This window comes from Argiope bruennichi, chromosome 11, assembly GCF_947563725.1.
Source record: "Argiope bruennichi chromosome 11, qqArgBrue1.1, whole genome shotgun sequence".
NCBI classification, from domain to species: domain Eukaryota; kingdom Metazoa; phylum Arthropoda; class Arachnida; order Araneae; family Araneidae; genus Argiope; species Argiope bruennichi.
The window spans coordinates 54,515,299-54,625,626 of record NC_079161.1 but is presented as its reverse complement, the minus strand read 5'-3'; the positions used below and the strand labels follow the sequence as shown (position 1 = coordinate 54,625,626).

The 110,328-nt window shown below is 29.0% G+C and overlaps 4 protein-coding genes across 9 annotated transcripts; all 4 read right to left on the bottom strand.

The window, feature by feature from the left end:
• Positions 1–466: 466 nt before the first annotated feature.
• LOC129956487 (ornithine aminotransferase, mitochondrial-like) lies at positions 467–67,405 on the bottom strand. Its single transcript, XM_056068406.1, has 9 exons — positions 67,248–67,405; positions 26,725–26,944; positions 16,239–16,463; positions 12,609–12,832; positions 10,780–10,952; positions 7,903–7,981; positions 5,706–5,819; positions 3,573–3,711; positions 467–732 (listed from the first exon to the last, which is right to left on the bottom strand). Exons 2-9 carry the CDS (start codon positions 26,924–26,926, stop codon positions 572–574), a joined length of 1,317 nt encoding a protein of 438 aa, XP_055924381.1. The 5' UTR covers positions 26,927–26,944; positions 67,248–67,405; the 3' UTR covers positions 467–571.
• Positions 37,016–50,704, bottom strand: LOC129956486 (uncharacterized protein F54H12.2-like). Of its 6 annotated transcripts, none has more exons than XM_056068402.1 (3): positions 41,796–50,704; positions 41,633–41,701; positions 37,016–41,490 (listed from the first exon to the last, which is right to left on the bottom strand). In XM_056068402.1, exon 1 carries the CDS (start codon positions 46,554–46,556, stop codon positions 45,153–45,155), a length of 1,404 nt encoding a protein of 467 aa, XP_055924377.1. In that variant the 5' UTR covers positions 46,557–50,704; the 3' UTR covers positions 37,016–41,490; positions 41,633–41,701; positions 41,796–45,152. The 6 variants fall into 6 exon arrangements, with proteins under 6 accessions (XP_055924377.1, XP_055924380.1, XP_055924375.1 ...); XM_056068405.1 differs by having other exon boundaries at positions 37,021–41,490; XM_056068400.1 differs by having other exon boundaries at positions 37,038–41,490; positions 41,633–41,720; positions 41,796–49,428.
• An 8,951-nt stretch (positions 67,406–76,356) lies between the features above and the next one.
• On the bottom strand, positions 76,357–98,088 carry LOC129957307 (succinate--hydroxymethylglutarate CoA-transferase-like). The gene is made up of 12 exons (XM_056069575.1): positions 96,949–98,088; positions 95,806–95,869; positions 95,368–95,441; positions 93,390–93,475; positions 90,558–90,608; positions 89,589–89,709; positions 86,963–87,198; positions 83,867–84,034; positions 82,261–82,358; positions 81,315–81,417; positions 79,229–79,292; positions 76,357–76,651 (listed from the first exon to the last, which is right to left on the bottom strand). Exons 1-12 carry the CDS (start codon positions 97,019–97,021, stop codon positions 76,503–76,505), a joined length of 1,287 nt encoding a protein of 428 aa, XP_055925550.1. The 5' UTR covers positions 97,022–98,088; the 3' UTR covers positions 76,357–76,502.
• Positions 98,089–107,011: 8,923 nt separating this feature from the next.
• LOC129957165 (protein lethal(2)essential for life-like) lies at positions 107,012–107,949 on the bottom strand. Its single transcript, XM_056069346.1, has one exon. The coding sequence runs from the start codon at positions 107,734–107,736 to the stop codon at positions 107,179–107,181; it is 558 nt and encodes a 185-aa protein (XP_055925321.1). The 5' UTR covers positions 107,737–107,949; the 3' UTR covers positions 107,012–107,178.
• Positions 107,950–110,328: the final 2,379 nt, after the last annotated feature.

The following is a 110,328-nucleotide window of genomic DNA, read 5'->3' as shown; positions in this document are numbered from 1 at the left end:
TATATGAAAATTTTTAATTGTGGTTAAATAGCTAATTTAATTACCGAAAAGCTTGAAAATAATTTCTTCCCGAATACATCCGCTCATAAAGAATAAAAGTATGGAAATTTATTTTAGTCTTTACTTCTATCTAGAATGAGTTGGATTACAACAAAGATAAAACATTCAAATTTTGTATTAAATAGGCCAAAAAAAATTTATTAAATTTTATATATATATTCGCGTTTTTCTTTCCATGAACTTTAGAAAAGGCAACTTATTTAAATAAAATATGGGAAAAGAGATAATTATTATTAACTTATAAATTATAATATGAATTTTTGAAATAAACATACGATGATTATTAAGTTTCGTATTTTTTTTAAAATTTCGATCTGAAATAAACAATATCAATTTTTACTGACCGAAATAACCAAAATAAATGGATATGGAATCAGGAGATGTATGCAAATTCAATGAAAAGAAGTGAAGCAAAGTCAAATTTTTATTCTGTACAAAATAAATTTCTCAAACAATAAAAATCAATTTTCCAATACTAACACAGATACTGTGCGTACATATATAAATCGTTTTAAAGGGCCTTGATCGTTTTGTGAATAATTTCAATGCACTGCGTCATTTCTTTGTCGCTGATCGTCAAAGGAGGTGCAAATCGAATTTTATCTCCATGGGTTGGCTTTGCCAATAGTCCATTGTCTTTTAATTTGAGGCAAATATCCCAGGCATCCAATTCTGGAAAAAAAATTAAAAAATAGTTATTTCTATTTTTCAGGCATGAATAAAAAGTATATTATAAATATTCGAAATTTACAATCTCTTTAACTCTCCTTTTAGATATGAGATAAATATTTCCTCTAGTTGCTTTTTATTAACGATATTGTGTTCCCAAAGATTGAAATGCGGTTTAATTCTTTAACTATTATAGATAAGAGAAAATGTAAATTGCAAAGTAGTTCAAACAAGGTAGGAAATAAAACCATGTTAATAAAAAAAATTCTCCGTTAATTTTTCAAAATTTACACTTTTTAAATTTTTATGTGACCTCTCTAGACAAATTTTGCCAATTACAAAGCATTTCTTTTTTATGTAACATCATTACAAAAAAAAATGCATATTCTTATCTTTAAAATAGAATGAGTTATACTTAATCGAAAATTGAACGCACTACATAGGGACCATATACCAAAATAGAAATAAAATTTGTTATTTATAAACATATAAAATGTATAATAATATTTACATTAAAACCCTTTTTGCTTGTTTAGGACAAGCACCTTCATGTATTCTTAAGGAAACTTTTTTTATGTTAAGATTGGAATTTTTATTCGTAAAAATTAAAATACCAAACAAATATATACAAGTAATTTATTGTCCAATTTATCATAATTTTTCCAAACAACAATCTAATAACTTAATTCGCAGACGATTTATTATTTTTTTCAATTAACAATAATTTAGCCGTTTCAAATATTTATATTAAAATATTTTTTTTAAAAATTACGTAGTGAAATGCAGACGATTTTCTTCTTGCACGAGTTTTTTCTAAAATACATTTTACAAAATGTCAATCGATCTGCATGCATGATTATCATTCTTTATCTTTAATGGGTAAAGAATTTAACCCCGTTTCCATGTTTTTGGGACAACTTATATAAATGAATTAAATAGATCTTACACTTGGTGTTCACTTTAATCACGAACAAGTGATTAATTTATGAAAAGTTAGTGGTTGGCATATATCCCTAATTGGTAAAATGCTTTCAATGATTAAAAGAATCATGTCTTATGTTTAATCAACAATATATTAGTGAAAAAAATTGCGAAATCTATATTTTATACAAATCATTCCTTAAGAAATCATATTTAGTAAAATATTATTGATAAACTAATATTTTAAATAAAAAAATTGTTCCTCTCTTCTGTAAACAAAACGGATCGATTTATAAAATGTTGGCTATCATCATTTTTATGCTAATTAATGGTCACTTTGCATAAGGACTGTTCTTTGATTGATAGATTTAGAGGTAGCCATTGATATGATTTAAAATCGACTATGATGATGATATTCAAATATTGGTGACTAGATTAGATTTAGTCATAGATTGTTCGTAATTAATGATTTATTAACTGTTAAAGATAGGCATATAGTTCAAATTAGAAAATATTTTAAATAATTTAAAGGAAAATATTTTACATTGTTTGAGTCAATAAATACTTTTTTTAAAAAAATTACGAATTATACATTTTTATATTCCACCGTGCAATCCTATTTAGTAAAATAAATATTCTTTCAGAATAGTATTTTAAGCATAAATAGTAATAGTATAACCCACTCTTCTCCAAGCAAATTGATCAAATTATAAAATTGTAAACTGAATAATTTTACATCATTCTAAAGTCAATACAAGAAAAAAAAATGTGCTTTGATTGGTGAAATAGTAAAACTACCATTGAAATGGTCTAAAACCGTGATGCTTAAAATTTAAAATTAGTTTTAGTAGAAAAAGACTGGAACTTCTTTTGTTTAAAAAGCTGATGTGTCAAGAATATTTTATTAAATATGATATTTAAAAATTCATATTGCCTTATAAAATGGAAGTTTATAAACATTTATATTTCGTTATTTTTCAGCAGCGCCTTTACTGGCGCAAACGATTTAAAATTTGATAAACACAATTATTAAAAACAATAACAACTATTGCTGTACAATGTACTTAAATATATTGATAAAAATTTAGCTCCATGATCAATGATCTATTCCGTATAGAATTTCATATAAATTTTAATCAAACATGTCGCAATTTATAGGCAACATATGAATCAATAAAAATTTTCATATTAAAACGCAATTATTCTTCAAAATATGGAATTCGAAATTTTCAAGGATTATAGTACTCTTGTATGTCCAATATACAAGAACTAGACGAGTGTTCTCACTGAACATTTTCTCAAATACTGTTTTACAAGAGAATGCCTTGCACAGCATTGACTTACGTTAGCTGCGAAATATTAACCTTTGGCGTGAATTTAGCATTTTTACTGAATCTATCTTGCTATTTTTGGCAAGTTATTTGGCGATTAAGCCCTGGCATGCGATTAATAACATCCAAAAATCGAATATGTATTTTAGATGCGTTTTTTTTTTTTTTCAATGGATTGAAACAAAAATTCGTTAAAAAGCTACAGTTGTAGTCACAAAATTCTATACCAAATTTAATATATTTAATTCACTGCGTCATTTTCATTTTATAGTTAAAATGTTAACTTATACTCGAACAACCAGACAGACTTCCTCTAAAAGGATTTTACTCAAAATTTGATAGACACCTACAAATTTGGTGTATAGACCGTACACCAAATTTCAACTGTCTAACTCAAAGCGTTTTTGAGTTATGGACATTTCCAACAATATGTTTTTTGAAATGAGAGAAGTCCAAAACATGGAGATTCGTCAAATCTCAAGTTCGAATTTTTTTTAACGATTACTATACTTTTTCTATACTTCGTATAAGAGAAAGAAAAATGTCAGCCAAAATAACTTTCAAAGAGTGAATAACAGTTTCTAAACTAACCTTCATTCACTACGATGGCATTCAACAATCCCTTTCCTCTGACAAGTAAAACTTTGTCCGAAGGCAATCTTTCGAGTTCTTGGCGAAGGAATTTTCCCTGCTGTTCTGCGTTGTCTGCTAATCTCTCTTCTTCCAGGACCTGGTGAAAAGTAAAAAAAATTCAAATGCACACTGGAAATAATATATCTTATTAAGTTTTATTGATCATGTACTTTTAGAACATAATTTACAGAACCTGTAGTTGAAACGTCCATTAATTCTTGCTAAATCTTTATTTTTTATAATAATTTTCATTTGACTACTTGGTTAAATATTCAGAGATATATTAAGTTTTAATGCAGTTTGATGAAGATTCTTAATTCCATCGACAGAGTTTGTAAAATATGTTTTCATGTAATTTTAGATAATGTTTGAATCCGTTAATTGTTTACCGGGTAAATGCATGCCATGCCGAAGAAGCATGTATTAGAAGGATATGGTTTATATTTTATCCTTTGACTATGCTTTTTTAGCATCGTTACTCAAAAACCTGTATACCGATAATCGGCTTAGCTAGAAATTGACTCTTGTGGTCAATTCTCGCTCCCAACTCTCAATCGGTTTAAATGTTAGTGTTTCCTTGACTTTCCTTCATCAAGGTACAGATGCGAGCTAATTTTCCACCAGAAGGACAACCTTACCCCATTGTTGAAAAATGGAATGTACAAAATTATATTGATGTTCAAGTATTTAAAAAATTACGTGTATATAAATTAATGGAATGAAGCATAAAAAAAACTTTTATTAATCACAATTAGGCTCTTTTGATCATATGCAACATTTTAAATGTACTAATTGTGACTAATTGCTCTTATCTACTATTCCAGCAAAAACTGTAGTGACTATCATTATCCATTATGCCAACTGGCCGGTCTTAGCATTTCTTCCTTAGCCCGCATATAAATTGGTTTCACTTTCTTTTCCTAGTTTTAGCTGCAGATGACACCAAACTGTAAGAGTTCCTACATGTCTATTCTGTATTTATAATAATTTCAATCTCTACTAATAATAAAGATGAATGTGCGTCTATGTTTCTTTATGGGTCTTGGTGCTCTATAGGCCAGACCGTTTCATATACAGCGACTAAATTTGGCACATATATACTTTGGAAGGTAGAAATATACAACCCGGAGCGAATTTTAAAAAATTGCAATTGATTAAATTTAAGTAGAATTTTAACTTATTTCCGAGATAACTTCCAAAAATATTATTGCACTAAAACAATTTTTGCATCGTATCAAATTTTCTTTAAAAAATATATTTTTAATGACGCCAATTTAAAAAGCAAGCCAATTTGTTTCTGATTTTTGGCAATTTTTAAAATTTGTTTTCTGTTTTCCAACAATATATATCATTGTTGACTTGAAATTAAAATTGTTTTCATAGTTTTATCAAATATTTTGTCATGAGATTTTCTGCCATCCTTTGAAATCTAAGGAAGAAAGAGCTTGTTTAATATCTGTGTGATTTACAAAATGAATAAAAGGTGAATTTGCAATACTCGAAAGTTTGAAAATAAATGAACCAGATAATTACGCTTTTAAAAGCGCATTGATGGCATGGGATTGGTCTCCATTAGGAAAATTCATGCACATTATGTACAAAATGTAGATATGTAAAGATATTAAATAGCATGGTTTTAATGTCTGATAACTTGATGAAATCATAAACGAGAATTCACGTCTAACCGATTTAACTGAAATATAATCAATATTCTCAGCGAATCAACTGGTCCATAAAAGTGACTAGCTTACAACTATTTTTTTAAATTTAATAAAAAAATATAAAATAAATTCTCAAGGGCTTGTGTTTTGAATTTAAAGTGATGTAAAAATGGTTTTTGCGCAATAACAAGCTCTAAAATTATTGAGGGAAAACGCTAACATTTTGATTATTTTTTAATGAAAAGCCAAATTTAAAATTTGAAAAATCTTTTCTTAATAATCATCTAAAAAGAAATGACGTGTCCAATATGATAGTTTTATAATCAATTGCTGACTTTGCAGAATGTTTTGAACGATTTTTTTTTCCATCAAGCACATTTGCAGTTTACAGAGAATCTACGAACTTATAAACATTAACATGTTAATTTACCTCTAACGCTGCTATTGCAACTTTACAGGCCAAGGGATTTCCACCGTAGGTCGAACCATGTTCCCCAGGTTTAATCACCAGCATCACGGGATCATTGGCCAAAACAGCTGAAACCTGAAATATAAAAAGGAATGAAAAGTATGAAATTAAAAAAAAGGAATTAAGTATACCATATTTGAATTGAATCTTATAAGAATAGTGAAGTTATAAGGAAAATTATTGCTTATACAAATTTTCGTTGTGATGAAAGGATTCTGCTGGAGAGTTTCTGTCTAAAAGAGATGCAAATTTAGGCTAGTTTCCCCAGAAAGTCCATCAGGAAGGTAACCTCCCTTCTCATACATTGGAATTATATCAGACATTTGTCACAGATTCACTTGATGTCTATAATTGCTTTAATGAACAGAAGATGCCTTCCATTTCTAAGTCGGATTGCCAAATATGCAAAGTTTGCCACGATCGCCCCTCCCCCAATCTAAAGCGTTTTTCTCACTTTAAAGTTCTATCCTTGAAATCGTTTTACCTTAAGTTTTGTCCTTGTTGTAATTTCAGAATAATCTTTTAACCTCCGAACGCCTTTCATTAAACACTAGAGAAACTAAGTTCCGTTTTGAATTTTTACTGCGGAAACGTTACGTTTGTAATTTCACGCATGCATGACCACATTGCTGATTCATTCATAAATAATTTGTCATATTTTAGATCGTTGAGTATTGCGTCGCCTGCAAGTTGAGAGTTTTTTTTTTTTTTTTTTAAATTGAATATCCTGCCACATGCGAGTTACGTTTAGCCATCCACTTTCATAATCCTAAGAACACTAAACTAGTTGAAATTCACACACGGATTTAAGAAGTTTACGCTATGAGTGATTCGATGGTAAGGAGGTGGATGCGAAATTTCAATTCAATCAAGAACGTGAAATTGTGCATATTAAGGAACAAAATGGATGGCGATCTCTGACTGTTTATGATTTGAGTGCAAAAGTTGAATAGAAGGTTAATAAAGGGAACCGAAGATTTCCCGTTACGACACTGTTACGGGATTTTCGCTAACTTAATCATTCACTTTTCCATCTTCGCATCCGGCATCTTTCTACAACAAGGACATAGTCATGTCACTGACTCTCCGACCCGCCCCAAGGCACACGGATAAATAATACTGAATGACCGGACTGCCGCAACAGCAACACTAGCGGGAACTGTGGTTGAGTCCTAAGGGCCATCACCGGCCACGGTACAACCCTTCCCGAAGTAAGTACGTCGCGTCATCGATGGGAGGAGCCAGATCCCGCACCTTTTTGTATACCCTCCAGGGTGGCGTGATCCAACCACCATACCGGAAGCATATCATCCTCTTTTCGAGGTACCCCCCTTGGGGGTTACAACAAGGGCATACAAAAGCTCGTGCCCCACTATGATAAATGCTTCAAGAATAGTGGCAACTATGTAAAAAATTACCTAAGCATTGTATTTCTGTATGCAATTAAAATTTTTTTTAATTACTTAAAGGAACAGATTCTGGATATTCCCCGTAATATTTTTCGCTTGACGAAATGATTTTCCTTTGACATTATAATATTTTAGCAAAATATGACTTAATTCGTACTTAATAGTGCAGTAAAGGGCAATAAATTAAGATTAAAAGGTCTGCCTTTCCACTGATTCCATTCAAAGGTTTATACAAATCTGTAGTTTTGATGATAAGAGCACAAACTAATTTTTTTTAATCTTAAGACATTACGTTTTTCAGTCATTGCCTTCACATGTTATAATTCTAAAAAAAATTTATATTGTTACATTTCTTCTACTTAACTATTTGTGTGTTTGAATTATCACACATGTTCATGTGGGTATTGAAGGATGGACAAATGCACATACGATAAAGAATTTTGTTCAAAATTTGAAAGAAATCTGCAAATTTGATGAAAAGTTTACAGGCCTGTAATTAATTGAGTTTTTGAATTATATTATTCACAAACAAATACAGGCATAATATCAAAAACGTAATTTACTCAAGGAAATATCAAATGTAGAGTTTTATATAGATCTCGACGACGAATTTTTTTTACAATTAAAATACTTTCACATTGCATTCTATTTAAATAAAAAAAATGGAAATATGTCACTTTGGGAGAAATTTAGTTTAAAAACAGACTGCAAAAAGCTAATTATTTAAGCTAATTGAAATCTTCACTTACTGGATATACTCCACCAGATAAAGCTTTGCCTAATAACAACATATCTGGTTTGACATTTTCATGGTCAACACACAGCCACCTAGAGGGGAAGTAGAAATATAAGATAAGACATAATATTTTGCAGTTGTTTTGAAACAAATTTAGAAATGCGCTCAAAAATTTTATATTTTTAGCACATTCTTATACAAAAATCAAGAAAAAAAATGAAAATAATAATTTTTTGATAACCTAATCTAAATCAGAATATATATATATATGTAAATACAATTTTATATAAAGCATGTCCACTCTAATCATATGCCAGAGCTCCTAACGATTAAAAATAGCTTATATATTTACCTTGGAAAACTGCTTTAAGTGAAGGAAACAATTATTTTTAAAACGCTTGAATCAATACATACACTGCTTTAAAAAAAATAATAATCTGTTCATCTTAGAAGGCCGAAGATCAATCAATGGCCGATTCTAGGAAACAGGGCTTGTGAATTGGAATGAGACATTCGTTGAAATTGTCTCGATTCCTTTTAAAATAAGGATTCACAGCTCGTTCAATTTTAGTCGAAGGGCCATCGTATCTTACAGCTAGCGACGCTGTTGTTGATATTCTTCGATGCAGTTCATATCACATAAAGAAGCCATCTCTCTTCCAATGCTGTGACCCTTTGGACTGAGACGATATATCTAACTGCAGTATATCATTCCAAGGCTAAATTTTTTAATGTCAGTCCTGCGAACAACCAATCACTTTACTTTTCTGTCAACAATCCATTCACAAGTGACAAATATCTCCTAACTCAGAAAAGAATAGTTACCTATCTGATCCATACGTTTCAAAGCATTTCTCTCTTCACCTGTTGATTGTGGTTTACTGTACTCTGATTGCCATTTCTTCCTAATCAAAGGTCCAACTTCTCTTTCAAAGAGCTTTACTTAGAATTCTTCTATTCAACCCAGTAGATCCTTTGTTTTTTATTTATTTATTGCACTCATTTTTTCCCCATTTAACTCTGTTAAATACTGAAGATTGTAACTAGTAGCAACTACATCTGTTATTTATTAAATGTGTATAAGTATTGTAATTACATTTCAAATGACCATTCAGTTAAAATTATTACTTCCACATATCGAGGCCGGGATAGCCTGGTTGGCAGGGCGTTGCACTCGCATCCATTAGGTTGTGAGTTCGAACCCCGTCGGCCGAAGACTCTCCGTGTGTGTGGTGGCTGACGCACGTATAAATCTGTCGTGGTCACTAAGTACTCCATGTCGAGAGTACTACCACTGGGGGTACAGGTTCAGAGGTGATCGTTCTCTGATTCAGATTTAAGTTGCGATCTATGGATTAGTGATTGAAATGCATGAATGAAGTCCGCTCCGTAAAAAGGGTTGTAACGCGTGAGTAGCTAAGTCGTTCTCTGGCTCTAGTTGGCGTTACTTAAAAAAACAAGAGACTCCGCATATCTGACTATTTTTTCCAAGGCTATTGATTTATATCGATTCATGTTATCGGATGCATAGGATGTTAGTTATCGAATGTGCACAAGTATTGAATTCAGATTTGAATTTATCATTCGACAATGAATCACGTTCACGCAGTTGCCTAGAGGAGCTGAGATGGGAGAGGAGGCTCTGACAGGCTGATTAATATAATGTTATAAGAGTAGATATCAAATACTTAAATTTATAAAGAACATAAATTAATTGGATAATCTTAACACTTTGCCAAGGATAAATGGTCAGATTTCTATCTGTTTCATTACGACCACAGAGTTTTTACAGACACTCTATCTCAACTAATAATAAAGAAGAATATGTGTGTGTATTGGCGCCCAACAGGCCAAACCGCTTGATCTTGAACAACCAAATTGGCGCAAGTATGTTTTGAATCTGTAACAAAGTACTTCCGCTTCCAATTGCTTTTGAAAGCGAAATTAAAAATTAAGCCATATTTTGGCGTTTTTTTGCGCTACTTCTCAAAAATATTTTTTATACAGATCTGATTTTTACACTATTTCCATATTTAAAAGTCATCTTTTTAAATAATGCCATTTTAATACTGCAAAATTTCCTAAATTTTGGTAATTTCTTAAAATTACTTTTTGTATCATTTTCTACAGTAATTTTCATTATTGCAATGAATTTCAAACCGATTTCATTATTTCATAAAGTATTTATATGTATGATTTTCTTCCAATGTATAAATCTAAGGAAGAAAAATTCTAACTACGAAGCTGATGCGAGGAATCAGGAATGAAATTACATAACTGGAAAAAAGATTTGAAATTTGTAATGTAATACGCAGAAACTAAAGATCTTAACGGTACTATGCTGTCTTGGTATTCGATTTCATTAAAAAAACTCGTGTGCACAATAAACAACAAAGGTGTTAGGCTATTCAAATAACACGGCTTTAATATTTGTCACAATTTGAAGTTGAAAAGAACATAAACATCAAGAAATGTATAAGATTTAATTAAATTTAAATATAACTACTATTCATAACGAAAAGCTGGTTGTCAAAGGTGGCTGGTAAATAAGTTTATAAAAGCATATACTTTCTCATAAGGTAACTAAAATAAATTAACATAAAATAAATCTTAACTTAAGAATATATTGAAATATGATACTAAATTATTTAGTTGATTAAAAGTGAAGCTTCAATGTGAATTGCCTAGAAACTCAAAAAATGCCTAAATCAAATACTACTCAGGATCTTAATAAAGACTTATTTTGATAATTCATCCTATATTGCGAGTCTTCTTCTAACAGCTGATTTTTTATTAGGTTTTGTCTTCGCAGAATTCAAATACACAATTAACCAGTTCGAAAAAGTTATGAAACCACTAATTTATGAATAAATTATCATATTATACATACTTTCCTGTACGGCACAATCCAGTTTGAATTTCATCAGCGATCCAAAGTACGTTGTATTTCGTACACAACTCCCGCACTCGAGACAAATATCCATGGTCAGGTACAACAACACCGGCTTCTCCTTGAATTGGTTCAACCATGAAGGCACAAACATTGTTGTCTGCTAGTCTCTCCTATATAATAAACCAATGATTGTGTCACAATGATTGATAGGCTATTTATCCCCTTCACCACTAAACCGGCCCAACTCGGCCGTACAAGCTGTATACTAATGGGTCGTTTTTGGATCGGTTTCTTTTCCAAACGAGGAATTCAGAATGTAAAGCGAAGACATCCTCAGCGATAACTTGTTTTATATCTTGCACCCCTTGTTTGAAACAGAAATTAGTATAAAACATTCACAGCCAAGATAAATATGAATTAGTATTTATCCCTCCGAATACTAAACCAGCCCAACCTGGCAGTGCAAATTGTGTGCTAACAGACCGGTTTTGGATCGGTTTCTTTTCCAAACGAGGAATTCAGGATGTAAAGCGAGGACATATTTAGCGATAATTTGCTTTACATCTTGCACCCCTCGTTTGAAATAGAACTTTTTGTATATCAATGGGCCGTTTTTGAACGGTTTGTTTTCCAAACGAGAAATTCATGATGCATCCTCAACGATAACTTGCACCCCTCGTTTGAAAAAGAAATCGGTCCAAAAACAACTCATTAGTACAAAGCATTCATAGCCTGGTTAATAAAGAATTAATAGTTACATAAATATATAATATGAAAAAGCCTCAGCAGGCAGTTGATAAAATATACAGTATGATTCAAAAGTCAAGTAAAAAATATTAATTATTCGAAAATTATGAATAAAATAGGATACGATTTTCAAAATGTGATTTTCATTGAAATCCATAGAGACATTGTATTTTTTTTTTTTTCTTTCAGGGTGCCAAAACTAACAGTGGAAAATAGTTAATTTCTAAATAGTTAATGATATATATATATATATATATATATATATATATATATATATATATATATATATATATATATATATATATATATATATATATATATATATATATATATATATATATATATATATATATATATATATATATATATATATATATATATATATATATATATATATATATATATATATATATATATATTTCCGTTTGAGTAAATAAAGGTACTGTTGAAGAAACTACGAAATCCTTTCACTCTGATTTGAACACTCTCCATACAGCTGGCGTGTTTCGCTTTCACACTTATTATACAAATATGCTATGAATATGATAGCATATATTAAGATAAAATACGCTTCTGCTTCTGTCACTGTCTGAATACCTAAAATACTGTATAGATCTGCAGGCGAATCATCCAATAGGCAAAATAGGTATCTGCCTAGGATCTTCAAGACTGGGATTTTTAAGTTATTTTCAAGGTAATTTAAATTTATGCCTTCAATAGCTTTATAAAATTCATGTATTCAAAATTATTCAAATTAAAACCAAAGCTCGTTTAAATTTTTAAAAATTATTCCGATGATTTTTTTTTCTTGTTTAAGAATCAGTATCAAATTAGTTGAATTTCACACAGATTTCACATTACCCACATTTTTAGCAACACATTATAGCGCATAAAGACCTTAGCAATTTTTTAATTAAAATTTGAAATACACTAAAAAAAGATAATACACGGTAATTTTATATCAGTTTAATTAAAATTATTTTTAAAATTTTATTTTTTCATATGTTTTTCTAAAATTCGAACATTTTAAAAATTTTATAGTTAAGTTTCAAAGCAGTGTAATAAATACAGAATCCTACCTCCAAAGCATTTAAATCATTGTAAGGCACCAACTCAAAATTAGGCATACGGGGTCCAAATCCTTCATAACTGCTGGGGTCAGTTGAACTCGAAACGGCTGCTAAGGTACGCCCCCAGAAATTTCCTTCGGCGAATATTATCTTTGCTTGGTCCTTTGGAATGCCTTTTACATCGTAACCCCACCTTCTGGCTAGTTTACACGCTGTTTCACCAGCTTCAACACCTACAAAGAAAAAAAAATGAGATTGTATAAAAATTACTTCAACATTTGTGTTTATCTCTCTCTATATATAATAAACTAACATACGTGGCATAGAAATCGGTCTTATTACTTATTTTCGAATGATGATAGTCAAATATAAAAACAATTCATTGTATGAATTTTTCATCTTCTTCGTCGAACGCTTTTACAGCTGCATTTAATTCTTTGCTTAGCTAATTGACAGAGCTATAAAATATCATTAGAAATGTTCGGAAAAAAGTTCGCCATGTCACCGAAACCTTCATATAGTCAGAGAAAACGAATGTAAACGAAATCTAGATTCCAGCATGAAGCAGAAAGTTTTATTCAGCGCGAATTGGGACTTAACCGTCTCTAGACAAAAAAATTCTTATGGCATGCATCGTTAAAACATGAAATCCGTTATTTCATACTGTATGATAAATTGTTTCATAAAATAACTAAACCTTATATGAAATAATTAAACACTTTAACAATAGCATATGCACATTTTAATTTGACCGGGAATTAATTTGTTGTTGAATAATACGTCGAGTGCAAAATTTGAAAATATTTACAAATTTCATGTCAATCGTATCAACATATCATCCCTATCAATTCAGATTGTTCAACAACATTGTTACGATATATATATACCATATTATACGGCAATCAAAATATCATGTAAAACATCTTGTGCAAATAGAGCAATACAAATATTATTGAAAACAGTCCTAGATTTCTGATATTCGAATGTTCACTAAAAGCAAGCAGAATATAGATTTTTTTTGTAAAGAGAAAAGTTATTCTTAAAGAATGCATTCACAAAAATTAGTCAATATATTATGTCTCAGTATTTCTTAATTATTTTTTGAAAAAATGATTACTTCAATGGAAATTCACAACTAGATATTCCAAACATATCAGAGTTATCAAATTCTCAAATTCAATAATCGCGAATAAAACATAAGAGCGCCATCTATTAAATTCATTAGAAACTAACTTTCAAGATTTAAATAATTTTTCCACAAATTCAGGCGCGAAAAATAATAAACCAATAGCTTTATCGCAAATTTTAGTAATTTAAATCAATTTTAAAAAATAAATTTTATAAAAGAAGTATGCCAGTACAGACTATCAAATTATCATTTACATAATCAAAAGTAAATCAATTAAAAATTATTAAATAAGTTAATAAAAAATCAGTATCTGTATGCAACTAAAACATCAAATTTTTTGGTTCTACTTCCCATTAATTGAAAATAACTAGGCTTTTATTAATTAAAATTTATTTTTTGCATTTATTCTTTTTTTTAAATATTTTTTCTTCGTTCTTTCTTTTGGTTTATTTCTTTTTTTAGAAAATTTGTGATCATGAAAAATGTAAACGTTAAGGAATCTAATAAAAAAAAATATTCTCAATTCTTTTCACATTTATAATAGTTTTTTTTTTTTAATTTGGGATGGTGTAACTTCTTGATAGAAATTAGCTAAGAAAATATTTTTCAGAATTTTAATTAGCTTTTTAATTAAAAATGAATTAAAAATTTTAATGTTTTTTCTTCCATAACTTCGGATTATATAATAACACAAAAATTATTTTTACATCACTTTCAAATTTTAAAAATAAAATTTTTTAGGGGGAAAAAATCTGTTTCCATAGGATTTTTCACTGAATATTTAACAAATTAAAAAAAAATTATGATTTGCAACAACATTTTGTAAACGAAATCGATATAATATCATATCTTTGTAGTGACTATTTGCTAGATTTTGTTATTCATATAACTCATGTCGCATTTGAAGAAAAAAAATTGTTTAATAACTATCACACCAAACGATTTATTTATGTTTCAGCATTTTAACATATTATTTGTCGCATTAATTTCCTTTTTCCTAAGATGTTTTATTTTGTTAATATGTTTTGGCAATTTAATTATTCCTGTGGTTTTAAAGATTACAAAAATATTAATTAATTAAATTTTTAAAAAATGTTTGCTTAGTAAGTAAATATTTCGTTCACTCACAGCTTGATGTCATGCATTTAGATTTGCAATCGCATCACTAAATGAAGTTTTTTTTTTAATTTCATTTTCTATTTTATTCATTTATTTTTTAAATTTTATTTTTGCAGTGGAATGATTTCTCGTACCAGCTACAAATTAATTTTTTTATAATGTGATAACGCTTTGCTTTGCTTTTTAATTACAAATTCTTATCTTCATTATTATTTCGCATTTATTATAATCAGAGGCAATTTCAAACCCACCGTTCTAAACAAATGTGGCAGTGCTTCTAAACTTAATTAACCTCTGAATGCCTCTGTCTGAATAAAGATGCCTGCCAAATAAATATCAGAGAAAAGAAAGACATCTATTTGCTGATCAGCGTTTTGCCGGATTAACAAGTTGGTTGTCAAAGTATTTCGAATTCCAATATATTCTATATGAGGTGAATCTGCACATATTACTTGTGACTTGATAAATGTCATAGAACCAAAACCGTAACTGCACAAAATAAAACAACGAAAATGAAGTAAAAACTATTATTGATTTTGTACGTTTATTTTTTCTTGTTGATGATAAACTATAATTGACAAGTATATTTCACTAATTGAAAACAAAAACCATGTTTAAATAAAGATACAATGAATTTAGAATATTTGCTGCAATCAATGCTATTAAAATTACAATTTTATATAGATAATTTTCATGAATCCAATTCCAATTTTAGAATTTCCAAATTTGGCACCAAGTCAAATCAGCGAAAAAGAAACATTTTTCAGGTGGATTGGGCCTTTTCTGTTGAGAATCAACGAAGAAAATGTTTGATTAAAATCAGTAAAACAGTTTCTGAAAATCAATGAAAAACGTATTTTGAACGTTCTTGTTTTAAAATAGAGAGAAGTGTTCCCAAAAACTTTAAAAAAAATAATACAATTAAAATGTCAGATGCAGCAATTTAATATTAAAAATTTTCGAAAAAAAGAGGTAATTTTTAAAAATTTCTATCTCACTTGTTTCCATCTCTTTCACTTTTAAAATTAAAAAGGTGCACAACAAATTTCTTTAGAACAACAATTGTTTGATCTCTTCGATATTGCCCTATACTTTTCCTCTATAATCTTTATTATGGGCAAATGCCAAAAATTATAAACAAATTATTAAGTAAAAATAAAATGCAAATTAAGTAACACATAATATTAAATTAAAAAAATTCCCAACATTAAATTTTAAAATTTAATTTTCGTATTGCATTGAATTGCTTACAATTTCTTATGTGCCAAATTTCATGATGCAGTATATTTCAATGCATATCATAAAAATACAAAACACAATTTTTTTAAGTATAAAATTAATTAAAGCCCTCTTAATACTATATTATATATATACTTTTAGTTCCTACTTACCGGTGTTCATAGGAAGGACTTTATCATATCCGAATTTTTTGGTTACATATTCTTCGTACTCCCCTAGAATCGAGGCGTGGAATGCCCTGGAGGTCAGAGTAATAAGATCAGCTTGCTCGCGTAAAGCTTGGATAATTTTCGGGTGACAGTGACCTTGATTCACAGCACTGTAAGCACTCAAAAAATCAAAATACTTTTTTCCGTCAACGTCCCACACATGCACACCTAAAAAGAGATTTAAGAAATAAATTATACTTGAATGGCGAGGTGTTTTTTTTTATTTCAACAGCAATGAACAAAATGAAGATTAATGACAGTTATTTCATGCGAATGGGATTTTATAGAAACTAGAATATGTGCTTGTCTAGACGGGCTGTTATGCAGTTAACAATATCCTGAATATAAGTGCCAAAGATTAACTTTGAAAATTGAAGTAGAAAATCTCATGCACACTGACGGAGAATACTTTTAGCAAATTTCAGATGTAAAAATTATAAGTCTTATTTCCTGGCAGAGGAATCTTTCTTTCGATAACGTTCAAGGACACCCGAATCAAAATTAATTATTAAAATAATGTTTCACTAATAAAAAAAATTGCAATACAAAATAAAAAATTAAAAAATACTAAAAAAATCTTTTTAACAATAACCTTCAATTCGGTCTTTAAAGGTAAAATTACAGACCCTAGCTCATTGACCTTTCCTACTTATTCATGTTTAGATTTATTCGCACATCAATAAATAAGTCGATTAACCCTATGTGTACATTTGATGTATCAGAACGTTCCGTATTCGTTTAAATTTATGTTTCCTTTCCTTTTCTTCCCTTTTTTTTTTTTTTTTTTTTTTTTTGTAATTATAATTAGCTTAAGTTATCTCAATATCATGCAGCAGTAAATATTCTGAATAATAATAAATAAAGGAATTCTTATATAAAAGCTACTGCTTTCACATGTTCAAAAAATTTAATGCACTTAAAATACGAAGTCGTTTCAAATAAATGTGTAGTCAAAAGGTTAAAACATTTTTTAAAAAATTCTTCAGTTGCTAGACGCCAATAATCAGAAGTTGGGATTTCATATCCGATAATTAAGCAGACCAAATTAGCAGGGATATTTTAAACTCTCTTCCACGGTTACAGATGACGGAGGACGATTATATTATAGATCGTGAAATTAACTCATGAAAGCACAATTTATTTTTAAATAACATTGAATCCATTGCCTTCAGTAGAATAAGGGGGGGGGGAGTCAAATGGTATAAAAAAGGATTTGAATTTATCTAATTCTGTTAAATATGTAAAAAACTATTATAACGCTTTTATTTAACTTGACTTCTTTCATGATTGCAAAGACTGCATTTTTTTTTTAAATAATTGTTCGCCCATTTTCTCATGACTTAAAGAATTCTAAATTTGGTATAGTTTTATGTTCCATATAAAACTGCAAAATTTTAATATTTTCAGAATATAATTATTGTTGTTATTTTTAAATAAAATTTTGTGTATAGGTTTTTCAGACAGCACATTTGTTACAAAGAAGATGAATAAGAAAGAAAATCAGACAGCTTTGTAGAATCTTGTTGTCTACAAAGGGAGAAATGTGCTTAAAAAAAAGAGTGGAAACGCATAATCACGCATATATTTATCCAAGTGAAAAATAGTTTGCATTGCAATAAGCCATTTTTTAAGCCAAAGATTAAAAGATTTCGCCTTTTCCTGAATGCATCGTATTTTCTAAGGCAAAAAATGCATAAAAAAAGGTAATATAAGTATAAGATATAATAAAAATAGAATATTTATATTTGCTTGGCGTAAAATTGCCAATCTAAAAATATTGATCTGTTAATAAAAGCAAAAGGAAAAATTATATTTAAAAATTACTATTCAGCGGGATGATTTTTTTTTTTATCATAACCTAAATATTTCAAAAAGTAAAGTGTGAGATTTAAAGAAACAATAAAACTGAATTTGAATTTGTCAAAACAGTAAAAAAAGCAACAACACATTGCCACGAATTGCATTAAATGCTTTGAAAAAGCTATTCAAATAAAATTAAAAGCTGCATAAACATGAAATTAATGTCATTGAAAAGGTAAGCTTTGTATTTAAAGGAGTGAAAAAATTAGTTTTGTGTGATTACATATTCAAAAGTTATTGTGAAAAAAATTAAAATTTCTGTTAATTTCAATTAATTAATAGAATCAACAAATTTAATGAAAATCTTAAAATCCCTTTCCTAAATAAATTCAATTAACGATCCGAGTATCAACTACAAGTGCTAAATTCAATAGTAAAAATTTTTAAAAAATGGTAAAACCATGTGAATATAGCAAATTATTATAATAAAACAAACAGATTTATTTTCACTAAAATACTTAAAACACACGGATGTAACAATTTAAAACAAAATAATGAATTTTGTACATAATACATTATGTACATTTAATTTACATAATTATCAATATTTGTAATTATGTAAACAAATTGACCCTTTTAAAGAATTAATTCTATTTTAGATATTTCTATTTAAATTGTTTTGCCTGAAAAATATTCCAATTTTTTTTAAAGATTTAACTCTATGCTTTCCTATCAATAACTAATACGTATTTATTTTCACAAAAGCATTTATTAATTTTAAAAGTAAAGAAGGCAGCGTGTTCGTTCGTCTGCGTAAAATAATACCCGAAATTTTCACTAAATTTTGACTAACTAGATTTTTTATTAGATTAGAATGACTCAGAATGAAAGGTCAAGATCCAAAACCTTGAAATAAAATAATTTATAAGCTGTGCACTCGAGTGTGCTACAAAAGGAAACCGAAATGCGTGGGATCATAAAATTAAACTCATTACTTATTACATTGACAAAATAAAATATTATCAAATCCAAGAGATGAGAGTTTGAAAAATTAGCCGACTAGATATTCTGTGGGTTTCGTGCGACTGCGCAGGATTAAATTTTAGACTTCCCAATTTATTATCGTTTGGTTTTATCTTATTTTTAAAATGACAGCGTTCAGCGTTATTTTAAAAGAATTAAGTTATTTATTCTTTGTACGTTTTGTGTTTCAATTATCTTCATCATTTTTAATTTGCATCGCTTTTTTTTTTTTACTATTCATTTAAACCAGCATGAGTGGTCTCTCCGATATTTTCTCGCATGCTTGCTTGATGTAATTTCTCCTACTCCCACATAAAATTTGGGAACTTGGCCAAGGATTTGAATGACATGGATGCTCAGATTTTTATTTTCACATATGAAAGTTGAATTCTTCGTAATATATTCAAGAAAACCAGTACTTGCGTATGAATTGCACACCATTTGGCTAACAACAGTAGCAAAATATCAATCTATGGCGTGAATCTATCGTGCGATCTTCGGCAGTTAATCACTGGCATGTGGTTAATACACAAGTATCAGAAAATCGAATATGTATTTTGGGAACCATTTTTCCAACAGATTGGAACAAAATTTTGACATAGAGCTACTATTTTAGCCACAAGACCATATACCAAATTCATTTACTTAAGTCATTACATTTTCAAGTTATCGCATTTTTAATCATACGAAAATACAATTTGGTTCCAAATTTGAAACATATCTACATTTGAGATGCAAAAACTGTGAAAAAAATTTCATTTACCTGCGTTGCTAATTTTCTGAATTATCGTGTTTATTTGTATGGTGGATTGATATGAGCGAGGATAGAACCTCGGACCTTGTGGTTCACAGCCCCGTAACATGATCACAATACAAAAGCAATTGCTCGTGTTGCGTAGGTGTTAACTGGCTTATAAGCCTTCAACACACTTGCATGCAAAAATACAAACCAACAAACAATCATCCACCTCTTGACGGATTTAATTCCAAATTTGACTGACATCTATATACAAGATTATAAACCATTATTCCAAATTTTATATATCTAACTCTTTAGGTTTTTATAATTACCATGTTCGCTTGCACTGGGTTAGACGGAGAGATAGATTTCTTTTGGAAGGATCTCATTCAAATTTTGATAGAAATGTACAAATTCGGCTTAATGAGCCCATACCAAATTTCATCTGCTTAGATCCAAATGATTTTGAGATATCATGTTTCCAGACTGAAATTAATTCAATTTTTTTCCGCATTTAGAGAAATATGAAATGTGGAAATTCGTCAAAGTCTTGGATTTCGAATTTTTTAACACTTATAGTATTTTCTCATTGTATTCTTCGCATGCGTATAAAAAGCTAAAAATAGAATATCAACGACATAAATTCATTGTTATGGAAATACCTATTTTATCTTTAAATTCTAGTGTGTCTCAAACCTTGTTCATGTCGTTTATCGGATTTTCTTTAGACGAGAGCAAGAAATTAGACGATAAGATATTTCATCTGTAGAAATCAGCAAGCAAATTTTAAGAACAATGCGAAAATTATTGAGAAATCAAGCAATCATTTGATAAGACATTTCATCATGAACTTTGATAGTTGCTATACCTTTCGGTAATGATTAGGAAATCAATTTCTAAATGTACTCGAATTTTGTTGGCATTTCAATGCTATTGAATTTTCACATTCACGTTTCCGAAGTATACAAAGAGAAAATATTGTAATTGGCAAAAAAAAAAAAATTCAGCCTCCAAATTATGATGTATTTCCACATCTTATAACTCCCCAAATCAGAATGTCCTCACAATCAAAATTTCGTAAAACAAAAACATCATTCTAAAGACTCAAAATGAGATATTCATCTAATTAGGCTAAACTAATCCAGATGTACGGAATGGAGTATTAATCTAGATATATTAAAGAAAAATTTTAAAAATATCTTTAACTTCCTATATAAATATATGTGTGTGTTTGTGTGTGTGTAATGATATTTTAAAACTTAATTTAATCCTAATTAATTATTAATTTACTAAATTTTTAGCGTAATTCAGTCTATGTCAAAGTCATTCTAAAATATTTTCTTATTTCCTGATACCATTCCACTTTTTCTATTTAATTAATTCAACTGAAGCTTTCTAAAAATAATTGCGTAGCGTGCCACGTGCCGAGTGAAGGGATAGAGATTAGCTGATGTAAACAGATTCTTCTAAAGGATCCCTCTGTTTCTCTTGTCGACACGTGTAAGAGATTCCAATTAGAAACGACACGTGTCAGAAATCTCATGTTATATTGTCCGCGTCTCCTCTTGTAAATAACTTATGCCTTCCCAAGATGGAATAAAGAGAATTGAAAAATCCAAAGTGTCTTCTCTATCGTCGAACTTCCATCTGCTTTCAAAAAATTATACTTACATTATATATATATGTGTGTGTGTGTGTGTGTGTGTGTGTGTGTGTGTGTGTGTGTGTGTGTGTGTAACATTATTTTTGGTTGAAGAGAGTGCAGGTTGAAGACATAGACGAGACGTTGTATTTTTAATTTCGTTTTATTCTCTCTCTCTCTTCTCTCCCGAGAGACAAACATTATTATTTACAAGAAAGCAAAAAAGGGCCGAACAAATGATCACTAGTCTTATATAACGTAGGATTTCTGGCCAGGTGAACTTTGTGGTGACCTTTGACACCTTTTAAGGGCAAAAGTATCACTTTCATTTGATTCGTAATTCTTATGGCACATTAATTTTACACAGGAATTAATTAAACCGAAAGGGGAATTAGATCACGAAATAAGAGAATATTTTTAGAATGAAGTTACGATGGGCTAAATTAAGATAAAGTTTTGGAAATTAATTTAGATTGAATTAAGAGTTTAAAATATTATATATATATATATATATATATATATATATATATATATATATATATATATATATATATATATATATATATATATATATATATATATATATATATATATATATATATATATATATATATATGTGTGTGTGTGTGTGTGTGTGTGTGTGATATTTTTAAGAACAACTTTACAGGCTTTAAAAATATATTTTAAGAACAACTTTAGAACTTTACAGGCTTGTAACAATATATATATATATATATATATATATATATATATATATATATATATATATATATATATATATATATATATATATATATATATATATATATATATATATATATATATATATATATATATATATATATATATATTGTTACAAGCCTGTAAAGCTGCTTCCCAGCACGATTAATTGAACCACTGGAAAGACCGTTTTACGATCAGCCCTGTGGGTGCTGATTGGGTGCCGCGTCAGTGATCTCAGAGCTTGGCGACGAAGACGAATTTGGCAACAAAATAGATAATGCTGGAAAGTTCGAGAATTTTAAAGGCCCATCCAATAGGAACTGAGATACGCCTGGTTGGCCCAGAAGGTTCTCGGGCCGCCTCCCGAGAACTATAAAAGGACGGCAATCTCAAGCTGCAGGGAATCGTAGTCGAAGACGTAGACAAGTAACGAGTCGTCGAGAGGATAACGAAGCAACGGTGGAATAGTCCAGCGTTGTGTGGAACTGAAGCGAGTGCTGAACTGCTGTGTGCGTTTACTGTAGAAGCAGGTCGTGTCGTGTATGGAGTAGCCAATCATGTAGTAGTGAGTCGGCAGTTGGATGCAGCTGAAGCGATGAGACAGTCGAGAATTTCAGCCGTTTGGAGAGACCGTAGGGCGAAGACCCTCTCTCGTGCTGAATTCTGTCTGGCCGCTTTATGTGCTGCGGTCGATTACTATTTGCAGGTTACTGTTTGCTGTAGTGTGCTGCTGTATGCTTTCCTGTGTTCGCCGTGGCTGTGTATATTTATTGTCTTTGTATTCGTCGTCTGTGTCTTTGTGTTTAATAAACGTTGACGTGGTTTTCTACTGAGGTCTTCTGATGGTTTTCACACCATACACCCACAACAATCGAACCCAGTGATCCGTAACAATATATATACAGTGGCTCAAAAAATTGAGAGTACACTTAACTTTTATTTCACAAATCCGAATTTCAATATATATAGCACATTATCGGGAAGTGCAGACATGTTTTTATTTTTACGCATTAGAAATGGTTTAATTTTGAGTAAAAATAAAAAAAAATCAACCCAAAACTTCTAAATTGAAAAGTTTCAGAAGCATTTTAAATAAACATACGCAGAATTTTGCCTCAAAAAATTGAGAATACACCAGTGAAGTTCTAATAATATCACGCATAGAAAGAACTTGTTAGTATTTAGTTGCATGTCTTTTGGCTTTTATAATGGCCTCTGAACGTCGTGGTACCGAATCGACCAATTTTTGGTGGTATCCGAAGATATTTTACTCCGCTCTTCTTGCATCGCCTGTTTTAAATGAGTGTTGTTTCTAATTTTGTGTTTTTGGACCACTGCTTCGAGTGTGGCCCACGGATATTCAATGTTATTGTTGTCGAGGTACTGTGGTGGTGTGTGTAACTGCTGATTACAATATAAAAGACACCCTATTTTGACGTTACGTGCATTCTGTTTGGGGTCGTTGTCCTAATGGAAAATGAAATTTCCATCTAAACCCAAATTTTTGGCACTTTCCTTTAGATTCCTGTGAAGTATATCCAAGTAAACCATATCGTTTATAATGCCATCTATACAAATTAAATTTCCTACCCCGGATGAAGCCAGAAACCTCAAATCATGATGGTGTCACCATCATGTTTAACTGGAGGACGTAAATTTTTTTAATACAAAGCTATATTAGTGTTTCTCCATACTGTACGATGTCTGTCACTGCCAAAAATGTTGAGGTTTTTTTTTTTTTTCATTACTAAATATAGCTTTCTTCCAAAGGTTATTGATCTTCAATTGCTCAGTTTTTGCAAATTTTAAATGCTTTCTCTGCTTTTGCAAACTGATGAACGGTTTTTCTCTAACAATGCAATTTTTATATCCAGCTTGTCTAATGGTATTTCGCACAGTTTCAGCACTTATTCTTCTGCCTATGATTTGAAAAGTTTCTGCAGCAAGTTGGATGAACTATATGGTGACAGCAATCTAAAGGAAAGTGTTAAAAATTTGGGATTAGATGGAAATTCCATTTTCCAGCAAGAAACGACCCCAAACCGAATGCACGTAACGTCAAAATATGGTGCCTTTTTCATTATAAACAGCAGTTACACACACCACCACAGTACCCCGACATCAATGCCATTGAATATTCGTGGACCATACTCGAAAAAGTGGTTCAAAAATACAAAATTAGAAACGAAACTCATTTAAAACAAGTGTTGCAAAACGAATGGGGTAAAATATCTTCAAATACCAATAAAAATGGGTCGAATCGGAACCATGACGTTTAGAGGCCATTATAAGAGTCAAAAGACATGCAACTTAATAGTGACACTTTGTTACTATGAGTGATATTGCAAATATTTCATTGATTTACACACAATTTATTGAGGGAAAATTATGCGCATGTTTATTTAAAATGCTTCTGAAACTTTTCAATTTAGAAGTTTTTGGTTGATTTTTCTTTATTTTTATTCTAAATTAAACTATTTGTTATGTGTAAAAATAAAAACATGTTTACGCTTCCAGGTAATGTGTTATTTATATTGAAAGTCAGATTTATCAAGTAAAAGTAAGGTGTACTCTCAATATTTTGAGCCACTGTATATATATTCCTGTAAGCCTATCTACTTCCCAAGTAAGTGTTTGTTTAATTTTTATTTACCTATTAAAATTAATTTCCTTAACATAATTTTTAATAATGCCTTTGATTGTAATGAAAGTCTAACAAATTACAATGTTTATATTTCTCATCGCATTCGTTTAATACATTATAAGTTTTAATTTGGAACTCATTAAATCTTATTTTATTTGTTAATTTTTGTTACTTCTTATTGTAAATTTTTTTGAACTTTTAAAGTAAAAGAAACTTAACAGAAAAAGAAAGAAAGGATCAATACTAGCATGTGAATACTTAAAAAGAATAATAAACATGATAAATAAATATGCTGAATGACAGCTGCGATGGATGCAGACGATTTTGATGGAAAGCAAGTTTTCAACATAACAGAAGTTAGAAGAATAAAATAAAAGATTTCTATAACTTTAGAATCAGCGTAGCTAAAGTAAAATTTTCAATTATCAATTGCAATTTATCAATTACTTAAAAGTGTATCATAATTTTAAGTGAAATTCGGGACAATATTACAAATGAAAATAAAGGATTTTAAGTTGCAAGAATTTTTTAATAATGACTTAAAAATGTTTAAAAGAAAAAGTTAGCCCATTGCCAAATTCAAATGAAAAATTAACAGTTAATAATCAAGATCAAGAAATTCAAACGAAATTAATATTTTTTTAGTAGTAAAATATGGTAGATTGGTCTATGAAGTAATTATGATCCCTGGCATTGCTATAAATACAAGCTAGTGTATGTAGGTTTCACATTCCTTTTAAACAGGTGAGCCGAATCCAAACAAACTTTGCCTTTTACAAATTCAAAAAAAAAAAAAAAAAAGAGAGAGAGAGAGACAGTCGGGTCAAGTTTTCAAAATACAAAAATTAATTAAATATTCAATTAATTGCAAATCAACTGAAATTTTGCAGCTTTTCTGCCGTAATTTCGGGAAAAATTATTCCACAATAAGTACTTTTATACTATCTAAAAATTTAAAATTTTATCCTTTGAATATTATAAATTTCATTTCTCTTCTATCTTTCTCTCAGTTTTTATTAAATTTTTCATAATTATTATCATTTTCATAAAATTATAAGCAAAACTGAATAGATGCAGACGATTTTTAAACGAGGAAATTTATAGAAACTCTGTTGCTAAGCAACTGCGAAATTATTTTTTCATATTTTTGTTTCATTTTTAAAATATTTTAACAACACATTTTGTTGATTTTAAAAGAATTCTAGCATTTATTTTTTGTTAGACTTTTTTAAAATTTGTTTTTATTGCCAAAAAACGTGCATTAATAAAAAAATACAAACTTATCATCATTTATTGCCGTTAAAATCCTTGCCATCTTTACCTGAATAAATAAGTAGTATAATAACGAGACTGATCAGTGAAAAAAATTGAAATAATGGTTTAACAATACGTAAAAGAAAATATAAGCCCATCGTTCAAATTTAGACAAAGTCCAGAAAAATAAAATGTTGGATGGAAAGCCAAGCAGTCATTTGATAACAGTAGCGACTTCATGCCAAGAGATGATCAGAAAAGTAGAATCAGAAATTTTTAATTAATTAACGATTTAATTAATTTTCTGACAACGTTCGTTAAAATCTTTTTTATTCTTCAATATTTATGAACAAAATTTGAAGTATTTACATAATAAATATTAATAACCTATGTAAAAGATCAGTTATTGGCAGTTTTAAAAATCGTTTGGTTCAATTGATATTCTCATTTTAATTTTTTAAAAATCGTTTGAAGCGATGAAATGTTTATTTTAATATATTTTATTTAAAAAAAATAGCTTTCAAAGTAAAAATATGAAACATGAATGTATTTTAATCTCGAGCAATGCGAGGTGTATTAGTAAACAATTGATAATAAGAATTACCTTTTCCTTTGTGAAGAACCACGGGAATTGGATGGTAATTGTGAGCTCCATATTTCGACTCCCGGTCTATACAATCTTCTGTGGTGAGATTGTAAAGAGGACTGGTTGCAGTATCCTTCCTTATGGGAATTTTGGACATGGACCTATTTAAATTTTTCAGAGTTGCTCTAATGGAGCTGGATAATTTCTGTGGCTTAAACATGGTGGAAAGGAAAATTCACTGAAAAAGAGAATGTAAAAAATCCCTTTTTTAATTAAGAAGATTAATGTTCAAAGTATACAAAATGGTCTGCTAAGATTTATAAACTATGTCGAGAAAATTTTTTCTTTCTTTCTGCCAATTTCTTTTTATTACATGAAAATTTATATCTATATGACACATAGTTTTTGAGGAAAATACGGAATAGAAAGTATGACAAAATATGCAAAGTGTAGAAAATAATACAAATATTTTATTCCACTTGGGAATGGCAGCACATAATCAAGACATTGCTTATTATGATAACATTTTTATTGTTTGACAACGGATTATAAAACCCTCTGCGCTTTCGCGCATGCGTTAGGATGGGTTTAAATTCATCAAAATAGGGGTGAGAGGAAAGATGAAAGAAGGAGATGTTTACATCTATCTATATACTTATAATAAAGCTCAATGTGTGTGTGTGTGTGTGTGTGTGTGTGTGTGTGTGTGTGTGTGTGTGTGTGTGTATGTGTTGGCGCTCTACAGGCCAGGTCATTTGACATACAGCTATCAAATTTGGTGCATGTATACCTTAGAGGTCGGGAATGTGCACCTGGGGTCCCTTTTTTGAAATTTTAATTAGAATTATTAATTAAAAACTAACTTTTCCGCCAAAATAATCTTCCATTTTTCCTACCGCCAACTTTTCCGCCAAAAAAATCTTCCATTTTCTCCACCGCCAAATGAGTAAGGCTTCAGTTTTTTTTTTTCTCCCAACAGTAATGAGGCTAGGGTTAACATTTTTCGGCGGATTATTTCAAACGATTCTGTTTATTTTCTTAATGTTTTATGCATTTAAAATTAAACGTTGTTAATTAATCCATGTTTCAGATTCATTCTGAAGTACTTTTGAATTAAAATAACACAGAATAAAGGAAATTAAAAATGTATAATCTGCATAGCGTTACCCCAACTGGCGTAGAAAAATTCACGCATTTGCGTTCTCCTAACTGGCGAAGGAAATTCACGCCTGCACATTGTGTTCTGAATGTTGTCATGACAACCATTATCAACAGATGATTTAAATTATTTTTAGGTTAGTTGCATGCTTTTATAAGTAAATTATATTTATGTTAGTTATATATTTTTTGTATATGCTTATAGTTTTAAGTACATCGTTTTTTAAGTAGTTTTTTTTAACCTGTTTTCAATGATTTAAATTATTTTTAGGTTAGTTGCATGATTTTGTAATTAAATTGTATTTATGTTAGTTATATATTTTTTGTATATGCTTATAGTTTTAAGTACATCGTTTTTTAAGTAGTTTTTTTAAACCTGTTTTCTACCGATTATTTTAAACGATTCAATTTATTTTCTTAGTGTTTGATGCATTTAAAATTATAAATTGTTAATTAATCGATCTGTTCATGATGAATCTGAGAAAATTTTGTTCACAAATTCTTGAGATATTACAGAAATTAAGAAAGATATTCTTTAGTGCCCATAAAGTTTAAACGCTCAGTGACTCTGTTATCAGTAATCATATTATTAAAAAAAATGCTTTGTTTCAGTAAAAAATATTATTATATAATTGTAGATTAATCATTTACACTTTAATTTAAAGCATAAATTCTACAGGAGGTAACAGAAAATGAGAGAGATACATATTACGTTATGACTGAAAGCCTTTATAAAATTATGAGTGAATTATATAACTCTCAAAATTTGAAGTTTTAAAATATTTTGATGAAGAATCTATTAAAGTTGGAATTGCGTAAAATATTTAATGGTACGACCGGAGTCTAACCCCCTGCTTGGCGAAATTTTTAAAAATCGCCAACAAGGGTCTTGCGATATGTTCAAAAGCAAAGGAGCAGATGTTCAATTATAGTGCATAATAAAGATTGCCATCTTTGGCGCGTTATTGCAACTTGGCGAAGAAGGGGGTTAATCTCCGGTTCAAACTATTTAATTATTAAAATTTAAACGAACATAAAGATTGGCGAACCGGCTGGTCGCCAAAGGCGGCTAGTTTAATAATAAAATAAACTTGGATTACTCGCAGATTGAATTAAAATAATACGGTCAGAAGCGACAGGATATTCACATACATGAAAAAGAAAGAAAAAAACGGCGAAAGTCAAGGTCAAGGAATGACGAAGAATTCCGGAAATGCGCTCATCCTTCCGCGTCTCTTCCCTTAGTGAGATAGAAACGTCGAAAAGTGGTCCTCTCAGAATACGGAAACGAACAGTAAAATAATGCGAATGTTGTATTGTTGTTGTTTCTAATAGCACTTGTTAGACAAGCCTCCTGACTTAGAAGTCAGTGATTTTAAACTAGGCGTGAGTCTCTTGTTTTTTAAGTAGCGCCATCTAGGGCCAAGAGTACGACTTAGCTACACACACGTCACAACCTTTTGTACGGAGCGGACTACATTGATGCGTTTCATTCACTCATCCACAGATCGCAATTTAGACCTCAATCAGAGAACGATCATCCCTGATCCAGTCAGTTCCGCCAGTGGTGTTACTCTAGACATATAGGACTTCGTGATCACGACAGATTTATATGTGCGCCAGCCACCACACGCGCACGCACACACGGAGAGTCTTCGACCGGCGGAGTTTGAACTCACAACCCAACGGACGCGAATGCTTTATAGCACTGGAGAATAGTAGCACTGGATCATAGCATTATTTATTATGATAATGTTTATAGACCGGTATAGTCTCTGTAAATTGAGTAATACAACATGCGTGACGAAAAAAAAATTTTTAAATGCTCTACAGAGCAGAGCGTTAGACCCAGAACTATCGAATTCGGGATGTGGTTACTTAAAATAATGCGAAAGTCTTATTGCACTTGGGAAAAGCAGCACTCGATTAAGACATTGTTTATTAAAATAACACCAATATCCTGGTATATTATCTGTAATATGACTCATATGACATGCGTGAGGGAAAAAAATAATTTAAAATTCTCTTCAGAGCAGGGACCCAGAGCTGTCGGAATTACCTCTCAAATACCAGGTACTCCCAATAAAAATTTTCCTATATTTTAAATAAATATTAATCAGAATCTTGATGTTTTTCTTTAAAAACTTCGTAATATATTACTGAGCTCAAATCATTTTTATAATACTTTAAATTTCAAAAGTGAAGCTTTCAATGATGTACCAATTTTACTTCCCAGCAAATTTTTCTTTTATTTTACAAAAATGCTTTTCATCGTTTTAGTAAATGTATTTACTCACACGTATTGCAACGATATTAAATATATATTTTTGTGTGTGAACGTTGCCATTGCTCCATAATTAAAAGTAAATTTTAGGCATAAAAACAGACAAACCAAGACAGAAGCATCACTCTACTTCAATGTTCTGGATCGACGAATCGATAATTAGGATAAATAATTTTAACCTCCTTCACAATTTTTTAATATAAAAAATGATATTCAAACTGAAATTCTAATATATTAAAACATGTATGAGTACATTGTCTAGTGACCAAATGTCCCCCGATCCAATCATATAGAGCCACAAAGATGAGTCACCTTTCTGCAGTTACTGGGGTTTTATATACGTCATTAATGAAGAAAATACAAAAATAGTCAGGCATGTCTGGTGATTGCAACGGCAATAATAAGCGAATGATTCCAATAAAGTTTATTTTTGTAGTATCGGATGAGATGTGATGCTATATATCAGCTTTCGTAATTTCCTGAAATTGCGCCATAAAAGTAGGGTTCTCTGGCGAATTTTATGTTCTCCGAGCAAAGAATCTCGCAATACACAATTTAAGTCGATAGAATTCTCTAAAGAGATATGATACATTGAAAACCAAATTTTAAAAGAAACCTTTGTTATATGTTTTTTCATTATTAATCTAAACCTGATAAAATGGTTTTATAGTTATCGTTTGAAATCTCAGCAAAAAAAAAAAAAAAAAAAGGCTGAATTTAGAGTTTGCAAATTTTTAATTTATAGACACCATAAAAATGTCATCTTCTAAATTAATATAGTTCTAAGGAGATTTAATATTATTTTCTTTAGATGTAGTATTGAGTAATATTTAATTACTTTATATGCTTGATTCGATTAATTAATTTTTATTAATTCATTTATTAATTAAATTAAGAATAAACTCTATTATATGGAAATAAATGAATTAACAGGGTATAAATGCATCAGCATTTAGAATTATAAATTATATCTCCATTAATAATAAAGATTGTGAATGTGTGCTGGTTTTTACAGGTCAAACTGTTTGACCTAGAACTACACTGAAAAGTGATAATGTGCGCTTATGAGATATTTTAATTTTAAAATATTAATTAGAATTTCAATTAAACAAAAATGAACCGACATTATGAGGTTTTCCCGCAATAGTGTCTAAAAATATTATTGCACAAAAATGACTTTTACATAGTTTTAAAACTAAAAAAAAAAAATTCTTAATTATAATAATTTAGCTGTTGTGTAATTTTTTCCCTGATTCCTCCCAATTTTTTAATTTTTTTTTTATAATTTTCAATAATACTTTTCATTGTTATAATGAAATGCTGATGAGAGATATAGAAGAAAAATTTTATTTATTATTTGAACCGTTTATATGAGGAATCATAACAGCAACTACATTTCCTCAAAAGACAATGTGCTATTTGAAATAGATTTACCAAACACAAATATTTAATGACGTCACAAAGTTGAGGGACTCTATTCCATTAGAAAGGCTCATAAATATAATAAACAGAATAATTGTAAAACTATTAAAGCATTTCGGCTTTAAAACGAGTCAGAATTCAATCATTAAAAATACCATGAACATTTTATACATAAGAAATTAGCAATGTTTAAGTGAAATTAAACATTTTCTAGATTTCCAACAAATCTTCTTGAGGCAGATAGTTTAATAATAATAAATTAGGTTTGCGTATTGATTCGATTTATTATGTATTACAATTGTTGTAAATTCTAATTTAAATAAAAGATTAATTAAATTTTTATGAAATTATTTTGAATATTCTTTAACTGTAATTATAACAAAATGCTCATTTAATACCCAATTTGTATGAATAAAGCTGAATGAAAAATACAAAAAAAAAAATGTAAAGCAAATGGTAAAATGTATAATAAAGTATTTGCATGTTTCATTATATCTCTCTGCTTTTTTAAAAAACTTTTTGCAAGCTTTTGTTTAATTAGACTTTTTTTATGATCGTAAAAATCGAATTTTTTTAGCCGATTTTTCATTCGCATCTTAATACGCTAAAGTTTTGAAATTCTATACATCTATGCCAATATGTTATTTTTTTTCAGAGTTATCAGTTATTCTTTTAATTTAATTAAATATTTGATCCTAAATATTTCGCACATTTTTTTAGTACATTACTAAAAATGCATTTTAAAAAATGCTTCAATTAATTATTAGAATTAATAAATAATGATTTATAATTAATACATTATAATTATAATAATTAATTAAAAATAATCCATAAAATTATTAAATAAATAATCCTTAAATTATTAGGAAATAAACTATTTTATTTATTTTTTATTTCCGTAAATTTTATTCATTTATTAGTTACATATTTAATGCTTCTCTTTTTTTCAGCCAGTTCAGAAAATTTAGGCACTCTTGTCGTCAAAAGTATCAAATCATTTTCATTCAAACTGACTCTGTTGAAAACTGGAATAAAAAATATTTTGCTCTCTGAAAAGAGTTCAATATTTTTTCAGCTTGTTTATCAATTCAAAGCTTTCAGGATCGCGTCACCGAGTTGATTTGAATGCCAAACAGACGAAGCAGCTGTTTATATAGTGAGTTCAACACATGATCTGAAATACATTACAGAAAGACATCTGTCTCAATCTTGGCTGTAAAGAGGCCTTGACAGAAAAGGGATGAAGTTCATATCGATACAAATCAAAGAATTGCAATCTTTTTATGTACGAAATGCATAAAATATAATTCGATAATTTTATTAGTTTTTAATAACTTTTTAATGAAATGATATCATACAGCTTTAACTAAAAAAAATTTATTTATATAATTATAAAACAGATTTTCAAATATAAATTGAAATATTTGAAAAACTAAAAAAGTGTAATATAATATCGTTGGATATGAGCAGTAATGACTATTAAATTTTTACGAAAAATATTAAAATAAATAATGCTTTCATATGCTGTGAATATCAATACTTATGATAAAAAAAAGGGCTGTAGTTATTAATAATTTTTTTGATGTTTTAAGGCACAATAAAGAAAACAAAAAAAATGTAATCCAATCGACAAAAATTGACGTAAAATTTATAACAAATGTATAATTCTGGACAGAGGCTTAAATTATAAATTTCATTCATCTAGTTCTTGTATATTTTTATTATTGTATTCACATTCATGACAAAAGGGCTTTCAATATTTTTAACTTAAAGCTTTAATAGGCAAATGATGAAAAATTGTGGTAAAATAATTTTTGGATGCATATTCTTAGTGTGATATATTTAATATATTTACGTGTTCATAAAATCTTTTTAATTAATTAACTCTTATGATTTTTTTTATTTATTATTCAAATACATGCCAACGAAAACATGCTTACAATATCCACGAAAGACATATGGAATTGTAGACCTTCCATTAGAATCTTTTTTAAATTATCGTTTTCTATATACATTCAGGAGGACAGACAAACAGAAGGATTGGGATTAAGAGGTCCCGACAGAGGACAGAAGGATTCTTTTATTAATTATTATTATTATTATTGACGATTGTGATATATTCTCTGTAAAGAAAACTTTAAGGAATTAATAAAGGCTGAAATTATTGAATGGAAAGGAACTAAATTAAAACAGAATTTAATGATAGAAATCCAAATGTAAATGGCGTTAAGGGCTGGGATTCAAAAATTTAAAAACTGCAACAGCAGGAAACAATCATAATTATAAAAACATGTCTCTGAAAATAATTAACACATGGTATAAACGCCAAGCACTGTCAACGGGAAAAGTGGAAGCAACTGATAAAAATTGAGTTTTAAAAAATATCAGTCAATAAGATTTTAAGTCGCAAGGGACAAAGATAATTTCTAGATCATTATGATAAATAAGCAGCTGTTTTAATGACTTTCATTATTATTGAGTCGTGCTAAGCCGCTAATTAATTTGAAGCGAGAATTATTTCAATACAGTGAAGGACATAAATTATGCTATTCTTAAATAATTTGAAGACAAAGTAAGTTAAATGACAAAAAATTGTTTTATTTTATCTTTAATTAAAAATGGTACATATATATATATATATATATATGTAATGATAATAAATTAATTAATTAGCGGTTCCTCCTGACTTTCTAGTGTCATATCAATACAATGTTAGAAATACAACAAAAATATAAAAAATAAAGGTAATTTCACTGTTACTTAGCAACAGAGTGTCTATAAATTTCCTCATTTAAAAATCGTCTACATCTATTCAGTTTTGCTTATAATTTTATAAAAATGCTCATAATTTTGAAAAATTTAACAAAAACTGAGGGTAAGAAAGGAAATTTGCAATATTACACCGAAGAACCGTGGTTAAGTGGGCATGGTGCACCTTAAATCCGTCGGGGCTAAACGTCCTGGTGTGGTGTGGAAGTTTGGAGAGAGGGTGCTAGCTCAGGTGTCGTCCTCGTCATCTGCCCATGGTTCAAAATTACGATGTACTTTCCAAAATAGCCCTAGTGTTGCTTTAAAAAATGGAACGTTAATATAACTAAGCTAAACTTAACTGTGTCCAATTTTGGTTTTAATCTGTCGGTAAAAAAATGCGTTCAAAACACATATTTGGTATTCTGGATAGTGTGTATAAAGCATATTCCAGCGATTAATCGCCCAAAAAAAGTCGCCAAAAATCTCATTTTAATAGGCTCTTTTGTATCTATTGTTCATCAATGCTATGCGGTTATTCACAAATACATTTATTAGAGTACACGAGAAATAAAAGGGAGATGCTGGTTTTACAATATATTGTGAGAGCGTGCTTTGTTTCCTCTTATAAAATTAGTCTAGATTTCAAAGCAAAATTGCCACAGCTCATTATTTTGCTTATTACTCGAACACGTTGACATTTGAATTTAAAGAAAAAGTTAACATAATAAAATATCATTGAGGTCAAAAATATCAAAAACCTGGCATGAAATGACAGATACATTCCAAAATGAAATCTTGTTTGTTTTTTTTTTTTCCTTGTTTCTTTTCTTGTTTCTTTTTTTGTCATTTGATTACGAAATTGATGCTTGAATAACCAGGAAATGATTCGTTGAATTTTTTCCCCCCATTTGGTAAAGCTTTTTCAATTTCTTGTGCATACAGTTTCAACAATAAATACAATTAGTTTCTTTGAACTAATTCTATTAAACTTATAGAAAAAGAGTCAATAATATATGAAAAATCGTTAAGAGGATAATATAATATAAAATTTCTTTTTCAATAAATTTGATTAAATTATTTTTCTTCCCTTTATATTTTTTATTAATACAGGAAATAAGAAAAAAAAATTGAAGTGGTTAATTTTTCCTCAACTTCATTTTATCTATACTTATATAAAGCTCAATGTGTGTGTGTGTCGGCTAATTCTATTAAACTTATAGAAAAAGAGTCAATAATATATGAAAAATCGTTAAGAGGATAATATAATATAAAATTTCTTTTTCAATAAATTTGATTAAATTATTTTTCTTCCCTCTGTATTTTTTATTAATACAGGAAATAAGAAAAAAAAATTGAAGTGGTTAATTTTTCCTCAACTTCATTTTATCTATACTTATATAAAGCTCAATGTGTGTGTGTGTCGGCGCTCTACAGGCCAGACCGTTTGACCTACAGCTACCAAATTTGGTACATGTATACCTTAGAGGTCGGGAATGTTCACCTGGGGTTCCTTTTTTTAAAATTTTTAATTAGAATTTTAATTATTAATTAAAAGCTGACTTTCCCGCCAAAAAATCTTCCATTTTCCCCACCGCCAAATGAGTAAGGCTTAAGGAGTAAATGAGTAAGGTTTTTTTTTCCCAACGGTAATGAGGCTAGGGTTAACATTTTTCGACCGATTATTTCAAACGATTCTATTTATTTTCTTAATGTTTTATGCATTTAAAATTTAACATTGTTAATTAATCGATCTTTCAGATTCATTCTGAAATACTTTTGAATTAAAAAACACAGAATAAAGGAAATTAAAAATATCTAATCTGCATTGCGTTAGCCCAACTGGCGTAAAAAAATTCACGCATTTGCGTTACCGTAACTGGCGTTGAAAATTCACGCATGCGCATTGTGTTCTGATTGTTGACAACTATTTTCAACGGATGATTCTTGATTTAAATTATTTTTAGGTTAGTTGCATGCTTTTGTAATTAAATTGTATTTATGTTAGTTATATATTTTTTGTATATGCTTATAGTTTTAAGTACATCGTTTTTTAAGTAGTTTTTTAAAATCTGTTTTCGACCGATTATTTTAAACGATTCATTTTATTTTCTTAGTGTTTGATGCGTTTAAAATGAAACATTGTTAATTAATCGATCTGGTCATGATGAATCTGAGAAAATTTTGTTGACAAATTCTTGAAATATTATATAAATTAAGAAAGATATTCTATAGTGCCCATAAAGTTTAAACGCTCAGTGACTCTGAGTAGTATAGAGATGATGGCTCTCATATAAAAAGTACCTTTCACTAGATGATGGCTCTCATATAAAAAGTACCTTTCACTAGATGATGGCTCTCATATAAAAAGTACCTTTCACTAGATGATGGCTCTCATATAAAAAGTACCTTTCACTAGATGATGGCTCTCATATAAAAAGTACCTTTCACTAGATGATGGCTCTCATATAAAAAGTACCTTTCACTAGATGATGGCTCTCATATAAAAAGTACCTTTCACTAAATGATGGCTCTCATATAAAAACTTTTTATATGAAAACCATCATCTCTATACTACTAAAAGAGCGAGCAATGTTTTCTGCAAGGTTATAAATTTTATTCCCACTCAAAAAAAAGAGGCATAGACTGATAATTGTTGAACGATTTTTATTGTATTTATAAGAAAGAAATATATGTATAAAGAAAGGATATGAATACAAATTATTTTCATTTCATTCGAAAAAGCAGTGCAAACAATTAATACATTATTAAGTAAGACAAAACAACAACTTGAATCATATATATATATATATACATGCAAAAATAGTATAAAAATTGATTACATTAAAAAATAAAATGTTCTTGGAATTTATTAATAATATCTCATGGAAGATCTTATATAGGTTCGCATTTGCGTTATAGACTGAGAAAACCATGAAAAGACTCAGTCCAACCAGTCGATCTGAGTAAACATTTGATTCACTTACAAAGCATGTGAATATAAGAAAGAAATGTATATAAAGAAAGGATATGAATACAAATTATTTCCATTTCATTCGAAAAACAGTGCAAACAATTAATACAATATTAACTAAGATAAAAACAACAACTTGAATCATATATATATGTACATGCAAAAATAGTATAAAAATTGATTACATTAAAAATAAAATGTTCTTGGTATTTATTAATAATATGTCATGGAAGATCTTCTTATATTGGTTCGCATTTGCGTTATAGACTGAGAAAACCATGAAAAAACTCAGTCCAACCAGTCGATCTGAGTAAACATTTGATTCACTTACAAAGCATGTGAAATAAAATTGAACTAAGAGACAATTTTCCCCTTAACAGAAGGTAGCTATTGAATGCTTAATAGTTTTTCAAAAAAAAATTTTTTTTGAAGAACATAAAAATAAACGAAAATTATATTACCATTATTCTTCAAGCAAGGAATAGTGACCAAAGCATTTTCCGGTCACACCATCCTCATTCAAAAATATTTTATCGTAAAACGGAGATAAAGAAATTTTGTTTGATATGGTTGTAGAAAGAATATGTGATTTTGACTGTATAGAATATTGCTCGTGACGATGAATCGTTTCATTAAGTAAAGAGGTTTTAAAATGTTCATGTGTTATGTTTCTTAAACAACTCTGTTTTACACCTTTTGCCTTTTTCGTTTCAGTATTTTCACATTTGTAGCTGTACATTTTGCATCGTAAACCGATAAATTCTGAAATAGGTTTAGATTTCGTTTCGTCTTTTAAAAACCCTAACTTATTTTGGTTCTCCGAATTAAAAAATTCACTTGAAGATGGATAGTTGCTTAGATCCATGATATCAAAAAATTCGTTTTTAAAATCTTTGTAAACATTATTTGTAAATATTTGCATGAATAGAGAATCAGTATCTGTGTATAAGAGTTTGCAATTTTCTTTATAATATTTTTTGAACTTAGAGTAATATAAAGTATACATGTGTAATTTAGCTAGCTCAAGCACGCAAAATCCTACATAAATTGGTTTGTCGAGAACTAGATTAATTTTTTTCATCTTAAAGACAGCGAAGTCTTCGTTTATGCTCTCAAAGTATTCAAGTAAAGGACTTGCTAAATGCTTTCTACATTCAGCGGGTGTAAGAGCAGTCTTTAAGTTAATTCTTTTTCTGACGTTTTGGCATGTTTTGCCGAAAAAAGCATTATTCATTTTTTTAAAGAAAGATTTTTCAAACTCGCTTTTGGCTTGTTGGCGTTTTTCATTATTAAAATTTATATAGCTTCGCAACCAGTCTGATTGTGAAAAAGCCAAGATCCGATAAATTTTTTTTAAAGACATCCCATGCTTTAAATAGTATTTTAAGTTCCTGTAGTGTAAAATGTAGCGTTTCTTTGGATAAAAATTTGGTGTTAACTTTTTACACTCGGTGAATGGAATATTTTTTTCAGACAATATTTTTTTTTGATAATCTGATAACATTTGTTTATTTATATTTAAGTGTTCTGCTGCTAAGGGAAAATCATGGAAATCATGAGCTGATTTATCATATAGTAAATCTACCTCTAATAAATATCCCGTTTCTGAGTATCGAGATACATTTGCTAAATCAAAAACAGCTATTTCTTCAGGTGAAAGCCAACGAAAATCCCCCACAGGTAGATATTCAGACATGCAATGTCCGTAAAGATTGTTAACATCTAAATTCACAATATAATTTGTAGGTTCATCGGGGTTATAACAAGAAAGATATGGATTATTTGCCTGGGCATATCTTTGACCGAGAAAGCAAATTCCACCTCTCATTTGAGTCTCAAGTAAGACATAGTCTTCTACATTCGATAACAATTTTAATTCCTGACCTGTGAATTTTAAACCAGAATGCCACGTTAAATCAGCAATAGTTAGGAAATGAGCAGGGTCCAAATGATAGTGCATCATGCTTGTTTGTCGAAACGATTGAAATACTTCAGCTAAAAGAATTGTATCTGTATTTTGATACAATTCAAGGTAATCTTGAAAATTTTTACAATGAAATTCTTGGTAAACCCTCAGTGCGTGTTTGTATTCTTTTTTTGTTATGTTCGAATTCGTCAAAATGTTAAAAAAGGCTTCGTGAGGTGGAAATGTCTTTTGTTTTAAAATATCTTTTGATGAAAAATAGCTATAAGGAAAAAATCCTTTTTGTTTGAGTAAGTTTCTATTTGTTTTATTTTGGAAAAAAGAATCAAAAATGTCAAACCGATGTTCAGAAATTTTCAAAATTTCTACAAGAGAAGATAAGGAAGAATCAAGAAATGCGTACGAATCAATAAATTTAATGTAATTATCGAGGGTGAAACTAGTAAATTTTTGACTATTCGTCGGAATTATATCAATCTGATGCGCGAATTCTGGAGACATATGTTTTAACAATAAGTGGGAATCGTACCCCTTAAGGTTGTGAATGACTACAGGAATGAAATTACTTCTTTTTAAATTTAAATTGCATGAATTGTGACAGAAACCTCTAAATATGCCTAAAACATGGCAATGATCTCTGACAATGCGATCACTCGGTTCAAATTTTAACTTGCATATGTAACATGTGCTAGGCTTTCCCGTTGGTATATTTTCCTCGATCATTGGTTTATTGCATGATAGTCTTTTAAATAAAGATTTTGCTAATTTTTTTATTGTTTTTAAAAATATTTGTACTGGATTTTCTCCGCAATAGAATTTGTGATATATTATTTCATTTTTTATATTAATTGCTATTAATGCGAAACTGATTGGTTCGTGATGCTCTAGGTTGGCTGAAAAACTCTGAGATGTATTTGGTAAAACAGTAGATATATTTTTCGTTATGCATTCAAAATCCGCATACAAAATAAAAGGATGGAACAACATTTTGTAAATGCTAGTAAATTTTACAGTGTTTATTTTAGGCGGGGATAGTTTTTGGGGGGCATTTTGGCAACACACTCGCTTATGATCTACAAGACTATTTCGCCTCTGAAATCCAATCAGGCATCGCGAGCAATAATGATGAATCCCTTTTTTGGAGTTTAATAAACGATTTAGATTTTTAATTAAGAAGTAATGCTCTTTATACAGAAGTAAATTTATTTCCGAACCCAACTTTTTATTACTGATATATATGGGGAAAACTTCTTTGTCATAAGTAAAAATATTTATCTTTAAGCTGTTGATACTTTCAAAATGCTTTATGTTAGAGAGTTTCATGGGGAAGGTTACATTTTTCAATTTTAAGTATTTTAGTTTATTTTGGTAACTGCTTGGAGCATTAGAATTTTTTTCAGGAGGAAAGAGATGAGCTAAGCAACTATATATGAAGCATTTGTGATCATCGCAACGTATATTTAGAAGAGTTCTTTTTTTTTTTAAACAGTCAGGTAATTTTATATTACCGCAACCTCCCCGCGGTTCTCTGTACTGTCCGATATTAACATCTAAAAAGTTAATTTTATTAATAACCCAACCACTACCGTTTTGGATATATGTTTCAATGGAATTGAATATTTTCTGAAAACAGCTTTTAACTTTACTTTTTACTTGGTTATATGATATTATGCGTTCAGCAAATGAACAGAAGTAAGCGTTTTGCAGTAAATTGTCAGGATGAGTATCTTTAATAAATTCAATGCTTATGCATATTAAAAGACGGAAAGGTAGGTTTTGCTCTAATAAGAGTAAGAAAATGTTTTCTCGAATTTCGTTATATAAGTTGTAGGGATCAGAGTGTATCGGAGAGTGTCGGTAAGCTGAAATATAACCTCTAAAACTTGATTCTATTCTATTAAACGACATTCTAAGAAGATGAATATAGGGAAAATTGTCAAGTTAGTTCAATTTTTTTACAAAATTTTCATTTAACTCGTGAATGTCAATTTTTCTTTATATGTTCTGCAAACACATTTATAGCTTTTTTTAAAGCTCCCAATTGGTCAAGATTCATGTTGAATCTGTTCTTTGTTTCATCTCCAACATTCTTTTGGAAAGCAAGATAATAGGACTTTCTGTATTCCTTGATGCTGATGTTAATCCCTTTTCCTAGGTAAGCGCTTATTGGGGGTATGAGCTTTTTCTCTTCTGTCGGATCAGAAAAATTATACTCGAAATTCTTTGCTCTTTTGGTGGACTCCTCTTTTTTCTCATCGTTTGATTTTCTTTTAGCTATCAGAAAAGGGATAATATTTTGAAATTAAATCTAAAGATACAAAATGTAAAATGATTTTACATTTTACCGTCATGTTTTTTCTTTGGGAATTTAAAAATCTAAAGTCTAAATTGACTTATAAAATCAAATCTAATTTACCGCTTGTATGCTTTTCCTTGGAAGGAAGGGGAAATAACTGCTCGCCGTCTGAATCGCTATCAGTTAAGCCTATTAGGAAGTGTGAAAACTTAACTTTATTTTTAAAAAATTATGTTACACATGCTTAGCAATCTAAAAAGAATATGAAAATGCAATCACTTACTGACGCTCGCTTTGTGACTGTCCATGATAGCTGAGTAGTACTTAGATACACGCACTCTGAGGAAGACGGAGACAGAGATGAAGATGAAGTCTTCAACAAGATCGGTAGTATATGTACAAAGGCTGATGTAGCTTATATTTATACCCCTGTTTATGTAAGTGGCAATGGAATAATTGTTTATTATCTGTAGAATTTCCCAGGAACGCCTTGTTCTCCCTGAACTGGTGACCTTAAAGTAATTTTAAAATAACTTTATGTGCATTTTCCTACCTTAACCCACTTTCACCACCTTGAGAATAAAACAACGTAATTTTACGGTGATATAGGATATTACAAAAAACATATTGATGTAGCGAAGCAAAATAAGACAGACGCAATTATACAGTTAAATTATATTTTTATTCAGGGATTGTTAAAATATTACATCGAGTGGTACAATCAGTTTCTTCGTGTTGCTTATGCATGTAGAACATCGATTCATTGATGATGTTACATTAAATGACAGTTAGTGCTGCTTAGTATTACAATTTTATATAGAGTTTACAATGCTGAGCTATTCTCAGTATCTTAGCTGTATAGTTTAGTATTTACATTTATTTTCTTTGAAGTTGTCCACAATTCCATTGCAGATCTTTGAATCATGAGTAATTGATTCGCCGAAGTTCGCTTTGTATTACGTTTTACAATCAAATGTCTGTCGATAATTCATAGCAGAACCGTTATGGAGTTCTCTGACAATATCATTATTGTTGAGAACCTTGAAATAGGCAATCTTCAATCTGCAGTCTGAATCAACTGTATCCATTTGATAGGAGTTCGCAGCTTGAACACAGGATATCATATTTTCGTAAAGGGAATCGGTGAAGCAATGAATCATATAAGCTGATCCAGTACGCTTCAAGTACATAAAGCCATATCTCAGTTCGGAAGTCATCGTTTCTGCTGAATCAGTTGAAGCACAATGAGAATTCCCCAGTTAGTGTATCTCTTTTATATGCTCTGTATGAAAAGTGACCTCCAAAAAAATATGTTAAATTTATATAGAGAGCTTATAGAGAGAGCATATATAATTATATTCTGTTGAAACATGTCTAAAGACATCTATTTCTGAAATCACGAGCTTCACAAATTTGATTTGAATATGGAGAAAAGCAGCAATTTTGTAAACGAAATTTGCTAGCTACAAATTTTTTAATAAACTTCTCGTTATTTTCAATTTTATTAGAATCTAGAGGTGACAAAGTTTGCTTTCTCACAAAATTGTACAAGAAATGAAGGCAAAAATGACCACAAGTATACGACACTAAGCTTTGATATCTACATTTGTTCCAAGCAAAATTTGCAGCGTTATTTTCTATGAACTTTAAAATATATTTGTTATTCGGCACAGAAGCGTAACTACAAAAATAGTAACATTTATTATTCCGAAATGCTATTGCAACCCAATGACTTCCCGGTTTTGTTTTAGGATCTAAATTTACAATAAAACATGAATAACTATCTATTGTCTTAGGCAATTCATCTGAAGCGTATACACCTCCAAATTTAGAACGTAGACGGAAGTCGCTGCATGCAAGTCTGCACAAAGTTGTGCTATCCATTTTCAAAAATCTGAAAAAATACTGCGACTTTTGTCGATTTCTATAGTATTTCGATACTCTGAAAAAACTATTAAATTTACAGTTTCAGATAATGCTTTGCTGAATTTTATATCAATAGTTAAATTACCATTGCGTGAAATACTTTCATGCATTCCGTCCGCGTTGAGATCGGGCGTCAAATCTACAGCGAACAGCGTATACCCATCTTTATATTCAGTGTAACTTATATTAATGTCTTGATCTTTATGATATCTACCCAAATCAGTAAATAGACTCATATAACATCTGCTGTAACTGTTAGAATTATCAAATTTTGGTTGAAAGGGCTTTGACGGAATCATACGATTGCCATCTAATATACAAAGATATGATAAATCATAATGCTTGAAATTGAATGGATTTTTTGAAAAATCCCCATTAAATGCAGCATTAGATACCATACCCATTATAAGTCGTGTCGGTAATTGTCCAATGAACGCATTAGGGATAGTTATTGATTGCATTCCTGAAGAAAGTGCGAATGATTTCACTTCTGTTCTGCGAATAGGCATTTTTATAACTCCCTTGCTTAAAGCTAATTCATGGGCAATCACGACTGAGGGAGCGACTTTAATTTTCCTAACAAATAATGATGCATGATATATAACTACTTTAAAATCTTGCGTGGCTGACATCAGAGCAAAAGAATCCTTATTTCTTTCTAATTTGATCCGAAGATTCACCGAATTTATAAGACATTTGCTCTGATTGCCTAGATCGAAATGTAATGGACCTATCATATCTATAAGTTTACTATCTTTGCAGATGTTATATCTAGTTTGGTAACCGGAATTTGCATTATCACCAACATTAGCTAGTTCTACTGATTCATGCTTAGAAGCAGCGTCTTTGTAGAAAAGACCCGATGTTAGCATTGATTCTTGAACAGCTCGAGGTGAAAGCAAAGCATCGAAAATACATCTATATGCGTAGTTAGCTTGCGAAGAAACCTGCTTGTCATTTAATGTAACTGAACATTCAGAAAATATCGTATTAAGGAGATAATTGATAGGAGCCACTTGATCAGGCGTTCCAATTACTGCTCCATTTCTCTTTTTAATTTTCACTTGTAGATGCAAAAGTGTATGGGATAAGTCCAGATAATGTTCACCACTTCCGCTTACGTAAAATTCAATTGGCGTCTTTTCATTCAGAGATGCAACAGGAAAAATCTCAGTGAATGAGCTGTCTTCTGTTGATAATTGTACAGGATTCACGTTAAAAAGGTCTAATTCACTCTGCAAGCAAGCACACGCTCGGGAATCCATTATGAAAATATGTCTGCTTTCTTTAATTTCTTTCGGCTCCGCTTGACACGTTGCGAATGATTTTTCTTCTGGAATTTCTTTCTTTTTATACCCGAACCGCTCTGAATTTTATGAATAATGTCGTCTTTTATTTGTTTTGATGTTTCGCGAAATCGCGATCTTGCCGAGTCTTTAAGAGATGAACCTGAAGCAACATCTGACATTACTTTTGAACCTGCGCTTAGAAGGTGTTTTCCTAAATACTTTCCAGCTTTCAGTGCTATGGGAGAAATAAATCGAAATAAATTTGAAAACATTCCATATCCTCTTTGGTGGCCAACACCCTGAAAATATGGTCCACCGCCAGCCTGCACTTGCGAGCAGTAATAATCTTCACAAGCTTTTTGATCCAAATGCATTCTCTTTCACGATCGGATTTAAAATGATTCATCACAAAATAAGTAATAGTTTTATAGTGTTCTGCGACGGAAGGAGAGAACCAAGAGTGATTTCCCACTGGTAAAAATTATACCATCTCCAGAGCTACTTCTCAATTCGATTTCTATGCAATCGATATAATTTTTGCGCAAAGGAAAATACAGCGGTCTTTGATAATTTATTACTATTTGGTCTTCTTTTTTCGACATAACAGGAATAATACGGAGTAAAGGAGCAATTGTATCCCCTACAAAGTGCGATTCTATGATATCACTATAGACATAAATTTCGGTGATTCCTCCATCTAACTCCAATTGATAGTCAGATATATGAGTTCCGCCATTTAATGTGGATTCTTTGAAACCTAAAAGATCTCTTAATCCTTCTTGTAAAGTCAGAGTTGAATTTTCTGGTATATGAATTTTGATCTTATTGTTCGCTAAATGATTAAAAGCAAGGTGTTTAAAAGATCCAAACAACTGCTCTGAGTTTTTATAAAATCCGACTTGTAGTTCCATATCCTCTGTTTTTTTAATTTTCACAGGAATTGTTGGTTTATCCGTAATGCTCACGCGGAAGTATTCGTTCATAGGAGGCCTTTCAATTTTTTGCAAAACATGTAACGTTCTACCCGTTAAAACAATATCTTTCGTCATGCCCAACATTCGCATAAACAACGGGGCATATAATAACCTAAACTCGAGTTCAACATTCTTTTGAACCGTTATTTCTACTTTATCTTCTTTAAAGTCGAATATAAAATCCGCTGCACCTCCTATACCAGTCTGCATTAGATTATGATTTATATGCTGAAAGAGTTCGTGATGTATGTTGTCCATATCAGTATACTTATGATTAAACCTGGTGACGCGAATTATAAAATGCCTTTTCATATTTCGAGCGATAATTTTGAAAATATTGTCTTTGTTTGTCTTTGATGGTTTTCTGTACATAAAACTTTCCGATGTTTTTATAACTCTATCCTCTCTAGGTAAGTTTAACATAGTTAACAATCTTGGTGAATCAGCAGCTGTCAAGTGTAGTTCATAATTCGGAGCAATAAGTATATTCATATTCTTGTGATCCAATTCGAAAGAGACGAAATGTCCACATATTGCTTCAATACTTTGGTTAATGTTATCGATTATATCCTCATCAGAAGTTCCCTGTTCAATTTTTATTCTGATTGAGTACTCCAGAAAATCCTTTTCCATCAATTTTGTTTCCTCGTAAGTTATCGAATATTTATTATTATGATTTCCGATGTTGAACCAGGTTCGAGGAACGAATATTTCTGATAAACCAACTTCCCATTCACCAGTTAGTATTATTGGACGAGATAATTTCGTTCTGAATGATGCTTGCGTATTTTTTGGAAAGTAATCCATGCTAGAGTTGCTGGGAAGCGTAATGTAAAAATCGTTCACTTCATCCATGCTGCTTTTACCCACGAGTTGAACCGATTATCAAAGCCTTTCCACTTCACGTAATATTCTTTCTTCGTACCTTTGCCCTTTGTTTTAAGCACCTTTTCTATATGCCAATAATCCTCAGGGCGTTTCAATATTTTCTGGAGTTCTTCTGCGTAAAATCGTCCTTTTATAGCTTCTGATTTAAGGTCTTGAAGCTCGAATGTAGTTGGATAAGAGGGATATACTTTTGACACCATAAACACCTCATCGCTCCACCCTGGTAAATATCCTCGTCTGAACGATTTATTCGCTTTCGATATTCTTACTAAATCTCCCTTATTCAAAATCACTCGCGAGTTCTTCAATGTGTAACCATATAATTTTTTGAAGATATGTGGTTCAAAATCACGAGTGACTTTTGAAGGTGCCATGCCAATGCTACGATGTTCACTGTCATTATACGACTTTACTAGTGACTGTAGCACATCATCATATCTATAAGATTTTCTATATGTGAATACCCTGAACATTTTGTTTTTTAAAGTTCTGTTGAACCTCTCAATAACACTAGCTTTATGATCACCTTCAGCTGAATAGTGGTTAATGTTGTACCTCTTAAACAATGACTGAAGTTGCGTATTGTAAAATTCCTTGCCCTTATCGCTTTGAATGTGTTTAGGCTTAACCTGCTGTAACAATTTTTCAAAAGCATTTTTTACAGCCACAGAAGTTTTGCTTTTAAGAGGTATAACATAGGCATACTTCGAAAATACATCAATTACGGTGAGTAAATACTTAAACCCATTATTATGTTCTGCTAAATGCTGTAAATCCACAAGATCGCATTGCCATAAATCATTTATACCATATGAAAGCGTCGACATCCGAGAAAATTTATACCGAACTGGTTTATGTAACGAATAAGTATCTTGGGTCATTAACCAGCGTTTAGCTTTCTCATATGGAACTTTAGAGATTGCTGATAGTTTCTTTATTCCGCCAAATGATGCAGGGTTTGCGAAATCGTAATATGCTGCTTCTAATATTCTTTCCATTTTCTTTTCGAGTTTTGCTTCTTCTTCTTTGCTTTTGAATCTGGAGATTTCAGATTAATTTCGTTTTGGATCTCGCCTGCGTCTGTGTCAAACCCGAAATTTTCTACTAGCTTCTGGTTGCCAATCCAACGTGTTGGTATTTTTATCTCTTTAATACCCCTCCAAAACACTGAAAAACCATGTGGTTCATAACCTTTCTTTACATTTCTCATTAAATATGAAAATAAGTCAATAACGTTTGTGTTTTTAACGATTTCGTTATCTTTCATCAATTCACCATATTCATTCCAAGCATAGCTGCGTGTATTCAATTTTTCAGCAATAGGCGAAATAAATTTTTGGAAGTTCGCAGGAACTGAAAGTATGATATCACGTAATATAGGATCTTCCACTGAGTTACTTTTAGGCGATTCTTGAACTTGTTCCTTAGAGTCTTCAATAGTTACACGTATCGGTGGTTTAGGCACATTTATAGCATGCTGATATTTTAAAAGCAGTTGGCTCAACAGTTTTGCTTTTGCATCATCCGAATAGTTTGACTCATGAAGAAGGTTTAATATTTGGTTTTCAATACCATGTACTCCGGTATCTGATGTTTTCGAAAAGTAAGTTGCTGCTAAATCTTCAGGAACGAGAGCCATTCTCCGAGACATTGCTGCGAATATTAAATTCAGCTTCCTATTGCTTTTCCGGCAAGGCCTACTAACGCAGATAGAACTGCGGGAAGAATGAGGGGTAGGAAGCCTCCCGTTTGGTTAATTAATTCTTTTCTCTTTTTTTCTAAAGATAATTTTTTATTAACAATTTTTCTTATAGCCGTTTTATATTTACGTAATTTCTTTACGCTCACCGATAAATTACCACCTAAGACGTTTACACAAATTTCGCATAAGCAATGTAACTGACTTTTGTTAGCAGTCCGTATTATTGCTCTTTTTTGTGCTGGAGATGCGCTGAGTAGTAGTTTCAGTAAGTGATAATGCTTCTTTATATTCTTCATTTTATCGGTAAATATATCCAATAAAATCCATTGGAATCAGGGAACACGCTCTCTCTGAGCCTAAATTTTTCATCCGTTCTCGGGTGTAGGTCCACCAACAAATAGTTAAAATTGCCTTGCGTGCTCTTTTTGTAAGCATCCATAAAATATGCTGCCTTATTTCCGTATACTTGTCTTGCGAAACACTGGATTTGTCCCACGTCACGATTGTTTTTAAATAATATTACATATTGTGCATTCAGACTTATGTCTCGCATCACTTTATTTCGGGGAAATAGATTCTGCAAAATCAGAATCACACTGATTCTAGAATGGTGTGCTGTAATAGTGAACAATTCCGCATAATCTTGGCAAAGTTGATCCATCTGATCATCAAATACATATAGATTTCCGCTTTCGACTTTTTCTGGAAAACCTTGAACAAATTTCATTTCTTTTTCTTTAGCAAACCATGGCTGAAAAACTTTATAGCACCAGATAATATTTTTAAATTCAAAATCATATGCTTTATGTGCAATCATTTGTCGCACCAATGAGGTTTTACCCGACTGCGATGCTCCTACACATAGTAAACACGAAGGATGTTTCAATTTGAACATTGTTCACATACTTTCTGAAATTCTTTCTCAGTCATTTGAACTCCTAAAAAGCTTGCTGATAAATATGTTGAATTTACGTTAAAAAAATATCGTATGTCATGAATATTTGCACCCTGTTTTAAACATTCATGATAAAATAATTTCCTTCCTATATGTATCGAACGAAAGCACGTTTTATTATTAATTTTAATTTCGTTGTCAGTCGTCTCAAGGTGGTTTGATATTATAAAAATTAATTCTGCTGTAGCTAGAATTATTAAAACAAACAAGCTCAACTTTTTTCCATCCATTTCCCGTGTATACTGGGTGACTAAATGACGATTTCGATCGATAAATTTCTTTATATTCTTTTTTTCTTCAGATGTCCCCCATTATAAACAAATGCTTTTTTTTCACCTTGGAAAAAAAAATGGAACGCGCATTTCCTCTTCTTCGCAAACTTGTACTTAACCTTTCCTCCCGACCTGAATACACCCGCTTTAACGGATCATTTTCTACCGTGATTTCAATGGTACCAAGGTTCGTATCTGCATACTCTCTTCTCAGCAAACTTCATTTGCAGCGTGCATCATTTCAGATCTGTAATTTATCTGAAGGTTCTTTTAGTTGTTGTGCCTCTTTTTTTTGAGTGGGAATAGAACTTATAACCTTGCAAAAACATTGCTCGCTCATTTTAATCGCCGCGGTTCAATCGAATGAGCCAGCAATGCTTCTCTCACTCATTGTTTTTCATGATTTTATTCTTGATCGTAACGTTTTTTCCCTTCTATCAATTTCCTTTCGGTGAAAAATGAACTTGTAAAGTTATAAAAACAATTCTAGATGAATTTAATCGCTTCGGTTTAAATATATGAGTTAACAATGTTCCTCCGTATACAGATAAAATTTTACTTATTTCTTTTTATAATCTAGAGACATTTGTTGTAATTATAATGTTATTCTAAATTTTTAATTCTGAAATGAGATAAAAAAAATTCATTTAGTTGAATATTTCAACTATTTTGAAAGGCACTTTTTATATGAGAGCCATCATCTAGTGAAAGGTACTTTTTATATGAGAGCCATCATCTAGTGAAAGGTACTTTTTATATGAGAGCCATCATCTAGTGAAAGGTACTTTTTATATGAGAGCCATCATCTAGTGAAAGGTACTTTTTATATGAGAGCCATCATCTAGTGAAAGGTACTTTTTATATGAGAGCCATCATCTCTATACTACTACTCTGTTATCAGTAATCATATTATAAAAAAATGCTTTGTTTCAGTAAAAAATATTATTATATTAATTACAGATTAATTCTTTCCACTTTAATTTAAAGCATAAATTCGACGGGAGCTAACAGAAAATTAGAGATACATATTACGTTATGACTGAGGCCTTTATAATATTATGAGTGAATTATATGAGAATCAAAATTTGAAGTTTTAAAATATTTTGATGAAGAATATATTAAAGTTGGAATTGCATAAAATATTTAATTATTAAAATTTAAACGAACATTAAGATTGGCGAACCAGCTGGTCGCTAGTAATTAAATATTCAGGATGCTCCCAGTCAGTGGAAAAAGCGCTTTTTTCTCAAATATTACATCTAGACGTATATACTTCCAGTTAAAAAACTTGTTAAATAAGATAGATAATTGTATAACATTTTGGGTTCTGTGGTGATTGATATTAAAAGGTTTTAAAAAATAAGCTTTTTATACAGTCCCCATATAGCAAAAAAGTCAAATAGTAAAAGTTTCTCTTACATTCATCTGTCCCAAACAGAGTTTCACACGTTTATCTACAAGATTTGCTGCCATATTAAAATGCAAATTTATTGATGATCAACATTTTAAAGAGAGAATTTACTCCTCTTGTGACTACTTCTACTTCGACCAACAGAGTGTACAATTTTCTAGAATGATATTGGATCTTGCCTCCTAATAGAGTAATCACCATAATTTTTGCATTTCCCAGAATCTTTATTTTTGTCGCCAAATGATCGCCAAGGCTGACAGTCCATGCAGAATGGCATCCATTCAGTATCCGTTAAAAAACTGTAAATCTTAATGAATTCGAGAAAGACCATGATACAAAATTAACGCAACAAAACGCAACTCTCTATAAGAGGACCAAACTACATACTAAATTTTGAATGTGGTAAAATTCCTGAACATTAAGCGCTTATTAAAAAAGTTGGTTTTCAAATGTTTATTAAATTTTAAATTAATTAAAAATGAATCGATATTTTAACAACCATTTTCAGCATTAATTTCGAAATATATTATAGCACAAACGCCGTTCTTTTTCACTCTTTCAACCTGTTTACTGGGGAATGAAGTTTTGTTCAACTCGTTTCACAACGGAGACAATGGAACGTTCAAAATATTAAGGCACATTTCCATGACGAAAAATGTCGTCATGCTAATTGCAGTAATAGTTCGTGTATGACGAAATATTTTGTCATATTCAGTTAACAGGTTAAAATCCAAAATATATTTTCGGTGATACCAATTTTATTTTCAAACAATTACTATCTGTAATTTTAATAAATATCTGAAAATTAATGTTAATTAATTTTTCATTTTATGAAATTTTTACTCACATGTTTTTGTTAAAATTATCATGAAAAATTTCTCTTTTTTTCAAACATTAACATCAAAACAAAATTTCATTTATTTATATTATAACGTTTTTATGCTGCTGACATTCTGTTAATTACGTGATGTATTAATTGTTACTTATAAAATGCAACGGATGATGCAATCAAACCAGGCGAAGACAAAACAGATGAATAAAGCCTTAAACATCATTTTAAACAAGAAGCTCAAATTCCCTTTCATTTTATTTTAATTTTTACAATTACTTTTTATTTTAATTTTTCGTATACGAAAAGAAAGACTTTGCTCATTAAAATTTTCACATTTTAGACTTCTCTGAGCCCGAAAAAAAAAACAATTTTGAAGCTGATAATTCGATAACTTTGAGTTAAACGGATGAAATTTGATACGTGGTTTTACCACTATATTTGTAGATATTTGCCATGTCTTTAACGAAATTTTACTGTGGCAGTCTAACCATCCGAATGTGAAAACTATAAAACATTAAAACTTAGACAGATAAAATTTGGATCACAGAATTTAGCTTCTAAAATTTAAATTCATATCGAGTCCATTAAGAGGTTGATCGTCTGTCGGTCAGTACTATCTTACGCTTTTAAATATGATAACTCCAAAACACAACGACTTATTTAAATAAAATCAAATATAAACATAAAGTTTTAGCATCCAAAGTGTAGATGCTTATCAAATAATGAGCTAAATTTCTTGAAACTCTGACCATCTGTTGGTCTGTACTTCGAATGCATGTAAAAGAGATATCTCAAAAAAGAGCAACGTGGATAAATGAAATTTTATTTAACATTTTATTACCAAAATTCGGTAGCTATTGATAAAAATTGGTTGCCACTGGCAAAAAAGGCAAATGTATACCCGTTCTTTTTTTATATAAAGCACAAAGCTCTCATGTATGGAATTCTATAAGTTAAAAACTGACCACTTGTATCCTTCACGGTAATGTCCAAAACTTTTATTCAGGGTATAATGTCTTTATTGGAAAGTATGCAAGAAAATGTTGAAGTGGCCACTCCCGCTGATTTTTTTTTTTTTTTTTTTCTTCTTGGCACACGAAGTACAGTTATATAGTTGCTGTATAACAGTTTACAAAAAAAATTCGAATTAAAAAATAGTGTTTTTATTATGAAGCAGAATTGTTATATTTAATTAGCTGAACTTATTATTTCAGGTGAGAAAACAATGCCGAACAATTTTGAAGCAGTCATGCAATTTATTTTATCTCAGAGTAACTTTTTATAATAGAACTTTCTTTTGGTGTAAATATAACCATAAAACATCCTGAAGTCAGCAATCTTTCGAAAATAACTTCAGTAAACTCTGGAATATACTGCTATTGTTAATTCCAAAACGTTGTTAAGAAAAACTTTAACTCCATATAAAAAAAAAAATTTATAACACCAAAAAAAAGCAAATTACCAGCTTTTTCATTAAAAAAAGTAAAACAATAACTTGTAAGTATAAAAATCTATTGTTTATTGCCCTAAATGTTTGTGCAATATTTCATTAACTGAGGTAAATAAAATTTTTCAAGACCATTTTACCGAGAGTTTGTGTTTTTAGCAGTTATTCTGCGAAGAAACAATAAATCCCAAACCACTCGATTTTACAAATAACCAAGAGTTTACTGTTAGTTAGATATTATAAATGAGTCATTGCATTATATATTTACTTATAAAGAAAGATGTACGCTTTTGACGATGTACAAAACAGACCATTCAGCCTATAGTTCCTAAATTTTCCACAGATATACTTTGGAAGGCAGAAATGCGCATAATTCGAGTTTTAATTAATTTAAGTGAAAATTTCATGTACATTCATCATAAATTTTGAAAAGAAAGGAAAAAGAAAAAACTTCGACACTTTTGCCACCAAAACTGACCGAATCATGGGTTTTTGAATTTTATTATTCTAAGACAATCGTCGCCTGTTGCTCATAAGTGCCGTGAGTTGATTGGATGATCTACATCATAGGTTCCCAAAGTGGTCCAGGTGGACCCCCAGGCGTCCATAGGAGACCACACGGGGGTCCACGTGGACGTGAAAAGAAAATAGGGGTTCACAAGTTGTAAGTGGGGGCCCACGAAAAATTTTCTGGTTTTCATAATAAAGAACAAAAATTTTGGCTTGGATTTACCTATCAATGTAATTCAATGACGTTAACTTGCAGTTACAAGGAAACAGCCTTAATTTAATAAAAACAAAGGGTGTAACTTCGGCTTTTCTTGGTAAATTGAAATTAATGAAGCAAAATATGAGTCGGCGCAAATTCTCCCAGTTTCCGCACTTGTCACAGATAGAATGTCTTGATGAGGATATTCAGACATACGCTCAACATTTAAATACCCTGCATGATGACTTCAAAAATAGATTTGAAGATATTTTGACGATGGAAATACCACCATGGATCATAACCCCATTTGATGAAACGGAAGAGGCGAATGTGGCAATACAAGAGGAGCTACTTGAGCTCAGCACCAACGAGGTACTGAAGGTGAAATTTAAAAAAGGCTATCAAACATTTTGGCTGCAGACAGAAATCCCCGAAAAATATCCTGGGCTTTGGGAAATTGCGAGAAAATTTTTGATAGCGTTTCCCTCATCATATCTTGTCGAAAGAAGTTTTAGTGCCGTTACCAACCTGTTAACAAAAAAAAAAAAAAAGGAGCAGATTGAACATCACATAACGGGGAGATTTGAGATTACTTCTTACAAAACTGAAGCCAAATATTGATAATTTGCTGTCAATTCATCAAGTACATCCGTCTCATTAAAAGTATGGCTATTTTTTTATTGTTGATTTACATTTCAGAGTTCATTGTTGATTTTTTGTCAATTGTTGATTGTTTGTAATAATAAATGTTTATAATTTTGTATAACTCCAAGTATTATTTTAATAAATAGGACACGAGAAAATGTGCTACTTTCTTTTTCTTTTTAACACCCCCAATTTAGAGTGATATTTTTTTAGGAGTTTTGGGAATACAGTAGAAATGTAACAGCAGGGGGTCTACCGAAAATAGTAAAACTTTGAAAGTGGTCCACGAGAAAAAAAGTTTGGGGACCTCTGATCTACATCGAGGCGGTCATTGAAATTGTCTAGAATAATCTGAGATTGTGATAGCTGAGATTGTGATATTGTTCAGTGTTAGTCGCAGAAATGAAGATTTTTTTTAGGGATTGTATAAACAAAATGCTTTATGACAGTTAAGATATGAAGACTGTATAAAAATTCAAATTTCCCTAATTTTTTTCAATATTGCATTTATTGACTCACACAATATAAAATATAATTCTTCACATCATTTTCCAATTGGAGCAATTCCCTTCCTTCAAGCATTTCTCCAATTGGAAATATATATTTAATTCTAATGGTTCAGAAATTAGTAGATCATTTTTAGATTGAATATTCTATATATAGAAAAAATATTTTATTATGTTAAATATGACATGCATAGAAAATTAAAATATAAAAAATACCATTTTTTTTCAATTAAAATTATAGAATATGCCAACTTTTACAAAAAATAAATAAATAAATAAATAAAAAAGCTTATTCGATTAATGAAAATTTTTTATCTTGCTTACTACATAGTTTAAAAACTACTGTTATATTTTTACGATTCTTGAAACATAAAATAGCTACATATTTTTCCTATTAGACTAAATCAAAAATATTAAAGTTTTAATATTAAATTTTGCAAATCGAAATAAAAGATTACATTTACTCTACAACAATCGTAACAGAATAAATAAATAAAAAATAAAGAGCGCCAAGACTATTTTAAGATTATGTAAACAACTAAAATGATAATTATTTTCAAAATCAGAAAAATAAGTTCTTTTTCTAGAAAGAATCATTTCTAGAAAGAATTTGGAAAACATGTTTTAATCGTCTTTTCAAATAAATAAAATAGTTTATTTGGGCTACAGGAAAATCGCCTGCGCAAAATTGAATCAATTCACAGACATAATACAAACATTTTATTGAGCTCTGTGTTGAGCTTGGGTTCTGTTACGTATGCTTTAACTTCTTTCTTCCTTATCAACCTCGTAAGGGATTGTCAAAGAATTGAATTGATAATGCACATTTAACATGTGTCATGTGAACATAAATTGATTTCAATTCTTACATTTTTGTAAATTACATTTTTAGAATTGATTAAGATAGACTTTTTAAAATATTTTTCCAGAATATATTTTTGCAGCTTCTCTAATTGATTGCGAACTCTAATATTTCACTGGATTTGTTAAATGAAAGTCTTTGCACAAGCTGCCTATTGCCTATTGAGAATAAACTCATAATTTTAAATTATGGCCAAAGATAAGAGAACGATACTTATGCACTAGAACATGAAAAGGTAAAAAAGTGTTGATTTTTGACTGACGAAAAATTAAATATACATCAGATCCTGACACGCAACATATTAGTAGTGGAACCACACTTTGAATCCGAGATCCTTCTCTTATATTTATAAAGGTAGCATGTGAAAGTGCAGCGATTATTCCTAAAACCAACATCCACCTAATCAGCATAATCTTTTGCATAACTATAAATACAATAAAATTCTATGCTCTTCCATTAAATAAATAGCTACCAAAATGTGACAGATGCGTAAAGTACAACTAATGAATTAATAATATAAGGGTGGTTATAATTAAACTTGCCCTGTAAACAAAATCCTACAATGCAAACGGGTGAACGGATTGCCACGAAATTTGGTGTATAGACTATACACGAGATGCGCTCACGGAATTTCGGAACAAAAATTTTGATTCCAAAATGTCACCAGAGGGCGCCTTAGTCGAAAAAATATTAAATTTCTCGATTTTTTTTTTTTTTTTTTTTTTTTTTGAAGTTTCGTGAGTGCATCTCGCTTATAGTCTATATACTAAATTTCGTTGCAATCCGTTCACCCGTTTGCATTGTAGGATTTTGTTTACAGGGCAAGTTTAATTATAACCACCCTGTAGATATTGTGAACGATCATAAAAAGCTTCTTCTTGTATTTATTTTTTAGAATAAATACAAGTTTCATATTTCATATTTATTTCATTTCACACAGTCATTTATAGTAATTAACTTATTTTTTAATCAGAGTTTTGGTAAATATGATGGCAACACATTAATAAAAGCTAATTTTTTGCCATACTTGTGCGGATTAAATTTTATTTTTATTTTGCTCGAAATAAATTGTTGAAAAATACAATTAAATTATATTTTTAAAAAAATTCATTAAAAATAGAAATTTAATTTATAGGTCAAAATATTAGAACCATTGAAAAGATTATTTTTTGAACTTCAGTATGATGTAAAAATCAATTTTGTGCTGTAATATTTCCGGAAGTTATAGAAAAAAACGTCGAAATTTCGCTTAATTTTTAGTTAATTAAAATTCTAATAAAAAAATCAAAAACATCGCTCCGAGGTGCACATTTCTAACCTCCAAGATATACACGTGCCAAATCTGGTTATTGTAGGTCTAACGGTCTGAAATGTAGAGCGCCAACACACACATACACGCATTGAGCTTTACTATAAGTATAGATTATCTATTTGTAATGTTAATCTATCACACAGAGAAAGAGACCTTTAAAAACGTAAAGTCCAATATTCTGAAGTTCGATTTGACAAGTTTGTTATCATCTGGCCTTCCTGAAAATGTTTATTGTTCAATTATCTCACCAACAGTTTCGACATTCAAGAACAAAGACCGATTATTTGTGCCTTGTTTCCATGATTGCATGGCAGATGAAAAGCTCATGACGATTGTTCAAAAGTTTAAAGGTACTTTACAGTATTTCTTTGAGCTCAAATTAGATATGTATGTTGAATCTCGTTCTCCTGGTTAGTTGAGTCCCACTCCGAACTCAATTTTCCAACTCGTGTCTCCTCCCCCCCCCCTTGTTAGTCTGATAGTGAAACTTATGTTCGTTAATAATCCCCGTGCTTAGTGATTATCGGGAGACGAATTTGGTTGACAAAGCTGAAGGGTCTGGAAAACACAAAAACCATGGCGATATCCTAAACCCAACATCCACCTAATCAGTATAATCTTTTGCATAGCTACGGATACAACAAAATTCGGTATTCTTCCATTAATTCAATAGCAATTAAAATGTGATAGATGCCTAAAGTAGGACTATGAAATTAGGAGTAAAGTAATACCTTTGAAGGCATCAGATAAATGCATGTGAAAAAGAGAGTAATAAGTTATATCGCGTTAATAATCCCCATGCTTAGTGATTATCTGGCGACGAATTTGGTTGGCAAAACTGAATGACCTGGAAAACACAAAAGTTATGGCGTTATCTCTATTAAGGAACGAGATCTGAATATACTTTTGAAAAATTCCGTATTCTCTTAGGAAAATTATAAAAAGAAAATGGGATCACACTGGAAATGAGTTTTTTGCTTGAATTGTTGATCACAGAGAAATTCATCTACTGGTTAGAGCAGATATTTTCTATTTAGCGATTGGTTGTCTGATTTGTGTTGTTAGTATCTACAAATGCTGTTTGTGTGCATCCTGACTGCCGACCGAAGACTCTCCATGTGTGTGGTGGCTGGCGCATGTATAAATCTGTCGTGGTCACAAAGTCCTCCATATCGAGAGTAATATCACTGGGGTACTGGTTCAGAGGTGATCGTTCTCAGATTCAGGTCTAAATAATGATCTGTGGATGAGTGAATGAATTCATGAATTAAGTCCGTCATAACCTTATTCATGAATAAGGTTATGACGCGTGAGAAGTTAAGTCGTACTCTTGGCCCTAGATGGCACTACTGAAAAAAACAAGGCTCATTCGGCTTAAATTTCTGACAGATAACTGTTAGCGGACTTGTAAAGTGCCATAAGTCACAACAACACAACAGTGTATTTATAAGCTTGCCGGACCTTTTGCACTATTAACAAAACAGACGAATTTCCATAACAATATTAAAAGGTGTGTATATTACGATATAAAAATGGAAGTAAAAATATTATGTCTTGTAGTTAAAGCTTAATTCTTTCAGATACATTATTTTTAAAGAAAATAAAAATCCTAGTTACGCAAATATTATTTATTATAAAAAAAATGGGGAAAAGACATTCATTTCAATTATTTAAAATAAAACATTATTCAAAATAAGAAAAAATAATAATGTTTCAATAAGTCCCTTTTTACAGAGTCTTTTTTTTATATACAAATTATAATTGTTATATATAATATACAAATGTAATAAATGTTTTATATGCAAATGTAATTGTAAACAAATTACGTTGCATTTTTATTTTTAAAATGATTAAAAAATTCTAATTTAAAAAATTAATAAAAAATTTAATAATTACATTACCAATTTACATTGCATTTTTTAAAATGAATTTTGAAAAAATAATAAAGAATTTAATAATTACGTTACCAATTTAAATTACATTTTTTAAATGAATTTTGAAAAATTAATAAAAACTTAATAATAAGATTATATTGCAATTTAATTGGTATTAAAAGAAATAATCGTTTGTTCTTTAAAATAGTATATAAATCATTTCAAAAATTATTGGTGTAAAAAAACGCCGGAAATAACGCCGAAGTTTGGTTTAATAAATAAAATATCTTGAGAAATAATCGATTTTAAAAGTTGAATAGAATGCAGTGAGCTTAAAAATGTGATTCAAAGGCATATGCAAATGGCAGTTGTTTTCATACATCATTCTAGAGGAATTTCTGTATTAAACAAACAGACATATGTTAGACATGAACATAATATTGCTTTGTATTATAGACTAGCCACTTTTGACTGCCGTCTGATTCCTGGTTGGTATATTGGTTGTATATAAAATCAATATAATCTCTTATGCATAAATTAATGTCCATGATTCCCTCAATAAATTATTTTTAATCATGAAATCGTTTGAGTCAATAAAACCATAAATTTTAATGACCTTACGCCGGTTCTATTTTTTGTGTTCATGAAAAATTATGATATCAGAAAGCCTTTAAAAACTGAAGTTTCTTAATAATTAATTTTAAACTGTACATTGTCTTTTGCTATAATGTAACTTCACTTTCTGATTCCTCACTGAAATTGCACAGATAAGTAGCAGAATCGTTTTTTCCTAGCTATCAACAATGAAAGAAAGTCACGTGATTAAATATTAGAAAAAAAAACCCCATCAAAATGGCTTGAATTTTATTACAAAAATGTAATTTATTATTAAAAATAATGTAAAAAATATTTTTTTTAAATTGTTAAAATTTATGAAAAATTTGAAAGGCCAGTTAATTTGGAATCCTTAAAAAGACATTTATTAAATTTTGAAATGGTTAGCTTTTATGAAAAATATTTTTAGGAATTATTCGCTAAAAAACAAACATTACAACAAAGGAAATCTAGTTAAATTTTTAATTTACTAAAAATTCAAAATAATCGTTCTAAGGTGTATATTCTTATCCGCCAAAGTATAATTGTGCCAAATTTGGTAGCTGTTAAACAGTCTGTCCATAGAAAATCCAAACGCAAGCATATAGCAGCCCATATTTCAGATTCTAAATTGTTAAATTATTCAAAATTTTCTTTAAAATGCCAAAATATAAAGTGATACAAATATGCATCGAGTATAGAGTCGATAAATAGCAACCACGATAAGGAAATATTCTTTTTGACAACTATATAAAATTTTTTGTCGCATTTCATAATCAGCACTTCTTTTTATTTTTATCTTTATTTCATCAAAAATTTACGAAATATAAACCGTTTAAAATTTGCAAATTCAAACCGACATTTCATTTTAGATGCTGAAAAAAAATGATAATATCATCATACTGATCAACATTTCTGGCGAAATCATATCAGATTAATCATCGGATCAGCAATTTTGAAACCCTATTGATGACTAAGCTGATATAATAAGATTTTAGATCTTAGAGTTAGATCTTCAGATAAGCAGTCGCATTATCTGCAATTTCTAACTCTTATCACTTTTATCTGAGATTTAGAAATCTAAGGGTTGATTGCTATATCCCTCGTATGATTTGTTAATGCTTAGAACAGTATATTAGTTACCAGTTCAGTAACTTCTTCTAAATGACAGATTAAGTATTTTTAGAATTGAAATGTTAGTCAATTACTTTTAAAAGGTTAGACTAGTGTAGTATCTGATTTTATATAGGAACCACATTACTTTTAAAATATGCGCCGACGTTCAGAATAAATTTTTTGAAAAATTCTCTAAAATAGTTATATTTTTGAATTTTTGCATAAAAATGACTGAAAAAACGTCTGTGAAGCCAGAATATGCCAATTAAGAGACAATTTTTTTTAATTGAAAAAAATAGGCCTTTTTTTACTGTAAAGAGGTATAAAGAAAAACTTTTCTAGTTTTTAAAAACACATATCAGCAATTTCATTGATTTACATTGGCTATTAAAAATTGATCTTTAAGTTTGAACCCGGACATGTTAAAAGAAAAAAAGGTAGAGAGAGCCAGTTTTTCGCATTTAAATGGAAGACTATAATTTGAGAGGAAAAAATTAAACTGAAAAGTTGTTAATACTAAAGAAACTTAAAATATGTATTGTAAAAACGTTATGATAATTATCCTATTTTAAAAATGTTTGATTTAAAATAGTATTATAATGAGAAAAAATTCAATTTAAAGTTGTTTTTTTTTTAATTTTTAACCCATTTTTCAATGGCCGTTACACTCATGGATACAATTATTTATTGTTTTTAGTGAATCAATCCCCACGAAGTAAAAGTTTCCTTATTTTTCAAATTTAATTTTCACTACTTTTTGGGGGGAGGAGGGGGGAAATCGACTATTATGCAATTTGCAAACATAGAATAACACATTTAAAATAAGATTCTTTTTCGTCCCCCGAATTTTGGTTGATAGAAAAATACTTACACGCATTTTTCGACGACCCTGATTCTTTCGACAAGAAAGAAATTTTCGAAAAGTAATTCAGGCATTGATTCGAAATTTTTATTCCTTATTTCATTCTATAAAAATCGTACTTATGTAAAATTCTGAAAATTTCGTCAAATTTTAAACAAAAAAATTAAGATAGTTTCCCAAATCTGCACTCTTAATTTTTTTTTTTTTTTTTTTTTTTTGCTCCGGATCTAATTATTCTATTATAGCATTCAATAATTTATTTTATTTGACCTTTTAATATCAACATTTGTATAAGTAGAATCTTTCTTCTCATATCCCTTCTTTATTCTAAAATGCCAAAATTTAGAATCTGAGCTTCCATCTTCTGTCCACCTTCCACCCTTTATCCAATAGCATATTCGGAACAAACTTAAGAGTCCTGACCAATTCAACATCTCAATCCTATTATGTACTTTTTCCAAATTTTGATACTTTTCATGACAATTCGTTTGGACTTGGATAAAAACTAGAGCGGCACTGTGGCGCGATCTAGCGGCCTAAATCAGCAAATGTCAGAAACTATCCAAAAAAAATTTGAATATGCGCTACTCGATCGATACCAGGTGCGACGACTGTAGAAGTCTTTACATGATCAAAGCTTGCGGATATGTTTCAAACGTTTGACAAAATTCCATCATCTATTTGACAATCGATTCGTAAGCGTGTGAAAGCAACAACGTAAAAAATGGCACATCCTAGAAAAATGAACTTTAATACATAATTTTAATATCAAAATTGCAGATGAGTATAATTAAAAGGGGGGGGGGCAGACTGACTGCGCTTGTGAATATAATAATATAAAAACGAAGGTCAATCAACTGAAATCTGCAATTTTGTGCTGATTCATTATATGTTCACTTCGAGCTCAATAAGATATTATTGCTAATATTTTCTTTCAACATTTGTTTTAACTCGTTTTTGGTAATGCATCTTTTTTTTGTTAGTGGATCAGTATTTATTTCAATTTGATTTTAGTGATTTAGTTTTGATTTGAGTGTTCGTGAACCTGTGGAAGATTGTGACGCGCGAGGATAGAACCCGGGACCTTGTGGTTCGCAGTCCAGTAACATGACCATGATACAAAAGCAATTGCATAGCTGTTAACTGGCACATAAGTTTTCACCACAAATCTTATGCATAGAGATGATTCTACTGCAAGGAAATAAAGGTTAAGAATAAAGAAAATTTTGCCATGAAAAGTAATACAAAATCGATTGTCATTTAATCAGATATGAGATATTTTTAATCGGATAGCACCCGTCTGGGAGGGACATCTTCTGGTTAGAAAATATTACATATCATTCAAAAGTTGTTTGTTTTTTTAAAAATTATAGATAAAATGCGGTAAACAAATTTTGAAAATTATCTAACTATAAGACTTAGAATGAACTGGAATGTCATTTCCACATTTTTTTATTCGAAGCATACGAAGAGAGAAAGTGTTGTAACCATAATAAAAATTCGAAAATTTCGAAAAATTCTTAATCGAAAATTCGTGATTTCGACTAATCTCCATGTTTCAAACTTTCCTGAATCCGAAAAACATTTTTTTTTTCGGGAGGGAGGGATTATGTTTGTCTGTCTGCAAGCTTAATACCTCAAAAACACGTTGAGGTAGAAAGATGAAATTGGTAAGTAGCCAAAATATCAAATATCTAGATATCTATCAAATTCTGAGCGAGGATAGTCTGCCCGTCCGCTTGCAGCGGAACAAGATAATTCAAAAATGCAAAATGTCAAACGGATGAAATTCGGTATTATCATCAAAAATGTAAATGTCTATCAAATTTTGAACCAAATGGCTGTTTTCGGTGTTTTGACCAAATATTTTGAACCATCTGTTGATATATATATTCGCATTTATGTGAATGCGGTAGCTCAAAAAACAGAATGATTTAGATACATGAAATTTAGTACATGATCGTATGACCAAAATTAGAGATCTATATTGAATTTTTAATCCAGTCCTTCAAGCGAAAAATATCCAACAAGCTATGTTGTGAGCTATACAACGGAAATCCGGGAGTATTCCCACTTGCAGACATTACCGTGACTTTAGAGGGTTTGCTCTTTTCACCTCCATCCCCGCCATACCTTTTGAAGAGATCCAGAGATGAGGAAAACCAAAAACTGTACAAGAAAATCGAGATGAGAAATTCAGAATCGTATATTGTGGAACCAAGTGAAAAAAAAGAATTCAAAATTTCTCATTCGATTTGTGTAATTTGAAACCTTTCTAAGAGAAGATAACAAACTTAACAACAACCAAAAAATATGATGGAAAATATTTATGCTATATGGAAAACGCCAAATTTTGATACATAGTTCCTATGTGAAAATTGTGTTTTCAAACTTCTTTGCAATCACAGAATTGTCATTATCAGAAAATTACAAGTTTTAAAAAGGATTTACTGTATTTTTGATCTACTGGGTTATAGAACTGCATAGTTGAAGAATTGGAAACTTAAAAATATATTCTTCGCCAGCATTAGAAACTAGAAAACCAGTGTCCACTTTAACTGTAAATTACTCGCAACGATCGAACAGGATTCTGAAGGTATTCTGGTTCTCATCCAAGCAAAACACAAATGTGGATCAGTTTCATCTGAAAATCTACTAAAAAAACAGCCTATCGCCGTATAACGACAGATTTATATTTCAAGTGACACGAAGTTTCCAAAGTCACTTTGGCCCTCAGAAACTGACACATTGATTCATAGGCTAAAATAGTTACGCATAGAATGGTAGATTAATCACAACTGAATTGTTATTTAAATTAAATAATGTAAAACTACCATGAAAATTTCCTTTCAAATTTATAATCATTTTCAATAACAACTTTTTCAAAAGTCAGCTGGAAAGTAGAGCAACTCCTTTCTATTTTCTTGTATGCTAAGACAATATGGCGAGTTTCGTTCTTCATAGTTCAATGAAGAAACGATTTTAACTGTCTTAAGTTCCACTGATTAGATTAAAAATTTATATAATGTTGGTGGCAAGACCACATGCCAAATTTCATTTGTTTTAGATATTACAATTTTAAGACATCGCATTTACTCACAGATCGACAGATGGTCAACCTGTTGGCAGATTGAGTCCAAAATTTAATGTAGTATAATTCCAATGATAAATTCATATACTAAATTTCATCCATTTAGCTATTAATTTTTTTTAGATATTATATTTATATGGATATGGGTGAACAATCAGAGAACATTCCCATGGACATAATCTCACTCAAAATTTCTCAAAAATCTGGAAATTTTATTAAAATGCTACGTACTAAATCTCATATTTGTAAATTTTTGCGTTTTTCAGTTACCATGTTAATAGAGCCACAATGATAACTTAATTCCAAAAACTTATTTTTCTGAATCAGGAATGTCTGAAACGAGGAGATTAATCAAAGTTTCAAGGGAGAATCTTTTCACGGTTACTATACTTTCTCATGGTATACTTTGTTTATAAGAGAAAAAAATTAAAAAAATTTGTGAATCGTAAATATGAAATTTTCATATATCGTTCATTTTTATATAGTTTTAGTAGAAAGAAATATGTAAAACATTGTTCAAACTGATATTAATTTTAAAACCTTGTTGTTTTAGGAATATTTTAAATATAAAACATTTTATATTGATTTTAAATTTTTTATAATTTTGCTGTTTAAATAGAATGAGAAATTTATAATTTTGTACATTTTCAAACCTGTTTCAGATTTTCTTTCAATTCCACTGGAATTGATTTGTAAATATATATATATATATATATATATATATATATATATATATATATATATATATATATATATATATATATATATATTTACTTGATTGGAAAACAGGTGTTTTTTTATCACTAATCTTACGCTTGATGGAGCACAAATATTGTTCTTTCGTTGAAAAATTCATAAATTTAACTCAAGCGCATCCGTTGGACACGACTCCTTAGAAGATCAAGAAATGATATTTAAAAAAGAAAGAAGAAAAAACAACTCAAAAAGTATAAAAAGAACTAAAAAAAAAAATTCGCAAATGTTGATTATAAAACGAAAAGAAGAAAATTGCGAAAATAAATAATACCTTTAAAAGTAGATTATACATCACATTTAAAAAAAAAACAAAGACAAGAAAGTTTTAAAAAAAAACATTCAAAATTGAATGAGATTTGAAAAAACATTAGAAAATGATGGAAACTTGTGAATCGCGGCAAATGGCATTCAAAGTTGTGTATAGCTCTAAGTTGTAAAAAAACTGTGAATCTACAACTAACTGTATTTAAAGTTTAATGGTACTTATGCAATTGAAATACATCATTAAATAAATTTTTTAAAAATACGCATTCGAAAATTTTATAATCAAACGCATTATCTAAATTTAATGTACTTACAAGATATGAAAATCGAATGACTATTTTCGAATTGCTCAAGTTTAAGATAGAAGCATAAAAATATATATATATAGTAGCACACTCTAACTCGAAAACGGACATAAAATTTGGGTTATATCATTATCTTAAAAATATTAATCGGAAAAAAAATAAAAAATAAATAAATGGGAGAATATTTTGTGTAACGACATTACACTAATATATAAAATGATGAAAGCTAATAAAACACATTTTCTATTTATAATATACATGCCGCATGGACTGCTCCAATTTTTATAACATTTATTTAAGATATAGAATCTGTATCTTAAGCGAATAAATCATCAAATTTAATTATGAGACTTAATGAAAAGCTTTATTTCCGAATGATAAACAGATATTTATATTTCTGACATTTCAAAACCTTCAAATAACGGACCAAAATAATTTTATTAAAAAAAAAAAATCCGCTTGAATATTATGCCAGTTTTAATTGCTTTGGAGTTTGGTTTCTCTCAATCCTTAATTCTTTCAGCTAAAAAAAAAATCTAAACGAATATTTTCTCTGGCAAATTAATATTTCCTTTAGAAAAATCCATTTCTTATAATAAATACCCTTAAAATTCAAAGATAATCGTTGTCATAAACATTGCATATTTTCTATATAAACGAAAATTAATTCGTAGAACTGCATAATAAGGATGGTAATTTGAGACGTCTGGTTATTTTCTTTATTTCAAGGGAAAAAAATTAAATAATTTTCTTAGTCATTGAAATAATCGATGTACTAGATTTCAAATATTTTAAAGTCAAAGTATTACAAGTTATTAAAAAAAACTAATTTTATTTTAAAATATTTCCATACAAATCTTACATATTATGAAAGAATAAATATTGGAACAGTGCTTTTTTTAGAAGAAACATACTAATATAAAATGCAAAAGAAAAAAATAACAAACAAATTAAATCATCCGTGCAAATCTATTAAAAATATTCAGACTTATTTTTATTTTAACATTAGTATTGAACAGTGCTATATTTTTAAATAATTGATATTGTTTTTGCATTTATATTTTTTAAATACGTTAACGATTAAATCTAAAAAATTATTTTAATTTATTGCAATTGTTGCAAAAATATGTATAGAAGCATTACCTGTCGCTGAAGCCGGCAACCAGTTGCAAATTTGTATGGCTTATCGTTTGGAAAAACGCCTCTAAGATCACTTGCGCATATAACCCAGTCGGAAATAGCGCGCAGAAGTTTAGTTCATTGAAACAATGAAAGAAATCGAAACGAAAAAAGAAAGAAAAGGCAGAGAACCTCAGACGCTAGATAATCATTCGACTCCGTTCGAAAACGTCAGCATTACGTCAAAAGAAATTCTTCCAAGATTCTGTTTCACTTGCAGGAGAGCGCCATCTACAAAAGAAAATTAGAACTATTCGGAAAATAGGAGATTTATTTCAGTTTATACATAGTTGATTGATTGGGTTATCTTCGTTTATAGAATTCATAAAAATTAATATTAATTTGATTCTGAAATTAAAAATTGGAAATTTTGTTGCATATATTCTCTTCTTGGTGAATCCTTTTTGCATGTTTTAAAGATAAATTAATCGGAGAAATTATATTCGGAAGTGCAAATTAATTTTTATTATCATTTAATATACTAGTGGCTTTTGACAGCCATGTGGTTCTTCGGAATTATTGTTTAATAAAAATCTTAATTAAGTATTTTATGTAATTTGGTCTTAATGGTTCCCTCAGCAAAATATTTTTAAACTTCAAATTTTGGTAGATATATGCAACTAGTGTTATTTTAAGCCTTACACCGTTATGCTTGTGCTGTGCAGTTTTCTAATTTTTTTTTAATTTGTATGTTTTACATCTAATTACTTTATAAGAAAAAGCAGTAGTAATTAAAAATAGGCGCACTATAAAAAAAAATCAGCCACTGCTTGATTCTGACGTTGAACCTTAATTGTATATATAACAAAATTTCAAAAAATTTATTAAAAGCTTACATTATGTTGAAGCCTACTCAATATAAGAAAATAATCTGAGTCTTTATATTTTACTCATTAATTAAAAATAAAACAATATTATTATCATATTTAAATTAATTATAAAAAGAAAAATTTGTATGACAAAAAATATTTATATCAATGGAAAGATATTTTTGTAAATTTTAAGAATGACATAAAAATTAATTTTTAGTTGCAATATTTTCTGAAGTTTTCAGGAGATACCACAAAATTTCGCTCACCTTTTAATTAATTAAAATTTTAAAAAACCGTTCCAAGAGTACATTCCCACTATGTGCCAAGGCCAAACGGTCTCTCTAGTAGAAAGCCAACACAAATTTTCATTCGTCTTTATTATAAGCAGAGATAAATAACATAATAATGAAACAAAAAGATAATATCTTAAGTAAAAAAATTGATTGATAAATAATAATTATCATATTTGATATTAATTTCATTTATTTCCTGATATCATTTCAATAATTGTTTTACTTATAATAATTATAATACAATAATATAAATTCATTAAAAAATTTTCTCTCTAAAAAATTTTTGGAAATTGTTTTTTTGAAATTTTATTCATTAGATAGAAGACAGTTTATCTGAGTGTAATATTAACAGCTTCTTTTCAGTATATTCCTAAAATAGTTTTAACGTTTGGAAATTTGATTTAATATTTTTTACAGTCACAAAAAATAACAAATAAAAGTGAAAAATATATCGCACATAAACGTCTTCAAGCAAAACAAAAATTAACCATTTTTTTCATTTTATTAAATCTACATAAATTTAAAGACAAAAATTCTAGACAGAGAAACTTAATTTTTACTGCAGACGATAACTTTTACGAAACCTTAAAAAACAAATAATTCCATCAATTATAAAACAATTAGCATTCGTCCAACAACCTAAAATATTTATCTTTTTCACTACAGCAACTTGAAACTTTTTTCAAAAACAAATCGTGCATTGAAGGAAGTAAACAAAGGTCTTCTCCTATGCAAAATTTTTAGTTAGCAATCAGCTATTTTGCATTTCTGAATGACTTCGAAATTATTTTTTATAATAAACTTCCTGCTTTGTAGTTTAAAATACTTCATTTCATACGAATGCAATTTGAAAAGAAATTTTCTTTTTGCAGTTTTCATTAAAAATATAAAACATTAAAACATAAACAAACTACAATAAAAATCACAAAATCACATGATGGTCAAAGTTTTGACACTTGGTTCATAATTTCTTAAGAATCTACAATTTTGATGCTAAACCTGCTTACCAAATTTTGTTTTATCTAGCTCTTTATATTTTGTAATTATCAAGTTCATTTCTATTAGAACAGTCAAACAGTCAGACTTCCACGGAATGGATATTGTTCAAAATTTGACAGAAATCAGAAAATTTAGTATAAAATTCATATACCATATTTCAAACATTTAGCTCAAAATGTTTTTCAGATATCGAATCTACAGATGGGCAGAGTGATATAATTCCAAAAATTTGTTTTTCTGACTCAGAGAGGTTTGAAATATGAAAATTCGTCAAAATCTCGAGATTGATTTTTTTTTGACGACTATAATACTTTATCTTTGCATATTTTTCACAATAAAAAATAAAGACGTCAAATGTTGAATGGAAAAAAAATTTGAAATGCAATTCGATCATCAGAATTATAGATCTTCATCAAATTCTGGACCAAATCCATCGTAAAATTTACCATCTATTGGTCTGTATATCAGCGGATACACATATGAACTCAAAAGGGTTAACGAATTACACAAAATACATACAAACTTATTTAGTTAGTTAGTTGGTTTTAGTCGATCGAATAGTGGATATCCAAAATGCATATCGTTTTTCTTCATTTATGAAGTACAGATCAGGCCATAATTTAGTTTAAGCAAAAGTCGAAGGAAGACACTTCCATTAATGAAATTTACCGAGCACTTCGAGTACCTGCCATCATTCCTAATATGGACAGAAGATGCATATTCTTAAAAGAAGAAATGAAAAGAAATTACCTTATTATATAAGTACATAGAAAAGTGAAGGAGAGAATTTATCTCGATTTTTATATCACAACATTAAACATTCAACTTCGGGATTCTTATAAAGCTACATGTTCTCAAAATCCGTAAAAAAATATCCTCAAACTCTTTCTGTGGCAAATAAAATTCTGTATGTGGTCTTCGAACACAAACTGTAGATTTGTGTCAAATTTTTGATGATACCTCTCAGCTTGTGAGCACGAAAACTTAAATGCGTAGAGAAATAAATTATTGAGATTTGATATATGGTTCCGGAAAGGTAGAAATAGGGCGAATTTTAGATTGGATTCATCCTTGAATAGACTTCTGTTCCTGCATATAAAAAAAAAATCAATTTCTCAAAAAAGCGACTAGATGAATAAGATCAGTGAAATTTAGCATGTAATCTGAGCATCAAGCCAGAAAATCTTTTTTTTTTTTTTTGGATATCATCATTGAAAAAGAAAAGGGCTAATACATAGCTCCATTTTCTTCACAGAGTATTCCATAGTATAAAAATATAGGAGAAAGTTCATGCAGAATCACTAGTTGGTTTGTTGTTATTGTTGCTTATGGCAGTTGTCCTAGACAAGCCCGCTGACAAAGTCAGCGATTTCAAGCAGAGTTTTAGCGGTCTCTTGTTTCAGTAGTGCCATCTAGGCCCAGAGTACATCCTAGTGTGTATTTTCACGGAGCGGACTTCATTCATACATTTCATTCAACAATTGTAATTTAGACCGGAATCAGAGAACCATCATCTCTGATCCAGTACCTCAGGGGTATTGTCTCGACTTGGAGGACTTTGTGGCTACAACAGTGGCACATACGTGCACCAGCCACCATGTACGCGGAGAGTCTTCATTCGGCGGGGATTGAACTCACACTAGTTGGTTTTGATCTTTAATAGCGACATTTTTTTCTTCTTTATTTTAAAATAGATTTCTTCATTCTATATGGAACAGAAGCTCCGAGGTTTGGATGCAAAACCCCCAGAATCTGGGTTTAGAAAGGAGAGGGAATATTCTGGAAAATATTGAGAATTTCCATGCCAACGCATTGCACGTGTTCTGACTCAACTCTCATTGACCCTGATGGAAAGGTGCCAAAATTTTAATAATTTCTCTAATATACTATGTATATTATTAAACATTTATAATACTACTTCTCTTCGCAATTAGTCTCCTGGTAAGGAAGATAGTATTACAGACGGCTCTAATGGATGCTGGATCAATGAACCCCAGCTTTGGTGACAAACTTGGCGACAAAAATGAAGAAATTTCAGATTCGTGGCTCCTTTTAGATGTTTCGATACTTTGTCAAGGGAGCTATAAAATTGGAGATACAATAAGAAGTTGAGCAAATTCTTCTTTCGAAGTGTTCATCTTCTGCGAGTTCTCTTTAATTAAGATTGTTTCTTAAGATTGTTTGTTACCTATTTTCTGTTTGTTTACTACAATGGCTGTTTTGTGCACTCTTCGTCTATGCTTTGTTACCTTTGTATTGTGTTTTCTTTACCCGTTATTGAACCTTTTGGAGTTTCCATTACAATGGATTTTCAGATTGATTTTTCCCTAGCAATATAAAATGGAATGCTTGCTTATTTGTTTGTTGATTATTTGTTAGAACCTTATAATATTCTACACTCCTTGACAAAAGCGAACAAAATTTAGCACATTTGTTCCTTAGCACACCTAGAAGGATAAACTTCTCAGTTAAAAAAAAAAAAAAAAAAAAATCGGCTTTCTAAAACGGATGAAATGAAGGTAGAATGATTTTACGTTTTTCCGCAATAAGTTTGAAACATATAATTGCACAAAAATTATTCTTACAATATTTTGAACTTATTATTCTTACATTTTGAAATTTTAAAAAATTAGTTCAGTGACATGAATTTTATTTCTATGCGACTATTTCTCTAATTTTCATCAATTATTTTGAAACTTTTCTGATATGAATGATAATATTTAAATTAAGGTCGAGGGTTCTAAAACATTAAAAAAAAATCAAAAATTTGAATAGAAAATTATATGCCTCCAAGTTTGCACCGAATATCTTACAGGAGAAGGAGTAAAGGGAGTGGAATTTGAAGTCGGTTTTACGCGCTTGAATAAAAAGATATCAATTTCAGAAAAGTTGAATTAAATTCCAGATATTAAAAAGACCCATAACATGCATTTTAAAACAATATGATAGTTTAATTAGATCAGGAGTAAATTTTTCAAAGAAAGAATTTATTATTACTTGAGTGAAATTTTTGAAAATCCACTTTATGCACGTAATATATATAAAGAAGTAATTAATAAAAATTTAAAATCAATATCTGGATTCTTTTTTTAATAGAATTTTCTTGGAAAAATGCTTATAAGTACTTTTGAATTGATCAAAATTCCCGAATCAAAAAATAATCAATCAATTTCATTCATACATTTCATCATTGACTGGCCATTGACGCGGCACCCATTCAGCACGCACAGGACAGAACGTACAACGGTCTTTCTTACGATGACACTATTCGTGCTGGGAAGCCAAAACTACAGGTTTGCAACACTATTTTAAAAATGCTGTTCTTTGATTTCAAATGATATTATAATACTCGATTTTTAAGGAAAAAAAGAAAAAGGAATGAAAGTTGAATTTGTCATTAACATTTTCTTTCAATCTCTAAGCCATTTTCTCATTACCGTTACGTTCTTGAATGCTACTCTTTAAATGTTTCTTCAGAATTAGTCGCCACAAAAAAATACTTTTGTTTTTCTTTTTCAAATTTAATTTTCATTATTTTGACATTTGAATCATAGGACTTCACTATTTGAATCAAAGAATAACATTTTCAGAACAGGAATTATTTTTTTTCAATTCGTGAATATTAGTAAAAAACTCACAGGCATTTGTTAACGGTCGGGCCATTTTTAACAGAATCAAATTTTTCCGAAATAATAATAATGCAGATATTGATCGGATTTTTGAGATTTCATTAAAATTTTTTCTCTAAGTTTGATAGCTTTTTATTTAAACAAGAAGAACAGGGTCTCAATTTCCACCACCTTTACCTCCTATTTAATAACATATTCAGGAGCAAACTTAGAGAACCGTTTTGGTTATCACCTCAACCAATTAAATTGATAATACATGTTTTTTCCATGACAGAGTACAATTCAATCGGACTAATTCTGCACCATCAATATTAGTTAATCCATAGACATTTAATTAAAATTAAATATAATAATATACATTCCCAATAAACTATCTGCATCACTAATGAAAGGTTGTCTAAATATATTTCATGTCTCTCTTTAATGAACCATTATTTATTTATTTATTTAATTGGTATTAACATTTTTTGACGGAGTATATCAGTAAGCCATAAAAATCTTTTATTGAAAGTTTAGTAAAATTTTTAAAGATTAAAAACATTAGATTACATTTTTTCGATTCAAATTTAACTGATTACGGTTCTTGATTATTTTGAAAATTTAACATGCAAGTTTGTATTTTCACATAAGAACGCCAAACTGTAGAAAAAGTAAAAGGATCAGTTAAATCAGAGAGCTATTATTTTTGGTTTCAAAAAAAGGAATACTCTCACTTTGGCATGTACAAATAAGAAATAGATTCATCAGTACAAATAGAAACCGGTGGTTTGAAAAAAGTTATTTATTTTATTGTAAATAAAACACATTGTAGCTTATATATGTATGCATTTCCTACATCTCCTTCTAAACAACTAGGCCGAATTCAACTGAATTTTATACAATTATTACATAAAATATGAGAAAGTATAATATCAACTTTTTAAAGATCTAAAATTAAATATTCAATTAATTAATAATTTTTAAAAATTCTTTCTTACACTTTCAACTACTCAATTATAAATTTTGTTCATTTTTTTATATATATTTTAATATGTTTTTTGACAAAGCTTTTATTGGTCTCAAAGTAGTGATTTAACCATGTTTAAAACTAAGCTTAAATCATCACTCAAACGATAACAACTTTTCTTATACTTCTGCATATTTCCTGAAGGACATCTCGGGACATATGCTGAAGTATAAACTTCTGGCATTGTTGTTGGTTCTCGCCACCCTAGTTGGTGCAGAAGTAATGTGGAGTAACTACCTCCTACAGAAGACAGAACGCACCTGTGAAAGAGTTGTACCGTGTCTGCTGATGGTACTTAAGTTCAGATAATTCGTCCAACCATAGTTCCCACCAATACTGCTTCAATGTTCTGATCATTCAGATTATTCTGAATGCCTTTGAGCGCAATGAAGTAGACAATTGTGATTATAATTCAGAACTGGGAGGAAAATTTGAAAGACTAATAACTTACGGAGAAAATTAGCTATTAGTAAATATTATTATTAGTTATATTAATAGCTTATGGAGAAATGAGCTATTAATGTTTTTTTTTAATTGTCTTGTTCAACAAATATTCTAATTTTAATTAAAAGCAGATAAAAAAGAAATTAGACGATAAAATTGCTTTGTGTATCGAAATATTTTGCATAAAAGTAATTTTTACATTAAAACGAGAGAAGATTTCAATATCGAGCAATGTCTTGTATATCATCTAATTACTTATATATTATGCTTAGCCTCACAGATAGACAGGTTATTGTTGATCCTATAATATATATTTTGCTAGGAAACAGAAAAGCTTCCGAATTGTTAATTCAAGAAAAAAAATTCTTTGTGAATAAAAAAAAAAAAAAGAGAGTTGAACTTCAGACATTTCTGCAAATCTCTCAACTAATAATAAAGATAAATATGTGTGTATTGAAGCTCTACAAGAGAAGACTGTTTGAATGAAAGATACCAAATTCAACAAAAATACACTTCAGAAGTCCTAGTTAAAAATCGTATACATTTTTCTTGAAATTTGGGATTTTTAATTAATTTTTCTATTATAATTTTCAATAATAGATTAGATTGCTGCAACAATATTCAAATCATTTTCACTGTTTCATGAACTATTTAATTGCCTGAATTTCTTCTATTGTTGACAGTTAAGGAAGAAATATTCCACTTAATATATGTGCAGTTTACAGACAAATAAGAGATTGCAATATTACAAAAATAAGAAAACAGATTAACCTGAAAAGTTACATTTTTAATAGCTGTATGATGCCATGGGACTTGACGTATAAGAATAGTTCATATATATAATGAACAGAAGAAATTAAGCCTATTAAAGTAACAAAGCATTCATTTTTACCACAAACTGATGCTTAAAAATATTTTTAAAAGAATTTATGAATATTAGGCTACGTATAAGTGATTTAATTGAAAGTAAACACAATCAATATACCTGGTGAATTAAGTGGTCATTAAAGATGACAAATGTGTATCTGTATACATATATTTTGCATTCAGCAAGGGATTAAACTGATGATGAATTGACAATTTAAATATTTTAAATAATAAAGAAAACCCAAGATCCAGTCTTCCATCTCCAACTATATGATTTAGTCAATTTTTATTACACATGAAAACTCATAAACCTTAGAAATGTCATCGATCATTGCCACTCCCCTACCACGCACCATTTTAGAAAGAAATCAAAACCACAACTTCATAAGGTTTTTTATGGGAAAAAGCTCAAAGTCCTCTAGCATCGATCATTTTCCCAATTTTTATTTCATTTTATAGCTTATCAATGTCTGGATGTAATCTTTTTCTCTTGATTTTCTAGAGATTAAACCTTGACACAGCCTTCAAATTCAACAACTGGGCTGATTTCTCCATTTTGTAAATATAATTAATCAGAGTGGCATATATTTATTGTGCGAGTATATTTAAAATAATATCTTAATCTGATGAAATAAAATGAAGATATAATTCATCAAATTGGTTGATATGACTAAATTAATGCTATTAATATCATGAAATAACAGCTTGTCACACAAAAGACAGCTAGTAAAGTATTTATAGTAAGAAAATTACATCTAAAAAAGTGTAAAAAAAAATTGATGAAAAATTGAAATTTAATTTCAAATAAAGACAGCTCCTAAAATAGTATATGCTTTCAAACAATTCCAATAAGTAGTAAATGTTTACAAAATGTCTGCTTGAGGACACATGATGACATTTACATCTTTATCATTGTTATTTTTCAAAATACACGAAATTACATTTTTGTGTTTATTGCAATTTTAGCTTTCAAAGAAAGATAACACTTTATATTAAAAATTTAAAAAATTTATTACCATAATTATAAAACATTTACTGGGAAATCAACAATACTTTTTAATTATACTTTGCAAACAATCAAATAACAAATATCATAATCAATAAGAATGAATAAAAAATATTTTTTACAAAAACCACTTTTTTGTATATTGCAAAAAAGCTGAAACGACTCATAAAACCACTTTAGATTTTCTTAAACTTTGAATTTCATTCTCAGAATAAGAAAGGATTTTGGATAATATCACATCGGTATGCTCAGCAAAGATAGGAGGTGGCAATCTTCCTTCATTCACACTATCACTGTATTTAACTGCTGGCCCTGTCAAAAGGAATATTCATTCATTATTCAAATAAAACATAATATTAAATCATGGAACAGTAAAAATCTGGATTACTTTTAAATTATAAAGGGCTCAAAAATCTATAAATGAAAAGAGATACATAACTAGAAGACAATTACTATTTTCCACAAGAGAAATGATCTTTATGAGAGACATCCTTATGCTGGGCTTACACTCGGCCAGTAGGCAGTGTATGCGTAGAAAGGGACTGATTCATGTTTGCCACAATTTCATAAGATAGATTCAAACATTCCATGCTTGGCTATAAACTAACGTTTTGGCGCTAATGAATGTTTATTTTTTTACTGTGTATCATGTTAAAATGATGCATAGTTACACAAAGAAACAGAGTAAAAAAAAAAGTGAACATAACTAAAAATGAAAAACTACAGAAAAGAAATGGCAAATAAAATAATAATAAAAAAACAGCTTCGCATCATAAAGAACAAAGAGCAAACAATGTCGGAATTAATCTATGATAAGTGATCAATTTTTTTCATGCCAAAAAAAACCCTGCCAAATTCTACAAACACATACGGAGTAAGAAAAAAATACAACAGAGTGGCATGTTGTCCCGTCGGGACAACTGCCGTCCACCGTGAAGCATTTTTCAGCCTTTCTACACATGCACTGCCTACTGGTCGTCTTATAGCTGGTCGAGTGTAAACCCAGCATTAAGGAAAATTCATTTTGTGAGGAATGATTTTTGACAGAAAAAATCGTTTGGTTTTTCAAATACTTCTATTTGAATTGAAATATTTCCTATTTATAAAGATATAATTTTGTAATTTATTTTTTGTTCGTTCTCTGATGTTTACAAGGATCGAAATTTTATGCAATTTTGTACTCTTCAATACAATAAATTAATAATTTCACAGTTTAATTATCAGCCAATAATGAATTTAATATTATTTTGATTCTTTGCCTAAGAAATAATAGATAACTCATTTAAAAAGTAGAAAATAATTAAAATAAAAAATTCTACTATTTTGTAAATTAATATATCATTATTTTTAAAACTTTTTTTTATTTCAAAATGTGATTTTGTTTTTTCATTATTTTTATAGATAATGAAATAAGGTTAACTCCTAATATATTACAATACAATATTTTAATGTAATACTATTATTTTAACCCACAAAACTACACCATTTATCTACATCATGCTCTTTCCCACCCCCCACCCCTCCTTTTTATAATCAGAATAGGAATTTCTATTCCCCAGCTAACAATATTTCAGCTCTTGATTCAGCTCACATACGTATCAAAAAAATATTGGAACTCTGCATTATTAGTTAATTTATCTTTTTTACTTCAATTTCATATCTGTCATACTAAGTAAATAAATTCCGATTATTACTGATTACATTAACTTAAAACATTTCTGTTTCCTAGGGACTTATTTATGTCCTCAGACAATTGCTTTCAAGCTAAAAATATTATGTAACCTTTTTGTTAAATTAAACTAATTATAAAATTAAAAATTTGAAATAATGCATTAAAAACTATGATTTTTTTCAATCTTATTAAAATATGTATGCTAGCATTGTTATATCATTTTGGTTGTCAATTTTCTGCGAAAATCAAAAATCATTTTTGAGAAAATCCAAAAAATGCTCACAACAGGTACCTATAGATTAATTATTATCTTCAAGATTTATGATAAAGTATTTATATTTATCATTATTTCAGACATATAGGAAACTCTTTTCATAAGTTCGACTACGATTCATATTTATCCCACAGTGAAAATTAGTTATTTTTAAATTATGAAATAGTTCAAAAAATTTTTATATTTGATTAAAAATAAAGTTTATTATCTTAACAAACAATAAAAAAATATTCAATGGGCAATCATCTGTGAATGAGTGAATTTCAATGAGGAAGGTTCAACATCAAATAAGATTTCTTTTTTAACTTTCTTTCCTTCTCTTTAATAAACTCCTTTAAAAAAAAAGAGCTTCAAATACTTTATTAACATATAATTTTTAAAAAAAAATCAGAATCTCTAATAAGTCAATGATAAATACATTTGTCTTTCTTCGAGTAATAATTCATTGATCCTTCAATTAGATCAATTATAATTACAGTCAGACTTGAGATATGAGGCTTTAAGTGGATAGACCATATGTTTAGACAAATAACTGAATCTTTAAAATCTGAAGGAGGGGAATTCCCCTTCGAGATTTTTGAAAATCCACAGATAAATAAGAATTATCTGCTATGAAAAAAGAATATAGAGAACAAGCATTTCGGCCACTTAAGAAAACTGATTTTGAAAGAAAAAAAACATAACAAAGCAAGGGACCTGAATTTTTAAAGTGCATATTATTTTACATAAAGTAAATATCCTTAAACCAATGAAACTTCTTTTAAAATATTGTCTTAAAACCATTCAGAGTAACTGATTTTTCATGGAATAGATTGTAGGGAGATTTTACTGTATCATAATTTCACAAAAAATCATTGAAAAGTATTATTACAATCTTACAAACCTTTTTAAATTATTCAACTTTGCAACATAAAAAAAAAAAAAAAAAACTTAAAAAATTTACCTGTTACTTTAATATTGCCAGCTGTAGGATGGATCATATCAAGAATCATTTTATTATGAAGAACCTGCAATAAAAACGAGCTTGTAAAATTTAAATATATTTTAACTGTTAAATTAAATTATTTGTTTCCAGCAAATAATAAAATTTTACTAGTCACTTTTAATTATCATTCATAATTTTGACATGCAATAAAAAAGATATTTTAAGATGATTCTCCAAATCCAAATTACCATACATAATAACACTTTAGGCTTGATTCATCTGTCTTCATTTCAGCTTTAACTCTTTCAATATTGAAAGGCTCCAAATGCCCATTTATCAAAACTATGGTGGGTGTCCAAGATGCTTGTATATCACAGCGAAATTCTATCTCCATTTGTTAAGTATGATTAATTGAATACTCAAGTTGTGAGCTTTGTTCATTAGAGACGCTCACCCAGATGGATTTGGAAAACAGACAGGTTTTCTGAAAACACTCAAAAAACATCCAAGCATGCATTTGCTTCATATCCATCAACTAAACGATGTTCTCTTTTGTATATTAACTGCTTGAGAAAGAGCAACTAGTAAGGATTTCAAGAAGAAGTGGATAATTTTTCTTATCTTAAAAGAGAAAATTGGGCATTTCAGTATTTTGAGGTACTGAAATTAGAATGATCTTAAGAATGATAGGGTTAAATTTTACACTCAATTACAAACAGAAGTAACATGCATACAAAAGAATGCATTTAATGAAATTAAAAGCCATATAAATATAAATCCAATAACAAAAGGTATTATTGTAAAATTAATATAAAATAATTTTTAAAAATTTATTAAATTAGAGACAGCACAATAACACACTGGTCACTGCACAATAACACATTCTGAACTTGTTGTTGAAAATGTTCAAATTTCGAATGATCTTTAATTAAAAAATCTATGAAAAATTCTTGGTAAGCATCTACTACTTAGGAAGTAATTGCATATTAAATTTGATAATTCTAAGACTAAAAGTCTGTCCTGTAGAGCATTTTCATGTATTTAGTACATAATTTGATTCAATATATGGATAATATGCCATTCCATAAGATTTATGTTGAAGTTTAATTTTTTTATATTTGTTGACATCAATATATGGAAACCAGTAATACCTAAGCATTTTATAGAATACCAAAACCTTGCCAGCAATGTTAATGATTAAACATTTTGGATATTTCCTAGGCACTCTATAGAATGCCAAATGTCAAATGGCTGTAATATGAAATCTATATTCAATTAAAAAAAACTTGTTTAAAAAAATATGGATGAGTGCATTAAACCAACATGATGATGGCATGCTTATTGATAAGATTTTAGTTTCTGCTTCCTGCGGTGCATATTTAAAAGAAAGCAGTAATACATATGCATGCAGAAAGTGTCATAAAAAATTCATACCTTCAGTAACCATGCTTGTAAAATGATGAAAATAATATTTTGTACACATTTTGTGTCTAAACTAATCAACTGTTTAAATAATAATATGACTTTTTTTTCCATACTTAGTCTAAATAGCATTTGCTCATTTTACAGAATACATAAGCATAATATATGATGCCTAGGTAAAGTATATAATAATTCTCATATTTCGCCTAAAAATGGAAAGCATTTGCTTAAAAACATAAAGCAATATACTGTCAGGCAATCAATCTGCAGAATGCCTGCATCTCATACATTGTCAGTAAAATATCCATGTAAAAGTTTTTTGATTGATCCATTAATTTTTTAAATGATTTTCTCAAAAAATATCCAAAAAATTGAAAATTTATTATTACTACTTATTTATTTTAATGTTAGTATTTTAATATGACTGTAGTTAGTATTTAAATATGAAATTTATTGAAACCTATCTTTAAATTAAGTAGAGCATTAGCAAGTTATTTCTAATTATACATACATACACCAAAAATTGAAAATAAGTGAAACTTTAATAGTATGGAAACATATTAAAAATAATTATTATTTTACAATGACCTTTTATAAATAGGATTCTTTTAATTGTAGTTATTTTTCTAAACATATAATACAATTCATTTTTTTAAATTCAAATTCACAAACTTTAAATTACCTGAGGATCATTAAAAACTTGTTCCATGTTATTCACTGGGCCATATGGAATGCCACTTTCTTCTAACATGTTCATCCAATGTTGAGTAGTTTTCTGTGAGAAACTAAAAGAAAATAATAATATTATGTTTTAAATCAATACAAATCAAATTTATATAAAAAAATTTTGATTTTAAATAAGTTACACAATTTTAAACTAATAAAAAATGACATTTTTACCTAAAAATTCATCTATGAAAGTATTGTTTATTTAAAGGTATTGATGCTAATAGTAAAAATAAAAAGATTATCTCCCTGTTTATCACCTGAACCAATGGATTTGTTCAAAATGAGAATTATCAAATAAAAAAGGAAAATGGGAATAAATATATATATAATAACTGAAGTATAAATGATAATAAATATTATAATTGAAGTATATATAAGCATAAATGGTGGTGGGTGGGGGCAATTAAAAACATATGCTGATTCCACTAATTTTCAAAGTACTTTCCATAATGCTAAATAAGTATTATTTATCTACTTTTCAAATAAATTAAAATGTAGTCTAAAATAAAAAAAATTTGGCATTTCTAAACACATCAATTATTAAATTTCACATTGAAATGATTTATTTAATATTGTCAGAATTCATAACACATTGAATTTATCAAAGCATTAGTTTGTTTATATATATTAAATATATATATTAACTCATAGAAAAATAATAATTTATTATACAGTTACCTTCAAAAATTAATTACACTATATATGCATAACATTTTAAAAAAAAAAAAAGCTTGAATAGTCAAAAGCAGACAAGAAATTGAATTTCAGTTGGAGATTAAAACAAAGATTCTGGCTAATAGTATTATTTTCATTAAATGGTTAAAATGCAGTAAGGATTTAAAATACCCAATCATATATTTTTAACAATGATGATTTGGATAAAAATAAATAATACTTACATATTTGTAAGTTCTGAAATCAAAACTTTACGATTTTCAACTCTTTCTTTATTACTCAGATACTTGGAATCTGTTAGAAAATGCTGAATATTTAAAATCTGAAAATAAATAAAAGATCCAATAACAAATGCAATATAATATGTAACTTATGAATTCATTATTAAAGAAATTGAATTACTCTAATGAAGTGAGAAATTTTAAGTATTTTAAAGCAATATCAATACATAAATGCTTTTCTTTATGATATTGACTAAATTATGCACTTATCAAGCAATGAAATCACAAGACAATGATAATCTTCATCAATTTATTTCTCTGTGAGAAAAAGACCATTAATTATATGTCAAAGTCTTAACCATTTTTGTATTTTAAATTAAAGCTAATAACTTTTAAATATGTCGTGAATGGGCTTGCATCCCATCCTCTCCTTTTTTCAGAGAAATCTCCCTAAAACTATTGTACATTTCCTATGATTTTTTTTTATCAAAGTTCTCCAAATGCAACCACTGTACTGATTTCAACAATTTTTATTTCATACTAGCCGATAGCCGATGAATTGCTGCCACAGAAGAAATAATTTTAGAAATATTGTTTCAAATTTAAAATAGCTATCTTATTTAATTAAGAATGACAGAAAGAATGATATTTATTTTCTAGTTGAGAATGAATACATTCAATGAAATTGAATAATTTATAAAGAAGAATATAATTAATATTTATTCTATTTTTTATTTACTTTATTATTCAAGTATACTTTAAGGTATACAATATTTTTTGTTTCTCCATCTCCAGCAAAAACAAATTTCTTGTTTATTTGACTCGTCAGCATCCAACATACAACTGGCGATGTGAAAAACATGGGTTTTCTAGGTACAAAGCAATAAGTTGGAGAGGTTTAATCTCCATTTGATGAACAATTCGGCAGTGCATAAAATACAAACAAACATTCATTTTTATAAATTAGATAAAAATTCATGACCCTTAGATCTGAAATCAATGGTTCTTTGCCTCTTGCATCTTTGAGAGTAAAATTCAAAAATACTACTTCACTTTATAATTTCGATGGAAAAAAAACCTTTGCGAAATCCCCGAATCACAACAGTTATATATCAACTTCAAACATTTTTATTTCACATGAAAGCTCAATACCTCTAAATGCATTGTTAATGGTCATCTCCTCCCAACACTTCTTGTTTATGAAAGAAATCTCAAAAACACTACTTCACTTGTGAAATAAAACTTTGACATAGCTTCCAGCCTCAGACAATGGAATGATTTCACAAACTTTATTTACCATTTAATTTTATCACTTTGGAAATATAGGTAACCAATCACAATGGTGCAAGTTTATTGTGCATGTATAATTTAAATAAAATTTTATTTTGCAACTATAAGAAATAGTTCAACAAAGTTAATTGATATGACTGAATTAATATTATCAATAGAAAGGACAAATTACTAGTCACCAAAGATGGCTAGTAAAAGTTTAAGCAAGAAAAAACTAAAAACAGCTGTTATCACTACAAAAATATCAATAATACGAAATTAAAGCTATTTTTAATATAAAAAAGCTAGCATATAAGGAAAATGATAAGTCAGAACTTACTTCACAAAGAATTTTAAACTGCTTGTTACTTCCAGCTCCAACAGTGATGAAACCATCTTTAGTCTTAAAAGCTTGATATGGAACAATACTTTCATGTGCAGTTCCCCAACGTTTAGCTTCCTTTTTACCATTCAAATAATTTGAACTTATATTTACCAGTAATGACACCTTAAATAAATAAAATTTTGTTGTAATATAAGCAAAGAAATTATTTAATTAAAATTCTTTTCATTCTGATTCTTATTCTAAATTATGTGGACCCTCCACAATTTAATTTGATTATTACATTAACATTTTTGTGAAGGTAATACATTTTCTAAAAAAGTGTTATGTGAAATAAAATGACTAATTTCCTTATTCCTCTGATTTAATTCATCTGATTCCTTCAGTTTTTACATAAATTTTCATTGATATATGTGAATTAAATATATTTTTATTATTCACTTTGGGATTTATTTATTCCCTTACTATGTGCTTATTGGCCAATATAATTCATAAAACATATTTAAATAGAAATATTTTTATTTTAATCTAGTGTTTAAATATAATTACAAGAAATTTATAAAGTACATATAAGCAAAAAATTAAATGCACTTCCTCTTAAACAAATGTTACCTTTTATATTATTAATATTGGAAATACACTACATAAATAATTCATATAGCAACTACCATGAAATTTTCTTCAGTAAATTTAATTTTTTAATAGTTTATTGCTTAAGTCCTATATTAGTAAATTGAAAATAAATCAGATTTAAAAATAAAATTACAATGAAACTAGTTCTTAAACCTTTCACTCCTAACCTTTTTTTATTGGAAAAAGTTTTTTTGCAATCATTTTTGACCAAAATCTTTTTAACAAACCCAACAACAAATATGTATAAAAAAGTAATAAATGAAGTATTAATTTATGTTAAAAACCAATTCAGTTTAATTCCCTATTTTTATGCTTTTATGAAATGCTATAGATTACATAGTTCTTCATTGATCAGAAGAAACTAATAAAAGCATAAACAGTCAAAGTTATCATGATTCTGGTCCTTTCTAAGTATAAAGTTTTCTTAAGTATGTATACATATTATTTAAAAAATGCCCAAAGACAATTTCAATTAAAAACAAAATAAATAAGGATTTTAAAAACAGCAGTTTAATTAAAAAGTGAAAATTGACTATTCTGAGTTACAGCAGTAATACTGCGAATCAAAACAATAATATAAAAACCTTTTTTAATAAAATTTCTTTTCATATAAAGAAAAAAAAACTTACTTTTCTAAGAAAAATACTTTCATATTTGTACAAGCATAAATTAATTTATATCTGGGACAGAATTAATTTTGTAATTCTCAATGCAATAAATAATTTTAAAAATTGTAAATAACAATAATTGAATTTAGAAAAATATAAATGAGATATATCTTTAAAATAGCAGACATTCAAACAAAAAGAATTGTAAATGATGATTTATCAATAAAATAAACTTTTTCAAATATATATTTGAAATAAAAATCACATTTTCTTCCTGTTTTAAAATTTTTTAATCGACTTGACTGCTGCATGATTTGCATATGGTTTGCAACTACCACCTAACTATACCAAGCCGTTTATCTATTAGATGACCTTTTACTTGCTATCTTAATTACAATACAAAAGGGAATCATCCGATTAGATAGATTTGAATAGCATCAAACATGTTATAGTCTTTGTGTTTTCAATAGGCAGTTCAAGGTCACATTTTCTATCTCATTATTGGTTGTCTGGTACCAGTAACGTGGTAGAAAATGTGACCTTGAACTGCCTATAGAAAATACACAGACTATAATGATGGCATGAGTTGTAGCATCAAACATGTTAATGATCGCATGAGTTGTAGCAACAAACATGTTAATGATGACATGGGTTATAGTATCAAACATGTTAAATGAATTTGAAAAATCATACTAAATTTGTATTATTCATACAAGTTAAAACTGCATATTCACTTTCAAAATGAAATTATATTTGCATTTTTTACATGGCTTAACAATATGAAAACACAAAAATGTACTAAATCATTAATTATAACTTTAAAAAAATGTATTCTTTCAAAAATATTAGCAGTTAACTTCATTAAATATCTATAAGAATTAAAATAATTTTAAATCAAAACATCAGATTAACCAGTACAATTACTATAGCTGGATATAAAAATCAAAATATTTACATAAATTTTGATTTCCAAGATTTTTTCCTCCTAATTTAGACATACAGATTTACAGATTTGTCCACTAGCAAATCCAAACCTCATTGGTTTCTTAGTGTACTCAGGAACGAGGTTTTGCTAAAGATGATGAAGAAGATTTGTGAAGTCTCGAAAGATATTTGTGAGGAAATTCAGAAGAGACTGGGATGACGAATCTATGTCTTGGGTTGTTTGCAGTCTTGTTTTAATTTATTCTTTTTTTTAGGTAATTATTCTGGCACAGCATCTAATTGTTTGTTGTTTTATGTAGGATTATAGCTATTAAAAACTGTACATTGCTACTCATATTCTTGATTTACTTTCTAGTAATACTTTTTTTTATATACATTTGTCATTCTAGATCTGCTTTGTGTTTTCACTTTGTATTTGTGAAATTCACCTATTTTTCACTTTATATAATGGGATAGATGTATGATTTTAGATATTGGTACATTGTTCGATATTTTTGCACAGCATATTATGTCTTCCATCCTTTGGACATTGTAATATTATTTTTATGTTTAAGTGTGTTACTGCGTTCTCTATGTAATTTTCAACTTAGACTCTTAAACCCAGAATTGGTTTCCTAACTATTTTATTTTAGTCAAATGAACTATAATGTATACCGTATTCTGTAATGTATAATGTATATGGTATTCTGACAAAGACTATAAGCCTTTCAATAAATAAATAATAATTATCTCGCTGGAAACCATTCAAAGTCTTATACCCTTTCGGGGCAGGCGGGTCATCATGGGATAGACCAAGGCATACAGATTTGTACTGGCTTAGTAACTAATTAAATTATAAAACAATTAAAGGATTGTTTTTCTCAAACATACTGATAGTTTCAATAAATTTAGAGGACCATAATCATACCTGAGTTGAAAGTAAGTCGCATTCAATTTTCTGCCCTTTCCCAGTCTTTAATCTTTGAAGTAAAGCAGCCATAATTGCTCCATGTGCATACAGACCAGTTGATAAATCAGTCATGGCAACTCCAACTTTGCATGGTTCTCCATCTTCAGGACCAGTAATATGCAATAATCCACCAACTGAAGCAGCAATAACATCATAACCAGGACGGGTTGAATACGGTCCACTAGATCCATATCCTACGCTGAAAAGAAAAAATTTATGAAATTTCCAACATGAATTTATTTATTTCTTAAGTACACAGCCTTAATTCCTGCTAAGCAGAGCTGATTACCTTAAGCCTATGAATCTGAACTCACCCCAAATTACTCTATTCAACAAAGCCCTGAATCAGGGGCTTTTAAGTGCATTTCTGGAATCTGGGGGTAACTGTTAATTTGTAATCAGTCACTCGTATGAAAGGGATTATTCCATTCTGTTTTCATGCAAAAAACATTATTCTCGATTTTGTGACAATGGAATTCTTACACTAGTCAGTTTCATAAATTTTAGATTTTAAACTAATAATTTTATTTTCATAAGAGAAAAGAATGTAATTTATTATAGTTTTAATTAATAAGTAAAATGGCAGGGGTTCTCAAACGTTTCAAATTTTATATGCCATAAATAATAATAATAATAAAAATAATGAAAGCATTTTCCCATTTAAATTTAATGTATTTTAAATGGGCAGTTCATAATCAAATAATAAAACATTTTAAATTGATATTATTCAAATATATTCATAAAAGAAACTTATTGAAATTATAGTAGAAAAATCCAATTTCAATATATTTGGCTTCACATCATAAATTTAATGCGTAAATCAGCTTCAAGATCCAACTAAATTCTAATTTTTATATTAATAACACAGTTAAAAACTAATTTTACATAACCATGGCATATAGAAAACAACTGAAAAACTTGTCTAAATAATTGAAAAAATCTCCAACTGTTTCCACTGTTACCCAAAACCTAACTAATATATGGCTAATGTAACTGCTATAAGTGTCAATTCAAGAAGGAAGGGTGTTCCAAAAGTGGAAAAACTTATACACATCTGAATAATAAATATTAAAGCAAAATATTAAAAGGTTTATCACTTTACATTTGTTTTGAACATTAATTTTAAAAATTCTATACCACCCAAAATAATATGATGCATTATTAAAGACAGACATATTATAATTCAAGAAATCCAGTTTTACTGAATGAGAATACATGAACTGAGGCATTTTCATATAGGAAAAAAAATTAAGAAAGTTATCATTTAATAATTGAGAGACACAGTAAAAAGCAATCAAAGTTTTAAAAGAAAATAATTGTAAAGAATGGTTTCAAAATCCATCCAATGAAAATATAAAATTCTCCAGAAATAATACAGAATTGAAAATATGTATTCAACTAATGTAGTGAGATTATTTGTTAAAAGCAACTTTTAACATTCACGATTTTTTTTAAAATTTTTAAGCTGTAATATAATACAAAATCTAAATATATTATAAGCATGTCCCTAAAAATATATCTCTTAATTTATTTATTTGCTAGAAATAAAAGAAATGTAAAAAAAATAAGCATGATTTGAATGATTAATAAGAAGCTAAAAATAATTTAATTGGATAAGAATAGAATAACAGCATATGTTATAAGGTTCATATGTTATATGTTCTTTGCAGAAATTGGGAAATAATTAATTGCTTGATTTAATTGTATAAATATTTTTGTTGATTGTATGAATGTTTTATTCTTTTTCTATTGTTGTTATTTATAAATCAATTTCATCTTGTTTTACTTATCAAGTATGAAATCAAAGTTGAATATTTTTTATAAAGATAAAAACACTATCTTATATAAAAACTGTGCTAAATTCAAAATCTATATTTTGGGAAAATTAAATAAAAGTTCATTTTGTAAAAAAATTCAATGTAAAGCATTTTTGGCATTTTATGAAAACTGTTTCTTGGTTGTATATTAAATTTAAGCAATTTCAACCCAAAAATAATACACAAACACAAAATTGTAGACTTAAATTTAACTCTAATCCAAATTAGAGAGAGAAAAAATAAAGTAATTAATTTGTTATTTCAGTTATTACTTAGAATAATGTTATTAAATATATTGATATAATGTAAATAAATAATGAAAAATAAATAATATTTGTGAATAATTTTTAAAATTATTTTCATAATTCTATTTCAAAATCTTTCAAGCCAAATGAATAAAACTAAAATACAAATAAAAATTGTAATTGATTATATAAAACTGAAACATCATAAGTTTCAAATCTTAAATATCACAATTCCATACAAGCATTCTGTATAATAAATATATATACAGTACTTTTTTCAAATAACTTTGTAGGTAATAAAGTGCTTTTTTTCAAAATAAATAAAAAAAGGCAATAATTATTAACCAAAAAAATTTGTATATAAAAAAATAATTCAAAAAAATTCCTGAGATATTGTTTGCTTAAACATTCAATAATATCATAATATCATTCAATTAAATAAAAGTTTGATAACATGAAAAAACTTGCATTATGACAGAAATTTAAAAAATGAATTAAGAAAAAAAAATACAAATTACTGACCAGTTATGGAACAATACACTAGATGAGGTGCAACTTTATGCAAACTCTCATAATCTAATCCAAAAGTTGATAACTTTCCAGGAACAAAATTTTCCACTAAAACATCACTCTTGACTGCTAACTACAAACAAATTTTCAGGAATCAAAATTGTATGAAGAGGATTCACAAATATAAAAATAAGGACAATATATTTCAAAAGCCATCTTGTAAGTACAAGTAAAATTAAAAATTGAGGGGAAAATTAACAGAATGTAGTATGTAGAAACAAGAAACAGCTTTTAAATAATTGTTAATTTTTGACACATAGATGCAAGATGATTATGACAATACATAAATGAAGAGAATTACAAGAATATATATCACCATAATGGTTTTCCATGAAAATGGAATCATGGGATGCATGTGACATATTGTATCATAACATCATATCTATGACATCATCGCAATTGCTCATGATGTTAAATATTAAATAGGTGAAAGAAGAAAAATAAATAGTGCATTATTTCCAGTAAAAACATTGCTAAAAATTGGAAATATATGTATATTAATTTTATAACAAAATGTTTCTGGGAGTAATATGCATTCTACTGTTACTAAAAAGAGAAATTTTACAGAACATTCATCTCTATAAACTATACTTTTTCATGTTTCCATAACATACTGACATGATTTTTAAAAAAATCATAAGTATTAAGTGTTATGAAACCTCAAAAAGCACTGAATATATTTCCTTTAAGTTATTAAGAGGCAAATGCATCCAGATAATAGATATTGTTATGAAAATCAAATTTGTTTCATAATGATTAAATGCAACATAAAAATTAAAATTAAAGTAGGTGACAACAAGTTAGTCTGAAGCTTAGATTCCCAATTCATTACCACGGTAAAAATCAAACAAAATAAAATATGTATATATGTTTTTACTACAAAATAACAACTTACTAACACAATAAATTAGCTTAACTCACCTCTTTAATTAAATCTCTACCTTTTGGCAATTTCATGTCAATAGAAATACTCTGAAATAACAATTTTATTATAATAAAAATATTATTTCAAGAAAAATACAATAATGAAAAATGCAATTGAATGCAATACTAAAAATGCAATACTAACTGAAATTAACTGACTATCTAACAAACTTTTTTTTTAAATTTTGTTTTGTGAATACAAGTGGTATCATGTATAGTCAACATAGGAATCATCAAAATTTTCCCAACATTTTTAATTTTCTCAATATTTTCCACTTAAAGATTATTAAGTGAAAAACAAAGTAATAAAAATAAAATTTAAACAATTTCTGAAAGAAAAGTTTTATTAAATAATAACCAATATTTCCTTTTTTTTCATTTTTCATTAATTGGATTTATCAGTAATTAGATCAATCATCAATTTATACGTTGGTGTCTAACAAATTTTTGGAATGCTATGAAAACTTCAAATATTAGATTTTGCTTTTAAAAAAATTTAACCTAAGCAAGAAAGTAAAACCACAGATGCCTGGACACCTTCTATAGAAGTTGTACAGGATGTGTAGTTAAATTTTACCATAAAAAATAAACACATTTTTTTTTTTATTAGCACATTTAAAGAAAACTGCTAACAAAGTATTTTTAAGGAACTACTAATGTAGTAATTATACTTAACTACATTAACATAGTATTTTTTATTAGAAAGTTATGTGCTACAATGAACTAAGGTGTGCTATAATATTAAGTAAGGTATCCAATTTTATAACAGAATATTTTTCATCAACATTAAAATTAAATTATTTTAAGTGTTTTTTACGCAAGTTTTATTTTTAAAATCTTATTAAAGCATTTTTATAGTAAATTATATTAATTTATTACACTATAATCAGTAATATTTTTTAAAAAAACATCACACCACTACTTCATTAACATTCCAATTCTTCATAAAAGAAGGTTAGAAATATCAAAAAATGAATTTTAGAATAATGATTATGATAATTTTATTAAATATGTAAATAAAAGTTTGTTCCTTTTTAGAAATTTCCCCAACTTTTTCAATGTTATCAATTTTCTTATTAATGTCTTTTCAAAATTTATTAGATTTAGTTAGTAATAAAGAATATTTTAGCTTGCTGAACAAGTAAATTAGTTTTATATTCAATACCAGCAATTTTCCTTTTATAAAGTAAATTTTATTTTCCAGAAAGACATCATAGAAAACCGATTTTAATGTTCTATATGTCATTAACAACTACTCTTTTTAGCTAATTGTCCCTTCATAAATAGGCAGTTTTCTCTCATTATTAAAAGTAGGGATTAGAATTCCATTTAATCTCTGTGTATATAAGACAAATAAAAAAAAGTGAAGTTACAATACTGTGAAATTTAAAGGATAGAAGTAGATATTTTCATTTTTAATAGCACAATAATATTTTGAAACTAGCCATCATTAGAAAAGTTCATGCACACAGTAAAAACAAAATAACATGGCTTTCATATCTGTATTTGGCAGAATCATCTAAATGATTTATCTGAAATTAAATACAATCAATATTCTAATTGAACCAGCTGATCACATGAGGTAACTAGTTTAAAATAACTATTAAATATCACAACTATTAAAAATATAAACTATTAAATATCACCTATTTTCTTTATAATAAATACTTAAAAAGTTATAAGATATTTTAGGAGTGATCGTAGTCTAAATACTTTACTTCCCCAAATTCAAAACCAGATATGAGAAATGTTAATTCTTTACTTTTTGATTAATGATAAATATTTTTCTTTGCTAATGATTTTGTTTAAAGAGATATGTGTACATATCCATGAAAACAAATAAAGACAAGTCCAAAGTAGATATGCAATTAATTTACAGACAAGTTTAATTGGTCCACACAGACAAGATAAATCAAACAAAAACAACATAGCTTTCAAGAACAACAAATTGTTACAATTTCCTACAGTAACAAAAAATATATAACAGAATTTCAATATAAAAAATAAAAATTAAAAGATGTGCGAAATCTAAGAACATAAAAGAATTTAGAAAATATACCAAGATCATAAAGTGAAAAAACATAAAAAAAACATAGGAGTTGAAAAATAAATGGAAATAATAATATAAATTATAAAATATATAAATATAAATAAGCATGAAATAGATAATGTAATAAAGAGAAATTTAAAAAATAATTATAATAATATAACTGAATGGAAATTAAAAATTTTATTAATAATATCAGGATTTAATATATTTAAAAATAGAAATATGCATATCTATGTACATAACAATATTTTGAATGACTTAAGATTACATTAGAATTTTATTTTATTTTAATCTTTAAGATTTTTAAAGCATTCCTGATTTTGTGCATATAAATTCAGTTTTCATGTATAATAATAATATTCATTCTAAATAATTCATGTATAATAATTCATTCATTCTAAATCATTACAGTAAAATCTGTTTTAAAAAAAAGATTTGTTAATTCTTATTGTTATGATTTATTCTTCAACTCTTTGGCAAAATTTCTTACACATAATATCTTCCTTAAGTAATTAAAAATAGAAAATACAGCATGTTTTTTTCTATCAGATGTAAAGTGAAGCAAAATATAGTGTAGTAGATATTTTTGGTTTATGAAATATATTTTTGGCTATGGTTTATATTTTATAAAAAGAAAAAAAAATTAATTAAATCTTAAGAAAACTAAGAAATTTGAAAATATATATAAATATGGATGAAAAGAAGAATTTTAATGATCACTGTTTTAAAGAAAAGAATACTGAGGTGGAATATCATTATTGGCTTAACAAATGACATACCTTTTTATTCCTGTTTATAGAAAGAAAGTAAGTACTTTCACCATTAACAAATGGTGGACCCCAATTTCTGGTTTCATCACCACCGTCTACAAATTAAAAAGTTACGTCAAATAAATAAACATGATATTTTTTATACATATGGGATTTCAATATTTTTCCATCAAAGTAAACACTTTTTCAAAAATAATATCATGTCCCTGGTTCATTTATATTTTCTACTTTAGTGAGATTCAAAAAACATTTGAAAATTTGTACTATTATAAGAATATAAAATAAGTAAACATTACAAACAGCAAATAACAATCAAAATAAAAACAATTTCAAAGGAAAGAAAGCTGACAAACCATTAATCCAAATCATATATTTAAAAAATAAATTGCAAAAAAAATATGAAAATTAATTTATTAATTTTCAATTTAATTTTTATTTACAAATCATTATACATCCATTATAGACTTTCTGAATAATGAAGGAGGAAGACTGCTTATTTAAAGTAAATATACATTAAGACCTACATTATAATTATTAAGAATTATAACTAAACCCAAAGAATATAACTGATTCTCTTCTCTTCACTTCAAAGCTACATAAAAAAAGAAAATAAAAAGCTTCATATTTAAATCTCTATTTTAAGACTTGTGCTTTGTTATTCTTGCTGATTGAAAACATTTATAACATTTACTAACTTTCCCATTGCCATTCTATCCAATGAAACTACTGAATAAATTTTTTTATACATACACTGAATTAAATTCTGGAATTCAGAGAGACATTCACACTTCCATCATTACCTATGTAATGTCTTAAATTTTGTTTGCAAAAAAATTTAAGGTAATTACAACGATAAACATCAGAAATTTTTTTTTCTTTCTACAAGATAGCTTCTACAATTTACCAATCTTATCATAAATTAAAGGCTATAAAACAATCAATAATATTAATCAATTGTGTAAAAAGAATATATCAATTGACAAAAATTACTTTCAATAATTATATGGATAAATAAAGATATCAAGTTTATTTTTAAAAAACAAATAATAAAATAGCCTCTGACATAATAGCAATATTGACAATTTACAATTCCTAAAATATACATTTATTCTCCAATATTCACTTACATTTTATCTACAGAAGTCAAGGCTTTGGGAATATCTAGGTAAACATCAGAATAATAATAAAAAAAAAAAAAAAAAAAAAAAAAGATAAAAGGAGGAGGTATAATTAATTACTCTTACTATTATTATTACTGTAAGTGAACAATCAAAAATAATCTATATATTTGATTATTGTGACCACTTGTACTTTTCTTTATTATTGGCTATTATATTAGTGAATATCTAAAATCTTATTCCACAGCTTATTTTAGAGATGGAAAAAAAATTATCCTTTCTATTAAAGATAATTGAACTATAAATAATGATAGAATTATGGCATTAACTCAACAGCAATTACTGCTAAATAACATATGCTTAAAATGTAGCTTTTCTATTAGCTCATCAACCACAAAATAAATATTAAGTATGTGATGTAGAGAAATTTTTCTTCATAATCACATATTTTATGATGAAATCAACTATATTTGAAGTATTTATATATTTTAGTAATTCCTTTTACTCGAAAATTTTAAAGCAATTCACTTGCCATCAGGCTATAACACACTGGTTATTTTTACTATCTACAAAAAGATATAACTCAATAATCTACGCTGGAAAGCTCATAATCCTTACAAAAATTAAAAAATACATTAAATATTAACAACTTTGAAAAATGTTTTTCTATTCTAGAGAAATATTTAGAAAATTCTTAATATATTAAAAAAGATATAAAAAAGTATTATGTGTATGTATTTTATTACATGAAAGAGAAGTGGTTGATTGGTTGTAATTACCTATCCAAATGAAGCTTATCAGAAGCAATTAAAAAAATTCTAAATAAAGTATTTAAAATATATGTAATAAAAATTAATGAAAAAATTCACCTGGATTTTCTACTTTAATAATTTCAGCCCCCAAATCTCCTAATATCATGGTACAAAATGGACCAGCTAAAATTCTATAACAAAAAAGAAACAAACATTTGAGAAGTTATAACTGGTTATTATATTAGCAAAAACATAATTTACATTTATCTTTAATACTTTTTTCTTCACCTGAAAGAGTCAAACTATATGCTAAATATCTCGTAGAAAGTTACTATCGCAAAATGTAAAATCACAGAATAGCTTCTTGTGTATATTTTTTCAACTGATACTCTACCAGAAATGAGACATTCTATGATAACATTATATTTGGCAATAACTGCTGTCTAATTAATGGAATACAACTTATTACTTTTTTAATACTTTTTTAACACTTTTTTAATAATTCGTAAGAAACAAATTTCAACTGATTAAAAATATAAAATCTGAACTAATTACCTTGTCATATCTAGTACTCGAATTCCAGAAAGTGGACTTTCTACAGTTTGATTTTCTGAAAACCCTAAAAGTAATTTGAAGAGTGAATCATTACTAAAAATATATATATTATTTTAAGGAAAAAAATATAAAAAAGTAAAACTTTTGAACACACTGCAAAATAAATGACAAATTTTAAGTAAATCTTAATGTGCCTGACAAACATATTTTAAATTGAAATACCTCCTTACAGAATAATGATAATAAATAAAATAATATCTGTAATAAAATATATCATCATTATTAGAAAAAGAATTCATCTTAATAAAAACTGCATTAATTTTATGATCTCTATCAATCTATCTCTCACAATTTTTTTTTTAAATAAGTCAATATAATGCTCTAAAATTTTATATTCATGAGAAAATTTTGATTTCATCTTATATCTAGGTGCCAAAAAAAAAAGTTCGATATCTATTTTGCTTTTTTTGATAATAGATTATTTTAAGTTTTATTTTTTAAGATGAAATACACAAACACTTTTTCTCCCAAAATTTCTCTTTATTTCATTTATGATTACAATAAGAAGTTGGCAAATCTAGACAATAGTTTTCTTAATGATAAATTAAGTAAGTCTTGAAGCTAATAATTTGTCAAAAGTAATGAAGAAATAAAGGCATTTTAATTCTTCATTACTTTTTGATACACCTACATAAAATTAGTTTTATTGCAAACTATATAGGCACTTGATATATTGTTAAAAATTTCATTTCAAAAATGATTTCTTTGTATAACCAATTATTTTTATTCCAAACACACAATATTGGTGAAAAAAATTTGATTTTGTGTTTGTTTACATTTTATAAAAATATAAAAGTTTCATACAAAAATATAAGTTTCTTTTTTTTTTAAATAATTTTTTAAAAAATATCTGACATGAAAATATCACAAACATTTATGCATCAGAACAAAATTTAAAAAAAAAAATTGTACGAATTGAGACAAACAAAGACAATATTTGGAAATATTGTAAAACATGCAAGAATTGCAACTCTCATTTACAAAAATAAGCTACCATACATTATCACAACATTTTGCGAAATATTTGTCATAAAATACTATAATATAAATAAAATAAAAAACAAACATATAGCATGGACAAACCTGACAACATTCGTTTTAGCTGCACATCAATTTTATGTTTATTCCAAAACATATTCTTAAATTTAGAATACATATTGTGCTTATCTGTAAAAAAAAGTCAAAACAAACAATAACTCGAGGATATTTGGGTAAGAAAGACCTGAAGAAAAACTTAAAATATGATAAATTATTCTACACTGTAGGAAGGAAGGAAGGAAGGAATGAGGTTTGTTTTCCGGCGTATGCTCCTGAACGGATTCTTAGCTTGTGCCGGGTTCACAAAAATCAAAACTCGAATATCACAAAAATTTTTTTAAAATCTGTCAGAAGCCACAAAGAAAGCCAACATAGCCTTCACTTTATCACGACCCTGTACGGAGAAATCACAAATCCAGTCAAAAGAGAGTGGAACACAACCCAACTTAGCACGGAGAGAATTTCTCGCTGACTCGTATCTACTGCAAGAAAGAACAAAATGTTCACAAGTTTCTGGAATCTGGCAATGGGCACAATTTGGTGATTCAATGAGCCTACATTTATGAAGAACTGCATTTACTGGAAGAGTCCTAGATATTAATCGTAATATTAAAACCTCATTACGTCTAGATAACTTAAGTTTTTTAAGATTGAAAGAAACAAGCCATTTGTATTTTTCATAGTATTTAGAATTTTCCCATTCTAAATCTTGTTTATGTCGTACGATTTTAGTATAAACTGAACAAGTGTCTTCGGGCGAGATCCAGTCACAAATATTTGAAGAAGTTAACGCTTGCTTAGCTAAATCATCAGCCCGTTCATTTTCTGCAATTCCAACGTGGGCAGGAGTGTATATCAGTTCTAACGAGGAACATGTCTTTAAGGCATCAAATATAACGCGGGCCACAAAAAGGGCACTTTTGGGAGAATGGAAATTTAGGCATCTCAGGGCTGTCAAATTAGATAAACTGTCAGTCAATAAAATATAATCTTTATGTTCTTTGACAAAGTTCATTACAGCCAGAGCTATGGCAAAACCCTCCCCTGAAAACACAGAGTTAATGTTGTGAACCGTTCCCTTAATGACTTCCTTCGAGGAGCAGTTTATAGCCGCCACCGCAGTAGAATTCTCATTCTTGGATGCGTCTGTGGCCAGTATAATTTGATTTGGGGATAGCTGTGATTTGAACTCGGCGAATAAACGTTTAATTGTAGTCGAATCCAAGCTCTTTTGTTGGAAGCCGAAGTCATGGGTTTTAATGGTAAAATGTTCACAATCATCCCAACTAACCGGGACCATAATCGGGATTATTTGGTCCAGGGACAGGTTTTTTTGATGGCAATATTCTTCTAAAGTGCCTGCGCAGGGAAGTCTTTGGAAAATTCGGTTAGAGATTACAGACTTCACCTCGGAAATTGATCTCGAAACTTCAGTGTATTCGCGGGCTGAGAACTGATTAACAAAGAATAACACGTTTTTCTTTTCAAACCTAAGTCTCATATTTATTTCATTTGATATTTTAAATAAAATTGGGATAGGTGTCCATCGTGGGAGTCCAAGAGCAAAACGAAGGATGTTGTTTTGAATCGTTTGTAAAGCTGCAAAACCAGCTTTATTCATCATGCCAACCGTATGTGCTCCAAATTCCATGGATTGTGAAATGCACGCATTGCAAATGTTTATCAAATTAGATGCGTTTGCACCCCATCTGGGAGCAGCCAAACTTTTGATCACATTTAACTTTTTAAAGGCTTTAGTTCTGATCTGGTCGATATGCGAACGGAAAGACAAGGTTGAAGCAAACTGAATGCCTAGATAGCGAACGTTATTAGACCAAGGGATACTACAGCCGTGAAAAAGGACTCCAAACCCCACTGGCGATTTACGAGATGAGAGGTTTATAATATTACTTTTCTGGGGAGCAATATCCATATGCCATTCGTCGCACCAGCTTTCCAGTTTAGTAACACAGAACCGCATCTTATTTTTGATCGCTTCGATATTGTTTTCTTCAACTAATATAAAAACGTCATCTGCATATATAAAGCAAAAAACATCATTGGGTAAAATGCTATATATGTCATTCATAAAAATTGTGAAGAGCAACGGAGAAAGAACACTTCCTTGCGGAACGCCCCTTTCATGCTTAAAAAGTGAGGAAGACACTCCTCTCCATGAAACAAATGCTTTCCTTTCATGTAAGAACTGTGAGATCCACAGGGCAATCTTACCCTTAATCCCCGATTGTAAAATTTTTAGCATCAAGCCGTCATGCCATACGTTGTCATACGCAGACTTTAGATCAAAAGACATACCATACACAAGTTTCTTATTAGCTCTGGCTGTTAAAATTTTATTGAACAGGGCTGCAGAGAGGCTGTCACAGCCTTTGTACGGGAGGAAACCAGCATGAAAAGGAGAGAAAAATCTTTTTTCCAAATAATACCGCAAAAGCCTGTCCAGAATAATCCGTTCAAAAATCTTTCCCAATACTGATGTTAACGCGATGGGTCTGTAGGATGTGATCTCTGCTGCATTTTTCTTGGGTTTTAAAATAGGAATAATCTTCGCTATTCTCCAGCTTTCTGGAACAATCGTGTTCGCCCATAAGTTATTGAATAAATCGAGAATTTTAAATTTATTTTCATCGGAAAGACAAGACAACATTTTCTTATTTATCTTGTCCATGCCAGGGGATTTGTTTTTTGTTCTTTTTAATGCGTTTTGGAATTCCCTAAAGGAAAACGGACGGTTCAAACTCATTTCATCATAATTTTCTGGATCATCTACTGAGAAATCTAAAGGAATACGCACATTTGGTGCTCTCTTAATTAAGTTAGCTGCAATTGCATTTGCTTGAGCAGTCGGCGCTATCAGAGTAGTACCCGAAGAGAGAACAAGATTGGATTTACAGGGAGACTCATCTTTGTTTAGTAGGGCTTTAACGATGCTAAAAGCCTGATGGGAAGAAGCTACCTCCTGACAAGTTTTCTCCCAAAAACTGCGTTTTTTATACTTAACATATTTTCTGAGAGCTGCCGCCATTTCTTTGTATGCAGTCCAGTTTAAGATGGAGGGATATGATTTCGCCTTTCTTAACAATTTCCTTTTGAGGGCCTTAAGGTAGTTACATCTAGCGTCCCACCAAGGACAGTGCGAGTGTGTTGATTTAGAAAACGAGTACGATGATGAGTTTGCGCTTACCTGGAAGATATTGGTAAGTCTATCAAGGGAAGAGACATCCCCATTACCTTGAAGAAGAGCATTGACCTTCTTTGAGAATTGGCCCCAATTGATGTATTTTCGAGTATAGATAGACTTTGCATCTAAATTGCAAAAGGAAATAAAAATGGGGCAGTGATCGCTGTCATACATATCATGCGAGATCTCAATATTAATCTTATTAATTATATCTGCGGAGCAGATGGACAAATCTAATAACGAAGGGGCTTGAGTCCCCTGGTATCTGGTATATTGTTTCGTGTTAAGCAAGCACATATGTTTTGTGCTAATCCAATCCAGGACCCGGTTTGCATCGGAAGATAAATGATCGCTCCCAAGTGCTGGATGGTGTATATTAAAATCCCCCAGTAAAACGAAAGGAGAAGAGATTTGCGAGTACAAGGATTCCAACCAGTTGTCATCAAATTTACCTCCAGGAGAGTAAAGATTGATAACCGTTAGTGGGAATTCTGAATTTGGTCCAATCCATATTTTAACCGCTAAGACCTCCACTGTTGACGGAGGAAGTGAGTGTGACAAAATCTGGGCAGGGATATTCTGTTCTACTGCAATTAACAATCCACCTCTAGTAGAATTTTGTCTTTCAGCTCGAAAGATTTTTTTGTTTTTAAGAGAAAAGGATGCAGACTCATTGAGCCATGTTTCCTGCAAAATTAAACACTGGGCCGCCGAAAAAGGGGGGGCCTGCAGCCAAGGGATCTTATTTTTGATCCCCCTAACATTCCACTGAATAAACCTCATGGAAAAAAATAAATAAAAAATAAAATTAATAAAAATTATAAAAAAAAGTAAAAACTTTTAATTTTTCCCTTTTTTTTTTTTTTTTTTTAATTATCCGATACCCGAGAAATCCTCCGCAACACTGAAATGATTTATTTCAGCGAGGGACCGTTGATCGTGCACAACGCCTGGGCTCAGAACGTGACTATATTCAAGATTGGATTCCAGAAGGGCAATTTTAGATTGTAGCGAGTCAATCGTTGCCCTTTGAGTCTCGATTTGTTTCCGGAGAGTAATATTCTCTTCTACTTGTTTCTCTAAATTTCCTTGAGTCTCCCCAATACGTGCAATGCACTGTCTGTTGACTTCTTGGAGTTTTACGAGTTCATTCCCTTGGGGTATTAGAGCAGAAATTAGTTTTGTTAAGTCTTGTAAAGCCGAGTAGAGGTCCGTTATTTGTTTTTTGGGGATTTCGGTACACTGGACCGGCTGATCGCCCTTAACCTTTTGTGCAAAAGATTGCGATTTCGCTATCCTCCTTGCTTCCTGAAATGATATGTCTTTTTCTCTAACCAGGTTTATAATCTCTTTTTCTAGATTGTAAAACCTACATTTTTTGTCGAGAGCGTCGTGAGTCTCTTCGCATCTAAAACATTTAGTGGGTACCTTACAATCCTCGGCATGTGAGCCCCCACAATTTTTACACCTCTTATCTTGTTGACACCGGAGTTGTGTATGACCAAATCTTAAGCATTTATAACAAACTTTAGGGTTTTCAATAAATTTGGACACTTTAAAGATAAGTCTGCCGATCTTTATTTCGGATCGATTAGTTTTCCCAATTTCTTCAATAAGAACAATTGGGATAGGTTCTGCCGTCCCCTTCTTTTTAAATCTAACTATTTTTGTTGCGATGATATCCTGTGAAGATAGTTCTTCATTAATTTCCACTATGCTGTAATCCGTGTCAACATCACGGATGATGTATTTTGTTACAATATTCGTATCAATGATACGAATCCTTGCTTCCGGAACACTCTTTACAAAATCAGTTACTTTCTCCACTGAGCTTAAGTGCCGAGTAACTAGAACCAATTTTTTGTATTTGTTTAGGGAAAAAGTGTCTTCTTTGTGGGTCAGTGGTCCGAACGTGGCATTGATTGATTTGGGTTTAATCCATGGCGACGGGCCATTATTACTATCAATGCACAATTTTATTTTGGGGCAACCCCTTTGAATTGCAATGTTTGCTTTGTCCCTCTCCGAGAACTCATTTGTAAGAATATAATTTAGTTTCCTATCCTTATATTTCCCCTCTGACTCAAAGTCTTCTGGTTTCCTCTTCGTCATTACTGACGAAGAATCTAATACGATGCAGCCAGAATCAAAACTAGTAGAAAACGAAACAATTAAAAGGAAAAACTAGAAAAATCCTACCTTTATTTTCCAGAATCCAGTGCCAGCCACCTTGGCACCCCAAAAATAAAGAGAAAAACTTCAGCTGAAGTCAACGCAAAAACTGAAAAGCAAGCTAGGGAACCACCCCCAACAGAAACACCATAATGGATTTGTTTAGAGAAAACAAAAATCAAAAGCTGCGAACAAATCAATGGCAAAAACAAACACTCGAAACAAGAACAGCCTTCACTTCTAGCTGCCTTCCTTCCACGCACCAAAAATTAATACAGAAAGTAGAGCCGGAAAAACACAACCTTCTACCTTCCTTCCAAACCTCCTTCTCCCATCACAACCATACAAACTTCTACACTGTAGGTTATATTTAGATATATAATATATATATATATATTTCTTCTTATTTTCTGTTTTATCTCCGGTTACGTTTTTTCCCCCTACCGAAGGATTATTTTTTACTTCATATCATTTTAAAATAATACGGGTTGGTTTTATCTCAAGTAAACTCGAAATTTCCAGATACAATTTAACTTTATACAAAAGAACCATTCTTTTAGAATTATATAGTTTTATAGGATTTATGATTGTATAAATAATGTTAATGGAATTTAAATAAATTTCCTGAGTTTTATTAAATAAGAGCTTATAAAGCGACCGCATACATAGTATGCAGAACCAACATTGAACGTTTGAACTGAAATGATGTAAATATATAATTCGAATTTTCGGAACTCGGTGGAAAAGAAAACTTTCTTTAGTAGTATAATGGAATATATCATGTGTCTTTTCTTTTGAAATCATGGGGGGGGGGACATTTTATATAGTTAAAAGTTTATGCAGCTTTAAAACAGTTTTGAATTGTATTAATAAATCTGAAAATGAAATATTTTGAAGCAATCTGTACACTTTAATTTCAATTATCTTTTCGATTAATGATTTTATTGCAGATTTCAATTACTTTATTCGCAAAAAGTAGAAGAGTTTGATTTATCATTTCTATGATAAACTGAAATTGAAAAATAAAACTTTTTCTCGGATTCATTCTTTTGTGCTATAATTACTGCAATATTTATTATGTGAACTGGTAAACTGGAATGGTGTGTGATATTAACTAAATACATTATAGATATCACTAATAAAAAAAAAAAAATTGAAATTTTTTTTAACATTAAAGGCAATTATTGATTTAATAAAGCTTCTACTGTTTGTTTTAGAGTATGAATTCACCCCCATCTGTCATTTTTCATTCCTTTTACTCTTAATATCATGAAAATATGGCACAGCTGACAAAATGTCTAATTAGATAAATAATCATACCCAATCCAAACCCTGATATGCAAAATATACTTATTAAAAGGTGCCTAAATCAGTAGAGGATACAAATTATCTTTCTAGCAAATTGGAACCTGCATTCACATTTCCTGCATATTTTAGAAAATAAAAGTTTAAAATTTGACTATGAAAAAAAAGTATAAAAAAAAAGATATTTATGCATGACCAAGTCCACATGTTTCATTATCATGTGTTTCAAATGACCTATTAATGTCTAACTTAATTTAAAATATAAATTTAATACTTTTTTTTTTTTGTTAAATTATGTTAAAAACATGATTGAGATAATTTTAAACTAAATTCTGCAATTTTTTTTCAGAAAAAATTATTAAAAATTTGGAAAAAAGAAATTTAAAACTTCTGAACATATACATTAAAAGAATTTGAAATATCAAAATATATAGATCACTTTAAAATCCTGCATTATTTCAAAAATAAATTCAAGGAAAAAAAATTTCTAAAGGATAATACTTTGAGTTGAAGATCTGGCTCATAGATGATATATGTTAACACGTTAGACAAAGTAAAATTGAAACAGTAGAACATATTTAAGCTATAGAAGTGAAATGAGGCCGTTTTATAAATATAAACTAAGCTTAATATTTTAAAATTTGTGCTTAAATTACTTAAGATTATCATCAGTTATTTAAATCCTAGTCATTCATAACTATAAAAGTCAAGGGTTTATGTAATTTTTAGTTCAAATAATAAAATTTATTTGAAATATATTGATTTGAGAATTTTTATACTCGAAAATATTAATTTAAATTTTTATTTTTTTCTATATTTAACATTATCAATATGGTAAAGCCTCAAACAGACATTCAATGAAGCTATGGTGGTCATACAAGACACCTCAATATTACTGTATAAAATTCCTCTATTTTGATTAAATAGAATATTCTGGGTACATGCTTTGCTCATTAGAACATTCAGCTAGGTGGATTTGTGGAATAGGGAGGTTTTCTGAAAACACTTAAAAGATATCCCAGCAAACATTTGCTTAGTATATGCAAGGGTCCCATTTTTTATATCAACCCCTTAAGATTATGGGTTGTCGTGATTTTTGAGAGAAAGAAAAAATTTTTATCTCTGAAAGAAAAATTCAAGTGTTTCAGTATTCTGAAGTACCTGAAATAAGATGAGGTTAGGAATGAGGAGTTAATTTAAATATCAATCTCTTCAGTATTCTTTTTGTTGGACTAATTGAAACAATTCAGAAATAGAATTAAATTATGAATAATAGTAAAATAGAATATATAATATACATACATATGCTGAGCCATGTAAACTAAATATTTTAACTTTATATTGCATACATTGTACAGTATAACATTAGATGCTTAATGTATGTAACATACCATACAACTATAAAAAATTCTAAAAGAAGCCATCAAATGCACGTCAACTTCTGATTTTGAAATCTGCTGATTTGATGCAATTAAAACAAAGATTTATTGCATTATACTTATGTATAACAATATATTACAGGAAGAACATTGAAATATAGATTTAAAAGAAAAAGCTGATTACAAAAAATATGTAATAGTGCAATATTAACAATTGCTATGTAAAAAGCCTAATATGAAACAAATTGCAGCTGGTTAATTCTATATGACAAACTACAAATGCTTAACTTTTTCTTAAAGAATAATCATATTTCAATTTATAAAAAGATTTTTACATTATAGAATTTACAGGGGGGAAAATACCCACTAAGAAATATCAAAATATTTTTAAAAAAACTGTTTTTAAATTAAATTCTAAAGATTTTTTTTTTTTTTAATTTCTAAAGAAAATAATTTTAAAATTGGTGTACGACAAAGCAAGTAACCCTATTAGTACAAAAACCTAACAATAAAGTTATGATAACTTTACTATATTGTAAGACACTCAGAATATTGAATACCATTGTGGAGTTATACAATATTCTTATGATGATAACAAACTGAAAGATTGGATGAAGCAATAAAAACTTATAAATATGTTTATTTAACATTAACTATAAAAGTTAATTAAAATTACAGAAAAAATTATATGACAATATTAGTGAGGTATAAAATAAAAGTAATTTATATTGGTTGTACAAAATTTTATACTGAAGGAGTACATAATCATATGGTATACATTACTAATGTCATTTAAAGGATATCATTTTTATTTAAGACATAAAAAAATAATTTTTGAGTAATAATATGTATAAATTACTAAGAAAGACAATTTTGATTAACTGTTGATTAAAAACCTAATCGGAAATTTTATAAAGCATTTTCTTTATAAATACTTACAACCCAAAAAATAACGGCATGCTAAATTTAATACCTTAAGAACCAAAGACCACATAGCTATGCATGTAATGTATGCTTGCCCAACTGATAAACAGTTTCCGACTAAATTTTTTTCATCTTATTAATATCACGATTATTAACTAGATTGCCACATCTTATCAATGTTATGATTATTGACTGGATTACTACCTTACCTTCTTAATGATTATAATTCATTAAGGTCTAAAAAAAGTTCTTTTACTTGATTATTTATACTTCTAATACTCATATTTCTAATTTATATGTAGTAAGAGTAAACTTACGGTTATTTACTAAGCTATAATTTGATCTTTTTCCAGCTTATTTTTTAATAACTTTAAAAAAATTTTACAATCATCTAAATTCATAACAAAAATTCTCATTTAATTAACATACTAAAATTTTATTTTATTGCTATACATTTTTATATATATGAATTAAAATTTCAAAATTAGATCCTTTATAACAGTTTCCATCTTTATTACCGTTATTAAGAATCTATCTTTTCTAAAATGTTTTTAGTTAATATCTATCAACAATAATACAATCAAACTTCTACTTTTTAACAATAAAATATAGATTCTCTTAAAATATTTATCCAAGCAGAATAAAATTTATCCGTATAAAAAAAAATTAAAAGCCATATATATATCCTTATTTAAATGCCCTAAATTTTTTTAACAGGATTTTATCATCTCAATGTTATTAAGAACTACACTTTTATTTAGGAAATTTAAAAATCTTTTATCACCATTATTTAAAATTACAAAGAACATTAGCTTCTGCTTTTTACTTATGGATTAATAACATTAATAACTGAATGCTTTTAACTAAAGATAAATTATTTAGGCTTTTTACCTTTTAAGGTTATACAATATTTCCACAAAGGTTTATTCTATACTTATAAATCGGAATTCTTTTCATACACAGATATTAAAACTTCATCTTCCTAGATACATAAAATTATATATACAATAATACTATTGTGTAACTTCATATTATTTAAATTATTTATGAATTCTGAGCTACATTATTTAGAAGCTACAGAAATTGAAGTACACGAGACAAAATAAACAGACAAATTTTTGCTCATTTATTAGTTTATTAGAAAATTTAAACAAATCACAAAAATGCGAGTTCTGTACATCAAATATACATATTAACAAAAATGAAATGATCTATATGACAAGTCATTAAGACGCTCCTATCAAATGTCCAATACTGGCCTTATTACAGTTCATAAATTAGAATACAAAATAGTTACTTCTGTTCCTCGGAACTTTGTTGTTCAGCTGCTTGCTGCTCTTGGATCTGCTGTTGCTGCTTCTGCGCTTCTTCGACAGCTGCAGGTTGCTGGATAGTAATTGGCACTACTCTTTCATTCTTGGGAGGTGGTTCAATGGCTTTTCTTGGAGCAGAGATGGTCAGCACTCCATCTTGGCTCAGAGACGATTTCACCTTTTGAGGTTCAACGTCGTCAGGTAGCTGGTAGCGTCTGGTGAACTCTCTGGAAACAAATCCATGTTCGTCAGCGTGTTCTTCATGTTTGCCATGGATTACGATGAAGTTGTCCACCGTCTTCACTTCGATTTCATCAGGTCGGAAATGCTTTACGTTCAACATGACTTTGAATTGATTGGTGCCTTTCTTGCTATCGGCATCCTTGGATGTTACGCTGGTTTGACGGCGGGGTCGAACAATGTTCAAGTGCACATGAGCTGGACTCACATAATCATCAAGTAGAAGACTAGGACCTACACCCATTCCATAGCGGTAGTCGAAGGGATCATACATGTCACGTAAAAGTCTGGCAAACATTTTTCTTCGCTAGATCAGGAACCACTACCAAAACTGTCAATGAATAAAGTAGTAAAATGGCACGAATGCAGGAATAAAGCGCTGAAAATTACTCACAGCTAGTTCGCAACCGGCTAGCAAAATTCGAATCTATTAACCAACAAAAGCTGTTTTCCAGTTTATATACTTCAAACCGAAAATTCTAGATATTTCTGGATGATACGCGCGGGTTTCGGAATGAGTAGGCATTTCATTGGTTGATAGGGTTGCCGTTTGAGAGTGGAGGGAGGACATCTGCGCTCGCCAAATGAATAGGGTTGCCGATATTTCACGCTACTTCTGGCGTGAATGAAATAAAAAAGAAAACCAAAACAATTATGGCGGTGCCCTAGATCGGCACGTGGGAAAGCTGTGAGGGACTATACATAAATAAAATATATTTCATTTTAAGTCATGCCAAAAATCTTAATTTCGGAATTTTTTTCAATGTTTTATCGTTGAATAAAATGATGAGGAAAAAGTAAATGCTAAGGTACATTATTAAAATAATAGATAGAATTAATTTTATTACTATTTTTAATAACCAAATTGAAAATATGCATTTTAGATTAAACACTAAAAATGACAGTTTCAGTTACAATGAAAATTTCGCTTTTTTTTTTTTTTTTCCTCCCCATGTGTTTATCATTTCTTAAGAATCTGTATTAAGAATAAATATTAGAAAGCAGCACTAAAATAGCAAAACTAAATTATTTTCTCTGGATTTGGGAATAAAAATAGTTTTACGCAACAACATTTTTACTATCATTAGTTACGATATGCTTTTTAAAATCATACAAAACCTTCTGTAGGACAAATAGGGAGACCTAAAGCGATCAATATTTGGCAGATTGTTAGTTTTTGTGCAATAGATGATAAAAAGAAGGGGAGAGTTTCAATGTTTTAATGAGATTCAATGCAAAATGAATCAAAATGTTAACCTTCAGTAACTTCGTAGCAAATTATCTCACTTAAGATGGAATGAATTGTTTTCATTATAAAAAAAGTAGAAAAACATTTGACTGTTTAAAGTATTTGATTCATAATAATGTTGCTGTGTTGTGACTTTTGGACTTTACAAGCCCGCTGACAATTCTTTGTTTCATAATAATAAATCGAATATGTTTTGTAACTCGGTACTTGTAAATTCATAATCACAAACTGGTACCTTTAAGAAAAAGTATTCTGAATAAAATCGTTCCAAAATTCACATGAGTATACTTTCAGTAATAACAGCTGATGTAATTTCATTTTAATGTACTTACAATAAGAATTTTTTTAAAAACATTGTGAATGTTGAGGAATTTGGAATTCTAAAAAATACATGGCATTTTCATTTTAAATTACCTTTTAATAGCTTCTGTATAAATAAAATAAAAATAGGTTCAACAAATGCATAATTTTTATAAATATTGTAAGACAAGATTTCATAGGTGACATTGAACAGAATTTGTTCTTTAGATGCCGAAATTTAAAAAAAAATGTTAAGAAAGGCAAAACATTGTATCTTTCATTGTAAATTTTAATTAATTTCTGAGCTTTCGATTTCTTAAAAAATATTCATACTATACATTTCTGTAATTAATGAAATGCCTCATACTGCATGAGACTAAAGTTGAAAAATCTACTTTCTTTAAAGGCATGAATATTCCTAATTCTCTTAAACAGTTTAGTTTTGTTTCATAGGTTAGCATTTTTAATTTTTAATGTTTTTTAATGGTAATGGTTTATTATCTGTACAAATAAATATGTTGTTATTGGATAGATTATTCTGTTTAGTTTTGTAGTTCCTGTTCCCTTATAACTATTCGCAGAGACGCAATTTATGTTTCCAATAAATAATGCCTATTAAAAATGGTAATTAGATCTCTATTGCCTAACTGTGCCTCGTACAGTAAATTGCATTCCAGATAAATGAACAATGTCCACAAGCTTTCTTAAATGAATTGTATAAAACTGTTCCACACCATCTGAATTTTATCACTGCACGAGTCAAGTTTGGAGCTAAGGTATATTAGTCCAGTTCTATTCCGATCACATGAGATAAAATCTGACACATGCCATCTGTAAATAATAAGCTATATTTTTCTTCTGAATCATCATTGTTAGAACACTTGTCTCAATAAAGCGCTGAGTAAAATCTTTTAACAGCTGTTGTATAGTAATAAGAAACATTATAAATTATTCATATTCCTTTAATGCGAGCTGAAAAACAAGAAGAAGAAGAAAACCATAGTATAAATTTTGGACACCTTGATTCAAAAATATGATTTCAGCAACAAGATCATTTACCAAATTTCATTTATCTAACTTGTTTCTTTTTTAAGTTATCGCATTTACATACATGCGAATCTATTGTAATATCTTGATCCTGACAGATCAAATAAGAAAATAGCTTAACAAAACAGTTATTTTATTTACAGCCTTATATACGTACACAAAAACAACTTGTTCTCCTCTAGGTTAATATTATTTACCGAATTCACACAACAGTTCAAAGTTTAATCATGAAATAATTCCTCGATCAAATCGGAGAATAGACATCAAAAAGACACTGATAAGCTGTTAGCTCAA

Coding starts and splice junctions, on each gene's coding strand:
- LOC129957165 (XM_056069346.1), bottom strand. CDS start 107,736: ATGTTTGCCAGACTTTTACGTGACATGTATGATCCCTTCGACTACCGC.
- LOC129957307 (XM_056069575.1), bottom strand. CDS start 97,021: ATGTATTCTAAATTTAAGAATATGTTTTGGAATAAACATAAAATTGAT. Junction 93,476..95,367: donor TATTAAAGTAGAAAATCCAG/GTGAATTTTTTC, acceptor TTTAATTTGTAG/ACGGTGGTGATGAAACCAGA. Junction 82,359..83,866: donor AGTTTAAAATTCTTTGTGAA/GTAAGTTCTGAC, acceptor ATTTATTTTCAG/ATTTTAAATATTCAGCATTT.
- LOC129956486 (XM_056068400.1), bottom strand. CDS start 41,124: ATGTCGTTTAATAGAATAGAATCAAGTTTTAGAGGTTATATTTCAGCT.
- LOC129956487 (XM_056068406.1), bottom strand. CDS start 26,926: ATGTTTAAGCCACAGAAATTATCCAGCTCCATTAGAGCAACTCTGAAA. Junction 16,464..26,724: donor GGTTCTTCACAAAGGAAAAG/GTAATTCTTATT, acceptor ATCTCTTTTTAG/GTGTGCATGTGTGGGACGTT. Junction 7,982..10,779: donor GGATTGTGCCGTACAGGAAA/GTATGTATAATA, acceptor CTTCCCCTCTAG/GTGGCTGTGTGTTGACCATG.